The sequence below is a fragment of the Camellia sinensis genome, chromosome 11 (assembly GCF_055761805.1).
Source record: "Camellia sinensis isolate YWXY chromosome 11, ASM5576180v1, whole genome shotgun sequence".
NCBI lineage: Eukaryota > Viridiplantae > Streptophyta > Magnoliopsida > Ericales > Theaceae > Camellia > Camellia sinensis.
In genome coordinates this window covers 52,713,093-52,857,271 of record NC_138971.1, presented here as the reverse complement: position 1 = coordinate 52,857,271, position 144,179 = coordinate 52,713,093, and the positions used below count along the sequence as shown (strand labels likewise).

The window sequence follows — 144,179 nt, the reverse complement described above, 5'->3', positions numbered from 1 at the left end:
CGAGGGCTTCATTTTAATCCAAGTATTTAGTGTTTTTGACTCCGTAAAGTTCTACCTATTATTTCTTTGTGTCTTCTACTTTGAGGTAGGGATTTCTTTGACTCATTATATGATTTTTAGCTTAGTTATTTACTCTTTTAAAAAGGATTATTTGTAATGCCCCCAAAATAATACAATAAAGATAACTCATATGCTGAATAAATATGAGAAACAACATACTTTCATATATCAGAGTTTACTGTTTAATAACCAGTTAAATGTCATGTAGGCTTACATCTTTTCAAGTCATTGCTTGGTTACACGAATTGAGTGTCGCTCATTACAACTTAAGCCCTAGGCTTTACAAATAACAAACATACACACATAAGGCATAATTAAGAAGCTCTTGCTTCCCAAAAGTTCATACACACTATTACCTTGGAGGAAACATTTCACCTACACCTGAAAATGATATTCCCGTATAGGGTGAGCCAACAGCCCAGCAAAGATAATCTAACACAATATATGAGATTTAGCAAAGGTATAAATACTACGTGCATAAACAATACCGATTACTAAAACATCCACAAGGCCTACATATTCATATGCCACTAGGACCTAACCTCATTTCATTTTCCTTCAATTTATTTCCAATTCCTATATGCTACTCAATTCATAAGTTAAATTCATTATCTTTCAACAACCAAAATAAGACTGCAACTCAATGGTTTTCCAACTATGCAAAACACACATAAGCACTTCAAACTTGCCATTTTACGGATATTTCATCTGAAGGAATCGGCACCCATTTATATATAAAATTTCGGGTCTTTCACCCAAGACACTCTAGCCAACTTAATTTAAATGGAGTTCATCCCCTTTCTCCTCCCAAATAAACATACAGATGCAATGTATTTGTAAACATAATCATATATGGAGTGTATCCCTTTTCTCCTCCCAATAAACATACATATACAATGTATTTATAACATAGTCATATTCAATGACACCAACAATGAATTAGCATTAAATCGCCTAATCTTCATACAATTTATACAACAATCATAGCTATCCCCCACCAATAGCCCAATACAATTATTTCTAAAGAGATGTTCAATCTCAAAATAAATATTTTATTCAAAACTTACATTGGTGAGATAATATATATCCAATATCACCAATTTTAATCATAACCTTTCAATTTCACATTTTTAATGTTAATTCAAATTATTTATTCAAAATAATAATTTAATCAAAATTAAGGCAAAATCTCCCTCTTTCCAAATATCAACCCAAACACCCAAAATCAACTATTTTGGCACAACACAACCTTGTATCCAAACCTCAAACCCACTTATGCCAATTTCATCAAAACCCTTCTTTTCATTTCACACCCAAATCCTAGATTTGTGCAAACCACAACCAAATCTCAACATCTACACACAATAGCAAATAACTAGGCTAAAAACCATATTAGAGTGTAGAAATTCCCTACCTTAAGTGTAGAAGACGAACAAGCAAGATCGAAACTTCAAAGATGATGAAATCAACTCTTACTTGGATCAACACGAAGCTCTTGAAGCCCTCTACCTTATTCTCAAAGACACTAGGGTCAAAAACTCAATGAATGTAGATGAAATCTTAGAGAGAATGTGACTTCTAGGTAGAGAGACTGTAGATTTAGGGTTTGTGGGTGAAAAGGAAATAAAAAATGAAGCCAAAACGGCGCTGCTGTGAACTGATATACACCAAGCTCGCTCGAGCGACCAGACACAAAAAGGTCGCTTTGCTCGTGCGCAAGAAGCGTCGCTCGAGCGTAGAATGTAAAGCTTAAGGTCTGCCACCCTACGCAGACGCACGCTCGAGCGAAGGAAGTCTCGCTTGATCGAATAAACATTTTCACAAGGCTCGCTCGAGCGAAGAACAGATTACACAATACTCGCTCGAGCGCAAGAAGCCTCGCTCGAGCGAAGAAGCCAAAATCTGGGCAACAACCATTTGTACCCAAAGGTAACTAACCTGTTCCAAATTCGCCCAACAAGTCCCAAAACTTAAATTCAAAGAATTAAAGGGAGGAAACAAGACAAAGACAACAATATACAATCACGGAACCCGAGTCCAGAACACAATAAAGGTCGGGGTAAAACCGGGATCGCTATATTATTGATATGGAGATTTTTTGGAAAACCTAGGGTTTAAGTTGAAGTCAAAAGAGGGGTTTTCCAAATAAGCTCTTGAAAATGGTTGTGGGGATATAGTTATGGTTGAGATAGGTTAAAATGGCAGATATCTTTTCTTAAAATCAACTTTGTAAGAAAATGGGGTTTTGCCCTAAATTTTGGATATTTGGATTTGTGAAAGGAAATGAAAAATGATGTTGGGTGTTGTGAAATTGGAATGATAGTTATGTTAATGATGATGGTGGAGTTGGATATGGAATATCACTCCCATTGTAAAATATTGAAATTATATCTTTTGATTGGAAATTATCTATTGAATAGAAATATATGTTTTGGGCTATTAGTAGAGGATAATCTTGATTGTTGTAGACGTTTCATAAGGATTAAGTTGAATTGAAATTAATTTCTCATACATTATGCATCAAGCATCATTTCATATTGAACAATGTAAATGTATTGGTTTTTGAGAAAAATAGAAGAATATCGTGGTGAATCTGGTTAGGGGGTGTGGTTGTGGTTTTATTATGTTGGCCTGTGTATCCCTGGTGAAAGTCTAGAAACCCGCGCAGTTAGGTGCCGATCCTTCCGGTTAGTACCGTTAAAATGGCTTTTGTAGTGCTTGTATAGCCTACCGGCAGACACGTACCTAGAGATACATAAAATGATGATTTTCATGAATTGCATGGCATTACATTGTTTTGAGATGGAAAATGAGAAATATTTGACAAATGGCATTCATATGCATTCACCTTATAATTTTGCTAAGATTCATATGCTGTGTGAGAGTACCTTTACTGGGCTTTGGCTCACCCTATGTGGAAAACAACTTTCAGGTGCTGATGACACTACAACAAAATTAACTATTTATGGCTTTGACTTTACGACATACATCAAATGCATGTCGTAATTAGTACATTCTATGACATTTTTTTTTTTGCAAGCCGTTAATGGTTTTTCAATAACGACATGCATACCATGTAAGTCGTTAATTCATCTATTTATGGCATATAAAAGTATGCCGTAAAAAATGTATATTTTTACGACTTAAAAAATATGTCGTAAAATATTTACGCTTAAAACGACATACATTTAATGTTGTAAAATATTATAACTTTACACGGCATGCTTTAACATGTCGTGAAAACTTCTAAAAAAAAGAAAATTCAATCCGAATTTTTTTTATGGCATGCAAAAGCATGTCGTAAAAAATACATATTTTAACGGCATACAAAAATATGTCATAAAATATTTGCACTTAAGACAACATACATTTCATGTCGTAAAAATATTATAACTTTACACGTCAATGCATTAACATGTCATGAAAACTTTTATTAAAAAAAATTCAATCTTAATTTTTTTTTTTTTTGATTTAAAAAGGCTAACAATTTCCAACCAAGTTTCTCACCTTAAATTTTCCTAATTACGGACAACGTAAAAAATAATTTATACATTATTTTATAATTTAGTGTCTTCTTTTAAGGAATAATTGCACCCAGTGGGATTTTGGAAAAAAAAATTACATATCACTACAGGAAATGCTTGTTTTAATGGCGTTTATTTAATGGCGTTTTTTTTAAATGTCACTTTTTATAATATTTAATGACGTTTTATAAGTGTCGCATTTTGTATTAATTAAAACGGTACCGTTTAGCCAATATAAGGCATTTATAAATGCCTCCAAATGTGTTACAATCTCTGCTGGGCTCCCTCAAATCTCTCGCTCACTCTCTTCACTTCAGCTCGGTGAATTCGATTTCGTAGAGCAGCTTCCTTTTCATAAATCAATACATTGTCCCCTTCTCATAAATCAATACGTAGCTCAGTGATTCGGCTTAGTGATTTCGATTTCGAAGTTCTCTCTCTCGATTTCGAAGCTCCACCGCCACCGCCATTTGCATCGTCTACTATGGTGAGCCATCTGCATAGATCTCGATTCAATCTCAGTTTCGTATTCTCTGTCTGTCTGTCTCTCTCTCTCTCTCAAGCTTTTCATTCCGTCGATTCTTCTTCTCCTAGGGTTTACAATCTTGAATCTCCTCCTAGGGTTTGCCCCTTGCTATTTCAAGCGGTAAATTCTCTCTCTAATCTTGAAGTTCATATTTAACTATAAATTTGTTGTGAGAGATTTGAATTTGAATCCATGTGTTCATTTGATTTGAATTTGAATATGAATATGAATATGGATTTGAATATAAATTTCTCTAATCTTTCTTTTTTTCTTTATTCATTCTGGATCCAAATTCCAATTCATTCATTTCGATTTCCTTTATTTTTCTTTTGCGTCTCGACGAAATCCGCTAGTTAGTGTCTCGGAAAATTTTATATGTTTAATTATTATTATTGTTAATTTCTTTTTGTTTCTTTAGAATTGTTAAAGTTTGAGGAGTGAGTTAATCGATGGAAGTAATGTGATTGAAGGTAGTATTCATTTTGATGTGTGATGTGGATTCTTTTTCCCTATTTGGTTGCTCAGAAAATGTAGGTCCTAGGGAAATAGATTACATATGGACTCTTAGACATTCTTACTTTTAGAAACCGAACAGAGTGGTGTTAATTTTCAGTGAAGTTTTCTGGAGAAATCATGTTGAAATTAGCTATAATTTGTCAAATGTTGTGTTGGCTCAGGGTTCTTCTATATTTTCTTGTTGTTTTCTTCAGGTTGTTCTTGAAAAAAATAAAATAAAAAAAGATTTAGCATGAATCTCTCCTGAGAATTTATTCATCTTTGATAAGTAATCTCTATGGGAAAATTTACTATGTCTTGTATCAACTTTGAGGAGAGATGCCCAATAACTGTTCATAATTCTAATGCATAGACTTTTGCTAATTGAAGATTTGTACAAAACTGAAGACAGTTGTTAATGCAGTCATGCAGAATTTAGATCATTAGCTGGTTTTATATTGTGGGTTGGATTTTATTCGAAGTTCTAACAATTTGTTTTTGTGGGTTGGATTTTACAACTATCTTTTTTTAGAATAATGAGCAATAGATATCCCAATTATTATAATTTTGCTGAGCTGAGTTATAATGACGCTTATTTTATTTTTAGAATACTAATTGATTTGTATACTCCAGGTAGCTGATTTTCTTGCTGCAAGTTTAATTCTTTCTGGCTGTCATAGTTTTCCTAAGTAGTTTTAGATAGTCTCATAATTGCTTTTCTTCTTTTTTTTTTTTTCCTGGTGCTTACAATTATCTAAAACCTTGTCATCGAGCAGTTCACAGTCTAGAGCGGATCTACTGACACTTGGTTTGATAGTAACAAATATTCTAACTAGTTTGGTATGGCTGTCAATCCGAACAAAAACTATATTAGTGGTGAGGGCGCAACATTTTTTTTCTTCCAAATTCAATAAATTTCACTTGATTTTATTTACATCTATTTGATTTTAGGAAATATTTTGAAAGTGAAATAAATTTTGATTTCAGGTAAATCTTGAAGGCGTGAAGTGTCAAAGGATAAAATCTCATCTTCCTGATTTTGTAGTTTCTGAGTTACTATGGTACACAGCTTCTGTAACTCATGCAACCATTCTTAAGTGTCTTATTCTCTATCCAGCTTTTATTATGCTCACTTTATTTTCATAATAAAAAAAATGAATATGTACATATGAATGAACACAGGTGAAGTTATATTAGAAGTTCTTGTTTTAGCATAAATTTCTCCATCTGTATTTATCCTCTATTTTAAATTTCATTTTCTGAAATTTGTTTACAAATTCAATCATCACTACATTTGAAAACTATGATAATGCTAGCTATTTATGATGAAATTTTATGTCATTGGATAGAAAACTATGAAATTTTAATGTTTGGTATACTAGCACAACCATCTTTTCTTTTCCCAATAGCAATTTAATTTATTACCTTTCTCTTAGAGCTGATGGCCCTAAATTTCTGTGATGGCATGCGACGATGGATTTTTCTTTAGTAAGGCTATGAAGATAAACATATAGATGTGCAGGTAAAAGAGAAATGATATCTCATGAATAAATAAGATTGGCTGATAAGGACAACACAACATTTTCTTTTTAACGGATGGAAGTTTCAGTTGTCTCGAATGCTCTTTAATGATCCTTTTACCTATTCTTAGGGCATGGGAATCTCTTTCAGTCGTGACTATATGCAGGTCTTTAGTTATTGTTTATGATGGCGAATTTATCTTTCAAATTAGATTTGCTGCTGCATCTCCTGCTAGTTACAGGGAAGCAGTGCCTATGGATGCCAATAACTTGATGCAAGGTTCACTCTACCAAAGTGTGTTAAAATCTGGGTCACGTAAGTAACATGATATGAACTAGGTATTCTCTGTCATATTTTCCCGTTACTTTGGTATGTTACGATTTAAAAAAAAAAAAAAAGCCCAGTGAAAACTAAATTTCAAAAAGATGACCATCCATAATTCCTACTATTCAGAGAGTTACTTGGCCAACCTATCTCTGTACCCTGGGAAGTCAGAGCTGCCATTTTTGCCTTCAAACACACAGATAATCATGTTTCATTTTTTATGAAGTTGACTTGCTTTTCTCACTTTTGAAATACTTGTTTCATTATTGGATGTAGATTTTTACAAGTTCTATTCCATGCTCTCATTAAAAAATAATCTTGTTTTGAGAGCTTCTAATAATTTTTTATTTTTTGCTAAAATGTTTATATTTTCTTATCAAGGACATCAGTTGCATAAATCGGGAGATGAAAGTTAAGCACATCAAGCTACTGTGCTGTAATTGTTTATTTCATGACAGCTAATTTATGCTAATTCAGTCTTTTTCATGACTGTTGATACAAATTTTAATGTACTAGGCAGTCATTTTGCAACCACTTGGGGACAAAAGAATTGCAATAATTGGTGGTGACACAATTAGGGGCTTCACAACTTCCGACCAGGTGCTGCCTTCTTAACCTCAGAGATTTTAGCTCTATGTTTGTCTACTGTAGAAAGGCCATTGTGAGATCATTCATTATGGGTATTTCAAGAGACTCTTCCATGTCACACACCTTTTAAAAAGTGCACAAATTAGAAATGATTAAAAGCACCAAAAGCTTCATGTCATGAAAGGAAATAAAATGAGGGTGAAAAGAATGAGAAACCTTTATGTTTTTCCTTGGCTGCTCCATTTATAACTATCCATATATATATATATATATTGTTGGTGAATAATAACCAGTATATATAATATGTATATCTTAGTGTTCCCGTGCATTAGTGAGTGCTATAATTTTGCGAGAAAACATAAATGAGAGAGACAATGGACAAGAGATAGACGGCTCTGATCTGACATTTTGATAAGTTGAATGGCTTGTGATATGAAACTGGCTGCTCAAGGTTGCCATGGCTGCTCTGCTTCGAAGCTCTGTTTCCTGTTTCTCAGCTGAAATGGGTTTAAGCTACCATGTAGATATGTTTTTAATTTTGTCACCATAGCTATTTCTAGTTTTCAAGATAAGGTTTCTGTGCCTTTTGTTTTGATAAGGCCTTGTTTGGAGGGATTGTAAAGACAGTGACATTATTGATGTTTCATTTTTTGGATTTTACAATGAAACCAAGACCAAGTGAGGAGGGTACTAGTGACAACAGAGCTGGCGTGTTGCAACATCTTTTCATTTTCTATTTTTTTTATTTATTATTATTTACTTTTTTGTTTTCATTTTGCGCCATACAAAGAACACATAAACATAACACACCCTGTCTATCATGGGAATATTTGGGATTTTCTTAATTCAAACTCTTATTTTCTAAAACTATGAACATTGACATTGTGAAAGTTCTTCATCAGGTTGAAATTTTCTTTTCTGACATTGATGACATATATAAGTGAGTTCTCCTTGAAGCTTTTTGACACTTTCATTTCCTTTGTTGAACTAATACTTGGTAAATGGGATGAATGTTATGCAGCATGCTTATATACTCTTAATTTTTGTAGGATCAAAGTACTGGTGTGTCGAGCTTACAGAATGTCAAATGCAAGTTATTGCATTGGTAGGGGACAAACTTGGTGGTTGCATAAGGCCAAATTGCATCAAGGGATCCCAAGTCAAAGGTGCATTATGTGACTTTTGGACCTTTGTGTTGGAAAGTATGGATGAACCATGTAACAGTCAACGTGCCGTTGTTTCGTTCTACTCATGAAATGTATGATCTTCAAGATGCAATAGGAAGTATAGTTGCATGGCCTAGTCATTCATTCTTTTGGACTAAATATTAGACTAATTGATTTACGATTTGTAGTTATACTTTTTGGAAGTTTAAAGTCGTATTTTAGAGATTAGTGAATCTTATGATTTGAATACTTTTTTTGATTTGTATGTTTGAGGTTGTTATCAGCTTGATATGATAGAAGTTGAGGATGAAAGTTAGTATGCAGATTGTTTAGTGCATGGATATTAGATTTTTTTGCTTACTTCATAGTTGTTACTTCTGCTTGGTTTGTTAACAAGTTGCATTTTATAAGCTACTGTCTATATACTATTAGGCAATGTTATATTCCTGTATATATATTACATATTAAAAATAACATTCTACGGCATACAAAATTATGTTATGAAAAGTGTAATGATTTACAGCATGCAAGAAAATGTCGTAAAAGATTATATACGGCATACAAAGTATGTCATAAATATATTAAAAATGACATTTTACGACATACAAAATTACGTCGTGAAAAGTGTGATGATTTATGACATGCAAGAAAATGTCGTAAAATATTATATGCGGTATACAAAGTATGCCATAATTATATTAAAAATAATCTTCTACGGCATGCAAAATTATGCTATGAAAAGTATGATGATTTATAGCATGACAAAAATGTCATAAAAAATTATATATGGCACACAAAGTATGTCATTAATGTTTAATTTATTACTTTTTACAACTTTACCTGCATGCCGTAAATGATGCTCAACTTTCTATGGCATGTCATATAACGACATTTGTGTGCATGCCGTAAAAGAGTTTTTACGGCATATATTGCAAGCCATAAAAATTCAATTTTGTTGTAGTGTGATATGCTTCATCGTTGGTTCTTGATGTAATTAATTTTGTTTAAGCCTAGGACTTTCCTTATATTGAGTTTAAACTCATTTTGTTGTAACCAAGTATCGTCTTGAAAAGTTGTAGTCATTAATTTTATTTTATTTCTCTTTTTACTACTCTTGTATCCATGCCATATGCTATAGATTCAGAATCTAAGATTGGTGAATATATATATTGCATATGTCACATTTTGTAATGATCAAAGATATAATGAATAGAAATTATGAGATTGTTGATCAACTGTAGCACTATTATGAGTTGGGTTAATGTTAATTATTTCGGGGCGTTACAACTGCAATTTGATTCCGAAACATTTTCTCAATATTTTTTAAATCGATAATATTGTCACATTCCATTTACTCAATTTATTCCGGAACAAATTACAATCTCGTGAACCTCTTTCAGTACGTGTCATACATCCATTTACAACACCAAAAAAAAAAAAGAGAGAGAAAGGGTAAAGTGCAACCAAAAAAAAAAAAAAGATATCCAAATTGGACAAAAGAGGAAGATTGTACGGTCACAAAAAATCCATCACTTGATAATGAAGAAATCTAATGAAGGAGATGATCAGCACCTCTACAAGAACGCCATCTACAAGATAAAACTCCCACAGCCGTTGAACGACCGAGAGTCTTTCAACGCCCAAGTTAATCCTCCAATATTATAAAAATATTTAATGGACATAATTCATAGAGAAAAATAGTGTACTCTCAACCCATGGGGGTGTGGTCTATTTGCTAGTGTCCTGCCCAACAAGTAGTTTATGTGCTTCAAAAGTCCTATTCCAAATAATCTCCGGTTGTTTAGGACTTCTATATCGATAAGATTTCATCTTTTGCTCAGTTTTGCATAATCATCATAAAACACTAATGCAGTGTTTGAGAAGGATTTGACAACTGCCATACACTTGATAATCCATAGCTATGCCACATGGCAGTGTCTGAATCCATATAATTCTTGTAACGCCCCAATATTTAGTAGTCAAATCACCATTCAAGTTTCTTAATTACTCGTCCAAGTCTATTATACAAACCCAAATAAAAGATAATAGATAGGTGACAATTGTTGAAAAGATCATAATATATCTTTTTTCCATTGAAGTAATACAAAATATTACATTTCTTTTCCCTCAATTACAATTGATCAAACATTTATAGTTCAAGGAGTTAGAAAATTTAATGTAAGTTGCCCTAATGACTTACATATTTCAAGATAAGGGTCTTGATTACACAAAAGCGAAATCCAATTCCCAAAACACCAAAAGCTCAGTAGCATGAATACAAATAACATCAAACGAGCCTCTGTGCTCTATCCGAAAATCTCTACCGTCCTTCACTTAGGTGGTAGCATATCACCAAGTCCTGAGAATTTATTATGATAGAAATGAGCAAAGTTTCCCAGTAGGAATACATTTGACAGAGTACATAAATGTTTGAAATGGATATGATCATGCTATGCATATGCATATGCCATGATAAAATCCTTATTTCTATTTTTTAAAGAAAATGATGTATGCTATATTGTTGTCATGCTAAAATCTCAACATTGATAGTGGGACGGTAAATAAGCAATGAAGTCCAGAGTAAAAGCTAGAAACAAACGTATATAGATTTTTAAATATCCTGAAAATACTCCCACATTTGTCGGCTCACAATACGGCAGGGCGGTGGGCACCTAAGACACACATCTTGTCCACATTTGTCGGCTTATAATACGGCATGACTAGTGGACACCCAAAATCACTTGTTTTTCCCACATTTTCCAACTCGATATAGTAGGGCCAGTGGACACCCAAAAACATTTCCCATATTCGTTCAGCTATAAGCACAAGACAAGGCAATTGGGTACCTGGACTCCCTGCGCGGGTACCAATACAATACATAACACATTTCCAAAACCCAACTCTACTACCTGGTCATACACGATTTACCCCCTTTCAACATTTCCAAACATCCAAGAAATTGTATCAATCATGGAACAAAATCATGCAATGCAATATGATGTATGAATTTGCAAATATCTCAATTTACCTAAGGTTCATTTATTACATTAACAAAGATTTAACATAGCCAATAATAAAAGGTTTCCAATTTCCACATTCCCAACAATAAATCAATTTCATGATTCAAGGTCCGATTAAACAAAAATCCTTTTATAGAGCAAAAATTTAAACAACGGTTTTAGTAAAATTTTAGGGCTTTTTCCTCACTTGCATTTATGAACCAATTAATCCTCATCAACAACCTTTATCTTCATAAATCATTCAAAACCCCTCAAAGGATTTGGGAAAATCCATATTTAAACTTCAATTGCTTTATGTAAACCAAAGTCATTCATCTCATACATTAATATAACTAATAAATTATCACATATACATCTCAAATCATAGATATACCAAGTTAGAAGTACTCATACCTCGAAAATAAAGCAAAAGATGAAGACTCGAGGAGAAACTTCAAAGAAATCGTGATCCAAATGGTCAAAGTGTTAATCTCTACGTGTTTTTCACTTTTAATACAAGAACTAGGGTGAATTCTTTGTAAAAATAAGTGAAATATAGGTGGAAGGGTTAGGGTTTTCAAAAAAAGGGAGAAGTAAGAGATGAGAAAATAAAAGTGGAAGAAATGAGACAAAAGCCAATTTTTAAGTATCTAATCCCAAACAGACTTAGACCGCTTGAGCACTAATTCCTATGCTTGAACGTTGTGAGAGTGAAGATTGCTCGAGCAGTAACTCCATTGCTTGAACGTAGAACACAAGTTCCCATAATCTTAGGTCTGTAGAGCAAAATACTGACCCACTTGACACCTTGGTACCAGGTAACATATAACATATAACATATCACATGATGCTAAGGATGCCATGATATATTTCAAAAATAGGACAATCATTTATCTATACAAAAAATATCATTTCAAGAAACAAAGTTTATCATATCATTTCATTCAGAAAATATTTATAGACAAACATAGTTTTACAGAGTTGTTACTCACAGATAGCTCCAGAAGCTAAACAGATAACTTAGACAGATTGGTCGGATAATGGCGCGTGACTTACACACAAACACGTGACAAATACATATTAAAACACACACTCCAAAAACACTTAACTTATTGCACTTTTTTCTTAGTGTTCATAATTTATATCCTCATTAATATGGCCTAAACCATGACTTAGAAGTGCCTAAGATGGAATGAGGATGCAATTATGTATTTTGAAAACACTTCTAAAATTTCTAAAAGCAAGGCAGTTCGCTTGAGTGGTCTGCAAAAGTACTGGATGCTCAATTTTGACACTCGACGGTAGCTCAACAGTCGTTCAAGCCAAGTACTGAGAAAAAAGATGTTCAGTCAAGCGCACAATCGGTCGCTCGAGTCACCGTGCAATTGTTTGCAAACTACTGGGAGCTTGAAATATATGCTCAAGCGACACTTCCATCGCTCAAGCGAACTGCTCAAATTCTAGAATTTCTATATTGTTCTTAAGGTTCAAAACTCAATTTTCAAAGCTTCAATCTTGTTCATTTGGGCCAAAAACTTAAGGAAATACTTGAAACCTTGTAATAAAACATGAAATGAAAACCAATTCACAAAATCAAAGCCTAAAAGCTAGACAATTCTTTAAAACCAAACCTTAAACTCAATGTATAACACATGCATGCATTGTTTTGAGTTCAAACTCTTTGAATCATGAACAAATGAGATGTTTTGTACAAAATCATGTTGAGTTCTCAAAATTTAACAAAAATAACTCCATGCATGTGAGATATGAGGTGGAATTCAAGCTTAAACTTCATGAATTATGCATGCAAGCTTATGATAATCTCAAATTCTACATTCTTAACTTATTTCTCATGCTAGTCTCTTACTTCACTTGAAATCCCACATTTGGTGTCTTAAATATATAGTTATGAGTTAAATTCTTACCTAAACTCCTCAATTGAACTCTATGTAGCAAATTCCTTGAGTTTCCAAGCCAATTCCTTAATATTTCCCTTCAATCTCCTCTTTCCCCCCTTGAATTGAACTATCTCCCTCCTCTCCCTTCTTCTACATGTTTTTTAGCTCAAAATGGTGATGAGATTGTGTTCCAGAAGTTATATTGGCCTTATATAGGTCCAATTAGCTTAAGCTAATTAATTATGATTAGAACTAATTGACTTCAACTTAATTAATTTATTCTAATTATTTGGTTCCAAATCAATCCAATTAAACTTACCATAAAATTCTAAAAATCCAAATGAACACATTGATGTAATCAATTTCATGTTCGGATGCCGATAAAGCCTTCAACTAACAGAACAAAGTAGAATTCTGAACAGATATTCTTATGGCTAACAAATATGAATGCAAAACACATACAAAATGCACAATTAATACATAATCTCATTTTTAAAACTGAATTAGCATTCTTAATCATGGATTATGAGCTAATTACAGATCGGGGTTATTATAGTGAAGAAGTGCTTGAACGTGTATTTTGACTTAAGTGTTAGATACCTTGATCGTCTTTTCGTGCTAAAGTCATGTAGAGAGGAGGTACTCCAAGAGTTCCATCATTCGTGCCTTGCGGTACACCCAAGAGGCACAAAGATATACCACGACCTTAGTTGCTAGTTTTGGTTAAGGGGAATGAAGAGAGACATAGCCTTGTTTGTTTCGAGGTACCTTACTTGTCAACAAGTAAAGGCTGAGCATTAGAGGCCAGTGGATTTGTTGCAACCCTTGCCTATAGCTGAGTGACAGTGGGAGCATATCATGATGGATTTTGTTGTGGGTCTTCCGAGGACTCAATGAGGTAATGATGCCATGTAGGTGATTGTTGATCGGTTAACCAAGTCAGTACATTTTATACCTATGCGCACAAGTGACTTGGTAGATTATTTTGCCGACCTTTATGTTAGGGACATAGTTTGACTTCACGGATCCCTGTGACTATCATTTTGAATAGAGATCCACGTTTCACTGTTCGATTATGGTAGAGCCTACATAATGCCTTGGACACTAGGTTGACATTTAACACCGCCTATCATCCTTAAATTAACGGGCAGTCAGAGCATACTATTCAAATCCTAGAGGATATGGTTCGAGGTTGTGTTCTTGACTTTAAGGGGTCGTAGGAGAGACACTTACCTTTGGTGGAGTTTGCCTATAACAATAGCTTTTAGGCGAGTATTGGCATGGCATCATTTGAGGCCTTGTATGACCGACCATGTAGATCTCTAGTGTATTGGGCCGATGTGGATGATACACCTATGTTAGGTCCTGAGTTAGTTTGGGAAACAACAGAGAAGGTCGCACTTATCCGTAAGAGGTTGGTTTCAACTCAGAGTCGTCAGAAGAGTTATGCCGACCGTAGGAGGAGACCATTATCATTTGAGGTAGGAGATCACGTCTTCTTAGAGATATCATTGCAATGGGGTTTAATGAGGTTTGGGAAGAGTGGGAAGTTGTCCCGTAGATTTATTGGGCATTTTGAGATACTTGAGCTTGTTGGGGAGGTAGCTTATCGTTTGGCCTTGTCGCCATTTCCGGGATTCATGACGTGTTTCATATCTATATGCTCGGAAAGTATGAGTTGGATCCGTTACATGTGTTGGATTAGACCGAGTTAGATGTAGATAAGGATGCCTCGTATGAGGAGAGACTGGTTAGAGTCTTAGATACACGAGATCAAGTCTTGCGAGGCAAAACAATTTCTTTGATAAAAGTGTTGTGCCGCCACCATGGGTTGAAGAGGCAACTTGGGAACGTAAGGTGGAAGTCTGTGAGAAGTATCCAGACCTTTTTGTTAATATTTGAAACTTGTAATGAAATTCTTGTTATGTTGATTAAATGTGAACATTGTATATGTTTTGGGACAAGTGAATCGCATATTCAGTATTGAAAACTTTGTTTATTATTGTTATGAGAGTGAATGACCGGTGGATGGATCATGATTGTGAGATTCAACTTGTTATCATGGTTGTAATTGATTTTTTTTTTTTTAAATGGTGTTATTATTTGATTTAAAATTTTGGGGATGAAATTCCTTAAGGGGGAGGTTATAACGATTTTGATTTAGACTCGACCCATTTATTGTTTTGGATCCTGATTTCTTTGCTTTACTGCGTTGTTTATATCCTTGTTCTTCTTATTCCTCATTGAATTGGGTTATTTGTGTATTGTGGTTGCATTTGAAATTGGTTAGGAATTCGTTTTTCAAATGAGTCATTGCCTAGGTTTTGGTCAGTTTGCTCGAGCAGTCTTTAGGAACTCTCAGTACTTTTGTAGGCCTGCAAAAGTACTGGGAGTGTGTTTTTCTCACTCGAGCAGTCGTTCTTGCTCTCGAGTGGTCTTGGCTCGAGCAGTGCTTCTTGCGCTGAAGCAGTCTTTGGGAACTCTCAGTACTTTTGTAGGCTTGCAAAAGCACTGGGAATGTGTTTTGCTCGCTTGCGCTCGAGCGGTCTTTCTTGTGCTCGAGTTGTTAGTTTTTGTCTGCAAAACTTCTAAAAGTATGTCATTGTGCGCTCGAGCAGTACTTTGTTCGCTCAAGCGGTCTCACTTATTGTGTCTGGTCACTTGAGCGGTCTATACATAAATCAATTGAAAAAATTCACTTTTTAAGTCATTTTTCTCATATCTCTCTCTCTCTCTCTCTCCATTCCAAAAACTAGGTTGTGTTTGGTTTAGGGGTGGAATCATAATTCCATCCTCCTATTTCAATACTGTGTTTGGATATAGTTTTCAAAAATTGATTCCACACCCACATTTGAAAATTCTTTTCAAAACATGTTTGGTAGAGTGAGTTTTTTAATTTTGAAATTGGGTCTACCAGGTAATTTTTAAAAAATAAAAAACAATTTTAAACAAAACAATTAAAAAAAATTCTCAATGAAATATACAATCAAAAGTAATTTTAAAGCACTAGTTGAATTGTTTATAACAAAAAAATAATATATGTTTTTAATATTTTAAATAAAAAATATTTTCAATTTTTTTTTGAATTTTTTAAATAAAAAATTTATTTTTTTTCAATAATTATTTTTTTGAATTGAATTTTAAAAAGTGTTTGGTTGTAAGCTTTAAATAGAATTTTCAATAGAGTTTTGAATTGTGTGTTTGATTATGAGTTATAAGTTTTTGAATTAAGTTTTAAAAACTCTTTTTAAAACCCATAACCAAACAACTTTTCTTATTTCAAAACTCATTTAAAAAATGCAGAACAACTCACTAACTCAAAACACAACTCCATTCCCAAATCATGATTCTAAAATTAAACCAAACGCTACCCGAGATTTTCTCCCTCTCTCCCCATAAACCATCTTTAAACCTCAAATATACTATCATCCGCTGGTTTCAACACCCTAGTCCCTTTGATAAAAAGGTAGAGCTCACCTAGAGCTTCCATTTGATCGAAGCAAAGTTCGTTTTCGACTCCATTGAGGTCTCAACCTTGCTCTTGCTTGTCTTCTAACTTGAGGTAGGGATTCTCCACACTTTAGTATGATTTTTAATTTAGTTATTTTTTTTTCTAAACAAAATTGTGATTTGGGGATTTTTGATAAAAATCTGGGGTTTTGGTTTTGAAATCAAAAGAAGGATTTTCAAAGGGATTCTTCAAAATGGTTGTGGAATCGTAGATATGGTTAAGTTGTGATGAAATGGTGGATTTTCATCCTTGAAATTGATTTTCAAAGAAAGAGGATTTTACCCTAAAATGTGAATGTTGGATTTTGTGAAGAAGAAATGGAAATGATGTTGGTTTTATGAAATTGGAATGATAATGATGATGATGGTGGAGTTGGGTATGTATTATCACTCACATCTTGAAATTTTGGAAAGTTTATCTCTATTAGAAATTATCTAGTTGTTTAGAGATATCTGTTTTGGGCTATCGGTGGAGGATAGCTATGATTGTTGTAGAAATTGCATGAGAATTAGGTGAATTGAAACTAATTTCTTATCCATTTGCATTGAGCATTATTGTATATTTAACACATTAAAAATGTATATTGTTTTGAGAAAAATGGGTGAATACCTTGGTGAATCTTGGTAGGGCATGTGGTTGTGGTATTATTGTTGGCCTGTGTGTCCTTGGACTTTTGTTTGGTGAAGGGTTTATCTAGAAGCTTGGTTCTTGTGCTCATAACTTGAGGTAGGGTTACTTTTAACCTAGTGTTTCTTTGATTTGAAGAAGTTTATATGGTATTGTTGTGATTTTAAAGCTTGATTAAATGATTGAGTTGGATTAAACTTTGGATTTAACAATAAGGGACATTCTACTCACTTGTTATTAAAATGTCAATTAAATCTACATGAAAGAGGAGTATTGATGTTGAGAATTTGTATAAATGAAAAAGAGAGGGAAGGCCACAAAGTAGACTAAAAACCCTAATTTTCAATTAAGTAGAGAGTAGTTTTTCAATTGGAATTTCCATAAAGTCTTGGAATCTTGTGAACAATAAAGGACAAAAGATGTGAATATTGTGATGAAATGAAATTGTGACTCGGAGATTAATTCTTCTTGAGTGTTGTGTTGTGTTTCATCTCGTATTGTGTTGAATACTTGTTGAATGAATAAAAGTTTGGCAAATTGAGCATGAGCCCCGGGTTAAGAGTCAATTTTGATGTGATGGTGTGTGTTGGTACTTATATGGGGAGTCAAAGTGCCCAATTGCCCTATCTTGAGCTTATCGCCGGACGAATGTGGGAAAAAACATTTTTGGGTGTCCACTGGCCCTTTCGTATTATAGTCGGTAAAAGTGAAAAACAATGGATGATTTTGAGTGCCCACGTCCTGCCGTATTATAGTAGGTAAATATGGGGATGGTTTTTAAATAAAAGTGACTTGTATTTTGTTATTGGGACTCTTATGGGGGGGCTCATGGTGTGTTTACCTTTTCAATATGATGATGTTTGGTGTGAGATGGAAATGTGATTATTTAACTGGGTATTAGTTACATAATTAGCTATGTTTATAAATGTATGTTAATTACTCACCTTGTCTTGTCTCAATGGTGCCGTGGGCTTATTCAAATGATTAAATACTTGGCTTGTATTCTTACTGGGCATATAGCCCACCCCTATTTATTTTACAGGAGATGGTGACATACTACTTCAAAAATGACTTGGGTTTTAGCAGTGGTTCAGTTGGACTTGAGAGCTCAAGAACTTTTTGGTTGTAAGACTTAGAATTTTGTATTAAGAATTTAAAAACTTACTTTGTTGTACCAGGTAAGTACTTTGGAATATTGTATGCCCTTGGGGGCCTTTCTCTTTTGTAATGTCATCTAGATCATTGAACTTGGAGATGAGTTCAAGGTATTTTGGAAATATAAACTTTGTAACTGTGACTTCTTGAATCTTAGTTCAATGAGAAAGATGGCTATTATGTATATTGATTTGCTTGGGGTGGTGTATTCATGTTTAAATTTGTAGGGCGTTACATTTACAATATTAAAAGTCAAGTTACTTAAACTTGACTCGTTTTAGGCCAACAAAATTTTGTTTTCTTATTCCTTATAAAAAATAATATAAGAATAAATATTTTTAAAAGTTTATTTTGTTATCCACATAATGAGTATTTTTTTATTAGAAATTTCTGAAAATGTCATAAGCTAAATTTTGACATAGTCCGTTTGGGGATTTGAATTTTTAGTTTAAAAAAAAAATCAAAAAATCACTATAATTATTATATAACTTCCTTTATTGTTTTGCACTTTTTTTTTTTTTTCTTTTTTGGTAAAAAATTAACAAAATAGGTAAAATAGTCAATCCCTATAATGTTGGATTTAACACAGCTTAGGATTATACCAAACACTCAAGGCCGGCTCTGACTTTTTTGGGGACCGAAATTGACCATGGCGAGGAAAATGTATTTCTCTCAGGGTTTAGTTTGGCTGAGGCCAGGGTAGTGCAAACCATCTTGGCAGCAGATGAGGGTATGTACGTCAGCTCCCAGTCTGTTTATCTCATGAACAAACTACAACATATGCCAGGAATGGGACTTGGAAGAAGTGGCCGAAAGGGCGTCACAGTATTGGTTGATGTGACGCATAATCTGCATGCCTTTCGTCTTGGCTATGTGCCCACCAAAGAGGATTGGGTCAGGAAAAGGGAAGAGATGACAGCCAAGCAGGCCGGGAAACGATATGAGCTCGTTCACGGGCCGATCCATGGAACACTAAATGGTCACTTTGTTTGGGAGGGAGAGGATTTCCCCTTTTGCGGTTTTCCTAAGCCCTGGATGAATTCTACAAAGCAATGTGTCCTCGGCTTCGAAATCTTCTTCGACCTGCAGTTGCAAGAGAGTGATGGCAAGGAAAAGGTTGAACCAAGTGCTAAAACTGAATAGCATAAAAAGTGACTCTGACAATAGCAAGCTTGGAGTAGAGGCAGCACTGGCATGTCTCCTTTCAAATCCTCTGGTCGACCGAGAGAGCTTGGGGGATAACCTTACCATCTCTATGATTGGGGAAAAACCAAGTATGAACCTAACCAGTGGCATTTTGGAAGCATCAAGGGCACTATCTCTTACTTGGTAATTGGAGAAAGGCTACATTTCCAGTTCTGAATCAAATGATGAGCCAGAATCTGATTCCACAAAGTCTGTGGGGTCGGAATCAGATTCAAGTCAGTCTGAGGGGTCTGAGTCTAGCATTCTTGGGGGTGGTAACCCGAATGCCAAGGTCCTGTCTAGATCTTTCTTTTCTTTTGTTTTTGAGTCTGCTGTAACCGAAGAGGTGGACCTGTTGAATGAGAACTCTACAGATTTCGAGTACTTCTCCGTGCCGCTTATTTATTGCATTGACCAAGATTTGCAAACTTTTAATGAAAACGAAGAGGAAGAAATTCCTTTAGCTTTGAAAAACTTAATTAATCAAGAAGATGAGAGGTATATTAAACCCTGTATCGATAAAATCATTGCCATTAATGTGGCTACTAAGAAGGATCCATGCATGGTCCAAATCGGGTCCACGTTGTCTTTGGAGGAACACAAACACTTAGTTGCTTTATTAAAAGATTTCAAAGATGTTTTCGCGTGGTCCTACGAAAACATGCCTAGAATCAATCTTGAGATCGTATAGCACCGGATCCCTCTTGACCCTGATGTCCGACCAGTCAAGCAAAAGTTGCGTAGAATTCGCCCGGATTGGGCATTAAAGATCAAAGAAGAGGTCACCAAACAGATCGAGGCAGGATTCTTGCTAGTATTCGAGTATCCAACCTGGTTGGCCAACATCGTCCCAGTGCTGAAGAATGATGGCAGAATTCGGGTTTGTGTAGACTTCCGAGACTTAAACAAAGCCTGTCCGAAGGATGACTATCCTCTACCGCATATCGATGAGTTAGTAGACTTCACCGCAGGCCATGCATTGCTTTCCTTCATGGATGGGTTTTCTGGGTATAATTAGATTCTAATGGCTCTCGAAGACAGAGAGAAAACTGCATTTACTACGCCGTAGGGAACGTCTTGCTACCGAGTCATGCCATCTGGCTTGAAAAATGCTGGGGCTACTTATCAGAGGGTTCAACCACCATTCTACATGATATTATCCACAAAGAAGTCGAAGTGTACGTGGATGACATGATAGTCAAGTCCAAAGACCAAGAGGGCCACTACACCACTCTGGAAAAATTCTTTTAACGAATCAGGGAATACAGATTGAGGTTAAACCCGTAGAAGTGCACCTTCGGCGTAACGACAGGGAAAATACTGGGCTTTTTTATCACACAGAGAGGCATCGAGGTAGATCCTTCCAAAATCAAGGCAATCCTAGAAATGCCACCACCAAAGACTGAAAAGGAGGTGCGAGGTTTTCTGGGTAAAGTACAATTCATAAGACGGTTTATCTCCAAATTAACCTTGACTTACGAATCACTATTTGGTCTCTTGAAGAAATGGAAGAAATTCCAATGGGATGATCAATGTCAATTCGCTTTTGAGCAAGTCTAGCAGTACCTCCAGAATCCGCCTATGTTGTCGCCGCCAGAGCCAGGAAAGCCTTTGTTTTTGTATCTGTCAATAACAAACACCACAATGGGATGCATGCTTGCTCAGGAATTTGAGGATAAGGTGGAGAAAGCCATCTATTACTTGAGCAAGAAAATGTTGGATTACGAAACCTACTACACCCCGTTAGAGAAAGCTTGCCTAGCCTTGGTATGGGCTACCAAGAAATTGAGGCACTACTTGTTAGCTCACTCCGTAATTCTGATTTCGAGATTAGATCCTATCAAATATCTCTTTGAGAAACCAGCGCTTACGGGTAGGCTAGCTCGTTGGTTGCTTCTTCTCTCCGAATTTGATCTGAAGTATGTTACTTGCAAGTCGGTAAAAGGGAGAGCGGTAGCGGAGTTCCTGGCAGATCACCAGGTAGAGGGGGACAAAGCGGTAGAATACCTCTTCCCAGATGAAGCCATTCTGTAAGTTGAGGAAGAGACTTAGACAATGTACTTTGACAAAGCATCAAATCAGTACGGCTATGGCTATGGGATTAGTGTGTTGCTGATAGCACCTGACGACTCTCACATACCTCTAGCTTTCAAACTCCGGTTCAACGTGTCCAACAACGAAGCAGAATATGAAGCGTGTATTTCTGGTTTAGAAGTTGCCCTGGAACTAGGGGCAAAAAGGTTGGATGTTATCGAGGACTTGAACTTAGTTGTTTCTCAAGCAAATGGAGACTGGAAAGTCAAGGAAGAAAAGATGAAGGTCTATCACCAGACCATGGACGTTCTAATTCCTAGGTTTGAAAAGCTGACTTTCACGCATCTACTAAGAGAGAACAACAGGTTCGCTGATGCTTTAGTAACTCTATCTTCCATAGTAGACATACCGCTCAAAGTCTGGATGTGTCTGATCCTCATTGAGCAGAAATACATGCCGGCCTATGAAATTATCGGCGTAATAGATGAAGCGCAAGACAAAAATCCTCGGTACTTCAATATCTGGAACTTCTTGGAAAATGAGGCGTATCCACCGGGGGCCAATGCCAAGGATAAATGGGAAATATGGCGAATGACAGTTCAATTTATCATCTGCGTAGGCAAACTGTACAAAAGAGGACATCTGGGAATGCACAAGTTGTGTGTCAAGAAAGAGGAATCGAAGTGCCTAGTGAAGGCCATCCATGGGAGAGAGTGCGGAGCACACATGAATGGAGTAATGTTAACCCGGAAGATTCTCAAGCAAGGTTACTACTGGTCCACCATGGAGGAGGATTGCATTGGTTTTGTTCGGCGATGCCACAAATGCCAAATTCATACTAATCACATGAATATCTCGCCGTCAAAACTATATAACATGACTTCGCCATGGCCTTTCTCAGTCTGGGGAATCGATGTCATCGGCTCAGTCACACCGAAAGGGTCGAACGGGCATGAATACATTCTAGTGGCAATTGATTACTTTACAAAGTGGGTGGAAGTCCAGTTCTATGCAGTGTTGAAAGCAGCACATGTGGCTAAGTTCATCATAAACAACAACATTTTTCAATACGGAGTCCCAAACGAGATTATATTACATAATGGCTCCCACTTAAGGAAGGAGATGATAGACTTGTTGGAGAAATACAATGTGGTTTTTCATAAGTCATCTACATATCAACCGCAAAACAATGGAGTTGTTGAGGCCGCCAATAAGAACATCAAACATATTTTGCAGAAAATGGTTAAGACCTACAGGGACTGCCTAGATAAATTGTCATTCGCACTTTGGGGCTATAGAACTTCAATCCGGACGTCTACAAGGGCAACTCCCTATTCTCTTGTTTATGGTATGGAAGCTGTTCTGCCAATTGAAATTAAAGTTCCATCACTGTGGGTTGTGGCTGAGTGTCAAATAGCAGAGGCTGACTGGCAACAGAGTAGATTTGAGGAGTTAATGTTGTTTGATGAAAGAAGGCTGAAGACATTGTATCATGTACAGGGCTACCAACGCAAGATTGCTAAGGCTTTTAACAAGAAGGTTAAGTCTAGGAATCTCAATGAAGGAGATCTGGTACTTAAAGACAGCCAAGCTCTCATCCATGACCCTAGGTGTCACAACCCAAACTTGTCCCTAAAAGTTTGGTCCATGACCGGCTTGTACGTAGGCCTTAAAACAAAAATTTTAGAATAATATTTAACCACATACGGGGCCTTAAGCGGAAGCAATATCAATAAAAGACAACATCCATTGAGCTTGTGCAAACATGATGGCTTAATTAATTTAGCATTTAAATACATTCCCATAGTTACATATACAGTCACAGAATTATGCAGATCTCACACACACTTAAATAAGACTCCAAAAATTACATAACTCCCAATAATCAAAATTAAGGCCTCAACACGGAGGTGTACCCCAGGCGGCTTGGCAAACAGGTTGATCTCAATACAATTCTAGTGTCAATCCCCGATGGCTCACCTATAAAAACATACATAAAAACAGAGTGAGCAAGGCTCAGTGAATAATAGCACTTAAACAATTTAATGATTAAACTTGAATTGTGATATTTATAACGTATATAAGTGCAGAGGTCAAATAATTACTCTTATCTTGTAAACATTTTCAAAATGGCCTTGAGCCCAATTTTCATATAGAAAGGCTTTAAGTCCAGTATTATGCAAAACGACCCTCATGCCCAACAGATCCAACAGATTGGCTGTAATAACCCCGACCCGTAATTAGCTACTAATCAATGATTAATGATGTTAATGAGTGGATTAAAATAAATTATGTGTTTATTCTGTACTTTGTATGATTTTGGCTTTCTATCTGTTACTTAAAGAAATATCTGTTTGGAATTCCACTTTAATATGTAAATTGAAAACCTTATCGGCATCCGAAACCAAAATTGACTACACCGATATGTTATTTGGAATTCTTAGAACTATATGGCTAGTTTTATTAAAAATTAATTCAGAACGATTAATTAAGTAATGTTTGGTTAGCCTAATATTCTAACTAATGTATTTTAGCATCATAACTTTATATTCAACACATTTAGCTCTTTTCCCCTCATTCCTTGAGTGCCAAAATCTGAGAATTTACTTGAGAGAGAGAGAGAGAGTGCATTCTAGTGAGAGAAAGAAAGAGATTAAAGGTAGAAGTTGAAGGCTTTGCTCGAGTTTATCAATTTTGTGCAAGAATCTAGTTAATTCTAGACTATAGGTATGAATTTCACCCTTAATTTATGAATCTAAGTTGTTAACATGAAGATTATATATTTAAATGTGTATATTGAGCTTAGAATAAAGATTTGAGTTGCAATTCATGCATGCATGTACATTTTCCTACAAATTGAGCATGAACTCCAAGAATCCTCTCTTGCATGTTTGAAATTCATCTTCATTTAGGGAAATCATCAAGTTTCAAGTTGTTTTGTGGTGTTTGATAATGTTTTGAGAAGTTTGATACAAGAAAAATTCATGCATGTTGTGTTCGTGAACATTCATCATGTTTTAAGTTGAAATTGTGAGTTTTTAACAAACTCTTGGGCCATGATTTTATGAAATAATCCTTAATTCATCATGTTTTACAAGTTTTCTATGTTATCTCAAGTTTTAGGGCCCAAGAGATGCGTTTTGGAAGGTTACATTCGAGTTTTTTGCTTGGAGTTGCAATCTGGAAATTCTAGATTCTGCATCTACGCTCGAGCGTGGGAGTTCACGCTCGAGCGACCAATCTGAGTGCGTGCACTCCACTCGAGCGACCAAAAGTCCGCTCGAGCGTGAATTGCAAGCTCCTAGAAGTTTCATGTCTTTTACAGATCTCTCGAGCGAAGGAATGTGCGCTCGAGCGACCATTCACATTTTGCATGTCCACTCGAGCGAGGAAATCTACGCTCGAGCGTGGACCTTATTTTCAAAAAATTTGACTAAGTGTTTCAAGGCATGTTTGGGCATCCTCATTGCATCCTAGGCATTCCTAAGCCTTAATTAAGCCATAGTAATGAGGTTATGGATTAGAAACACTCTAAGGAAATAATGTACCAAGTTCTGAGACTGCAAGTGTGTGTGTTCTAGGCAATGTGATAAGAAAGAATAAAAACCAATGTAATGAAAGCTAAGCCTTAATGGCCACTTGAATGTGTATTGATAAGACATGCTTGTGTTATGTATTTTGTGATTGTAGGTTAAGACTCGAGGATTGATTGACCGTTTACTGGAACCACTGTGGATAACGTTATTGTAAAGATACGTTCATATGAATTATGTTCCAAATGAAATATGATAAGCTATGATTTCTGAAATGATATCTGTTTTCGTGAACGAATATTCCATGTTTGATATCTATTATGGCATCCATAGATAGTCCCAAGTCATGGGGGATGGCATGAAAATGCGGGTCCATGACATACAAGTAATTACGAGATCTCGTTAGCCACTTCATTGTGGTGATATGTGTTTAATCAGTATCCGGAACCGATTATTCTAGTCGGAAGATGTTCTGTAATGTGTTTTATGGGATGTACCATTATTATGTTCTGATATGAGAATGACTATGCTCTGATTTGTTTTCTGCTTATGATATATTCGGATTTCGTTCACTAACCCTTTTACCTTAATGTTATTCATTGGGTTTTAGCTCATTGTGTGTATATATATGTATAAGTGAGCATTCTGGAGCCCGAGCCTGAAAGCTTTTGTCTGGATCTGTGTTCTGTGGTCAGCCAACCATTGTGCCTTACGTGGAGGTTCCCGAAGTGTTCTCCGTTTAAGTTCTGTGGTTTCTGTTTATTTAAGACTTTATTTGATGTCGTTGGCTGTACTTAAAATACTGTAATGTGTGTGGGTATAATGTATGACTACCGGTTATGTATATAAAGTTTTAAATATTCTGTTTCATATAAGTTAGCACAGCTCATTGGACAACTATATTTATGTATTTACTTCCGCTAGCCCCTTTAATCTTGTTAATCTGTTCAGAGGCCTTCGGTAACCCAAGGATTACTGGCCGGTTACGATACTAAACCTATAGGGGCGGGTTTGGGTCGTGACATTGGCCTCTGGCCCCGATATTAACAGATTATACAGAGCGGCTCCCAACCTAACATATTATACAGATCGGCCATAGGCCTAGTAGATTATACAAAACGGCCATACGCCTAACAGAGTTACAGATTAGCCATAGGCTCACAGATTCCACAGATTGGCCATAGGCCTCACAGTTTTCATAGAACAGCCCTAGGCCTAACAGATTGCACAGATTGGCTTGAAGCCCAGAATGCAGAACGGCTTTAGGCCCAGTTCATGCATGTATGAACTCAAGAGGTGTCTCGCACGGATTCTAAAGGTGACTCACGCTGTAACACTTAGTTCCGTACAGCACTTTGTTCCATACCAAAAATCAATAGATCTAACAGATCATACAGAATGGCCATAGGCCCAGATACTAACAGATTGGCCATAGGCCCAAATGTCACAGATTGGCCATAGGCCCAGTTTACATATGTATGGACCCAAGAGGTGTCTCGCACGGATTCTAGAGGTGACTCACGTTGTAGTACTTAGTTCCGTACAGCACTTTGTTCCATACCAGAAATCAATAGGTCTTAAAGACTGAACAATTCATATCATGTCATAGCATAACATAACCGGAACGGATAAACAGAAACAGAATAATCTCAGTTTCCCAAGGATGCCGTTATACAATAGTGCACGTAAGTTTTCCATGGTTTAATTACAGATTGACACAGTTGTTTCGCGTATAACAGAATAATAATAATAACTATTAACAAAGGGCACATATATCATTACAGTACGCTTACTAAGGTCAAAACAATTCACATACTAACGTGGGTCACATAATGATGTTAAACCTTTGCATTCATGTCATAGGTTCTGATCGACCTCGGGTCCATATGTAACACAACAGAATAATCTCAGATTCATATGGATACACATAGCTTTTTCAATTATTCTGATTCTTCGGAGGTGTCCACACTTGATGACTTATAACTGAACGGCCTCTGGCTCATTAGTGGCAAAACAGAATGATCTTAGATTCACACAGATACCATGGTTCAAGGATGAAAATAAGTTTCATTTATTTGTTAAGAAATGACGTAGTCTGCTTACGAATAATAAAATGTTAATATCAATTATTAATAGTACACCAAATGTACTACACAGTACTATTACTCACAGTGATAGGTCTCTGACAGCAGTGGAACGATGTCCTTGTCTTAACCTACAAACACAATGCACATAGCAGATTATGAGACTAAAACCAATCTCTTTTTATTCCTTAATCAATAGCTATGGTGGTTCTAGACTCATTAGTCCTCCATAGGTTATAATCCATGCCTCATAAGATAGGAGGAATCGATAGGAGAAAGGTTCAGACGAAGAAATGTTACAAACCCAGTAAATAGAAAGTGAATAATCGTCACTAATTTGGGCATAACTATTTCTATACTTCGAATTTGGAAATGAGACTACCACCATTGGAAACTAGACTTCTAGGGCTTGATTTTAGGCTCAAGAATCACTCAAAACGGAATCCGGATGCAAAAGATATGCTTATTCAAAGTTACCAGGTATAAGCTGAAACAAGGTTGGCCTCACGTGCGCCCAATTGGACCGCTCGTGCGGCCCAAATCCGCTCGAGCGGAGAAACCGGAAGCTCGAGCGCCCAAAAAGCAGAATGAAACCCTTCCTTTTTCTTCATGCTCCACTCGTGCGGTGCCCATGGCCGCTCGTGCAGTCTGGGCAGAATCAAACAATCCGAAAATGGTTTTTGCTCCAACACTTGATCTATCCATTTTTTAAGCTTGATTTCAAGTCTAATTACTCAAAAACATGTATAATTCCTTCCAAAACATAATCAACTAACATCATCAAATAGAATCTCATCTTTTTCTATATATCCAACCTTCCATTATATATGCCCAAATCATGGAAATATAACTTAGATTTAAGGAAAGCATGGTTTAATTCCTTGAATTCAACCCAATCCATTCATAATTCAACACACTTGTTTATTTACATAACCAACTTCCAAGTTACTTTTTGATTTCATGTAGTAGGTGAATCATCTATAAAGATGATAGTTAGAGCCACATACCTCATCTTAAATCTTTGTTTTTCCCCTTGATTCCTTCAATTTTCTAAACTTCCATGGATGGTGAGCTCTCTTTCTCTCTTGGAGAGCTTCTCCTCTCCTTAGATATTTGTTTGACCTCAAAATAATAAGCCCCCACTCACATGGCCTATCCACACACACACACACACACACACACATATATATATATATATATATCACACACATAAGTTCATCATAATATGGGGGACCAAACGTGCCCTTACGAATCGCACAAAATTAAATTCTAATTAAACTTCCCAGATGGCTCTAAAAATTATGCTAATCATAAATATGTCCTCTGTTCCGATTTCTGAAGCCTCTAAGGCCTTCAATTTGCAGTACCAAGCTAACCACCCAAATGTACATTAACAAATCAGACAGATTAGATTTCCAATTAATTTTCCCAAATAGTTCTAGAAATTCTCATTAACATATACAAGTACTCAGTTTTGATTTCTGAACCCATAAAGGTCGGTAATTTAAATTTTAAAGTCGTAACTCAATAGATCATTTTTCAATTCGAACAGATATCATCAAATTAAAGAACATTAATCCACAAGTGCATAAAGGTAATTTCTGATATGGATTTTGGGGTCGTTACACTAGGGGCAAGTTCACACCCAATTGGACTGGTCCTTACATCATTAAGTCTATCTGGTCAGGAGGAGCAGTCATTCTCATGGACTTAGATGGTCTGAAATTTTCCCAACCGATCAACATAGACAAATTGAAGAAATACTATCCCTGAGAGGCTCGCTAGGTCGAAAACTCAAAAGGGCGACCTAGGCAAAAGTTATAACATAAAAAATTAGAAATGAAGAAAAACTAAGCTCGCAATGTTGAAAACCCTAAAGGGCAACCTTGGCAAAAGTTAGAGCGAAAAAATAGAGAGTTAATACTCGAGTGAACCTGAACCAAACTACGTAAGGCCTGATTCCTATCTTCGGGATACGTAGGCAACCTCATCTTGAAGTTTGGTTGTAATCAATTCCAGCTCAACTATCCTGTCTATTTTGTTGATCAAGTCATCTTTATCTGTTATTTACCTGAGGGTTCGGTTGTAATTTTTACTCTGAGAGAAAAGTTGGGTACAATGCAAAGTAGTGGTATTCAATCAAGGGGCAGTTATGATCTTTTGATCCAGTATTATACATCTTGAGGATTGATTCCGTGCGTGTCAAGTGATGATCCTTTTCAAAAATGGTTTTTGAGAAGTTTTGATAAAATTTGATTTTGTTCAAATTTTACCTTTCACAACTTAGACAATTTTTGGACCAAAAGGAAAATTTTCAGCACTCACAACTTTAATTTCATTGATTTCAAACTTAAAGTTCTCCAAATCTCTGATACAAATCAAAGGTGCTTTTATTACAATAAAAAAAAAACTTAAAAAGAAAGGTCGAAGCAATAAACTAGTGGCATAAAAGGAGTAGTGCATGACAGCTAGACAGCACTGACCGACCTCTTTTTGAAGCCCGACCAGGTCTAGGTGGTGGCCCAGACCAGTGCAGATGCAGCAAAAGCTGGCCCTTTGTCCTGGCATGTCGCGGCTTTGTTTTGAGTACTATTTATACAAAGTGTCTTTTAGTATTTTCGAGTTGTTTTCATTTTGTTTTCTTGTTATTGAGTTGCATTTTACATATTTGTCCGATTGTGGGTCGTTATTCGATTCAAGAACGAATGCAAGAGCAGGTACTCAAGTCCTGTACAATGCTACCATTCAAACTGGCGGGTCCAACCCCGATCATTGTTTTACAAAGCAATAAAACAAAAGAAAAGTCTTCTAATACAGCGAGTCTATCTGAAGCTAGTGTTTAAACTACAAAGGAAAAAATAATAAAACCAAAAAAAAAAAGAGGAGGAACTTTGTTTTTTTTTGTTTTTTTTCGATAATTCGCAAGTTGTTTTGTTATATTGTGCACTGGTATTCTGTCCTATATCTGTACTATCGAATTTTTATCCCCGGAATACGTTTCCGATGAGCGACTGACCAGGTGATCGACTGGTATTGCTCCGTCTAACGTCCGTTTTGTGTCTATTTCATCGAGTTTTGATTTGTGTTATAATTAGTGAGAGACTTAATTTTTAGTACGGAACTAATTGCCATTCGGATTTGCAAAAAGAGAAAGAAAAAAAAAACTCATTTTATTAATAGGGATTAACCCCGATCAAATTTGTACAAACATATATACAAAAATAAAAGGAAAAAAAAAACAACAAAAAATAAAAAAATAAAAAACAAATAGTAAAAACAAAACAAAAAAAATAGAGAGGGATCTTTTTCTTATTTCTTCTCCGGCAGCACCTCGGCGGCGAAGATTACAATCGGCTTCATTTGCACACAGCTTCGTTGCTTGACTTTACCATCAGCTGCCTCGCTTCATCTTTACTCCTTCGAAGCTCTTGAAGATTCTGCCTCGGCCTTGGCAGAGCTTCCGAAGGAGATTATTCCTAGCCGGCCATCAAATTAGTTATGCGAAGAAACTCCGAATCGAGCCACAGAGGTGGCCTGTCGTTTTAGCTATTTGTTTTGCTTTTTCAACGCACTAATATCTACTTGAGCATCTTTGTACAAACATTGTAGGAGGGAGAGTTGTGCATTTAACTGATGTATCTCACACGTCCTGTTCTGCAGTCGACAGGACAAGTTGGAGATCGCAGTCACGGTCTCCACACATGACCTCAGCGTATACGAGTTTTCTTCGATGTCAGACTGTGCTGCCATTATTTGTTCAACTGAAATCGCTGGAAAGCTAAAAACAGGAGGAGCCCGTGGTTGAGGTTCAGAATCGGTCATCTCTATCATGGACTTGTTCAGGTCTAGAAAAAGAGTGAGAGAACCATATGAAGAAGCCATGGTAGAGGAGAGTAATGCAAAAGAAAGAGGTTGCAAAGTGGTGACAGAGAAAGCTTGCAGGCTTTTGCTCTGACTCTCTCTCTCGCAGGCCTCAACTTAAGAAGAGAGCGAAGAAGAAGACAAAGAAGGAGAAAGGCCGATACGATCATTGATAATCAGGGCAGGATTGGATAGCCTGTCGGTCAGGCGCCGTGATTGTTGAAATCGCGCACCAAACACGATGCTCGAAGAAGATGAAAAAGAGAGAAAGAGAGAAAGAAAAAAACAAGAGAGGCGGGAGAGTTGCATACATATGTGTATTATATTGTATATCTACGTATTATATATATTTATTTGCATTTTTTTTTGTCACAAGAGTGACTTGGTTCAGTGGTTCGGCTCAGTGGTTGAAGCCTGAAAGGTTGAGCCTAAGGTCCGAGGTTCGACCTCCATAGCAATGAGTGTTTCTTTTGATTTGTTTTGGTTTTATGTATATATGTCTCGTATACCTATATATATATATATATATATATATTTATTTGAATATTTTGTCACAAAAGTGGTTTGGCTCAGTGGTTGAGGACTCAGAGAAGCCTGAGGCAGAGGTTCGAACCCCTGTATCCATGCATTTGTGTTTTTCCTTTCTTTTTTCGTGTTTTGTGTACGCACGCGCGTACGTCAGCAAACGGAATATGCCTTCTCAGTAACGACATCTTCCCGCTGACGCCCACAAACAGAATATTCAAGCAAACAGAATACGTATGTATATATCTATGTGTATTTTGTATATGGTATTAATCTTTTTGACATTTTTTTAAAAAAAAAAGAAAAAAAAAGAAAAGAAATCATTCTACTATACATTCTTCCACTCGCGTGAGACGCGTTTGGACTTCAAATTCACCTTTGTTCTCTTCACGTGAAACGTGTTAGGATTTGATATTTACACAATTAAAATCTTTTCTTTTCCGTATGAGATACGGTTAGGTATGCTTATTGGTTATACCAACTTTGTTCCTTCTATGTGAAACGTGACAGGATTTGATGTTTACTTGGTTAAAACTCCCCTCTCTCCGTATGAGATACGGTTAGGTACGCCTGTTGGTATGTTGTAACCAAACGATATTGTATGTACGGTTCATTCAGAGGAATTCCGGATAAGTTATTCGTTGCGATCACTTTGTGCATCTATCACAATTGTTCACTTTGTGCATCTATCGCACTAGTTCACTTTGTGCATCTATTGCACTCATTCACTTTCTGCATCTATCACACTCGATCACTTTGTGCATCTATCGCACTCGTTCACTTTGTGCATCTATCGAACTCAATCACTTTGTGCATCTATCGCACTCGATCACTTTGTGCATTTATCGCACTCGTTCACTTTGTACATCTATCGTACCCGTTCACTTTGTGCATCTATCGCACTCGTTCACTTTGTACATCTGTTGCACTCGTTCACTTTGTGCATCTATCGCACACTTCTCTGTTGTTTCTCAAGGTGTGTGAAATGCGACCCTGGGCAAGTTTTATCTCGGGACATGTGAAACATGATCCCGAGCAGTTTTTGTTTCTCGTGATGTGTGAAACGCGGTCCTGGGCAGATTTTATCTCGACGCGTGTGAAACATGATCCCGATCGGTTCTTCTTTTATCTCAGGATGCGTAAAATGCGACCTTGGGTGTGATTGCTCTTGGGATACGTGAAACACTATCCCAAACGGTTTTGTTTCTATCTTCGGACTCGCGAAGTGCAGCCCTAAGCTATTTTGCTTTCACCTCGGGACGTGTAAAACACGACCCAAGTGATTTTCATCTTCTTGTTTCTCAGGATGCAGGAAATGTAGTCCTGAGCGATGTTGTCTTTCCTCATCCTGTGTTTTGGCGTATGTAGAGTGTTGTTAGTTCATGTGTTGTTCGCTATCTTGCGTATTGTATTCATTATTGCTTATTGCATCATCTTGCATGATCATTTTCAAAATAGTCGACTTTGCGAAGCTTGTCAGTTCGTCTTTCAAAGTTGCATCGTGCATATCATTTGCATCTTGCCCCTAAACTATGCAGGTTTGAGTTCTCAAAGGGATATGTAGGCAACTCTCGGGTTCAACCAATTGTTTGCACATTTGTTTGTTTGCCCAAGTCTTACGACCTTGTCAAAAGGGTCGTATTCGGGCTTTCACATTCACTCACGTCATGAAATGACTTCGAGCTCTGTCAAAGAGGGGCAAATGTAGACACCACATTTTAACTGACCCTAAGACTTGGGCGCTTTCTTTTGATTACCCGATGATGACAAGTAGAATGTGTTTCTCATAGAATCCTCAGTAAGAGAGATGGAATTTGAACTTTAGTCCCAACCTTCATCATTATGGCCAAATTGTTTTAAAATACTAAATATTTCATTAGTTTAGTATTTTTGTAATTTTGCATAATTTTATGTGTTTGTTCATATTTTTGGTGTTTTTGTATAAATTAGTATAAAAGGTATATTTTATATATATAAAATAAAATAATAAAAAGTTATATTATTATATTATATGTTTAGTATTTTGGTATAAATTATGTATTTTAGATATTTTATATATTATATTATATTATATATATATTATAAAAGAAAAATAATAAAAAATTATTTTGATGTCGGTCAGCCCTCGGTTGCCGAAATCCAAATCTCAACATAACATATATATAGTATATTAAATATAATCTTTATATAATATCTATATTATTATATTATATGCCTATAGCTTTTAATATTATTATATTTATATTATTATTATACTTTGTTGCCTATATAAAGCCAAAGAAGGAGAGGCTCAAGGGGAGAGAAAAAAAAAAAAAGAACATAAGAATGCTTCAAGAGTTAGAGAGAAAAGAGAGTAAAAGTTGTCTACATTTTCAATTTTGAGGCAACACTTTCAAGCTTCCATAGCTACTGAAATTCCTTATTTCCATACACCAAAAACACTTCAAAAATTATGATATAGCCAAAGATCAATTGCCTTGATCATAAGGAAGAGTGTTTAATGATTGAAAGTGAGAGAAACTAGAGAGTTAGCCACTTTCCATACCATGAACTCCGTAATTTTGAATTGAGGATTTGAGAACACACTTCCTACACTTGAGGGTGATCAAGAGGGAGTTTGTGAACTAAGGAGTTCATCCTTTCTTTGGAAGGTGAATTTCACAAACCTTTCATTTTCTTGCATTTGTTACTTATTTTGCTCTTTTGTTTTGATTTATTGTTATATTGTATATTGTCGTAATCTAATTGAAAGTGGTGAATTGATGACCCATATATGTTGTTTTTAACATGAGAAAGAGACCTTCCATGCTAAATGGTTTAATCTCTTCGGAGGTTCATTACCAGGGCATTACATCTCTCTCATGCCAAGAACAACTCCTTGTTTGACGCTTCTTTCCATTTAGAGGACTTAAACTTACCATTGGACTTGATGAATTAAAGAACGGATGGTAATTTAAAATTGAGTAACTAAACTTGAGGCTAAAATGGTGCAAGATAATAATTTGGTTGTGTTCAATCAGACGTTAATTGAGCACATGGAAACTTGAGGCAATTTATACTCATTAGTGATGAAATGATTCAAGTTTCCAAGGTCACCACTTCCCTTGATCAATTCATGAAAGGGAAGAGGTTAGAGTCATATTTTGTTGCATTTATTAAACTTGCACACTTTGATTCACAAGCCATCATGCAATGAAATTGCTTGAGTTAGTAGTTTGTGGCTTAAGTTTACTTCTCCTTTGATTCGTTCATGAAAATAAGGGGTGAGTTGTGCAGGCAACCCTAGAGAATACCCTGTGCATGCTCTGTTTGTCCTCTGTTACAACAAGGTGAACTGGGCAGCAGTGGCCGGCAAGCCACTTTCCATGGCCAACAGTGGCCGGCAGACCGCCTTTGATGGCAAGCATCCCTCACCAGTGGTCGGTTGGCCACTAATGCAAAATTCAGCAGTGCGTTCCTTTGGCGGAGTAGAGCCATTCTGGAAGTGGGTAACAATGTATGTGTTCTATTATGCAACAGAGGCTCTCTAGAAACAAAACAGTGGCTTTTTTTTGGGTGGAAATAGAACATGCGCATGAACATTCCTCGCTTCCCAAGGTGGTGTAATTAGTTATTTAGCTTACTTCTTTTAATTATACTTGTGTTGTAATTATTTAATTAGCTAAAGTAGTTAATTAGTTGTGAGTTAATTTATTTCATTTGGTTTGTAATAGTTAATTAATTAGCTTAGCGTAAATAGTTAGTTAGCTAGTTAGTTTATTCATTCGGACTCTCCTTCATGAGAGCATAATGTTGTAATAATGTGTATGTCTTCCAACCCCACGCCTTTCTCCCTTTATTTAACTGCTTATGATGATTAGTATAGGGACATCACGTTTAAATTAGCATTCTTCATGTTTGCATCCACTTGTATTGCATGCACCGAGGCTCGGTTCATCATTCTAACTGCATTGTTAGTTTAATACTTATTTGAATACGTGCTTAAACCATATGTTATCAATTGATTCATATGCCATGTTAAGTAGCCGAGCCTATTTTAGATTGCATATCACATGTGTTACATTAGTCATATTGCATAGTTAGGAATCATGTATTTTTTCTAACTCTTTTATGACTTTTTGGCTTGGAGTACGATGTGAGCCTTTACTTGCTTTAGCATATTGCATGAGTGTGATTGCTGCCATGTCTAGCTTGCTTACCATGACGCTGAGTGCTTAATTGATATACCTGCTTGTATACCTGTGGATAAAGGCTAATTGCTTGAATTGGAATAATTTGAGCCATGCACATTTAAGCCCACTTTTCAAGTGGCAAATTCAAACTCTTTTCAGAAAACAAACATGACTCAAGTGTTCCAATTTTTGCTAGTTAGTCTATACTTGTATGTGCACATCACATAATAATGCTAGATTAATAACCAGAACAAGAACATATAATGCAAAGTAAGATTCACATCATGATTAATAAAGGCCGATCTTTGATCGGGCAAGCGGGGGTGCTCAATTCATGACCTTCCCCTCCCGTACCTAAGTTCCCGAGCCGAAACAATCTTGGTGATAATGGACACGTGGACTTTGGCATGAGTCATGGGTTTCCTAAATTTTCCCAAAATAAAACATTTAGGTGGTGACTCTGTATCTGGCAAAGCAGTTCATTTTTGGCAATTTGATTCAAAATCGATTTTCCAAAAGATTCGCCGAATTTGGATTCTTTGGTGTTTATCTATTTCACACTGCACTTGTGGAATCAAATTCAGAACCGCGAGAGTCCGATACTGTAGGGCTTATTTCAACTTCTGATCAAGGACTCTCTAGTTGATAAAACGTTTAGGTAGCGACTCTGTATCGGGCTTATTTCGCCGAATTTGGACTCTCTAGTTTCTCTCACTTTCAATCACTAAACACTCTTCCTTATGATCAAGGCAATTGATCTTTGGCTATATCAGAATTTTTGGAGTGTTTTAGGTGTATATAAATGAGGAATTTCAGTAACTATAGAAGCTTGGAAGTGTCGGCTCAAAATTGAAAATGTAGACAATCTTTTACTCTCTTTTCTCTCTAACTCTCCTAAAGCATTCTTATGTTTTTTTTTTCCCCCTGTGCCTCTCCCTCTTTGGCTTTATATAAGCAACAAAGTATAATATAATAATATAAAAAGCTATAGGCATATAATATAATAATATAGATATTATATAAAGATTATATTTAATATACTATATATGTGTTATGCTGAGATTTGGATGTCGACAGCCGAGGACCGACTGACATCAAAACAATTTTTTATTATTTTTCTTTTATAATATATATATATATATATATAAAATATAATATATAAAATATCTAAACTATATAATTTATACTAAAATACTAAACATATAATATAATAATATAAATTTTTATTATTTTATTTTATATATATATAATATATATAATATATATATTTATATAAAAAACCCAAAAACATGAACAAACACATAAAATTATGCAAAATTACAAAAATATTAAACTAATGAAATATTTAGTATTTTAAAATAATTTGGCCATAATGGTGAAGGTTGTGATTAAAGTTCAAATTCTATCTCTCTTACTGAGGATTATGTGAGAAACACATTCTACTTGTTATCATCGAGTAATCAAAAGAAAGCGCCTAAGTCACAGGGCCGGTCAAAATTAGGTGTCTACAATACCCAAAATATGTATCCATTGGGAAGATGAGATGCTCCACGCACACCTGATCTACGCTCCTCTGATAGAGCAATCTTTCACGCGTCTTTTTCTTTTTGCAACATTTGCGGCACGTGGCTAGCTTTTTCTTATTTTCTAACTCTCCAACTTTGCAGCTGGCAAATTCAAACAATCCCTCCAAGGATTTTGATTAGATTATATAAATGTAAATATAATATAAATCTTCCTCCAGATGCAATCAATCCTTTGAAATACTAATATATTATATTATATATATAATATAATTATAATATAAATGATATTCTGAGAGGTGCATACCACAAATATGTTTTTGCAATGACAACATACATATGCAGCATCATACATGCAATGTATACACATATTTAAACATAATCAAATAGAAATTCCGATTTGTCATGAGACATCACTTGAGTATGTTTCTTTTTTCCTTTTAAATTATATTATATATATTTATGTATAATATATTCAAATGATGCAAAATAATGGCTCATGATACACTCACCATGTGGGGATGTCTTACATATAATTAAACTATTAAAAGATGCATAACAAATTTATTTAATTTAAATTCGGTGCATCAAGTATCAAAAAGATAGAATACATTTTTATATTTTGTATCTCAATTTCAATTTGAAAGAGTGAAGAAGAAGCTAGGAGATGAAACTGTTGGAGATTAAGGAAAATAAATCCAAATTGAAGAAGAAGAGCAGAGAAGCTGCTAGTAGAATAGAGAAGGAGGAAACCTCTATCGTTAACCCAAAAGTGGAGAAACAAGGTTTGAAGTTGTGTACACAGTTTGTAGACAAATTAAAATTTATAAATAGATATTGTTTTAGAATTATAGGATTTGTGAAAAGGTATGAGATTCTCACCATATGTGGAAATGAGAGGAAATGTGAGTTCCTCATTGTGAGAGAGAAATCACGGGAGAGATTTCTCTATGTGTTGTATTGATTGTGAGATAGATAGTGGGAGAAAATGTAATCTCTAGGTGTGAGAGATACAAAGCCATCTCCAGTCAAGGAGATTGGATTCTAAGAGAGTTTGAGAGTTACAGAGAGTTGCTCTGTTCAGAGAGCTAAATGAGAGATTAACCCTCAGTGGTAGAGAGGGTCCTTCGGTGTGAGAGGGGGAGCTCAGTGGGAGTTGAGTGAGAGAGAGTCCTCCTCCATTGTAATCTTTTTGTAATTTCTATTATATAGTGAAAATGGTTACTCTTCCATGGACGTAGGCAACGAGGCCGAACCTGTGGCATGCCTGGGGGTACTCAAGCGCACTAAATATTTCTTTGATCTAGTTTCACAAGTGCAATGTGAAACATAGATGAAAGTCCATATCTGACAACTTTTATAGAAAATCCATTTTATTGCAAAACCTTTGCCAGAAAGGAACTACATCACTAGATCTCAAAGTCATCACCTAATATTTTGGGAAAATTAAGAAACCCTTGACTCGTGTCAAGGCCACTGTTCGTCATAACCAAAGATGTCTTGGTTTTGAACCTTAATTATGAGGGGGGAATGTCATTAATTGAGCACCTCCGCTCACCCGATCAAAAAATCGACCTCTACTAAACCATGATATTAATTTTATTGACTTTATATGTTCATATTCCAATTATTAATAATTTTAAAAATTACTATGTAAAGCAAATAAGTATAGACTATGTCATTCATTTTGTAACAATTTAATTTCATGTATTTTTGAAAAAGTTTTAAATAATGCACAAATAAAAAAAAAAATGAGTTCACAAATATGAAAATCGATATTATTCCAAATTGAACAACGCAACCTCCATTCACTACATTCATAGAGGTATATCACTTAAGCAAGTAGTTGCATGTGAATGTTTGACATAATAAGAAAAACACACACAAACAGGATATTAAAGCATAAACACTTACATATTTGTTGGCGTCAGGCGAACAACTACAAACCAAAAGTTAGAAGAAATATGCATGATCTTATATACAAAATCCTAACACAACACATACAAATAATGCAATTAGAGATTCGACTACTAATATATGACATGTGAATCATCTCAACAACATGAGGCAGCGCACATAATCTCATAAGAATTGATTAAATCCACAAATAGAAATTTGACCAAATCTTAATACATGAAATATGGATGCAAAACATAGATATGATGAAAAATAAAATATTATGCTTATTTGCAGATAAAGAAAGCAAATAAATGAACGGGATAGAAAAAGTTATTACAACACTTTTAATAATTACAAAACTGAACAAAAGAAGAGAGGGAGAGAAAATATTTCAACATAAACAAACCTCACAAATCTCTCAAAATTAAAAGAAAAGTAGAACTGCATAGGCCTTGGAGATCATCCACCGAAAATTTGTTTGCTGCTCTATTTTGCCTTTGGAGAATCATATGGGAATTCCTATTTTTCATGCAACAAGACCAAAACAAAGCAAACAAAATATTTCTAAGAAAAATGTTGTATGATATGTACAAAAGCTATTAAATGAAAAATCTAACAAATATTCATCACAAATTATCTCCTTTTAATCTCATTCAAGTTCATTGGAGGCCAAAATTAGAGTTTAATTCGACAATCTTCAAAAAATTATTCAGAATTTCTCTATTCTGACCTCACGGTTGCGTCCAGAACGGTTTGCTTAATTAGGACCAACCATCGCTTGATTTCTGGGGACCTTACTGAAAAACCTTGCCGAAAGTTCGGCCATACCACTATTATATGAAAATTCTGGGTCAAATTGCAATTTAAAAAAATCAGGGAATATTCTGCCTACTGAGGCTAACATCGTCTACTAGCATCATGCTAACGTCAACATGACATTATCCTCACAAAAAGTAAAAATCAAGACAAAGTTGTTGCTACTAGAGTGATTTAAACCCCTAACCTAAACCGCAAGCACCCCAAGCATCTTAACTACTAAGCCAAGCTAACTCTTGTTAGGTATTTCCCTCAAATAATATTTAAACACTTAAAATAGAGGCTAAAACAAGAAGGTAATTAAAGCAGAAAATAAAATGAAATAGAAAATAAATAAATGAGAAGATTGCAAAAATTCACCGTCAGAGGAAGTGACGAATTTTTTGCTTACAAACTCTCTTCATAACACCCCTCAAGTTATGGAGTATGTTTTTGAAAACTCAGCAAGAAAATTCAAGTTTTAGCTTCAATGGATTTTTGGGGTAGTGCATCAATGAAGAGTGGTGAATAAAATGAAAATTTTAAAGTTCAAGAAGATGTGAAGAAAGAAATCAAAAGAGTTAAAATTGTTGTTGTTCAAAGACACCATTTTCTGCATTCCTATTCAAATATCTAAAATTTCTTTTCAACCAATTCTTTTCTTCTCAAAAATTCTACTCTCTTTCAAAACCAATTCTCTCTTCTTTTTTTCTTCTCTAAGAAGATCATCTGTTATAGAATTTAAGATGGAAAGAAAAGGAAAATAAAACAAAAAAATATTCTTTGTTTTAATAATGATGTTTCCTTCTTTTCTTTTTTCTTTTTTTTTAAACCATGAGTGCCTTCTCCACCTTCAAACACAATGAGTGTCTTCTCCACCTTATATAAAAAAAATGTTGTCCCTAATTATTCTCATCTCTCTTTTGTTTTATTAAAAAAATAATTTTCCGCTACTTATTTAAAAAAATAAAAAGAAAAACAAAAGGAAAGAAAAGATGGTAAATAAGATAATGAAAGGCAAAATGGTGTTGGCAACGAAAGTTTTGAAAAAGTTTCAAACAGGTCTAAAACAATTTGGCTAAAACGAGTATAAGGTTAGGATTAAAACTTAAATTCAATTTTCTATTGAGAAAGTCATAATATAAAATATTTCAATTTTCATCATCGAGTGTTCAGAAGAAAGCGCCAAAGTCTAAAGGCCAGTCAAAATAGGGTGTCTACAGAACCACATTAAATATTGTGTCTCTTTGTGAATTGTAACGCCCTGAAAAGTGGGCAGGCTATACTATTTATACAACAAAACCCACCTGATTAACAAACACATATATATAGCTAACTATTCCATACATCAATTTCCATTAAATCCCAAATGCCAATTACATGTTGTTCACATCTCAATACCCCAGTTCCAATCCCAAGCTTGCATTTTACAACAAGTGTGAAATAGAAACCAAACAAATAATAAGTGCCCTACAAGCTTACAAATTTATCCAAGAACATTCTTGGTTACACAAAATGGAGTTTCAACTCAACGCAAATACAACCCTAGGCTTACATTCAACAAATAACAATAAAACAAAAATGAAGCCTCAGCTCCGAGTCCTCCCAAGTCAATGCCTTGGCGGAGGCATAACACTTGTACCTGAAATGGTTTCCCTTATAGGGTGAGCCACAACCTAGTAGAGATATACTACACAACATATGAACAATGACAAGACTAAAGAAGAGTATGTTCATGCCATGCTCATGATAAAACAGTTTATCTCTCTTTTTATAAAGTATGCAATGCTGAGATGTAACAACAAATATAAAACCAATTCCATTTTAAACCATATCTGTTACATAAATACGGACCCTGTGAATCTCTAGGTGAGTGTCTACAAGTAGGCCCTAATGCACTACCACTGTCATTTTTACCAGTAAACTGGAAGGCTCGACACCTAATCACGCGGTTCTATACTCCTTACCCAGATTCACCAAGTATTCATCTTTTCGCAAACAAATACATTTCCAAACATTTCTCAAAAATAGATACATTTCCAATGAAATGAATGTAATGCAATGTCTAATGCAACAAATGAGGAATGTGGTTCAATTTACCTAAGTCTCATGCATTTCTACAACAATCATGGTTATCCTCCACCGATAGCCCAAAACAGATATTTCTAAACGGATATTTAACCACTTAAATTCCAAAAAAATTCCAATGAATACAATCTATTCCACATCTCATCAAATATAAACAACTATACTAGTTTTCATATCACAATCACGTCTGGTAATCTCTCAAGGTCTATTTCTAACCGTGTCTGTTTTATTCCAACAGATACATTTTAAAAAATAATACCGTTAATGCCCAAGAAAACATCATTTTCTTTCCAAACTCATTCTCCAAGCATTATTCAATTATGACATCCTATTTTGATTGAAAGCCCCAAAAGTTAAACGTAATTCCTTTATTTTCTTTAAAAATGCTCTTTTGGTCACAAACCGATAAAAATTTCAAAACCAATCGAATCGAAATCTGTTTTTGTTCAAATTTAAAACACAACTCTTTCATAACCTTACAAACATATTCCAAGTTTACACTTTTGCAATTTGGGCATCAACTTTTTATTTTTTTCAAAATTTCTCTTTTAAGTGAATAAATCACAAATTTTTCAAAAATTCTAATTAAATTATATACAACTCTAAGCTCCCTACAATCAAGTAAAAGTGCATAAAGAAGTGTAGGAAAAATCCTACCTCAAGCTAGAAGAGGAAACAAGCAAAAACCCCAATTTTTGACTTTGTTGGATTTCGATCTTCACCGGTCAAAACGTTGTTCTCACCAAGCTCTTCACTTTGATCTTAAGAACTATGGTCTAAAACTGATTGCTTCGAATAAATTTCACTCTCTGCATTCTTTGGTGTATTCTCTACAATGTTCAGCCCATCTTCAGAAGCAATCACTACAATGCATCAAGGTTTAGTATTGGCAACGTAAATATAACATCAAGAACATTATGCCCTTCTCTAGTGATTAATGGGAAGTTGCCTCCCGTTGGATCTGCATGGCCTATAGATGGTCTCCTCCATACCTCCGCATCACCTAAAAATAGGTCTTCAATCTCTTCTGCAGTTTCCATCCAGTTGAAAGATTTAATTAAAACTGGAAGTGAACCTTCTAGACCACTTTTATATTGTTTCTCGGCGACAATGAATACAAGTTTCTCAACAGCTTTGAGAATATTCTTCTCTTGAATTATAGATTCCTCCCCTTGCAATCTCTAGTTATTAGATACATAGAAATCGTGCACACTTGAGAAGTATCTTGGTAGTGATCCAATGGAATTCCTGCATTCACTGTTTTACTGGCACTACCAACGGATGCAAATATTCCTACTATATCTTTTATAGCTCCCACACGAAGTTGCTGACCCAAATATTGTATAGCCATGCATGAAGCAAGGCCAGATCCTAATCCAACCACCATGCCACTTTTAATGAATGTATCCACAGTGTGCTTGGCTGCAGATTCAAGGAGAGGAGCATTGGGGTGAAGGAGGCTGGATCTAGTAATGCTAACAAGAGAATTCAATCTCCTTCTTGTTGTTGAGTCCAGTCCCAAACCCTTCTTCCGATTTGCCTGAAAATGCAGATTCAAGGTAGAGATTGAAGGAATTATCATTGTCACTGCTGCCATTCCTCCCTCTCTCTTTTCTTTCTTCTCTCTCTCTCACATTCACTCACTCACTCACTCACTCACTCTCTCTAGAAAATATTCTTTACACCTTTTGAACCCCACTCCAGCACTTCCTCTTTATTTTATCATTCACTCCCCCTCAATCTCTCTTCTTTTTTTAAAAAACATTTTCCCACTGAAAGTGAGCAAGTCCTAGCTAGAATGTAACCACTCTCCCAAAGTGTGAGAGAGAAAGAGAGAGAGAGAGATATTATAAAAACCCTTCCCACTCAAATTTTTCTTAGCCTCTCTCTCAAATATTTTTTCACCACCCAAAAACATTATCCTCATGCTGACCATACACACCAAACAATCACCACCACATTTTTATTTTATTTATTTTATCTTATTTTATTTATTTATTTTTATTTTTTTTTTTGGGTCTTTACATGAATCATAAATTGATTTATACCCCTTTTCCACTTTCAATAGTGGTATCAGATATAAATGAAATTGCCATAATCTTCCAACAGTGGTATCAAAGTCACAACGATCTAGAGAAAAGCTATCGGAGCCAGTATGAGCCATTTTTCAAAAATTTTGAAAAAAACATAGCACAATTTCAAATTTTTCACAATTTCAAATTTTTCAAGATTTCAAAAGTGTCAAAATCAAGATCTAAATATACCAGAGGGTTCGTGTCAATTAGAGGAGTCTAGACCCACCAATCAGAAGAGCCAAGAAGTAACCAAAATTCATTGATAATTGTAACATCTGAAAACTGAAAATTTTCAAATTTGTCGATTCAGTTTTAAGTATACCAGATTGAAGTACTTGTCAATAGATGTGTAAAAATGGCCCGAGAGCCGTGGCCGGCCCGAAGGCCGATGTGGACTTGCCGTTTTGGCCCAGTTAGGCCCGAGCCTGAGCCCAGCCTAGTACCTTGGGCCTGGGCCTTCCATTTGGGCCCCGGCCCGACTCAAAAAAATTTGGGCCCTGCTGGCGGCCCGACCCTCTCTCTACCAATGGTCAAATTTCAAAAAAATAAAAATAAAAAATAATTTGTAATGGTTAAATAATTAAAAATAATAATAAATAAAATAAATAAAAAGATTGATCTTATAAAAATAAAAATAAAAAAAATAATTAAATAAAAATTAATCTTGTAAAAATAAAAATTTATATAATTAAATAAATAACATTAATAATTTAAAAATAAAACAAATAATAATAATAGTTTATTAAATTAAAATCAAACTAATAATAGTGTTTTCTTTGGCAGAGAGAGAGAGACAGAGAGAAATAGAGTGAGTGTGTGATGTGGCCCAGTGTCACTGTGGCTAGCAGTGGCTTACATCTCCTTATCAATCACCCAACTCAAACGGTAATATATATACAAATGGTCATAATTCAAACGGTCATAAATAAAACTACTATAAATATCTTTCATTTTTCAAAATAAATCTCACAACAAATAATTTTCTTTCTTTCTCTCTCTAAAACTCTCTCAATCTCTCTCTCAACTCTCAATTAATTTTGAAGTGTCATCCCTAAGTGACAATTGCAATTGTGCAACAATAAACTTTTATCAGAAGAAGCAAATTTCTGTATCGCATTTATCAGTCGGTAACATTAATTAGTTTAATTAAATTCATTAGCTGCTCATTTTTTTTGTTAATTATTTATGCACATATATTAATTATTATTTTTTACTGATTGTATTTACACATTATTTAAATTAATTGTTAATTCTTATATATTGTTTTACTTATATTATTATGGATCCTAATATGCCTAATATTTATATCGATGTTGATACATATACTACACAACATGAATCTGTTGATTCTCTTTCTAATATCCCTCTTCTAATAGTTGGGTCAATATCTAAGAGTAGAAGTAGTAGTGTTTCAGAACATTTTGAAAAAATATCTATAAATAATCCTGATGGTACAATTATATTTAAAGCAAAATGTAAATACTGTGCACATTTACTTAGTGTTGCATCTGTAGGGGGTGTTAGTCATCTAAAAAGACATGCTAACAAACATTTACAAAGTCAACAACCTGATATTCGAAGTCAAATACAATTAGGGGCTTCATCAACTGGTAATTTACAAACATTTTCATATGATCATATACGTCCACAAAATTCTATAGTTGATTATATTATTAAAAAAGAACAACCTTTTACTACTAGTCAATGTCCCGATTTTACTGAAATGATTCATGAAAGTTTTGTACTGCAATATCAAAGTTTTTCAAGAAATACTACTAGAAATAGGATTTTAAAGAAATTTGAGGATGTTAAAAGTGAATTATTTGACATCTTTAAAAATTTGAATGGAAGGTTTTGTTTAACATCTAATCTATGGCCAAATAATGGTTTTGAATATCAATGTATCACTACATATTTTATTGATAATGATTGGAAATTAAATAAAAAAATTATTTCATTTAAATTAGTTAAACTTCCATACACTGGTCATTCGCTTGTGTAGAAATGAAAAATGTATTATATGAGTAGGCTTTACAAAATAAAATATTTACGATTAGTTTAGATAATGCATCATTTTATAATTAAACTGTAGCAATTCAAAATCAACTTTACAATTACTTGTTGATGGTAATTTATTTTATGTTCGTTGTTGTGTCCATATTTTAAATTTAATTGTTAAAGAAGCTATGCATGTATACAAGACTTCTGTATTTGTAATAAAAAATGCAGTTGTTACTATTATGTCTTTTGGTAATCGAATTTCGAAATATAGAAAAATTTGTCAATGAGAAAATATGCTATTTAAAAAATTAATTTTATATGTAGATAGTAGGTGAAATTCAACATATAATATGTTAAAAATAACTTGTAAACAAAGAAAAGCAATAGTAGATTTATTTTTTGCAACAACATCAATAAGAGGAGCACTGACTCCCACCGAACTTAATTGGAGCCAAGTAACCTTGTATAAAGATTTTTTAAAAGTTTTCGATACTTCAACAAAATTATATTCTTGTATATATATTCCTTACTTCACCATTTGTTTTACATATGCTAGTAGAAATAATTAAAGTTTTTGTAAAATTTATGGGTAATGAATATTATATAACCATTATTACTTCAATGAAAGAAAAATTTGATAAATATTTTGATCCTTTGCCTCATTTATTAGGTTTAGCCATAATAATTGATCATAGGTGTAAAGAAATTGGTTTACAACAATTTTTAGAGCGTCTTTTCGCTGATCAAACACAGTTTGCCCCTATTATGCAAACATGCATAAGATTATTTGAAGAATACAAAGTAGCTACATCTGTAAATACACCTACACACACTACCCTAGCAGTCTCATCTCGAAGCGGGAGATTAAGTGTTTTTTTAGTAATAAAAAGTAGAAGAATATCTCAATATACAAGTGTAAGTAGTTTTGAAGTATAACGTTATTTGGAAAGCTCATCAATGGATGATTTCGATGATTTTGACATTTTGGAATGGTGGAAACAAAATAAAATTATGTGGCCTGTGGTTTCACAGATGGCCTGTGATATACTAACCGTTCCTATTTCTACAATTGCTTCGGAAACAGCTTTTAGGGCAGGTGGACGGGTGCTGAGCAATTACCGGAGCAGGCTTTCACCCGAAATAGTTGAGGCACTCATGATATCCAGAGATCATATGCATGCGCTTACAAGAAGACAAAATTATAGTGAAAATGAGTGAATTTAAAATGATTTGGATGACATATCCTTGGGCAACATGACTGAAATATTTATCTCCTCCGATGATTGATTAATAATTTATTTTTTATTATTCCATTTCATTTTGTTTTTTTTTTTTTTGTGTATTAGATTATTGAGGTGGAGTATAATGCAAATGTTTGGTAGGCTAGTAGGTGTCAACCTAGTTGGGATGTACTTGACCTATAATAATGCAATTGCTCTACTATCATCAGTAATCTATACCTAATTTATTTAATAATTCCAATTTTTGTAATATTTTATTTCATTTTCAAATAAAAATTATTCATTCAATAAATGTATATAAATAATTTAATATTGTAATATGAAAAGTTTCATTTTCATATATATAAAATTATTCATTTCGAAAGAAAAAAAATTACATAATTGCATAATTTTTTAGTTATAAGTTCATAATAAAAAAAACATAAGTCATACATAATTAAATTTAAGGCCTCGTTTGGAAACAAACTTTTTTAGTAACTTTTTGACTTTTTGGCTAAAATATGATGTAAAAAAAAACTTGTATGTTTGAGAAGAACTTTTTGACTTTTTACGAAAAGATGTGAAAAAAATAATATAAATAATTAATTTTTGTACCCGTGAGTCCGTGACAATGACAATGATGGCATTGTAGCCGTGACAATGACGACAAACTTGCAAGCATCAGTCATGTTTAAATTATTAATTTTTATTATTATTATTTTTTTAAAAATAGACTAAAACTTGAAAACATTTATAGGTTTATAGGTTTGTAGGCTAGTAGGTTTATAGGTTTGTAGGTTTGAAAACAATTATTAAAACAATAGTGTATAGGTTTGTAGGATAAAATTTGTAGGCTTTTTGGTTTTTTAGTGACTTTTTGGCTTTTAGGCTAAAACCACCACTTGCCAAAATATCACCATGAAATATTACATAACCAAATAAAACATCTCATTAATCTTAGCTAAAATACTCTAGTCTAATTTTTTCTAAAATTTTTTATTCCTAATATAAAAAATAAAAAATAAAAAAAGACCGACTAGGCCCAGCCCATGGCTCAAGCCCAAGCCCAAGCCCTATTATAGATGGGCTTGGGTCTAGGTCCCACTTTTTGGCCCATAGGTCAGGTCGGGCCGGGCCGAGCTGCTAAAAAGACGAGAGCCTGCGAAACCTGAGCCTGGGCCGGGCCATTATTACATCCTTACTTGTCAAGAGGATTCCGACGGTATAAATAACGGCTCAAACAGACGCCAAATGAACCCATACAGCTATTGAGGAGTTCAGCCCGTACACAACACTCGTCGGCTTCCCATTATTCTGAAGTTTCATAGGTGCACGAAAATTTAGACTAAAATAATAATAAAAGAAACAAACAAACTAGGGCTAACTTGGATTACTCTTTTCTCGCCCATGAAATAGAGTATTGATGAACACACATTTTTCTCTCTTAGACATCTCCCTCTTTTCTCTCGAAGACATTCTTCATTTTGTTTCTTTAAAAGAGAGTACCACTGTGTGTGTGTGTGTGTTTCTCACGGTTCAGCAAAATAATTTTTCTCTCTCTAAAATCTGAAGGCTGAGACACTCCTCTCCACCCTATCTCCTATCTAGATCAACCAGCAGAGAAAGTAGTTTATCGGTTGCAATTAAAGTGCAAACTGTGCCAAGTATTGAAAGATATGGTTGTTTTATTCATAAACACTCATTTTGATTTCGAGTTTTGTTTTTTATTTTTAATCTTCAACCCTAAGTTGGTTATTGATTGGGATTTTTCTTTTTCTAAACCCTTAAAATTATCGATTTGTTAATTGGGATTTTTATAAGGAACTCTCTTATGTCTTGTCCATTATCGATTTGACAATCTATTATTATTGATTTGCCGATTATATATAATCAATTTTGTTGAATCTTTAGGTATTTAATCTCCAAAACTTTTTGAATCAAGAAGTCAAAAAGTCAAGAAGTCATATGATCGAATTAAGAAGTCAAAAAGTCATATGATCGAATCATGAAGTCATATGATTGAATCAATTGAATATAATCGAATCAATTGAATCATGAAATATTTTGTTGAATCAATAAGTCAAAAAGTCACTAGCTGATTTAATCATATGCCTATCAAGTTTTGTATGCAGAGATTGTAATTTTCAGTAGCTGATGTTAGTTTGTGGCCTTTAGGTCAGACTAACCTATAAGAATTACATGATTACTCTTTCATATTTTGTTGTGTTTAAATTTTGGGTTTCAAGCCAACGGAGCTACCCTAATTGGCTAGAAAGAACTCTTAAGGAGGTTAAAAATAAATGGAATCTGTATTTTTTGTGCAAATTTAAAAATGATTTGATCTCAATAATTGATTAGGCTACATTTGTTTTTTCTGTTGTATTTTTATCCGTGGTCATTCTAGAAATTTCTTTTTTTTTTCTTGGAAAATGTTCATGAATTTTATAATTGATTAGCTATATTACATGAAATCGGGTATAGGTGTCGAGTGCAGATATGTATTTAGAGGTCGAACTTGTTAAACCATAAATTTAAGGGTGCGCAAACTCAGCAAAAAAATGTCATATTTTTATATTTTTAATAAAACATGTGAGATAAAATTGTGCTATATGTAACTTACAGCGTCAAAAATACTTTCTAGCAATTATACAATAATATGTACATATGATAATTGTGTTATATACAATTATATAAGAAGTGTCCATTGAAAAGTATCTGATACATATCCCATACCTTTGTCTGAGTGTCGGGTGTTCGACACCGGTATTTGATTTATTTTGAAGAGTCCGTGTAACATAGTTATAACAATTCTAGTTTTGACCCGACCCATTTGTTGCTTTCGAATCCGAGAACCTATGTACTTGGTTGTTGCTCATCTCATTTCCATCTAGATACTCTTCAGTTTGGCTATTGGGAGTTTTGATTGTGTTTGAAATAGTTTGGAAGGTTAGATTTTCAAAGAGTTGTTGCCCAGATTTTGACTTTTTCGCTCGAGGGACCATTCTTTTACAGTCTACAAAACTGCTGAGAGTTTGATATCTTCACTTGAGTAGTCTTTCTTGCTCTCGAGCGATCTTTTACAGGTCTGAACTATTGGGAGGGGGTCATTATGTGCTCGAGCGGTGGTTTTGGTCGCTCAAGCAATATCACTTTTTTGTGTCTTTCGCTCGAGCAACTATTTTTGCGCTCGAGCGGTTTGTGTGTATATCAGTCCAAGAGGAAGCTATTTTCTGTCACTTGTGCATCTCTTTCTCTCTCTAAACATTCCAAAACCCACGCACTCTCTATCTAGTTCTTTTCTCTAGCCCCAAATACTCTCAATCCGTGGGTTTCCTCACCCTAGTCCTTTAGAGAAAAACATTAAGCACGTTGAGGGCTTCATTTTAATCTGAGCATTTAGTGTTTTTGGCTCTGTCAAGTTCTACCTATCGTTTTTTCGTGTCTTTTAGCTTGAGGTAGGGAATTTATTTGTCACTTTCATGTGATTTTTAGCTTAGTTATTTGTCCTTTGAAAAAGGTTGTTAATTCATGAATTTTTGGAAAAACCTAGGGTTTGGTTTTAAAATCAAAAGAGGGATTTTCCAAATTGGTTATTGAAAATGGTTGTGGGGATATGGTTATGGGTGGAATATGCTAAAATGATGGATATCTTTTTGTAAAATTGTTTTTGTAAAAAAAATAGATTTTGCCCTAAATGTTGGATATTTGAGATTGTGAAGGAAAAATGATGTTGAGTATTGTGAAATTGGAACTATGTTTATGTTGATAATGATAATGAAGTTGGATATGTAATATCATTCCCATTGTAAATGATGAAATTATATATTTTGATTATAAATTATCTATTGAGTATAAATATTTATTTTGGGCTATCGGTGAAGGATAGTCTTGATTGTTGTAGACATTGCATGAGGATTATGTCAAATTGAAACTAATTTCTCATTCATATTTAACATTGTAAATATATTGGTTTTGAGAAAAATGGGTGAATACCTTAGTGAATCTGGTTAGGGGGTGTGACTGTGGTTATGATGTTGCCTTGTGTGTCCTTAGTGAAAGACCAGAAACTCGCGCAGTTAGATGTCGATCATTCTGGTTAGTACCAGTAAAATGGCTTTGGTAGTGCTTGTATAGTCTACTGGCAGACATGTACCTAGAGATTCCAGTGTTTTGTATCCACTGCTTTGTTTTCTATACAAAAGAATTATTTTCATTAATTGATATGCAACTTGGCATTGCATTGTTTTGAGATAAAAAAATGATGAATTATTTGACAAATGGCATGCATATGCATTCACCTTATAATTTTGCTAAAATTCATATACTGTGTTAGAGTGTCTCTACTGGGTTGTGGCTTATCTTATGTAGAAGACAATTTTCAGGTACTGATGATATGCCTTCACCAATGATGTAGATTGGAAGGACTTTGAGCTAAAGGCTTCATTTTTGTTTAGTGATGTAATTATTTTGTTTAAGCTTCGGACTTTACTTGTATTGAGTTTAAACTCATTTTATTGCACCCAAGTATCGTCTTGGAAAGTTGTAGCCATTAGGGCATTTCATTACTTAGTTTTACTTACCTTTTTATCCCCGTATTCAGGATTCAGGATTTGTGAATATATATATATATATATATATATATTGCATATATCACCTTTTGTAATGATCTAAGATATAATGAAAAAGAATATGACATGTTGTTGATCAATTGCATGTGATGATTATGATATGGGTTAATATTATTTATTTCGGTGCGTTACAATAGTTGATTAATTTACAAAGTTATTTGTGCTTTAATCCACTTTTTGTTTGGCAAATCGTGGTCAGTGTTGGTATAAGGAGACATCCTTCTCCCTCCGCTACCAATATAGTGACCTTTTTCCTTCGTCATGACCTCACTATCATTGATGGTCCTGGCAAGAGTAAAAGTGACATTGGAAGAGAGGGAAGCATTTTGTTGTTTGGGATGATCTATAAGTGTACTTTTTGGCTAAAAAAGTAGAGAAAAAAAAATGTATGTTTGGTATAACTTTTTGACTTTCTACGAAAAGATGTGTAATAAAATATTGTAGTGAAATCAAAATGACCATTCTACCCTTGTTGACTTCTGGGTATTTTTCAAAAGGCAAAATAATAATTTTGCACTCTAAGCTTCCCCCAAACAGTTTGGACTTTTTGATTTTTTTAGTAACTTTTTTTATTTTTTGGCTTTTGTAGGTTATCCTAAAAACTTTGAGTGGTATGTTTTGGTTGATGTTAGATTGTGTGGGGAGTGTCTTTAGGCACAGGCCATTTGCTAGTATTTATATATCACTTGATACATCCATTACACCACCCCTTTCACTCTCTAAAATTAACAAACTCTTAACACACATTTTTGTGTCTCATTTTTATCACTTTTTGTCTTATAAGAGCATCCCAATAGTTCCCCTTTTACTACTTATTAGCTAAGATGGGGAGCCAAATACCGAAATCAATGTCCAACAAACTCCCAAAGCAACTCCCTATTTTAGGAGTTGTACGAAATGCTCCCTAAATTTAGAGAGCCTATAATATTTGTCTTTCCACAAGTTAGTTCCGGTAGCCCTTTCTCGTGTTTTCTTTCTCTCTCTCTGTCTCTCTCAATCCCTCTCTCTTTGACAACAATGGCAGCAACTCTTGAAGAGAAAAATAAAATATAGAACCAATTCTTTTGTGATGGAATTAGAAGATGTACGGCTTATGAAGTTATTGACCAGTGCAGAAAGTGAAGAAAGAGAGAGAGAGTATGTGTGTGGAGAAGAGAAGAAAGTTGAATATTATTTAAATTAAAAAAGGAAATATAAAAATGAATATTTAATAAAAGTAGGAAAATAATAGAGAGTATTATTGGAATATGCATTTGAAAAAGTGATTCATTGAAATATAAAATATATTTTTTAATTAAAATATGAAAAAATGAGTAAAGTTGTTGGAGATGCTCTAACCCACTATTTTTTAGCCAGTGGATGCTCTAATATGGATGGCAATGTGAATCCGGACAAATGGGGACCCGGGCCTCCTCACCCCGATAAATAGGGTTTTCCCCGAATATTATTTCCCATAGGGCGGGGCTAGTATTGAAAAATACATCCCCAATGGTTTTCGGGTCGGGGACATTGATAGGTTCTCCCGGGTCTGCCCCGAAATTTCCCCAAACCATCCCCGTTTATATACATACGTGTTTAGGGTTGTATTATATATATCTTTTTCAACTCTCTCACTCTCACAGTCATCAACACCACCACCACCACTCTCTATCTCTCTCTTTCTCGTACCTCGTTTGCTCTTTCATCTCTCATCTTCAGCTGCTGATTGCACACCACAGTCACCGACACCACTACCACCACTGGACCAGACTTCGATCTACATATGACAACATCGACTCAGATGGACAAAAACCTCGGATCATTCCTCGAAGAAGCCGAGGCAGTGAAAACAGAGATGGGTTTAATCCGAGATATCTTGGGTCAACTACATGAATCCAACGAAGCTCTCAAGTCTCTCTATCGCTGATCTCATTTTCTCAGTCCATAGTTCCAGTTCTGATTGATCTGATCATCACAGAAACCCTCTCTTTCTCTCTCTCTCATATAGGGGGTGTTTGGAAAAGAGTTTTTATTTATTTTTATTTATTTTGGCTAAAATAGCATTAAAAGACAAAATAGGCTAAAATAGCCCATAAGACAAAATATAACATCAAACTCATAATAATTTCATTTTTTCTTTCACAAACATCATATCTAACTATGAAAAAATCCAATAATCTTCCCAAACACAAAAATGTTAGCCTACTAAAATAGCAAAAAACTAAAATAGCCCACTAGGGTTTGTTTCGAAAGTGGTTTGTCTTTTTGATTTTTTTGGCTATTTTAGGCTGAGGCTAAAAAGCCTCGTTCGAAAAGAACTTTTGCCTTTTTTCAATTTTTTTTTTTTTGTGAAATAAAGAATGTAATGATTATGGGTTGGATGTGATGTTTTGTCTTATTGGGTTAAAAAGCTAATTTGTTTTTTTTTTTGTGTGACTATTTTAGCCAAAAAAACCCAAACTTTCCATTCACAAACGAGCCCTAAAATAGCAAATTTCCAAATACCCACATAATGTACTACATGTATGTATTACCGTGTTCTCATATCCATTTGTTTGCTCTTGATGAATGGTAATTATTTGAATATATTATGTTGATGATGATGATAAACAGATTTGTTGATGATGATGCTGATGATGCCGAGGAATTTTTGGGGTTGGGGAAACTCGATCCCCATCAGGGGGTGGGGGTGGGGGTGGGGGCGGGGGCGGGGTCGGGAACGGAGAAATTTTCACCATCAGAGATCGAGGACGGAGAGTGTGATCCCCAGGCCTGTCCCGCCCCGCCCCGCCCCATTGTCAAAAATCGAGGACAAGAAGTGTGGTCCTCGACCCCGTCCTGCCCCAAGGGGTTGTTTGGGATGTTCTAAATAAGTGCGCTTTTTGACTTTGTATGAAATATGAGTTGGGTCTGAAGTGATGTCGTAGAGAGGTGATGTGACTTAAATAAGATAGTGACTTTTTGATTTTGTGACTTTTTTTAAAGATGCCAAACTTAGGCCAAGTTTGGCATCTTGCAAAAAAGCCAAAAAGTTAGTCAAAAAGTTAAAAAATTAACACTATTCATCAAAAGTCAACAATTGCGGCTGCACAACTCTCGATCCGAATTTTTCTCTACAAATCAATTTTTACAATTTTTTATTACACATTTTTTCATAAAAAATCAAAAAATTAATCCAAATATCCATATTTTCTTTCTCAATTTTTGTAGTCTAAAAAGATAAAAAATACACTTATTTAGGACACCCCAAGCAACCATTTAGCCTTGATTTGAGAATTGGAATAACAGTCAAATTTTTGACTTTTTAATTTTTTATCCCATTATCTTTTTATTTTTGATTATATATTATTATTATTATTTTTTTTCCAACCAAATTCTCAAATCAATCAGATGAAAGCGCGCCAAGTCTAATAGACATTTCTTCTAGGTTTTGGCAATGGTAATCGATTGTCTCGTCCTCGGTACATCTCTTTCTCTGTCCCAATCGTTCTGTTGATTTATTATGAACATCTTTGTGTTTGCTGTGCCGACGATGATATTGGTGGTATTGTTTTTTCTCAGGCGCAGGGCAAGAAGTGGGGAAGAGCTGCGTGGTGGTTTCGATCAATGGGAAGAGGATAATGTTTGACTGTGGTATGCACATGGGTTATCTCGATCACCGCCGATACCCCGATTTCTCTCTCATCTCTAAATCCGGTGACTTCGACAACGCTCTATCCTGCATCATCATTACCCATTTGTATAATTCCCCATTTTCCACTTCGATATGTTTGTGATTTTGCATTTAATATTTTGGATGATTTGATAATCGAGGGGCGGTTTGACGAATTAGAAAATGTTTAGAAGTTTTAAATTGTTTGGTTGGTATTGAATGTAGTGGTTATGGATATAAATTCACATTTGGACAAAATGGGTGTGCGCATTATATAATAGAATTAGCGGTGGGTGCAAATGCCATGCGTTTGCAATTTCACACTTATATCTTTGAATGGTTTGACGATTGAGGTCTGATTTGATGAATGATGAAAACTTTTTAGCAATTTTTGGCAGTTTGATGAAACAGTTATTGGATGTGGTAGTTATTGAATATGAGGGCAATTATTGGAAAACCAAAAAAAGTGACAGTCTATACTAGAAAACTCAGCATATTGCCATGTGTATTTGAATCTGTTAATACATGGAAATCATGGGTGAGAGTGGAGAGAGAGAGAGAGAGAGAGAGAGAGAGAGAGAGACTGTGTGTAGTGGGCAACAATTTTTGATTTGTTGGTTTTACTTTTTGGTTCTTAGAATAACTGTTAGGTGAAGGTAAATATTTGAAAAAAAAAATATAGCGTTCCCATGATTTTTTTGGGAATCAACATTGTGTGACACTATGAAGCATGAGTACTTCGAAAAACATGCCGTATCCGTACCGGGTACTTACAGGCGTACCGTACCTTGTATGGTACTTCTGCATACATACCGGGTACACGAAACACGTATCCAAGTTTTTTCTTCTTAATTTTTGATGTACCCAGACCTACCTAGTATATATCCAAGCCGTACCGTACGTCAGTTGAAATAATATTTTCCTTCTACTACAGAGATAAAACTCATTTCACTAGATTTCTTTTTTAGTTTTTGTTTTATGCTTAGCATGATTTTAAAATTAAACTATGATTTCTAAGCTGTTTAATATATTGACATTTAATTTTGATTTATACTTTTCCTTTTGGCATTAAATGTTAATTATAGGTTGGACCTTAACAAATTAAACAATTTACTTAATTTTTGCATTACTCTAAATTAAAAATAAATATTTTTTTACAAGCGTACCAAGGCGTACCCGTACCCTATTTTTTTTGAATTTTACCGTATCGACGTACCTGTATCGTATCAGTACCAGTACTCGTACTCGTACCTGTGCTTCATAGGTGTGACAAAGCTTCACAAAAGTGAGTTGTGTGCTTTGTATGATAAAAAGGGTGCGTGTGTGCTTGTGTGATTTTTTATTTTTAACTAACTCGAGTGTAATTGTGTAGTCATTTGGATCATATCGGAGCTCTTCCATATTTCACTGAAGTTTGTGGGTACAATGGACCCATTTACATGACGGTAATCTCTCTTACATGATTTGTGTGAACAAGTGTTGAAGTACCTTCTATTTCAAAATTGCTACATTTGGTGTGCTTCAAACTTTGATTTTCAAAGCCATGCCATTGATTGCATGTCTTCTTGAAAGGCTGTTTGTAAGGAAGTTGGTTTTCAAAAAAAAAAAAGAAAAAGAAAAAGAAAAAGAAAAAGAAAAAGGCTGTTTGTAATGAAGAATGAGCACACCCAGTATTTGTCTGCTTCAATTGACTGGAGACAGATGTGTCCTTGGTATTATTGGCATCAAATGGCATTATTGACCTATTTATCTTTCAAATTATTGCCTTCTAGATGAAGTACCATTGTAATTCTTTGCCATTTTCTTGCAATTCTTTTATTTTATTAGGTTATAAGTGATTTTATTATTCTAATTGGGTGCCAAGACATTTCTGATTCATTTTTTTAACTACTCTGGGCTGGATGCCAATTGACTTTTTCTGGTTAGGCATTAACAATTCGTAATTCAAATTTCTTTTCACAAGATTAGTATTTATTTCATTTATCTTCCTGTCTTATTTCATTTATCTTCCTGTCTTATTTCATTTATCTTCTTGTCTTATGCTTTCCCAGTCATTGAAAGTCTTAGTAGAATTTTTCTTGCTGACACTCAAATTGGTAATTGGCAAATCTGGGTTTTGATGAATTTACTATATATTTTTTTATACTGTAGTACCCAACAAAAGCTTTGGCTCCGTTGATGCTGGAGGATTATCGGCGAGTGATGGTTGATCGAAGGGGAGAAGAAGAACAGTTCACTTCTGAGAACATTGTGCAATGCATGAAGAAAGGTATATAGCCTTTCTTTTTTCTGATACTCTCCCGATGCAGGAGCAGGAATCATCTATTCTACAACAGTACCAAAGATTGACCATAACTGAAGAAAATGCCACTGTGAGCCATTGCTCTGGACCCTATAGAAACCCCAAACCCAACATTTCCATATCAACGCAACCCACAACAAGCATCACAATGATCAACACCTCCAATAGAATCTCACAAGGAAGTGTCTAAAGAAAGATAAGTGACCTACACAAAGGAGGATTGAGACCACCACCACAGATGAGTCAAGGCAAGGCCAAATAAAATAGACTAGGGCTCGTTGTGCAAGCAGCAGGAGTAGACATTGCCAGCAGGGCACATACACCATATGTTACATGAACTTGGGTACGAGTATTGGGTGCTAGTGTGCATCCAAGCGTCATACCTTATAAATTCAAATCTTAGGATCTTGGGATATGTATCCAAAATTGGATATGGGTATGGGGACGCGTCATATACACGTACAGATTGCATAGAAATATACTTGAAATTGAATAGGATTCATGAAAAATATGAACTTTCTATATCTAATTAATGTGAGAGGCCAAAAATAGATTTGCTAGCAAATGTGAGTTTCTTCTTCTCATATATATTGTAACAAATTAAAGGATTTGAGTATCTAAATTAGGTAGGAGTGTCGGACACATATTCCACACCCGTACCCATGTCATATCCAGTGGACACGGGTACTATGGGGGAAATAGAAGAGTCCATGTAACATATTTAGATGAAATAATGAAACCACTCTATCCTAGAAGACATCTCTCCATCAAAGAACTGCACCAAAGCTGCAACTCTAACTATATTGGTGAATAATACAGTTATAGAAGTGGAAAAAATGAGAGAAAAAAAGAACATCGGGAACCAACAAATCAAAGAAAGGTCATAGAACTGGACATGAGAGCACCTGAACCAGGGAAACACATGCACTTGATTCTCCATTTCCCCTTGTGCAACTTTGTGTACCATCTATGTTACATGAACTCTTTTAAATTTGTGAAGTTCCCACTGCCGATACTTGAATAAGGGTATAGAATATTATCTGGTATGCTTAGTTGGACATTCACCCATCTGTCTCCAAATCAGAATGCTGTATGCAGATGACTTCCTTTTTTTTTTTTGTTTTTTGTTTTTTTTGCAAACCCCATGCCACACTCTGTGACCAACACTCTTCTTTGATTGCCTTCAACAAGGGTGATTTCTAAGGTTTTCAACCCACTTAAAGAATATACCTCATTTGAGAGTCTTGTTTTTTAAAAAAATGGAACAGATAATGGTTGTGGAATTGATGAAACAGTTGCTGGGGCCAATATAATGTACCTTGACCGTGTAACAACACTAGAAACTTTATTTGCAATTTACTTGATGGAGAAGAATTTCTGTACTAAACAGACATTCTAGTCTAGATAGTCGTGGTGGATTCCCATTCTTTACTTCAATAAATGCATATGCTTTAATTTTATTCTCCGGCACACTTTGTTTTCACCTTCCTGTTTCTCTGTCATTGAACTTCTTTTTTTTTTTTTTTGGGTTTTGGTATTTGCATTGGCAGTTACAGCTGTGGATCTGAAACAGACTGTACAGGTTGATAAAGACCTTCAGATCCGTGCCTACTATGCTGGACATGTAAAACTTTACTTTTTTTCTCATGCATGTGTTCGTTTAGAAATTGCTACAGGTTGATAAATTTTAAGTTCTTGGCCCCCTGATTTTTCGCTGATGCACTTGTAGAAGTTTCTAATTGTTTCCGCTGTTTATGTATTCCCTCTCTCTCTCCGTCTCTGTTTGTCTGTCTCTCTGTCTAAAGTATCTTCTTCAGAAGTAGCTCCTGCTCTTAGCTCCTAGTTATGCACTTCTTACTTCTAATTATTTAAGACTAAATTCAGCACCTTTTAAGTAGTATGACGCAAACAAAGTAAGTATTTGTTCCCAGCTGGTACATACTTGAAGTTTTAATGGTATTTGGATGCCATAGCTTTTTGCTCACCTGCCCCCACCACAATCGCAAAATGCAGTAGTTATGATGCATCTAGCATAGAACTTTGGCATTCAAGCATTCATGACACTTGGAAACCTGGCTTCTCTGTCATCTGGTACTTAATTGAAGTTTTAATGGTATTTGGATGCCACAGTTCGCTGTCTTCCTGCCCCCTTATTGGGATGGCCACAGCAATGTCAAAATACAACAGTGTAGATGCATTTTAGTCTGGAATATTTTTTTTTTGGGGTTCAAAATGCAAAATATTTGAGACCATAGTTATGATGTATCCATTTGAAACTACTCACTTGAGTGCAATCTATGAGTTTCATAAGCTAACTGACACATACTGTGTTTAGTACATTTTTTTTTTGTCCAAGAAAGCTAGCTGGTCTAGCAAGACAGCACAGTGTTTTAAAAGGCGTGCCTAAGCGCACGCTTAGGCATGAGGGGCACCTAAGGCTCCTCAGGCAGCTTGAGGTGAGGCATTGTAGGGAAGGCGCATATGAGGCGTGAGGCGCACGCCTCATCCGCTTCATTTAAATTCTTGCTTCTGCTTTATTCTTTGTGTAGCCACAGGGAATTATTACTCCTTTAACATGAAATGCAAACACATGCTTTGAGTCCCAATTTTCATATAAAAAAGCCCTAGTCATTGAGCAAAAGCTCTGGGTTTGCAAGATGGATATATGACTTTGAGATTTCTTTCAATGTAGTGAATTATGACAGTTTGGGGCCAATGATTGAAGCTATCGGGCAATTTGGTCCCAGTTTAAAATTAAAACTACTAAGTTACCATGTGGTGCAAGTTTCATATCTCAAAAAAGAAGTGAATCACGTCAATAAATTGATAGACAAATAGTACTGGGCAAAGTAAGATTGAATGTTATTTTTGAGGATTTTTCAGAATGTTGAATATTGTTTTCATAATTTGTTGGAAAATTGAATGTTGTTATATGATTTTTGGAGTTCTGTAAATATTTGCATATGTTGTGAACTTTGCTTAGATTGAAATTTTGCTTGGCACCTCAATGCACCTAGAGCTTTTGAAAACACTGGGACAGCAGAACTCTTCAATGCAGCTTGATCAAACCCTTGTATCAAGTGTCGCTTGATTTCTGTTAATGCCAAAATGGTCGAGGATTCTGTTGTTTGAACCATAGGAAAGTTTTTTGGTTTTCCAAGAAAAAATTAGAAACATTTTTATTGCCCAACAAAAAAGAAAAGTAGAGTTGAGGAACTCAGAAAGTGCTGCACCAAAATCCTATTTCCCTAATGCCATAATGATTAGTTTTTGGTTTTCCAAGCAAAACGAGAGACATTTTTTTATATCCCCAACAAAAAGAAAAAGTAGAGTGTATGGAACACAGAAAGTGCTGGACCATTCTGTTCGAAGTCCTGGTGATTTTTTAAGCCTCATCACAAAGTTCTGTCATCCTAATCTTAAGATGCTCTTTTGTTAACAAGTTATGCACTGTCCCTTTTCCATTGTAGTTGTGTATATGTCAGTGTTTCAGCAAAAGTGTTTTCAATGTGATGCTTATTTATTGTGCCTCTTGTACTAGACAATGGACATTATGAAGCTGCTTTTTGTTTATTCTCTGTGTGCTATCTGTGTATGCAATTTGTTCTGTGTCAGTATCACAGATCCACTCTATGTATAAATTCAATATTGTGTTTTTTTAGGTTCTTGGAGCTGCAATGATTTATGCAAAAGTAGGAGATGCTGCTATAGTGTACACAGGGGACTATAATATGACACCAGATAGACATCTTGGAGCTGCTCAAATTGATCGACTACGGTTGGACCTTGTTATAACAGAGTAAGGAACACATATATATATTGCTTATGTTGCTGCTTGCTGGATCAGAATCATAATTAGACATGCTTGTTGTCTGTAATGTATGGTATATGTCATTTGTTAGTTTGTGAAGTTTTGTATTGATCGGGAATATGAGGAACCATATGGTGCGCATGCAAAAGAAAGGAAAAAAGTATTCTTTGGTGCTTTGTTATTCAGCTCTATTTGGTCATTTATTTATTTACTTTTTTGAGGTTGTGTATTCAGTGCAATGCTTTGAAATGTTTCCTGCAATTCTCTCTTCTTTTAAACACCTCTTCCTAGTTGCAATTGTAGCTGCACCAGATTAACATATGATTAATTCCCTGGGTTGATCTGTTTTTGCCTTCAAATTTACGTGTGAAACACAAACATATATATGATTAAAACTGCACCATTAGAAGGTTTGGTAATGTGGCATTTATCTTCTTTTTTTCAATTTATTTATCTTGTTACTGTTACATACTTAAAACAACTTTCTCCTGATCTTCTGACTCACCAGGGCCATGGGCATCTAAGCACTCTCTCTCCCCTTTTCTCCCTATTTTTTTTTTTAATGTATTGATGCAGTCTTGCGTCTAAATCTCATTTATTATTTTTCTTCCTTCGACCTATAATCATTCTTCTTTATATGTTTTGTCTTGATGTATTTATATATATATATAATATTTCCACATTTTTGCATTAGGCCACATGTTTTTAGTTTGTACTTCATTGGGTGTTTGTTCCCATATGTGGAGGGTGCTGGTGGGGTGGTGGCAGGCAAGATACAGACTTAATCTTAGGCATTATTTCTACAAAGTGGCTACTGTTACACCCAAATCCATGTCCTCAAGTGTGGCAGCTTTTACCATTGCCCCAAGTAACGTGTACAATTATATGTTTGAAGCTTTCATGTTGCATGATACTACATGATTTATGTTTTGTGCAGTATCCTGTCAAAGATTAAGAATGCCTTCAGTTGATCAAAAAAAATTGAGGATGCCTTTTATGAACCAGATCCTCCTCTCATTGTTGAAAACTTGGTAAACTTTTTCATATAATCTAAAAGCTACACTCGCACGTTTGAGACTATACATGGTGTATATGTATAAAATTAAATTCTTTATTATGTATAATCTAAAAGCTACCTAAGAGTGAATATTTTTGTTATTTAGGATTGATCATCACAACGGCTGGGGAGATTGGAGCAGATGTGGTCCATAGAATTAAGGCAGGGTGGCTTAAGTGAAGGAGTGCGTCTGGGGTACTGTGTGATTAACAAGTACCCATTAGACTAAAAGGAAAGTTCTATAGAACGACTATTAGACTAGAGATGTTGTATGAGACGAAATGTTGGGCAACGAAGAAACAACATGTAAATAAGATGAGTATTATTGAGATGAGGATGCTAAGGTGGATGTGTGGCAAGATTAGAAAAGACAGAGTTAGGAATGCGTATATTTGTGAACGGTAGGAGTAATATTGATAGAAGATAAGTTGAGACAGAATAGATTGAGATGGTTTGGTCATATACAATGGAGACTAATAGAGGCAGTAGTGAAGATATGCGATACAGTGATGGCAGATGGAAGTATTAGGGGAAGGGGCAAACCTAGATTGACGTAGGCTAGTGTAGTATATAGATATATGAATCTCTGTAATTTGACTAACCAAATGGCCGTTGATAGAGTCGAGTGGAGAAGAAAGATTCATGTAGCCGACCCTATTTGATGGAACTTAAGGCTTGGTTTGGTTTGGTATTATGCACTTTCGTCGGGAGTATAGGGGAAAGTTGCCTACTTATTACCTCTCTCGAACACTGTTGTAAGTAAGGAGCCTTGTGCATTGGGTACGACCTTTATTATTGTGTTTAGAACAAATTTTAGACCTTTTTACCATGTTTTATGTGATAAGGGTATTTGTTAATTTTACAAATTGTTAGTCATGGGCTATAAGTGCCGATCTCTAATTGAGACGCGCCCCCTCTTGCAGGCGGTTCGGGGGAACCTGTCCTTGATCTCTTTCGAAAAATGAGGCGACTCATCCCGCTCAATTGCTTACCACTTGAGAGTGGGAGAGCGCTTTTTGCCCTAATTCTCAGGTTGCGGAACACTTTTGGTTCCGGACCTGGACCCAGAAATTATAGCAAACCGGATTTGGCTCCTCTAAAAAAAAAAGAGAAAAGCAAGAGGGATAAATATGAAATTCTGAATTGGGCATTTAGTGCTTTATATATAAATGTTTGAAGTTAATTTGAGTCTTATTTTTGTGTGTCTTATAGGTTAAAATTCTACTAGACATATTAAAATTGGAAGGATTTTTATTAGGTTTGTAACTTGGTAATCTTATAAATTGTTGGATATGGGCTCTAGGGGTTGCCCATGGGTCATCTTGTGGGTTAAATTAAGTCATTTTTACCATTCTATGTGGTTTTATATAGGTTTAAATTAGTCTAGTGTTTAAAGAGTCCACGTTTCCTAATCTTTTAAGTCATTGCTTTAATAGAATTAGGAGATCCCACAATCTTTAAAAACATATGTAGTCTTGTTATTCATTTGAGTGAAGATTTTGAGAATGTGTTAAACGTTTATGAGGAGGTGATTCATAGGGAGTTTTCTTCTTCTTATTCTTCATCTTCTCTTTGTAGAAAAACCAGCTCACTGTTATGGAGTTATTGTTCACAATCCTGTGCAACCTTAGCTGAGGATGCGATTCATAGGGTTTTTTCTTCTTATTCTTCTTCTCCTCTTTGCAGAAAAACTAACACAGCATGCTTGGGTGACTGTTTACAATCCTAGAACAATCTTAATTTCAGCCCCCAAACTCTCTCCATGCAAAGCTCTAATAAAACTCAAACCTTTCCTTACCTTTTGGCTTTCAATTAGGAATCACTCCAAGACGGCAATGTGTCATACACAGACACGGCACTGACACATGTGCCCATGTGTCAGACACCCATGTCCACCTGTCAGACACGGCGCGTGGCATGTCAATTTTTATAATTATTATTCTTTTGCAGGAAACCTTAGGGACACTTCACGAAACATGTGTACTGTGGCATGTCAAAAAATGTTTTTAATTTTTTTTTTTGGTTGCCAGACTTGGGGACACTTGATGGAACACGTGTATTGTGTCTGACATCCATCAAGGCACCTTTGTGGGTTTTTAAAAATAATTTTAGAAAGCATATTTGGTGGTCAAAGTGAAATATATGGAAACAAAGTAGGGGGAAAGTGGAAAAGAAATAAAAATACACCCACATAAACATTGATGCATCCCATATCTCTATACCTTAAATTTATATTAATATATATAGCAAATAAAAATATATAAAATTGTCCCCCATTTCCATCTAGTGTCATATCCTATTTGAAAATCACCATGTCCATCATACCCATATCCATACCTGTGCTTCTTAGTTTTTCAATTTAATAAATAACCCACAAAAAAACCGTTATTTAGTTCCTTTAATCATGCCCATTATGAGAGTCCAGCAATCTGAAACTTCTAAATTAAGCAAACTTAAGCATTTCTCCTTCTAGAAACCCTTGAAGTTCTCTTCTGACTTATAGAATCCTAACCCAGAAGCTTTCTAAAGCCAGAACTCACCGCAATTCCATTGTAGGCAGCCTTAGGCCTTGTTTCCAAACCTGTCCTACGTCATTCTGTAATCATAGAGAATGATCTGAAATACGTCATTCAAACAGACTCTTTTGAATAAATAGAATGACATAAAAATATCCAGTCAAATTCAAATGAAACACCTCAAAGTCAAATGGCTTTTGGTTTAAAGGAATTTCCCTCCTTTTCCTTTTCCATGAACTTGAACCTTTCTTTTTTTTGATCCGGGGCCCTGATGTTAATGACCGGGCAAACCTCTAGTGGTCCCTCCATGAACTTGATCTTTAATCTTCTACTAACACCATTGCAGTGAACCGCTCATGTTATTCACCAAGTCTGATAGTGATTTTATTGTTTGTGGAAAATTTTGAGAGATCAATGTTATTTTACTATGTCTGTCTATTAATTACTATAATCAAAATCTGTGGTTTCCTTTGTGTTGAGAAATTTTTGTATCCTCCTGTTTTTAGGACTGCCTTTTGCATGAAGGACAACTCAGATTTGAGCCGTCAATGCCAGAATTGATAGTATTGGTTATTGATTTTAATCGTGCAGGTCAACATATGCAACAACTGTTCGTGATTCAAAATATGCTCGTGAGAGGGAATTTCTTAAAGCTGTATGCAGGCTACAATCTGTTGTATTCTGTATTTTTATAGTACTTCCGTTTGAATTCTTGCGTGTATGCTGATTAAACAATATACATTACTATTGAGTTTAGTAGTCTTTTCAATATTCTTGTTTTATTTTATTTATATATGATTTATGCTGAGCGACCGATAAATATTTCATATGGAAATAATTCATGAAAGTTGCAGGAAGCCAGTTTAACAGATTGTGATGATTTCTACCGAAAATATTGATTAGCACTTCCAATGGTCAATATTTTCTTCCACTTTTAAGCGTAAAATTGCATTTATTTGGGTCTATGGCCGGATTTATGGATCTTGGTTGATGGTATATTTATAATAGATTAATATTTTGAAACCAGGTTGATTGAAGATTGTTTACATAATGATTTCCATGATCTATTTCAAAACTATTTTACTGATTTTACACCATCAAAGAATTCATTGCAATTGGAATTGCTTGAACCATGGGCATCCATCAAATTATCTACTTAGAATGCTTGCCAATACAGAGATGTTCAAATATTATTTGATTGGCCAGGTGATGTAGAACACTTTTAGAAAGAAAGAGAAGAGAGAACAAAGACGGTGAAGAGGGCCACAACCCTAACACAACGGCCACAACCTAAAACACTCAAATTCTCATTATTCAAAAGTTGTCTATTACAACGCAAAACCCTAATATATATAGGCTAGAAACCCTAATTTTAAATAGGAAACTAAATCATCATATTATTTGGAATCTTAAATCCTTGTAGAATAAGAAACTAAATATATTAGATCCTAATTAAATTGTAAATAAACATAAATATTAAAAATAAACATAAGCTTAATTAGAAAATCTCCATGTGCACACATTTGCATCACCAGGCTTCCCCCGTCTCCCTCTAGAAACAAAAACAAAAACAAAAAAAGAAGTTAATGAAAAAGAGGGGTTGGGTTTGACCTCTCCAAATGATCTTCTGAATTCCTTTTTTTATTATTTATTTTTAATTTCAAATTTATGAATGTCTCTTTTCTTCTTATTTTACCAACCAAAAGGAAATGTTACGAAGACTTTTGAGTTTGAGAATTTTCAAAGAGAATAGAGGACTAATTTCAGGGGCACAGCACAGGTTTTAAGATTGTTTTGTGGCTTGTTATCATGTGAGAAGAATTTGAAGTTTTCTTAGCTTGTAGAGCCTTATTTTGGACTTGGTATTCATATACCAAATAAATGTGGTATGATGGTTTTTGGGCATATATGGGTAACATAGTTGGGACATCTTTAGTTATTTGTAATTGCTACAATGTTTTCTTTTGACCAATTGATGAATAATGGAATTTAATATTAATAAATCAAAATAAGTTGCATTATTACATAACCCTTCTATATTGGAACTAATAATCATGTAAATAAACATTGAACTTCGCATGCCTTCCTTATTTTAAGCACTTTGTATGAAATATTGCATTAAACATTATTTTCTATTTTTTACCAAGAAGAAAAAACTCCATACTTATCAGATTCCAATTGCTGTTGTTGTATTAATGTTTCACTGTATGAAAAGGAAACTAGGCAAAGATATAAGAGCACTTTTTTGATAGCTGAATTTATCATTGTGGAATGAAAATATTTGGGAAGACATGCTTCCAAAGTAGATAGCTGGGGTATTAACATGTTTTCCAGTAACTATGGTAGAGCTAGAGTCATAGGTTAGCGGTTCATGCATTTTGTCTTTCCTCTGCATTCTGCCCATTTGATTGATAAACCTCGATGAACTTGGCTGATTCTTTTTGAAATTTGTCAATTTTGAACGACACTCAGTTGCACTCGGGTTAGAGAGCCAATTTAAACATTTTTAAGTGTGCAACATATAATTTGCTTTCATGATGGTTATTTTCTTGTTATATATGTCCATATGTGATGTGCATGCTAGTTATTTGTTATGTGTTATTTAATTTGGTCATGCTACTTTTTTTCTACTCATATGAAACCTTTCCTACATTAATATTTCTTAAAGTTTGTTTTGTATTGCACTTCAACATTTTGTCTCTTGTATGATACTTTGAAATGCCCATATTATTTTCTAATCATTACAATTATTAATTGAAGGTTCATAAATGCGTTGCTAGTGGAGGAAAGGTGCTCATTCCTACATTTGCTCTTGGAAGAGCTCAGGTTTTCTCAATAACACAACCATTTTATGGGCTTTTATTTGTATGAACCTGAAATTTTAGTTCCATGGCTTGGTTTTGAAAAGGAATTGCTTGCTACCTTTTCTTTGACTTGGTTTGGAAAAGGATTATGAAGGGGTTGGTGATACTTTGAAGTACATTGGGAATTGGCTAACATTTTGGAGATGGGCAGAGGATTTTTTTCTGGGATGATGCTTGCTTGGTGTGTCTCACCAGCCTTTGAGGTTGGCATTCCTGGACTTGTTTAGGATTGTAGTAAAGTGGGAACCTCTATTGCAGATTTTGTCCTTATCTTGGATGTTTGGGTTTTGTGGATGCCTAGTTTCCGTAATTTGATGGACTGGGTGGTGGAAACCATAATTAAGTTTTTGGAACTGTATCTGTGGTTCTAATGTTTGGGATGCATACAACGGTGAGGGGTGTTGTCTCGAGGTGGAAGCTTAATAAATATGGAATTTCTTCTAAAAATTCTTGGTACAAAATATTCAAGGCATTTGGGTTCTTTTTTTTTTTTTTTTGGGTCCTTGGAAAGGGATTTGCCGCACCAAGACTATTAGACTAAGTTTTTTTTTTTTGGAACTAGGCAGCCTCTTGGTTTGTTATCTTAACTATTGACAATTTGAGGCGCAGAGGGATTGTCGAGGTGGAATTGTGTGTATGAGAGTGTGGGTAGGAATGTTAGTTATTTGCTTTTTCATTGTGAGTACTCACAGGAACCATGGAGCTGTTTCCTTTCTCTGTTTGGGAGTTGACTGGGTGTTTTTAATATTATTTTTTGGGAGGGAGGGGGGAGCTGTTAGCTTGTTGGAGTGTGATTTGCGGAGGTTGGGAAAGATTGGGGTATCTAATTGTGCTTGTTGTGGTCTATTGGGAGAAACTTGAATAGAAAACTTCAATTCAATGGTTGTGATTAAGCAAAAAAATATAGCAAAGACACCATTGGAGTCACATTGCTAAATATAGCAATAGCTAGAGTATTAGCAAGTGAACCATTGGAGATTACATTCCAACTCATAAGTAAAATGAAGTCTGTTGAATGTCTGGTATTTGTCGCTGAGGGGGCACAACCCTTATACAATCAAAAAAAGAAAATCAAACAAACCAAAATGCTACCACACCCATCAACAAAAATACTTCAATAAAGAGCCAATTTCACTAAAGGAGCTTCCTCAACCTCTTCGTTGTATTTTTTGTGGAGTTTTTGGTGGATTTATACTTTCCTGTCCATTGCTGGGTTGTTCCTTTGTGTATATGTCCTGTGTTCATGGGGTGCACCCCTCTCTTTTTGACATCTTATTTCCATTAAGACACTGTGGAAAGTTGTTATTTTAGTAGGCTATTTTAGTTTTTGGCTATTTTAATAGGCTAATATTTTTGTATTTGGAAAGATAGTTGGATTTTTTTATAGTTGGATGTGATGTTTGTGAGAGAAAAAGTGTAACGCCCTGAAAATTGGACAGGGTATATCTATTTATGTAACAAAACCCACTTGATAGACAAACACATATATATAGCTAACTATTCCATGCATCAATTTCTATTAAATCCCAAATGCCAAATACATGTTGTTCACATCTCAATGCCCCAGTTTCAATCCCAAGCATGTATTTTACAACAAGTATGAAATGGTTGCCAAACAGATAATAAGTGCTCTACAGGCTTACAAATTTATCCAAAAACATTCTTGGTTACACAAAATAGAGTTTCAACTCAACGCAAATACAGCCCTGGGCTTATATTCAACAAATAACAATAAAAACAAAAATGAAGCCTCAGCTCCGAGTCCTCCCAAGTGAATGCCTTGGCAGAGGCATAGCACCTGTATCTGAAATGGTTTCCTTTATAGGGTGAGCTACAGCCCAGTAGAGATATACTACACAACATATGAACCATGACAAGACTAAAGAGGTGTATGCTCATGTCATGCTGATGATAAAACAGTTTATCTCTCTTTTTATAAAGAATGCAATGCTGAGATGCAACAACAGATATAAAACCATTTCCATTTTAAACCATTTCTGTTACATGAATACAGGCTCTGTGAATCTTTAAGTGAGTATCTGCAAGTAGGCCCTAATGCACTACCACTGTCATTTTTATCAGTAAACTGGTAGGCTTGACACCTAACCGCGCGGTTCCACACTCTCTATCCAGATTCACCAAGTATTCATATTTTCGTAAATAGATACATTTCCAAACATTTCTAAAAAACAGATACATTTCCAATGAAATGAATATAATGCAATGTCCAATGCAACAAATGAGGAATGTGGTTCAATTTACCTAAGTCTCATGCATTTCTACAACAATCATGGTTATCCTTCACCGATAGCCCAAAACAGATATTTCTAAACAGATATTTAAACAATTAAATTCCAAAAATTCTGATGAATACAATCTATTCCACATCTCATCAAATATGAACAACTACACTAGTTTTCATATCACAATCACGTCCGGTAACCTCTCAAGATCCATTTCTAACCGTGTCGGTTTTATTCCAACAGATACATTAAGCAAAATAATACTGTTAATGCCCAAGAAAACATCATTTTCTTTCCAAACTTGTTCTCCAAGCATTATTCAACTATGACATCCTATTTTGATCAAAAGCCCCAAAAGTTAAACATAATTCATTTGTTTTCTTTAAAAATGCTCTTTTGGTTGCAAACCGGTAAAAATTTCAAAACCGATTGAATCGAAGTCCATTTTTGTTCAAATTTAAAACATGGCTCTCATATAACCTTACAAATATATTCCAAGTTTACACTTTCGCAATTTGGGCATCAACTCTTTATTTTTCTCAAAATTTCTCTTTTAAGCAAATAAATCACAAATTTTTCAAAAATTCTAATTAAATTATATACAAGTCTAAACTCCATATAATCAAGTAAAAGTGCATAAAGAAGTGTAGGAAAAATCTCTATCTCAAGCTTTCGGCAACAGAAATTAAATTTTCTTGGAGCCAAACGACACCTTTTCCGGCCTCTACGTTTTGATCCAAAGCACTAGGGGTCAAAAATGACTTACACTAGATCAAACCCATGAAAAATCAACTTAGAATTCTTTTTCTTTCTTTTCTCCATGGCAAGAACTAGGAAAGAACACCCAAAGTATAAAAAAAATATCTATTAAGTTCTATTTATAGATATTTCCTTTTCTTTGACTAAACAAATATCTAACCATATATATATGCACCTATATATATATATCAATTTAAAAATACATAATCTTTAATAATAAAAGTAAATATAATATTTTCTCACCACAAAATATATTTCGTTTAATGGTACACACTATAAATATTCATAACTCTTTTATGTTAATCAAATAATAATAATAAAACCACAACAATATTTCATGGTTACTAACGGGTCACGATTCAATCAAATGGGTCCAAAATGAATTTAAAATAAATCCTCAACTAAGATTAAAGTATAAACTCAATTTTATTCAACTTGTTACAAAAAGTGAAATGATTATGGGTTTGATGTGACATTTTGCCTTATTGACTGTTTTAGTCTATTTCGTCATTTTGTGAATTTTAGCTCAAAAAGCCAAAAAAAGCCTTTGCCAAACACCCCCATTATGTCTTAGGGAATAAGTTATGAGTGACACCTATGGTATGCAGGACAAAAAAGCTGTTCAAGCTGTCAAATGAAATACCTGTAAACAACTCCAAATTAAAATACCAATTTGTCTAAGAAGCATGTACACTTCTAAAAAGGTGGTGCCTCCATGTCGTATCCGTGTCACTGACACTCGTATGACACTTTCCTGACACTCATCCAAACGTGTCCTTTTTTCAAAAAAGAATTAGACTTGATTAAACATAGGCGAAACTAATTATAAGTTTGAACAAAATAATTTTGAATATGATGATAAAAGAAAAATAATGTCAATTTATAGAAATTAGTGTTATATTGCATTTATTTATTGTCTTAGAATGATATATTCCTATATATGACATAAAATAAATATATAAAATTTTAGGTTGCGTTTGGTAGAGTTTTCTAAATATGATTTGAGAATAGAGTTATATTTTGAGTTTGTAAGTTTTGGAATTATGATTTGAGTGTGGAAAATTTGTTTGGTGAATGAGTTTTGAAAAGAGTTTTGAATTGAGTGGAGAATTTCTGATATGGCATATGATATTTGATACAAAAACTTACAACTCATAACCAAGCACACAACTCAAAATTCTATTCAAAACTCATAAAAAATTTAAAAAAATTTGGAAAATATTTTTTATTGAATATATAAAAATAAAAATGTGTCAATTGCAAAAAAAAAATAAAAAAAATTAATGCACTATTCTGGTCAACCGGCCGGACGACTGGTGGGATGACCGGTTAGCCCAAATTTTCTCGCATTTGATAGAGTTTTCATAAGTGAGTGTGGAATTAATTTTTGAAAACCGTAAACAAACACGGTGTGCAAATCAAAGCGTGGAACTAACGTTCCAAAGCTCTACCAAACAGAGCCTTACATTCTGTGTGTGTCCCCCACGTGTCGTGTTCTGCATTTTTTAAAAATTGCCGTGTCGTCGTGTTCGTGTCATATTCGTGTCGTGTCACGTGTCCATGTCCGTGCTTCTTAGCAATTTGTTTTAAATTTAGTTTCAAATTCAAATCCATATTCTTGCATATTTTTTACTTTACAAATAGATTTTGACAATCAAGTTCTTTAGGCTTTTGTCTGTTGAATTTTCAGCTGAATATCACTGAATTTCAATTGAAGTTTTGAACTGTTTGGTTGAATTTGTAGTCGAACAAATTTATACTAAATTCAGTGTATAAAAAAAAAATAAAAAATAAAAAATTGGCCAGCATCCTAAATTCACATCAGAAGTTTGCTTAACTTTTGTCCTTTTCAAATTTGGACTCTGATTTCCTATGCAAACTGATCTTAGTAGACATGAATATTTATCAAAATTTTAAACCTGTTTATAATGAGGTTTTCCACAGTCTGTATTCTGCTTCTACTTTTGTTTATATGGGCTTCATGTTTTATTATAGATGTCGACTTTCGGAATCCCTCATGCTATGATATTTCTGAACTACATTTTTTTCCTTAATGACATACTGAAGAAATCAAATCAGGATTTCCCCCCACTGCCAGATTGGCATTGAGAGGGCATGAACAAAGTGTGTCTAGTAAATATTAAGAACAAAGAAAGTAGGAAATTTTCACAGGTTTAGGTTACAAAATCCCCCACTTTCTTGCAAATTGAAAGTTGGAGAGCATGTGAGACCTGTGGAATGTTGACTCTCAGAATTTATTGGGCGGATGACCTTCCATGTAGTGGAAAAGCTGTAGTTGTATTTAGCTGATCTGGATTGTTGATAAGGTTTGGATAAGTTGGGTTGGTGGGTGGTGAGATTGTGCTGGATTAGTTGAGAAATTTGATCTCTTTAATTGTTCTGCTATGAAAATTTTACTCAATCTTGGTTCATTGTTATTTATGGCAAGGAGAGATTGAGGCTGTAATGTTATGACCTCATGTTGGGAGATATTTTAAATCTGATAGTCATACAATTATCTTTCCTTCTTTTCTTTTTTTCTTCATCTTCTTATACCTTATGTAATATGCTAAACAAATACGTTTTAGGGTATTTCATTGGTTGTACTTAGGCATCTCACTTGTGGAATTTAGAATGGTATTATATAAAATGAATATTTGACAAAGATCATGGAAAGGAGAAAAAGGGCAAATATGAGATTTCACATGGAATGAAGTTTTGGAATAATTTTGAGTCTATTTTAATTTAGTATGTTGCTCGATAGATTTTATGTCCTTGTATTAAGTTTTAATAGTTATAGGGTATTTTAGTAATTTCATAATTAGTTTGATATGGGCTGTAGGGGTCGCCTATGAGTTTTCTTTTGAACTCATATTGTAGGTGGAGTAGAATTAATAGTCAGTCATAGAATATTTGTAGTTACTAAATATTCTTAGTTTCTAAATTTTAGTAATAGTGCTAGTATAACTAGGGTCTTTACCCTATAAATATGTGTAATCTCAATAATTCAATGGTTTTGATATTATGAGAATTTGAGATTATGTTTGTGTGGATTTGCCTAACCCTTTTGAGATTGTGTTTGTGTGAATTTGCCTAACCCTTGCGAGTGAAGCACCTCTTTCTTTTTTTTCTTTTTATTCTTCTCTGCGTGAATAACCCAAGTACTAGTCTTGGGTCACTTTTTACAGCCCTCAAAAGGTTCATCTTTCAGCCCCCAAAACCCTAATCACGCCCAAATCAACTCTAGTCCCTTTCCCTACGTATTGACCTTTAATTTAACCTTTAAAACTCTAAATTGCTCACCATTTAGGCAATTAAATTACCTTTGTTCTGAAAATCCAGTAAGCTATTCTACATAGAATTCTTTTATTTCTGCTGTTATAAAGCATGCACTCTTCTGCTGACAGTATTATCTGTCATCCAATAGGAACTCTGCATACTGTTGGATGATTACTGGGAGCGCATGGATCTTAAGGTTCCTATTTACTTCTCAGCAGGTTTGTTCTGCTTATGTTTTCTGATTACCTATTTGACAGTTTTACCATTTGGTTTTTTAAATAGTATCATATGTTATCAGTAGTAAGAGAATCTTGTTTTTATAAATTGGCTTTCATGCTTATATTATATTGTGTGAATCAATTGGTAATGGTTTCATGAATGGAGGCTTTATGGCAGATACAAAAATAAATAATAAAAATTTGTAATAATAATAATTAGCATGGTTTTGCGAGATAATTTTGGTTAATTTAGGTGGTATTTGGGATGCAGCTAAAGAAGCTTCTTTTTGGCTAAATAAAAAAGCCAAAAAGCCTATTTGTCATCAACTAAAAAAGCCAAAAAGAAAATCAACTTTTCCACTTAAAAGAAAGTACGTTTTTAGCTACTTTTTAAACACTAAAAAATGCCAAAAAGCCACTAAAAAAGAAAATCTCAAACTTCCCCTTAATTTGTTATTAGAACTTCAAAATTAAAGTTTGACAGCAAATGAAATGAACTATCTATGGAAATATCTTATGTTTGGTATAAGTTTCTTCATCCTATCTCTTTTCTCTTCTCTTTTGAAGTGCAGAATGTTCGGATTGCAGTCAATGTACGCATGATGTATACAGGAGAGGACCAACAAAATCCAAGAAAGAAAATGCCAGCCAAAAAATTGACAAGAAGTATTAGTGGACAATGGAGGGACCTGTAATTCAAGAAATTAAAGTGTCAAGAAAATAATGCTTCTTTTGGTGTAAAGTAAACGCCACTCTTTGAAGACCCGCCAGTTTCTTTCATCCCAAATGCACTTCATAAGATGTGATGGCATTACCTTCCTCACCCAAATATTCTACGCATCTTGGTGCCTTGAACCATATCTCTGAATCAACCTGGCATAACCTGGACCACTTCAACAATGAAAAAAGTAGACTCCACAATGCACCACTACGGTGATGATAAACAATTGGGTCTTCTTTTCTAAAAACATGTAACTAGTATTGATCTTATTATGAGCCAAAGACCTAACAAAAATTTTGACTTTAGGAGGCACATATACATCCAAAATTGTTATGAGGCTTAAAAAGTCATACATTAGGATCATCAATGATTCTATCAAAGAAAGATTTACAAGAAAAAGACCCAAAGAATGGATATTCTTCACTTTCTTATTAACACAATAGTCCTCTAGGAAACACCATCAAGTAAAAGTAACAAAGAAGTCAACTCATTAGCCTTCTGATCATTAGGATTACTGAAAAGATGAAAATTCTAAAAAATAGGAACCGAGAAAGACAATGGCATAGTAGCAATGGAAACATTCTGAACATGAGACAAACAATAAAGTTGAGGTAACAAATGATTTAAAAGAATCATCTCTGGTCCAAATGAACCTCCCCAAAATGACTATTTCTCCCATTCCCTGAATGAAACAAATTAAATCATAGGATAAATCCAACAATTGAGAAATGCATTTCCAAGGAGCACATGAATTTTTCTAGTTAATCACTTAGAATCCCACCTTTTGGCTTGAATCCTGTACTTATTTTTAATGATAGAATACCACTAAGAGTCTTTTTCCATGGGAAGCTTCCATAACCATTTGGCAAGCAAGGCTTTATTTTTAGCAACAATATTACCTATCGCAAGACCCCTTTCATCTTTGGCCAGCACACACCTCCCAAATAGTTAAATGATCTTTCTTCCCTTCTTCATATCCCTCTCAAAAAATCTCTCATCATCTTTTCTATCCTATTTTCTACCCTTTTCCATCCTTCTAACATTCTCCTAATTTTTCTAGTACTGGGTCTCAAAAACTTGTACTCCTAGGATTACGCCCCAATGGTAGCCCCAAATAAATCAAAGAGAAAGACTTAATTGAACAACCTGATATCCCGGCTAACCTCTGCAATCTTGTCTGTGAAAGGTTAATCCCCACCAAATTGCTTTTATTCATTGTCACTTGAAACTCCAAAACTAACTCAAATACTCTATGAATTGAAAGCACATAATGCGTTTTATCCTTCATCGTCAGACAAGAAAAATAATGTGTCACTTGTAATCTGTAAATGAGACACAGAAGCACTATCTCTAAACTGATTTTATCCTCTCTTTTTCTCTTTTCTTTTCTTTAATAATTTATCCATTGGTGAACTTCTTAGTCGCTTTAATGGCAATGCGATTCTAAAGCTGTCTCAAGCACAATTTATTATTATTATTTCTATGTATGTACCATGTTGTTATCCTTTCCCATGTAATGTTGGGTTCTCTTTCCCCTTTGTCAATTTTTGACATTGAAAATAGTAACAAACAACAGCCAGCTTGTCGAGACCAACTGTTCTGAAGCAATATCTCATTATTACCTCTCCATTTAAGGAGCATGCTGAATTATGACGGGTTCCTTGCTCAATAAGATTAAACTATTGAGAGATTTTTTAGGTCATTTTTATGGCAGAGTATCGATTGTTTTGGTTTTGCGATAGCATAGCATTTTAATTTAGTCTTAACCATTAAAATAGTGTTATTTATTTGCATTAGAATATTCTTTATTTATCATGCTTTACTGGTGTTCCTCATTTTGGATGATATTTCTCTTTCAGGTTTGACCATTCAAGCTAATATGTATTATAAAATGCTCATCAACTGGACTAGTCAAAAGGTGAAAGATACATATGCTACTCGCAATGCATTCGATTTTAAAAATGGTAAGTCTACAATTCTAGTTTTTCATTTGACAGTGCCAGATGGTTTGTTTGGTTTCTTGTGAATCTCACTTAATTATAGGAGTATGCTAAATTGTTTTTTATTTTTTATTATTATATGTTTTTATGATTTATATTTCAAAAATATTAGAATATGTCTGACGAGGAACATTGTAACTTGGACACCTAATAACTTCAAAAAATTTAAGATTTTTGTAAAAGTTGTAGAAACAAATGACATTAATTTTGGGAGTTGTAAGGGTTAAGAACAAATTTTGGTCTCAACATTTTCTCTAAAGTGATAATTTTTTTATTTTCAAAAAACTTATGTTTAGAGTTCAGTGTGTTACTGTGGGGAAACATAATTACACATTGAGATAAATTAGTATTCCAAATTTCCAATCATTATTTGAAAGAACTTTGCTCTCTTATCTCTCCTTTTTCTCTTTCTTTCTTTTTTCTTTTTCCTTTCTATCTTTTAATTATGCTTTTATGCTATGGGCTCAAATTTACCTCACTTTGAGGAATTTCCTTCCTATTTTTGTTCGTCAAAAAAAAAAAAGCTTCATCTCTTTTGTTGAACACACTTGGGTGGGCAGGGACTTGTACTTAAATGGTGCGGTCTGATCATTTTAAATTATTTGCAATTAAATTTGAAGTCAACTGAACATCGCCTAAAATAATTGGTATTGAGTTTTAAATTGACGTTTAATGTTTATTATATTGGAACTGATTCCTATTGCTGTTTTACTGGTTCCCTCAATCTTTGTCACTTGGATGTTTCAGTTTCCAATTTCGATCGTTCCTTGATAAATGCTCCTGGACCTTGTGTTCTCTTCGCTACACCAGGGATGATAAGTGGTGGTTTTTCACTTGAAGTTTTCAAACAATGGGCTCCATATGAAGCAAATCTTGTTACACTCCCAGGGTACCTTCATTGTTACTTTGCTCCTTGATAAAAGCATATTTATGGAATTAAGAGATTGGTCATCTAAGAACGGACACATGACATGACACAGACAAATTTTCAAAAAATATAGGATTGGACATGTAAGAAATAATGTATAGAGAAAGAGAGAGAATAAATTGTATGTATTATTATTGATTGATATATTGATATCTATTACAATGATTCATGATTCCTATATATAGAAGAGGGTGAGTGTGTAGTAGGTAAGGAGTAGGTGAAGTATGTAGAGAGTAGGTGGATTTTAACAGCCCCCCGCAAACTCAAGGGGGATAGGAACTAACCAATTTGAGTTTGGAGAGAGTAACAAAACAAGAAAATACATAAAAATAAAAGAGGATAAGAGACACTGTATGGTCGTGTCAGACCATTGGTGAAGACACTGGATGGTGGTGTCATAACGTTGTAGAGGACACTGTATGGTGGTGTCATAACGTTGTAGAGGACACTGTATGGGGGTGTCATAACGTTGTAGAGGACACTGTATGGTGGTGTCATAACGGTGTAGAGGACAGTTTATGGGGTCATGTCGGACCGTTGTAGAAGACAGTTTACGGGGTCATGTCGGACCGTTGTAGAAGACAGTTTATGGGGTCATGTCGGGCCGATGTAGAAGCTGACCGGAATCAATGTCGGGACAGTTTATGGGGTCATGTCGGACCGTTGTAGAAGCTGACCGGAATCAATGTCGGGACAGTTTACAGAGTCTTGTCGGACCCTTGTAGAAACTAACCGGAATCTATGTCGGGACAGTTTACAGAGTCTTGTCGGACCCTTGTAGAAACTAACCGGAATCTATGTCGGGACAGTTTATAGAGTCTTGTCGGACCCTTAAAAAGTCGCACCCTCAAAAGGTGTGCCCAATTTGTCAAAAGGCGTGCCATCAAAAGGCGTGCCCAATCCATAAAAAGGCGTGCCATCAAAAGTTGCGCCCTCAAAAGGCGCGCCCACTTCATCAAAAGTCGTGCCCGACAGAAAGCGTCGAGCCATCAAAAGGTGAGCCGGAGACGCGGCGAGGCACGTGAGCGACAGAGCGGCGTGTCGGCCGCGTCGTCAGTGTCAATATAAACCAATGCGGAGGCGGTGGAAACCAAACCAGACTGAAACCTCTGAACTTGTCATTCTGAAACAATCTGTAAATACTCTGTATCTAACCCTTCTCGGAAACACTCAGCAACCCAAAAAGCATGGCCTCTTCTTCCCGTTCAGCTACCCAGAACATGGCCTCATCTTCCCGTGGTCTGCTCACTCTCTTTCCCGACCTCAACGAGTCAACAAGAGAGATAACTGGTGCGGTGGCCAGTGAACCTCAACCAAACACCTCTGGTTTTGCTCCATTGAACTTTCCGATGCGGTCGGTGGAGCAAAAAATGGCGGTGCAGTCGGATGTGGAGGCCAATCAGTATACCTTGAAGTCATGTGTGGAAACCATGACTGCGGTTACAAATTTGTCGAACCGGCTGCAGAGTAGGACAAATGAGGTGCAGCAGTTAAACGCCCAACTGGCTCTGCTCCAACGCATGTATAAGGATGCGCGAGCAGAGATAAGTGTGCTAAAGGCGGAAAACAAGGAGCTGAAGCGGAAGGCCAGTTTTATGTTCCGATTTGGAGGGCCGCCATATGCTGCAGTGGAGGAGCAGGGAGTACTGATCATGCCCAGTGGAGTGGGAAACACGGAGGCAACACCGGCAAGGGCCGCCCAAGACGGTGGCAAGAAGAAAAGACCGGCGGAATAGGCGAGAAGAAAAATCCCACTGTTCCGATTTGTGTTGGTTGTGTTTTGTTTTGTTTTGTGTTTTTTTATTTTTATTTTTTTTTTTTATGGTGTAAAATGCTGATCGGGGTTGATCCCCGGCATGAAGAAATGACAAGTTTGTAAAATGTTTTTTTTTTTTTTTTTTTTTTTTTTTGTTTTTGTTTTTGTTTTTGTTTTGGGAGTGTTTTGTTGAAAAAATAAAAATAAAATGAAAGAAAATAAGGGAGAAAGAAAATAGATAAAAAATATTTATAGATGGATTATATGAAAAACATCAGTGCGATTGTTTCAAAATAAAGTGGGGTATTTAAAAAAGAGGAAAAGTGACTTGGAAAAAATAAATAAAAATAAGTGATTTTTGAAATCAAATGGAGGAGAGAGAGGGACAAACCCATGTGATAAAGTGGAGAGAGAGTCGGTGAGTGGGGTGCAAAAGGTGAAGGAGAAATGATGGATTGAAAATGGTTTGGGTCAAAAGTGGACACTGTTAGTGGGGAACATGAGTGCATTGATTATTTGATATAATAATAATAATAATAAAAATAAAAAGTTAGAACAGTTGGAGAGAATGAGTGGAGTATGGTAAGGGTTTCATCCAAAGCCAAAATTCCTGCAGCGAATCACTTCGCAAATCCTAGCATGAGCTTTTTCTCTTTCCAGGCTTATTCATGAATTTCCTGGTGATTTCAAGAGCCTCTGGTGGCATTGTGGCAGAGAACACCCCAACCTGGATTTTGGGTGGCAGCAACTGGAAAATATCATAGATCTGATTTTTAAAAACCTCGTGACAGCATTTCATCAGCTTCATCCAAGACAAACATTTTGATGTAAACAGGGCGAAGTGATTGTCTCCGCAACATGTCAAACACACGACCAGGAGTACCAACAACAACATGAACCCCACTGGAGAGAATGCGCTGATCTTCGCGCACACTAGTCCCTCCAACACAAGCATGAACCTTCACACTTTGCTGGGCAAGTTCAAGAGTGGGTGGAAGAACCAAAGCTTGGCACTCAACCAAGCTATAATCTAGCTGCTGCAGAATTCCAGAGCAGAATGTTGCAGTGTTTCCAGTTCCAGACTGTCTCGTCATATGAGGTGAAGAATTCTTCTCCATCAGCCTCACACATGACTACAGTTGCACAAATCTTTGTTGATTTTATCAGCGGAATAGGTTGAGGTCCGGCGGGCGGCGAAGGTGAGGTTGCCGCCCGCCGGGGAAGCGAAAATACTAGGTTTTAAACCCGCTCTGATACCATGTAAGAAATAATGTATAGAGAAAGAGAGAGAATAAATTGTATGTATTATTATTGATTGATATATTGATATCTATTACAATGATTCATGATTCCTATATATAGAAGAGGGTGAGTGTGTAGTAGGTAAGGAGTAGGTGAAGTATGTAGAGAGTAGGTGGATTTTAACAGGACACGTTGGAGGACACATGCAAAACGTATAATTTTATGTATTTATTATATGTCATATTTTTGAGTATTTAATTTGTATTTTATATCAAATATTTAATTTTATCAAATTTATCAACCTTAAGTATGCTATTTTAGTAAAAATAAAAAAAAAATTTAATTTTGTTTTTTTGAAAAAAATAGTCCTCAGTGTGTCCTTAACGTGTCCCCAGTGTGTCAAATACGTGTCTGGAGTGTGTCCAATACGTGTCGGACACCTAGACATGACTTTCGAAGAGGTATCCTTGTTTCATAGTTGGTCATGTAATTTAAGAGAATACAAAGCTTGGGGGATGATTATGATATCATTACTTTTTATATTAATCAATCAGCTGTTACAAAAAGAAGGCCCAAGGCACTGATTAAGGAATCACCTTTTATATTGATTGATTGATTGACTGACTGATTAAGAAATCACAATCAATCAATCAATCACAATCTAATCTAAATAAGGAAACAATGAAATATTCTAACACTCCTCCCCCCCCCCTCTCTCAAGTTGGTGCGAAGATATCTCGCATGCCCAGCTTGTCTAGAATGTCATGAAATGGTCGCTCCTAACTCCCTTGGTGAGGATGTCTGCAAGTTGTTTGCCTGACTTCACAAAAAGGGTACATATCATTCTGCTGGTGAGTTTCTCCTTGATAAAGTGATGATCAATGTCAACATGCATCCCTATTTCCTTCAAAAGGTCAAGAACATATCGCCTTTATGAGATGAAAATCCCATCCTTGGAGCAAGCAACTTCAATTCCCAAAAAATATTTCAAGTTAAGTCTTTGATTTCAAACTCACTAGTTAAATATTTCTTCAACAGGGATATTTCCTCACTATCATCGCCTGTAAGCACTATGTCATCCACAAATAATGAGAGCTGTAGTCTTACCACATGATGAATGTTTCACAAACAAAGTGTGATCTGCCTGACTCTGTTTGAAATCATATTTAAGCATAGCCTGAGTGAATCTCTCAAACTAAGCCCTTAGAGACTATGTGAGACCATATAAGGACTTTCGAAGCCTGCATACTTTACCCTCTGTCTGATGATCCTAAAAACCAGGAGGATGTCCATATATACCTCTTCTTTTAGATCACCATGTGAGAAAGCATTCTTTACATCAAACTGATGAAGCGAATCTAAATTAGCTGCTAGAGAAAGAAGTATTATGACTGAATTCATCTTAGCCACTGGTGCAAACGTCTCTTGATAGTCTACTCCATAAGTTTGAGTGAACTTTTACCACAAGTTGAGCCTTCTAACGCTCAATGGAACCATTTACTTTGTGCTTCACAGTATACACCCAATTGTATCCTACCGATCGTTTGCCCTTAGCTAACTCAGTTAATTCCCAAGTGTCATTCTTACGAAGTGCTTTCATTTCCTCAGTCATAACAAGTTTCCATTCAGAGGTAGTGAAAGCATCTTGAAAATGGTTAGGAATATTAACAGCGGAAATGTTTGATACAAAGGCCCTATAAGAGGAAGACAAGTGAGAGTATGACACAAAGTTTGAGATAGAATATTGAGTATAGGATGTCACACCCTTTCTCTTGGCAATATGAATATCAAGATCAGTAGTGTCAGGAATAGCAATATCAGTAGACTCCAGAGAAACAAGAGATTCAAAGTTACTTCGACTCTTATCAGAAGCAAGAGATGGCAGTGGGTGAACAGAAGTTGTCTCTTGTATTCAAGTAACTTTCTGTCTGTCTTTGTCCCTGACATAAACTTGCCCTTCCCTGTCCTTGGTGGCATTGGATTCTATAGTCCCAGTAATAGTAGTGCAGGTACGATTGGTTCCACCATAGGAGCAACATGGACAACAGGAATCTCTTTACACCAAGGCTCCCTCTGAAGGGATGACTGTGATACCGGAGAAGACAAGAAGACAAGAAATAAGACTGAGACTTAAAAAAGGTGACATCCATGGACACAAAGCAATTACGAGAAGAAGGGTGATAACACCTATACCCCTTTTAAGTTGGCAAGAATCTGAGGAAAACACACTTGAGAGAGTGAGGGTCCAACTTACCATGAGTAGGAGAATGATTGTGGATAAAACAGACACAACCAAATATTTTAAGGAAAATGGAAAACAAAGACTCTGAATCGAGAAGGACTTGAAGTCGAGCTTGCTTTTGCAAAACCTAGGTAGGAAGACGGTTAATGAGATAGGCTGCGGTGAGAACGGCCTCACCCCAGTAGGACTGAGGCACCCTCATCGAAAAACACATGCAGCGAGCTATATTAAGAAGATGACGATTCTTGCATTCTAAAACCCTATTTTGTTGAGGAGTATTGGTGCAAGATGTCTGATGTATAATGAGATGAGTGGAAAAATAGCTCTCTAACTCTGAATCGATGTATTCATCCCCATTACCAGAATGCAAGATTTTGACAATTGCCCCAAACTGAGTACAAATCATTTTATGAAAATTTTGAAATACAGAGAAAATCTCACTTTTTTCTTCCATGAGATACACCCAAATAGTACGAGAAAAATCATCGATAAAGATAACAAACCATCTATGGCCTTTTAAAGACATAACACGAGATGGACCCCACCCATCAGAATGTATTAAAGAAAAAGCAACTAAACTTTTATTAAGACTTTGAGCAAAAGAAGTTCAATGTTGTTTGCCAAGTTAATAAGATTCACAAAGAAACTTAAGACACATTATTATTTGTAAAAACAGATGGAAATAAATGCCTAACCAAATGAAAAGAAGGATGCCCAAGACGCCGATGTCAGTCATAAATCCTCCTTAGTGGTTGGGAACAAGATGGAATGAGGAGCAAGCTTGTTCGGCTGATCTAAGAAATAGAGACCATTTTCTGTACTACCACTGCCAATCGTCCTTCTCGTGACAAGATCCTGAAAAAGACAATGATTAGGAAACAAATGTCACACTATAGTTCAAATCCTTAGTAATGCGACTCAAGGATAGGAGATTAACAGAAAAATTGGGAACATGGAGCATTGAAGACAGAGGTAAGGTAGGGGTGACATGAATTGAACCTTTCCCAGAGATAAAAAAAATAGTACCATCTGCAATCCTAACTGTCTTGACTTGAAGAGGGCTTATATACTGAGAAAAGGTCAGAAGACCCAGACATATAATTTGAGGCACCAGAATCAATAATCCATGGCAAAGACTTATGGGAAAGAAAAGCATTAGGAGAAGAGGCTAAGTTACTTGGGCGGGCAAACGATGAGGAAGATGCACTGGGAATAGTAGAAGACCAGCGGGCCAGCAAATGACACAGAACATCCTCAAGCTCATTAGAAGTCATGTTAGATAAACTATCAGAAGTCGGACCAACTGAAGCAGAAGTAGAATCAAGGGTGTCAAGAGCACTAGACTGATGGGCCCTTGGATTAGAGCCACGTCCTCTAGACTGCCTGATCGACCACCTCTAGTACCAGACCGATCACCCCGACTCCCTGATGGAGCCCCATGAAGCTTCCAACACGTCTCATGAGTATGCCGCGGCTTGCTTCAATAATCACAGAACACAGTATCGTTCCCTGAAGAATGGGAAAGGGGTAGTGACAAACCAGTCCCATCTCTCGAGGAGCAGAAAGTAATGCTGAACGGTCTCCAGTAGCTGGTGGTAACACAACAGAACGACGACTCTCCTTATTTTGTCCATATGCAAAGGCCTCTTGAAGAGATGGAAGAACATCCAAGCCAAGGACACGACTCCAAACTGGATCAAACTCCACATTGAAGCCTTCCAAAAACTTGAAAACCTTCTCCTGTGTAAGAAACTTCTGGTAACCAACTAAGTCAACTGTACAAACAGGCTTATAATCTAGGAGATGATCTAAGCGTTTCCAACCTTTAGTCAGAAAGGTGTAATGCTGGAGAATTGTCTACTCTCCCTGTACTGTGCGCTCAATAGACTAGTGCAACTCAAAAGACTGAAAAAAATTCCCTTTTTGAGAATATGTAGCAGCGACTGCTTCCCAAATATCCTGGGCAGTATCCATGGATCAGTAGCCTTCACCAATCTCAGGAATTATGGAATGAATGAGCCACACCATGATTAAAGAGTTGGTAATCTTCCATTGGTCATAGCCAAGATCCGTAAAACCTGGTACTTGAACTCTCCCATTAACATATCCTATCTTCCCCTTGCTCTTCAGAAAAGTGTCAGACATTAAGACCATGAAAGGTAATTCTGACCATTAAACAGAGCGGTAGTGATTTTGATCTCAGATATACTAGTCATAATTGGATTGGAGCTCTTTCCTTTAGATGGGTGAGAAGTAGTGGTGGATTCACTAGTTAGGTTCGCCATAAGAACTCTACAATTTCAACCCAAAAACCTTGCACGAATCACAAGAAGAGAAAGAGGAATAGAATGTGCTGGAACAAGTAAAATCACATACAGACCACTATGGGAGTATAATAATCAAATTAATGGGTCCAAAAAATATAACAAATATGGGAAAACGAACATTCAATCAAAACAAGTGCTGAATTGTGTTCAAGAAAGTAGAGAAAAAGAAACTTAGAGCAACAAAAGATGGGCAGCCCTCATACTCATGCTGAAATACACAGAGAGGCTAGGACAACCCTTACAAAGGTCAACTAGGCTAGAAGGGCCTTTAGCTGAAGCCGAAATAGTTTTGTGGGACCTTGGCTGGTTCCGACAGAAGCTCAGGGACCAGCGGTGGAGGATGGGTGGTGATAGGTGATGGCTGGTTAGTGGTGTAGATGACGGTTTTTAGGGTTTTGGCTCTGATACCATGTCATTTAAGAGAATACAAAGCTTGGGTAATGATTGTGATATCATCACCTTTTATATTAATCAATCAACTATTACAAAAGGAAGCCCTAAGGCACTGATTAAGGAATCACTTTTTATATTGACTGATTGATTGACTAATTAAGGATTGCAATCAATCAATCACACAATCACAATCACAATCGAATCTAAACAAGAAATAAGTAAATATTCTAACAGGTCATGCTCTTGTGTCACAATGTGGAAAATTGTCTATTTTACTTATACCCCAGCAAGGTGCTGGGACAGGGGGATCCAAGCAATCAATCAACCATTTGGTTCAGCTCTTATGCTGGCTTCAACTTTAGGAAAAGCCCAGAGTCATTTGGTAAGTTGGCTTTTTAAGCTTTTCTTGAGCTACTTTGGCTAAAAAACTATGAGCCTGCAAATGTCGGTTTATTGGCTTTTTCTGTAACACTGAACTTTAATGATTTTTAAACTTCCAAAAACTACCTTAATTAAACAATTTAATTGAGGTTCCTTAGAAAATTTAAAGTTTAAAAAATGATTTTTTAAGTAGATATTTACCAAAGTCATCAAATTTCTAAAAAATCTGTCAACAACTTTCAGTACCAAAACCCAATAGTTGCTTTTTAGAAAAGCTGAGTCAAACCAAATGGGAGCTTAAGATGATATCATTATGATGCTCTTATTTTGTTTGTAATTTTGTTGAAAACCTTTTGTTTTCCCCTGGCATGTTGTAAAAATATGAAAGATTAAATGACTAGAATCATTACTTAGGGTTTGTTTGATTACACGATTAAGTGCTTAAACTTTAGAGTATTAAATGGTTTGGGAATTAAGTGCATTTGAGAAGATATAAGTTAGAATGTAAAATGAAGAAATTTAGGGTTAGGATTTAAGGGGAAGAAAAAGAGATAAGAGAAGAGAGAGAAATTTTATATTTTTGGAATGAATCTATTGTAACTCTACATCAACAAAATATATATATAAACCCTAACATAGCAATATAACCATCTTACCTTCAACTTAAGTAAAAATTAATAGAATAACAATAAAAACAGAAAATAACTATTCTAACACTTCCTCTTAAGCTGGAGTATAGAGATCAAACATGCTGAGCTTGATAGTTAAACAATGAAATGAAGACTGAGCCAAATGTTTAGTGAGAATATCACTCAATTGATCTTCAGAACAAACATAAGGAGTCACAAGTTGCTTGTGTAGTAAGAGATCACAAATATAATGGCAGTCAACTTCGATATGTTTGGTTTGTTGATGGAACACTGGATTTTTGGCAATGAAGATAGCAGCCTGATTATCACATGCTCATAGGAGTGGGAACATAAAAGCCAAAATCCCAGAGAAGAGACTGAACCCAGAGCATCTTAGAAGCAATATGAGCCATGGCACGATACTCAGTCTCGGCACTAGAATGAGTAACAATAGTCTATTTCTTGCTATGCCAAGTAACAAGATTACCCCCAACAAAGGTACAATAGCCCGAGATGGAATGACGGTAAGTCCTATTACCAGCCCAATCAACATCACTGAAGCCAGTGACAAACAACAGTGAAGATGGGCGATAGACTAAGCCCTGACCGAGGGCACTCTTCAAGTATTGCAAGATATGACACACAGTAGCAAAATGGGGTTGGTGGAGAGCATGCATAAATTGACTAACCACACTCACAACATATATAATATCGGGACGAGTAACAGTGAGATTAACTTTCCAACCAATTGACGATAACGACCAATATCAGGAAACAAGTCCCCAGTTTCACCATCAAGTTTGACACTAGAATCCATGAGAGTGTCACTAGGGTGAGTGCCTAGATGATTATGTCACTCATAGAAATGATTATGTCATCGACATAGATAATAAGAACAATACTCTCAGTAGACGAGTGTTGAACAAAGATAGAGTGATCAAAAGTGGAACGGCAAAAACCATAGACGAGCATAACAGCACTGAAACGATCAAACCAGGCATGCGGGGATTGCTCGAGACCATATAAGGCCTTCCACAATTGACAAATAAGATACTCATGACCAGGAACAACATACCAGGGGGTTGATCCATATAGATCTCCTCTTAGAGATCGCTATGAAGAAAGGCATTCTTGATGTCAAGTTGATATAAAGGCCAAGACTTACTAACTACAACGAAGAGAAGGATCCGAACCGAGTTAAGACAAGCCAAGAGAAAAAGTCTCCAGGTAATCAACACCGTAGGCTTGTGTATAGCCTTTGGCTACCAGGTGAGCCGTAAGCCGTTCAACAGTCCCATCGAGAAGATACTTAACAGTATAAATCTAATGACAACCCATAATAGATTTGCCAAAAGGTAGAGGGGTAAGTTCCCATGTCTAATTCTTATGAAGGACATGCATTTCCTCATCCATGGCATGCTTTCAACCAGAGATGGATATAGCCTGTTGATATAAGCAGGGAATGGTAATATTAGACAAGTTACAAGCAAAAAAGTGAAGACCATAAGAGAGGCGAGCATAAGAAACAAAATTAGCAATAGAATGTTGAGTGCAAGTACGTTTACTTTTGTGGAGGGCAATAGGAAGGTCATCAGGGGGCACATCAGCAGATGGAACAGGGGAGTCATGAACCTCAAACAAAGGAGATGAATTGATCGGGCCATAAGGCACAATATGACGAGCTTGAGACCACTGATAAACTTGCAAAGGAGGGGTAGAGGTGAGATTGGAGGGAGAAGATATAGACAAGGAGGAGGAAGGAACACAAAACAGAAGAGTAAGGGTGAGGGAGGCTGGCTCCCCATCACAACAAGAGAAGATTAGTGGATAATTGTTGCCTAGATGAGGAGAAAAATGGAGTGGACTTAAAAAATATAACATCAGCACTGACAAAGTATCGACGTGACTCAAGATGATAACATTGATACCCTTTCTGAGTACAAAAGTAGCCTAAGAACACACTTGCGAGCACGAGGAGATAACTTATCTAAATTGGGGTCAAGAATATGGACAAAGGCTACACAACCAAAAACACGAGGAGGCAACAAAAACGGAGACAACGTGGGATATAATTGAGAATAGGGAGACTTGTGTACTACACTAGAGGGCATGCGGTTAATTATGAAAAAAACAGTGAGAACATCGCCCCAAAATTGTTTGGGGACATGCATATTAAACATCAGTATGCGAGCAACATCTAACAAATGGCGGTGTTTTCGCTCGGCAACACCATTTTGAGATGTATGAGAACAATTAACCTAATGAATAATACCACGATCATCACAAAAGGTAGTCACAATAGATTACACATATAAGGCATCATCAGACCGAAATATCTTAATACGTTTCCCAAATTGAGTAAAGATTTCATTATAAAGTTTAGAGATGATAGAAGGCAAATCAAATCTCTGTTTCATTGAAAACGACCAAATCATTAACAGTGAGAGTTCTAGAAGGAACCCAGATATCTATATGGAAAAAGAGCAAACAACTTAGACACACGACTAATTTTATGACTAGGAAAAGAACTACGGTGATGCTTTCCAAATTGACAGGCTTCACACTCAATCTGAGAAACATGACTCAAACCAGGAACAACTTGAGCTTGGGTAAAGAGGGGTGACCAAGCGAAAATGCCATTGAAGAGGAGATACAATAGTGCTCAATACCATAGATGGAGGATGAGTAGAGATCACAGTGTCCAAAAAATATAAGCCATCATTCTCATGGCTTGAACCAATCGTCCTTTTGGTTTGGAGGTCCTGCAAAATACATGCAGTGGGAAAAAAGGTTATTAAACAGTGCAGAGCTTAAGTCAATTGGCTAACAAAGAGCAAATTAAATGGAAACTTAGGAACATAGAGACCAGAAGGTAAGGGAAGGGATGGAGTGGGGTGAAGAGGACCTTAACCACTGACAAGTCTAGAAGATCCATTAGCAAGTATAATAGTATGATCAACTAGCCTAAGAGTGTCAAAAAGAGAGGAATTACCAAAGATATAGGAACTAGCACCAGAGTCTAGGAGCTAAAGCTGAGTAGACTTAGCCACACATGCAGTATTACCTGAACTAGCCATAGTAGCGGTAGAGGATGAAGGTAGACTAGGCCGGAGAGACTGGACAAGAGCAGTAAGCTCACTAATCTGAGTGGTAAGTGTCTCATGAGAATCAACTGGAGAAGCAACAGAGTCAGTGGAAAACAAGGATGACTGTGAGAATAGAGCATCCATAACCTGATGCACATGGTCATGTTTGCTATACTTCTGTCAACACCAATGTTCAGTATGACCTTGGGAACCACAATGAGTACATTTGCGATCACCACACGTTCGAGAACCAGGTCCACTATTACCTTTTCCATGTGAACCACCACCACGAGAGCCACCTCTGTGAGAACCCCGTGAATCGGAATAAGAGCATATGGACTAGAAGGGCCATGAAAACCCCCGCAAGTAGGCCCTTAATCACAACTGCTAGAGACCAAGGCAGAAGATGACAATGGAGAGGATCTAGAGATGGGTTGTGCCTGGCCCAATGAGGAACGAAACTGTCGAAAATCGGCATTAGTAGCAGAAGGTAAAGTCTCACTGGCAAGAATCTAATCCTTGAACCCTCGCAATTCAGGATCTAAGCCGGAGATTAGGGAAGCGATCATAAACTCCTCTCAATGTTGCTTCTATTTGTTCACATCAGTAGTGAAGGGTCGATGCTGCAATAACTGATCCCACAAGGTCTTGAGACTACTATAATAATTGGGAAGTGACCGACCAGATTGGCGCATAGCAAAAATCTGCTCATATAACTCATAGATTCGAGAGACATTACTTTGATTCGAAAAAGATTTAGCAAGGGAGTCCCAAATTCCCTAAGAGGTATCACAAACTTCCACGGTAGTAGCCACATGTGGTTCTAGACTATGCCAAATCCAACCCATAACACAGGATTCCTCGCTACACCAATCGTCATAAGCTATATCATCAGTAGGAGGGAGTTTGCTAAGGAAGCGGGACTTCTTACCATGGAAGAAAATTTTGACAGCGTGGGCCCAAGCCAAATAATTGGCACCATTCCATTTTTTGGTCGTGATAGATTTAGGCATGTCATCATCCTTACTCATAGCCATAGCCTTAGCCTTAGCTTCGATCTCAGCCATGAAGATCAATCACACAAAATACTCAACACAAGAGCACGAAAGTAGCAAAATACTTGCAATTAATCAATACCCACAACAACCAATATAGACAATGGAGATCTCAGTAAACAAGAATCCAAGATAAATTAGACATGAGTGAGGAGAACATTAGTCTGTCAAACAGATTCGGACCCAAATTAAACCAAAAACAAAAACCCACCAACACAAAACAACTTAAGAGCAAAAAATCACTTGTTAGACAGATTTCAGCCTCTATATGATAAATTCCAAGAGATAGAGCCAGAAACACAGGTCTGCTGATACAGATTGAGCCAAAAACGACCCAAATATCAACCTAACTGCAGCAAAACAACAAATTGATAGCAACAACCACTAGAAAGAGGATTTTCGGCTCCTAAGGATTGGGTTCCAACAAGAAAAAACAGCAAACACAGCCCAAATCCAAATTAAAAAGAATGCATCTAAAATCATGAAAAACATTTAAAAATAGAAAACTCACATCAGGGATGATCAAAAAATTCCACAAAGATCACCATAAATCTCACGAGACAATTTCAAACCTAGGGGTGGAGGATCCATCCGTACAATGCTAATGTCATGCTGACGTCATCGTACTGATGATGACATCAACATGTCCCGGTCAATTCCAATCAAGCTCTAGAATTTGTAGAACACCTTCTAATGAAGAATAGATTGCTCTGATATCAAGTTAGAATGTATAATGAAGAAATTTAAGGTTATGATTTAAGGGGAAGAAGAAGAAATAAGAGAAGAGAGAAATTTTATATATCTGCGATGAACAAGGTTCTGAAAAGCGGTTGCGGTCGCCGTAACGATGGCGGTGACGCGGTTGCGGTTGCGGGGTGTAAAGGCCGTAGTGTAACGGTTGCGGTAACCGGAATCGTGAATTTTTTTATTTTTCGCACAATATGAAAAAAACTTACCGATATGCATATTTTTTTTCCATGATCATATTTATTGGGTTAAAAATAAGTATTGATCAATTTTTGTAAATTTTTAAATATGATTCAATATATTTCATATTTTTAAATCACTATAAACTGAGTTTTTTACATTTTATTTTAATAATTAATGACTTTATATTATACAAAAAATCAATCACTAACTATTATATATAAGATAAATAATGACAAAAGTAAGAGAATAAATAAGAGTCTAAATATATATATACGTATTTTTACCAAGCCAAATAGATAATGACCACACTTATTATTATTATTATTATTATTATTATTATTATTTTCAAACAATACATAGATAGACACACACAAACAAAATGGTTTAGTGATAGCAGCTGAATAGAATAGCATAGGTCTTACAGTTTCAACAAATCAATAACATGTTCTTCATCTTCCCTTTTCTCTCTCTCTATCTCTTGCTCCTCCATTTTCTCTCTTTATCTTCCCTCTTCTCTCCATCCCTTTTCCCCCATTTTCAGCTTTTTTTTGTGTGTTTTTTTGAAAGAAACAGTTTGGAACCGTTACGTAACGGTGCGTAACAGGCCGTTACGGCTGTTACGACACCGTTACGACTGCTACGGTAGCCGCTACGACCGACACACCTGTGAATCTCATTCACACTGCAAAAGCGGCCGTAACGGGTGGCGGTAACCGCCAAAACCGTTACGTAACGGTTGCGGCCGCTTTTTAAACCTTGGCGATGAATCAATTTTAACTCTACATCAGCAAAATATATATACAAACTCTAACAAAACGATATGACCATCTTACCCTCAACTTAAGTAAATGTTAACAGAAGAACAATAAAAATAGAAAATAACTATTCAAACAATATAATTGTATACCACTTAAATTTGAATGTTAACTTATAATGGGTTTTATTTTAAGTTAGAGAGACTTGCATCAGTGCTAAATGTTGAATATGCTTAGTGAAATGTAGCGGTTGTTTGGGAAGTGCTAAATAAGTATACTTTTTGACTTTTTACGTAAAGTTGTGCAGAAAAGTAAAGAGGTGATGCGACCCAAAAAAGAAAAAGAAAAAAAAGTGTGCTACGGTAGCACTTCTAAAACAAGCTCGTAGTTTATTTATTTATTTTTTTATTTTAATAAATGATCAATTAACCTTTATCTAGAAATTTTAAACCAAAGCAATCTCCCTAGTTAATTGAGGTCATCTGCATGAATCCTTTTCTCCATCATGCTCTATCAACGGCCATGGAAAGGGCCATCCTATAGAAATTAAGTAAAAGCATTTATTTCTTTAGTAAACTATCCCATATCAGTCTTGGTCTTCCCTTTACCATAACGTTTCCATTAACCATGATCCTATAGCACTCACTCATCGTTGCTTCTATCTATCTTCGTTGATTTATCTAGAAATTTTCAAATTTTAATTATTGAAATTTTAATTTGGACAAATAATACCGATAGTCCTTGTATTTTCTTGTGTGGTTTTGACGACTCAATTTTAACCTGGAATTTTTAATTTTCAGCCTGGCCCAATCAATACCGTTGGTTAGAAGGAAGTTGTGCAATTGAGCAGTATGTGCCATACTTTTAGGGGCAAAATTGTAAAATAGTTCCTACCTTATCCAACTGTGAGTTACTCAAAATAACCCATATATAGTTTGTAGTAAAAAAAGTCTAGATTTTTGTCAAATTTTAGTTGAAATGATTACCACGTGGCTTCATAGAAAGGCTAGCTGGAAAGCAATCATGATTGCAATAGATGAACTGCCTTGAAAAATCACACCTAAGAAGCAATGGACCTGCGACACGATAGTTTTTAAAAAATGCAAGACATGAAATTGGGTAGATATGCAAGCTATATACTTTTATATATTTATTTAATATATCTCATATATAAACACTCAATTCAAAGATAATAAAAAAATACAACATAATAGTGATTGTTAAATTTTAAAGGGATTATTAGATATAAATTATTTTTCTCTTATCATGGGTCTTAACTTATTTTGTTGAAACTTGTAATATGTTTCGTGTGTGTGTCTAAGAAATGGACATGTATATTTCCCTTGAGGGTGAGAATTTGTGACACGATACGATAACACGACTTGAACTGTACACGAAATTAGCGGGTTAGGGTTGACCATTTTCTGACACAAACATGTATATGACACGACCTGATAATTCGAATATTAAACACGTCGGGTTAGTGTCAAATTTGTGTAACACAAAATTGACACCGATAATCCGTATAATGAATTATACATTTTAATATTATTTCCACTAAAGAGTATCTTGATATTTTTAATCTCTTATGTAATTACATCCAATTTATTAAAAAGCATGTAAAATATGATTTTAAGTTTAATATAGGTTTTGTTTTTGCTTTTAATTGAACTTTATGTATTTTTTACCTATTATTTGAGTTAATGTAGTAAAAAATATAATAATAAAATAGGATTTTTATAAAGTAAGTAAATAAAATTAAGTTGAAATCAAATATTTTTGTAAATAATTTCATTTAATAGAGATTAGTTTCATTAAACTTAAGTTGTGAAGAAATTTTAAATTTTTTTTCATACAGTTGATATTTTTAGTTAATAGTGAAATTTTTTGACATGACATGTTAACACGACATGAACCGGACACAGATCGAAAATGACACAACACGATAACACGAAATAATATATTGGTCGGGTTCGTGTTGAGGTAATTCTGACACAAACCTGAGATAACACGACACGAACTTGACCCAACACGACACGACGCCCACCCCTAATTTTCCTAGTGTTCGAAGTGTGTCCGAATGAAAAATTAAAAAAATGATAAAACTTGTTTGGACATGTGTCTAACATGTATCGGGAAGTGTCCAATGAGTATCGGTGTCCGATATGGACACACCACCTTAGTAGTCTTTGTGCTTCTTAGATTGACACATACGGCCAAAAGAAACAAATGCATCCGAATAGCCCCTTCACGTGACTAGATAAACTCTCTCTCTTGCTGCCCTTCGTATTTCTCTCTCACACATGCATTTTTATGTGTAACAACACAAACTGTGTCCTTCCTGAGCATGACAATCAATGTTATTTTATTAATGTTTTATTGAGGATAAGTATCTGCTTGCTATAAAATGTTTCTTTTAATTAAATAATATTGATGATACATATTGTATATAGAGATCCACATGTATATTGGATACAGATACTTCAACCTATTTGAAGTATCCATGCTTCCTAGGATTACATTAAAATTATTCGATATATACCTCTTCTTCAATATTTGTGCAAAAGCTTATTTTCTTATCAAATTGGTAGAATGGCCTGCCCCTCACAATTGCCATAAATGGAAAATCTGAAACAAAAGTTCGTGCAATCATCCCTTTATTATCAACTTATATCCATGCCTTCAAGATGGTATATAGAAAAAATATGCCAGCATCCTGCTGATTAAAAATCTGCAAGCACCATCACCTTGCTTGGGTTTTTGGTGAGAAATGTACTTTAAAAGTATAATATCAATATGATGCTGACATTCCAATCGACAATGCTGAAATATATGAACAAAGAACAATGAATATATTTTAGAAACCTCAATTCCGTTTAAATTACTCCTTGGTTTATGTTGAACAATATGCTCTAGCACCTTAATAAGAGCATAAAGCTTTCAAGAATACAATTTGGAATAGTAAATTGCTAATTTGGAAATTTCAGTTATCCTAATTTTTGTTTTAACTTGCTTTCCCAGGTATTGTGTGGCTGGAACTATAGGACATAGATTGATGTCAGGTAAACCCACCAAAATTGATTTGGATGAGAACACCCAAATTGATGTGCGATGCCAGGTACTAGTTATTCTCTTACTCTACACTTCATTTTGCCATATATGCAACCCCCATGTCTATGTAATTATTTTTCGTCTTCTACACTGATTTGTAATTTCCCTCTCTCTCTCTCTCTGTCTCTCTCTCTCTTTCTTTTCTTTTTTATTCCCTAGAGTGAACAATTGAACCTTGTTTTGGAAAGTTTAACTGAAAACACGTTATCATGTATTCCTAGTGATTTCCTTGGAGTTCACAAAAGTCCGGAATTTAGGGAAATGGGAGTCTAGATCATTGATCAATTCAAACTTTTGTGTAGGTCTTAATCCAAAACCATTCAAACCTGCCTAAATAACCCTTTTACTATAGTGAATTGTTGCTACAACTTTGAAGTGTAAGTCAACAAGGGAAACTTTTTACTCAATCTCCTGGCTCTTTGGAATGTTTTTATTGCAATCATGGCATGTTGAAGAATCTTATTTACATTATTTAAGTTGGATTTGTAATTAGCAGCATCCCATTCAGATTTATAAATTTTATTATTTGAACTAAAACCTCAATTTCTTGAACTTGTGGTGAAGCATTTCAACTAAAAGGTTTGGAGCCTAAACGAAACAGATAAGATAGATCTGCATGCCCAAATCCTCTTTTTGATCAGCCACGCCTGCCCAAATCCTTTGATACCCTAGCTTCTTAACTTTTTATATTAATTGGAAGCCGTTTCCTGTTTAATCCTACTCATGCAATAGAGGAAAAGTGTCCGAATGCAAATGAATTGATGGGTGTAGCAAGTCTCTGTGCTTTATTGCATTCTCATGTGGAAGCATAAGATATACTAGCGGACACATGCGATGCATGTGCAACTCGAAAAAAAAATAACATTTTAAGAATAATGACAAAGAAAAATGCACTTATAGTTTGTGTTGCTCACGTGATAAAAGCCTTCATTATTAAACCCATGGTCATGGGTTCAAGGCCCGCCTTTGCATAATTTTTACAAAAACTCAAAATATAGGGGTATTTTGGGAAAACCCAAAATATGACACACATTTGTGTCAACACGACCAGACGCCTTCACCTTGTAATAGTATAGATAGATAGAAGATAGATTGATATTTTGCTCATGGAATGGAAAAATACTTCCATTGATATGCTGTTGTTATCAAATGAAAGTGAATTCTGCATTTCTATTTTGTGTAGCACCTGTTTTATTTATTCATTTTGATCTATATTATGAATTTCACAAAGTTTACAATTGCATTATTTCAAATTACATACTACATCAACTCATGGGGACGATTTTTCGTGCAATGCATGATGCCCATGCACCTAGCATATACATACACACAAGTAAGGAGTGGTCAAGACAAGGGAAGGGTGGTTTTGAAACTTGAGTAGACATTTGTCCTAGCTGGCAAATTTTGGATGGCTGAGATTGATCACTCATATTTTGTCTGGAAGGCTGAGATTGTTTGGTGTTAAAATGAACGGTAGAGATTATTTGTTTGGCTGAGATTGTTTGAACTGTATGGTTCCCTTAAGTCTCTAATTTCAAATTTTGAAACAACGCTTGCTCTCATCATCTCCCAATAATCCCTACACTGCCCTGCCTTCTTTCTCAATTTCCTCTTCTTCTTCTTCTTCTTCTTCTTCTTCTTCTTCATCTTTGCTAAACCCTAACCTCTTAACCTACCCTACCCTACCTTGCCTTCACATCTAACTTCCAGTATTCATTATGATCCTCACTAGACCACCACCGTTTCTAGAAGACAAAGAGGGAAGCGGGTCAGAAGAAAAAGCCATAAGGCAGAGAAGAATGTTCCATGGGTGTTCTGTGTGAGGAGACCCCATAGTGGAGGAGGCTAAGAGGGGAGGGGAGGGGAGGGGAGAATCCATAGAATATCTATACTTGGAGATCCCAAATAGGTATTTTAATTTGAGTTTTTTGTTTATTTTTTGTATTGTCAATCTTCAAGGTGATCTCAATTTGTTAATTTTATTTAATTATTTAGCTGAAATTATTTAATGTCATTTCAAACCCCTGAGGGTAACATAGTTTTATATATTCACTGTTGTATTTTTTTTTTTTTTTTTTATCTTCATTTCATTTTTATTTTACCCACTTAATTTTTTATTTTAAAAAAAATTGCCCCTTTCCATTTGCATAAAAGAGAAGACAAGCAATGAAGCAAAATAGGACTGCAAAATTGGGAGTGGAAGGAACTTTGGAGAAACATTTTCTTATTCTTTTTTATGATTTGCTTCAACCATCTGATCACTTTTTTTTCATAAGCTTGGCCTTCTTTTTCTTCTCCTTTTTTTTTGTTTATTTTATTTTGTTGATTTTCTTTATCTTTTTTGTCCAAAGTGTATTTTGGAAGTCTATGTAGCTTTAGACAAAAAAGATAAAGAAAACCAATAAAATAAAATAAATTTAAAAAAAAAAAAAAAACAAAACAAAAAGAAGAAGAAAAAGAAGGCCAAGCTTATGGAAAAAAAGTGATTAGATGGTTGAAGCCTAAGAAGCACGGACACTTCTAAGAAGGTGACGTATCCGTGTCATGTCCGTGTCGGACACCGACACTCTTTGGACACTCTTAGGACACGTGTTCGATACTCTTCAAAACGTATCCTATTTTTTAAATATTTTTAAAGACCCGGACACTCTTTGGACACTTGGAGGACACACGTGTCAATTGTTTAAACACATGTGTCTATTGATTATACATATGTGAAACTAATTATAAGTTTAAACAAAACAACTTAAGATACAATAATAAAACAAAAACCATATAAATTTATAAGAATTGGTGCTATTTTACATTTTTTATTATCTTTGAATGATATATTCATATATATAACATATAATAAATATATAAAATTATATATTTCATGCGTGTCCTCCACGTGTCGTGTCCTGCATTTTTTTAAAATTAACGTGTCGGCGTGTCCGTGTCGTATTCATGTCGTGTCACGTGTCCGTGTCCATGCTTCTTAGGTTGAAGCAAATCATAATCATGACTTGGGGGATACACGTGTCCATCAAAACACATTTTAAAGTTTGAACGAAATAACTTAATAAACAAAGACAAGACAATAACTTAAAGTTAATCCTTTTAACTTTGGTAATTAGTGTTATGTTGCATTTTTTATTATCTTTGAATGAAATATACATATATATGACATAATAAATATGTCTCCCCCATCAGTCGTGTCCTGTATTTCCTTAAAATTATCGTATTGCATGCCCGTGTCCATATTTATTTGCCTTCTCTTGTACTTGTGTCCACAGAATTTGACGGGGATAAGAGTATGAGGTATGTGCTTGACACCCGGACCTAAATTAGACATTTGGATCCTTTAATGTTTACAATATTCGAAGAAAAAGAAACTCATATTTGGTAGTCAAGAAAACTTTATAGCTTCTGACATGGATGAGAGATAGAAATCTTATTTTTTTCCCGTTTCTCATACAATTTCAATTATATTTTCAACAATTTACAACATCTTATGTCGTAATATCATATAATACACGATATATTTAAATATTCTAGATGTGTCTTATGTACTTGTACCCAACTTTTGGATACATGTCCCAATATCCAAATATTTAAGTTTAGGAAGATCTAATACTTGAACATACACCAGCACCCGATACTTATATGGTAGTCCATATAACATAGGCATCAAGTTTCCTGATTGACCTTATGCACGCCATGACTGTGTTAAATCTAGTTCCATCCAATGAACTGTACTCAAATTTTGAAATCAGATATTTGGAGTGATAATTGACCCTCAGCACCCAAGAAGCACAATGTGGACAGGCCTATACAATAGATAATATTAAAATAAAATAAATCAAGACAACACAGTATGGGTCTAAGTCCATATTGTATAGTTTTTAAATACTTTCAAACTTGCATTGTGTTTTATGTGTCTCTGAGCATTAGATGCCCAAGTGTCGTAAATTTGTCTAAAATAAGAGACATTTGGATTTGCTAGAATTGATCAGATGATTTTATTCTTCTCCAATACGGATGTATATATACCCGTACAAGGTAATATAGGAAAGGAAAAGATTTACAATTAACTAGTACCACTAATATAATTAACAGCTACTATAAATAACTAAAAAGGTCAAGTAATCCCTAGCTGTACACACGTCAACACTTCCCCTCAAGTTGGGGTATAGATATCTCGGATACCTAACTTGACAAGTGTGGAGTATAACACCCGACATGATTTGATGCTACCTTTGTCAAGATATCTGCTAATTGATATTCAGATTTCACAAAAGGCATGCTGATAATCCCATTAGTTAGTTTCTCCTTGATGAAGTGTCTATCCACTTCAACATGTTTAGTACGATCATGTTGAATTGGATTATTGGCAATACTAATAGCTGCCTTGTGTCACAGCTTAGATTGATTGGTTTATCAAGATTAAAACTCAATTCTCCCATCAAGATCTTTAAACACAACTCACAAACACCATGTGACATGGCCTGTATTCTGCCTTAGCACTTGACCTAGCCACAACTTTTTGTTTTTTACTAAGCCATGTGACTAAGTTTCGTCCAACACATGTGAAGTGTCCAGAAGTAGACTTCCAATCAGTAATTGACCCCGCCCAATCAGCGTCTGTATACCCCTTAACATCTAGATGACCATGTTTAGAAAACATTAAACCCTTACCAGGTGCGGATTTCAAATATTTGAGGATCCGATGAACTGCATCCATATGGGCTTCATTAGGTGAATGCATAAACTAACTCACCACACTTCCAGCACAAGCCAAATCTGGTCGTGTGTGAGTCAAGCAAATCAATCTCCCAACTAACCTTTGGTATTTCTCTTTGTTAGTTGGAACCTGGTCAGCACTATCATTCCCCAATCTGTGATTTTTCTTAATTGGAGTATGAATAGGTTGGCGGGCTAGCATCCTGGTTTCAGTCAATAGGTCCAAAATATACTTTCTTTTGAGACAGAAAAATACTAGATCGAGCAACTTCAATGCCCAAAAAATAACATAGGGCACCAAGGTCCTTCATCTCAAACTCTTTTGCAAGATAATCTCACAGCCTTCTTATTCCTTCTTCATCATTATTGTTAAAATCCACCTACTCTCCACCTACTTCACCCACTTAAACCTACTCCACTAAACCTAACCCACTACACCACTACCACCTCACCTACTCCACTAAACCTAACCCACTACACCACTACCACCTCCACTTCACCTACTCCTTACCTACTACACACTCACCCTCTTCTATATATAGGAATCATGAATCATTGTAATAGACATCAATACATGAATCAATAATACAATTCTTTATTTCTCTTTATACATTAAATTTCTACATGGTATCAGAGCCATAAGATTTAGGCCCGTATTTTGTTTTCTCACCGGCGGGCAGCCGGCCGGCAACCTTGCCTCCGCTGCCCGCTGGAATTTTGTACACATACCTTCACTTTCCTGCCTCTTCCAACTTTCTTACAACTGTTGTCCCATAGATGGGCTTCATATCTACCGGTCCATCTATGCCTTGTGACACCTCTATACTGTGAAGTCCTCTGTCCAAATGCATCAATGGACTTCCTATGGACAACCTGCTTCTGATCAAGCTTCTCAGACCCTCTTTTCTTCCCCTCCTTGAATGGTGTTTGGTACACCTCATGGCCTCTAAATGCATAGTAATCTGAGTATTGCTGGGCTAATAACGAAGGCCTCTCGAGCAACTGAGATGGGGCTTCATATTCCCTTGCCCATCCAGCATCCATAACCATCACTTTGTCACAGTCCATAACTGTGGGTATTCTGTGAGCTATGCTGATTATTGTAAACGACACAAAGTCCTCGCGAATGGTTTTCTGAATGACAACATCGGTCTGGGAGTCGACAGAAGCCGTTGCTTCGTCCATAAATAGAATCTTGCTGTGTTTTAGCATGACTCTCCCCAAGCACAGAAGCTGTCTTTGTCCCACACTCCAATTGTCTCCGCCATCAACCACTGATGCATTGAGTTTTTCAGGCTTTGCAGCCACAACATCTTTTAGTGGTACTGTTTTTGTGCGAAGGGACAGAAATCATCACATTTCTCACCTTTTTTTCTTTTATTTTATCCTCCACAACAGCATATGGCGGCCCTCCAAATCGGAACATAACGGTGGCCTTCCGCTTCAGCTCCTTGTTTTCTGCCTTTAGCACACTTATCTCTGCTCGCGCATCCTTATACATGCGTTGGAGCAGAGCCAGCTGGGAGTTTAACTGTTGCACCTCATTTGTCCTGCTCTGCAGCCGGTGCGACAAGTTTGTGACCGCAGTCATGGTTTCCACACATGACTTCAGAGTATACTGATTGGCCTCAATATCAGTTTGCACCGCCATTTTTTGCTCCACCGACCGCATCGGAAAGTTCAACGGAGCAAACACAGAGGTGTTTGGTTGAGGTTCACTGGCCACCGCACCAGTTCTCTCTCTTGTTGACTCATTGAGGTCGGGAAAGAGAGTGAGTAGACCACGGGATGAAGAGGCCATATTCTGGGTAGCTGAACGGGAAGAAGAGGCCATGTTTTTTGGGTTGCTGAGTGTTTCCGAGAAGGATTGGATACAGAGTATTTACAGATTGTTTCAGAATAACAAGTTCAGAGGTTTCAGTCTGGTTTGGTTTCCTCCGTCTCTGCATTGGTTTATATTGACACTGACGACGCGGCCGACACGCCGCTCTGTCGCTCACGTGCCTTGCCGCGTCTCCGGCTCACCTTTTGATGGCTCGACGCTTTCTGTCGGGCACGACGTTTGATGAAGTGGGCGCGCCTTTTGAGGGCGCAACTTTTGATGGCACGTCTTTTTATGGATTGGGCACGCCTTTTGATGGCACGCCTTTTGAAAGATTGGGCACACCTTTTGAGGGTGCGACTTTTTAAGGGTCCGACAAGACTCTGTAAACTGTCCCGACATTGATTCCGGTTAGCTCCTTCATGGGTCCGACAAGACTCTGTAAACTGTCCCGACATTGATTCCGGTTAGCTCCTTTATGGGTCCGACAAGACTCTGTAAACTGTCCCGACATTGATTCCGGTTAGTTTCTACAAGGGTCCGACAAGACTCTGTAAACTGTCCCGACATTGATTCCGGTTAGTTTCTACAAGGGTCCAGCAAGACTCTGTAAACTGTCACAACAACTGTCACAACATTGTCTGCTACAACGGTCCGACATGACCCCATAAACTGTCTTCTACATCGGTCTGACACCGCCATCCAGTGTCCTCTACACTGTTATGACACCACCATACAGTGTCCTCTACATGGTTATGACACCCCCATACAGTGTCCTCTACAACGTTATGACACCATCATCCAGTGTCTTCACCAATGGTCTGACACGACCATACAGTGTCACCTATCCTCTTTTATTTTTATGTATTTTCTTGTTTTGTTACTCTCTCCAAACTCAAGTTGGTTAGTTCCTATCCCCCTTGAGTTTGCGGGGGGCTGTTAAAATCCACCTACTCTCCACCTACTTCACCCACTTAAACCTACTCCACTAAACCTAACCCACTACACCACTACCACCTCACCTACTCCACTAAACCTAACCCACTACACCACTACCACCTCCACTTCACCTACTCCTTACCTACTACACACTCACCCTCTTCTATATATAGGAATCATGAATCATTGTAATAGACATCAATACATGAATCAATAATACAATTCTTTATTTCTCTTTATACATTAAATTTCTACAATTATCTATAACTACCATATCATCAACATATACAATCAAAGCTGTAAGTTTACCTCTATCACATTTGAGGAATAGAGTATGATTAGTTTGACTTTGTTTGAACCCATAATTCTTCATGGGTTGACTGAACTTGCCAAACTATGCTCGTGGGGATTGTTTCAGCCCATATAAAGATTTGTTCAACCTACAAACCTTCCCAACATCGGAGGCCATAGTAAACCCAGGAGGAAGGTCCATATATACTTCTTCCTCCAATTCTCCATGCAAAAAAAGCATTCTTCACATCAAATTGTTGCAAGGGCCAATCTAGATTTATAGCTAAAGAAAAAAAGTACCTAGATAGTATTAATCTTGGCCATAGGTGCAAAAGTCTCCTAATAGTCAATTCCATAGGTTTGTGTACAACCCTTGGCCACCAACCAAGCCTTATACCTTTCCACAGATCCATCCGCTTTATGTTTCACTGTGAAAACCCAATTGCTACCCACAATCTTCTTACCTTTAGGTAGTTAAACCAAATTCCAAGTAGAATTCTTTTGAAGTGCTTCCATTTCCTCAACCATAGCATTTTGCCACTTTGGATTACCAAGAGCATCTTGTAAATTATTAAGGGTGGATACAGAATACAAATGGTTTGCAAAAGCTATATAGGAATCATACAAACGATGAGATGATATATAGTTCGAAATAGGATATTTATACTTTGACAAGTACGTGATTGTCTCTTCAAAGCAATAGGTACTCTGAATCATCAACTGGATCAATAGAAGCTATAGAAACACTGCATTCTATTCGAGTATCAACAGGGGAAGAAAGTTTAGGAATTACCTCAGGGTCAGGATGATTCTCATAGATATTCTCAGGAGAAGTAGCCGATTGGTCTGGTTGTTCAAGAGTAGGGTCTGTCTGATTGACTTGCATATCTTCTTGATCCTGACTTTCTTGATTTTTCTTCCTTCTCGCATACACTCTCAATTCCTTTTCTTCAGGTAATTTAGATGAAGTGATTGGTGGTGTGATCTCCAATCTTGACACAGTTGGTATTGTCATTCCATCCCAAGAAAACTTCTCTTCTTTCTTACTTCCAATCTCCCCCTGAAGAGAAGTGTCAGAAACACCCCCTGAAAAATAAGCTTTCTGTTCAAGGAAGGTAACATCCATAGAGACATACACTTCTCCAGAAGGAGGATGATAACACCGATACCCTTTCTGAGTAGGAGAATAACCCACAAAAAAACTCTTAAGGCCACAAGGATCCAACTTACCACGTTGATGCTAATGAACATGAATATAACAGACGCACCCAAAAACTTTTGGTGGGATATTGAGAAGAGAAGGAAGAGAATGATACTGAGATAAAGTATGGAGAGGTGTTTTGAACTGGAGGACATGGGATGACATACGATTTATAAGAAATGCATCCGTAAGGATGACATCACCCCAAAACCGTTTTGGGATATGCATAGCAAAGCATAAAGATCGAACCACTTCCAGGAGGTAATGATTTTTACGCTCGGTTATACCATTTTGTTGAGGGGTAGATGTACATCGGTATGAATTAAAGAGAAAGGAACGTCACTTTTATTGAAACTTAAAGGAAAAGAAACACGATGATTTTTTGCATAAACACAAGATTCACACTGAAAATTAGAAACATTGACTTTAGAAAACGACGACGGAAATAGATGTTGCAAATACTAAAACGGTGGATGTCCCAATGTCCTATGCCATAACCAGATCTTCTCCTGAGCCTTAGATGCTTTGGTCCCCACTTGATGCAAATGGATAGCCTCTAAAGCACGTGATTCTTTCAAGTCCAAGTAATACAAGCCCCCCACTTTCTCTACCAAAACCAATCGTCTTTTTCACAAGAATATCCTTAAAAAGACAATTAGTGGAGAAGAAGGTTACACAACATTTAGGTTGCGTTGTAATCTAGTTGATAGACAATAAATTATTAGAGAGATTAGGAACATGTAGAACTGTTGAAAGAGACAGAGAATATGATAAAGGAATAGAACTGGCCTCGAGAACTGGGGTAAAAAGACCATTAGCAACTTCAACAGTATTTCTAGGAGAAGTGGTATAGGAAGCAAATTGTTTTGAGTCATTGGTCATATGATCTGAAGCCCCTGAATCTATGATCTAAGGTTTAACACAAGGAACAAGAGTGGTACTTAGCCAGAGAAACCTATTGAGTGGATTGATCTGTAAGTTTTCTGAATGATTTCTATATATTCAATTGTGTATAATACAAAGAGTACAACCGAGTTATATAGACCTAATCTAAAAAAAGAAATAAGAATAAACCTATATTCTTACAATCAATCTAATATTCACACAATCAATCTAATATATTTACATAATTAGCATAATATTCTCACACTCCCACTCAAACTCAACTCGAGGTGTTTTGGCAGAAAACATTGAGAGTTTGCCAAGAAGGAACTAAAAATGAGCAGTGGTGTGAGTCTTGGTAAAGAAGTCAGCAAGTTGAAGTGCCGAAGAGATGAAAGGAAGCGAGATGGAACCAGACTGCAAATGCTGACGAACAAAATGACAATCAATCTCAATGTGCTTTGTCCACTCATGGAAGACAATGTTATGGGCAATCTGAATAGCACTGCGATTGTCATAGTAAGGAGAGGTCGGAGAAGACTGAGGTACACCCAAATTGGTCAAATACTCACAAACTCAGTTTTAAAATATTTCCCACCCAAGTCAGACCATAACAATTTAATAGTAGATCCAAACTGTGTAGTGATCATAGACTGAAAAGTACGGTATATCTGGTAGAAGTCAGACTTATGAGTCATAAAACAAACCCAAGTGTAACGAGTGCAGTCATCAACAAATGACACATAGTATGCAGAACTCCTTTTAGTGAGAACAGAAGGACACTAGACATCAGTATGAACTAAAGAAAACAGTATATCAGATATAGTAGTACTTTTACAGAAAAGGCAAGGCTGTTATTTTGGCAAGTTTACACTCCTGACACTCGTTAAGTTGACTAGGAGAAACTTTATCCAATATACTTGACTGAGCTAAAGACCGTAGGCGGTTAGCGGACAAATGCTCTAATCTAGAATGCCACAAATAGAAAGGACTTGATAGAGAATCTAATTAAAAAGAGGAAAAGGTAGTTGGAGAGATAATTATAACCAGATGTAACCTCTCCACCATATAGATGTCTCTCATTCTACGGCCCGTTCCAATTTATTGCTTGGACATTCAATCCTGCACAGAACAGATAGAAGAAGAAAAGATAACATCAAAACCGAAGGCATCAAACTGACTGATGGATAATAAACTGATAGATAACTGAGGGACATACAAGACAGATGGAATAGAGATAGCAGACATAGCAGATGGCAGGATAGACCTAACAGATATAACAGACATACTAGACCTATTAGCAGCATTGACAGTAATAGGAAATGGAGGAGTACAATTTTGGAGTAAGGAGAGATGAGGAGTCATATAATAAGAGGCACCAGAGTCAAAAATCTAGACAGACGAAGAGATACCTGAAGAATATCCAAGCAAACTTGAATGAAGAGATGAAACAATTGAGGTGGACGGGGAGGGCTAGAAGGTAGACAATATATACTGAAGCTGAGCAATTTGAGCATTCAAGGAAGCCAAGTCAGAATTAAGAATCGGAGTGGATGCAGTATAAGCGGTGGAAGTCAGCAAATTACTTGGTGAGAAGGGCAAAACTGGGTCTGAGATTACTGAGAAGACGAGGCAAGTAGACATCCCTTCTCGAGTCAGTGATACTTCCAATGATCCCTTTGATGGTAGAAGGCACACTCATCTGAAGCCAGTGACCTATTTTCGAGCATAGCAATCTTATCATCTGTCATTGTAATGAACCAAAAGCAGAGAACCAATTGGGCTAAATGTAAAATAATAAATTGATGGGGCAAACTGTAATAATTAAAAACTAGAACCAGATGGGTCACAGTGTAATAGATAGAAAGTTTATAGGCAATAAGTAATAAACCCAAAGCAAAGTTGATGGGTCAACCGACCATAATATACCCAAAACAAAACCTGAGTCAAAGTAGGACCACAGAGAGAGAAGAATTCACCGAACCAGAATCTGAAGAGGGAGAGAAACAAAGTGATCGACGAACCAAAGAAGTTCGAACCAAAAGACCAAGCGAAGCAGGCGAACCAGAGAGGGTTGTGAATCGAAGGTGAGGAGTGGCGCCAATGGTTTACGATGATGCAGCTGATGGGTCGAATGGGTCGCGATTCAAATAAGATGGGTTATGAATCGAACTAGCGGGGTCACGAATCGAAGGAGCAGACGACGAACTCAATGAAGAACTGAACCACAGAGAGAGATCCTGATGTGGTGGGTTGCGATTCTATTCCAGCGACAGACAAAGTCGAACCATGGAGGTGACTAAACTGATGTCGCAACTCTAACGACAAACGAAGTCGAGATTCTGGCGAGAAATGTGACTTCAAAGATCACCGAAAGGCTTTGATGAGCTTCGACCAAAGCTAAAAAACAGAATCAGAGGGCTTGACTGAACTAACGCTCAGAACCAGAGAACCAGTTATGATTTTTGCTAGGGTTTCGCATTTGGCTCTGATACCATGTAAGTTTTCTGAATGATTTATGTATATTCAATTGTGTATAATACAATGAGTACAACCGAGTTATATAGACCTAATCTAAAAAAGGAAATAAGAATAAACCTATATTCTTACAATCAATCTAATTTATTTACATAATATTCTCACATGATCTATTGGAGAAGGGACAGAAGCCTGAGTCTATAGAGGTGTGATGAGCCTAAGGTCCATGCTTGCTCCTTTTTTTTAGTTCCCTTCTTCTAAACAAACCACTTTGGATACCCATTCAATTTAAAACATGTTTCTCGTACATGACTGGTACTGTTATAGTAGGTGCACTTCCAATTGCCAGAATTTTTTGACCTAAAAAATACTGATGGAGATTGAGAATTACTAGAAGTCATATTTGAGCCTATCGGCAGAGACTTAGCAGAAGCCCCAACCACCATAGCAGATCCATCATGAAATTTTCCAGCCATCATAGCAGTCTAACAAAGCTCTTCACGGCGTACAAAAGCAACAGCATTACGGACACTGGGAAGAGGGTCTTGAGCCAAGACTTGACTCTGAACCTGGTCCAAACTAAGATCACGACCGGCCAAAAAATCATATAAACGATCCTCATCAATCTCCTTTTTTTGGGTGGTAGCATCTATGGCACACTTCATTGCACTTGGACGATGGTAGTCCAATTCTTGCCAAATAAGTTGAAGAGCACCATAGTAATCAGCCACAGACTTACCATTCTGGCATGTCTTATGAGTCTGACATCGGAGTTCATACGTTTGTGAAGCATCCTTGCCAACAAAATAGGTTTGGGCAATCGCATCCAAACATCACGAGCAGTAGGGAGACGAAGAAACACAGCCCTAACGTTAGAGGTCATTGAATTAAGAAGCCAAGATTTAACCATGGCATAATCCTCGAAACAGGTAGAGTAAGTAGCATCTGTTTCATCAGGTTTAGGTTTTTTTTTCCAGTTAAATACTGCACTTTTCCTATTCCCGTGATATACATCTCCACACTCTGAGACCACGTGGAGTAATTTGAGCCATCCAATTTGTCTGGGGTGATTTGTAGAGACATTTTTTTCCCCGTTGCACAGACATAGTAGCCGGAGAAGGGATAGCAACGGATTTTTCATTGCCCATGTTGAGAGTGAATGAGAAGAATAGCAGTAATCAATAGAAAGATTGCACAGCAGTGGCAGGAAAGCAGTTTCCAGCAACAGTGGCAGCAGCAAACTTTACAAACCAGATCGGAATTGATTGGATAATATGTTAGGGTAAAAATCACTGGAGAAAAAACAGAGGAAAAATTAATATGTTAGGGTAAAAATCGCTGGAGAAAAAACAGAGGAAAAATTTTAGAATCAGCGCTCTGATACCATACTAGAATGGAGCAGATGATTTTATTCTTCTCCAATATGGAGGAATATATAGCCATAAAAGGCAATACAAGAAAGGAAAAGATTTACAATTAACTAATACTGTAAGTTTTCTGAATAAAACTGTATATTAGTCTTGAATTAATTTGAACAAAGAATACATACATCATTTATATAGAGTACCACTAATTCCTAACCCTACATGAATACATTACTGAGATATATAGAAGTCTAATAGACATAGGACACTTATTCCTAATCCGAGGAGAACACATATTCTTACACCCCCGCTCAAACTCAAGGTGTTTTAGCAGAAAACACTGAGAGTTTGTCAAGAAAAAACCGAAACCGAGCAGTGGTGTGAGTCTTAGTGAAGAAGTCAGCAAGTTGCAGAGCCGAAGAGACAAAAGGAAGCGAGATAAAGCCAGACTGCAGATGCTGACGAACGAAGTGACAATCAATCTCAATATGTTTTGTCCGTTCATGGAAGACAGTGTTATGAGCAATTTGAATAGCACTTCGGTTGTCACAATAGAGAGAGGTTGGGGAAGATTGAGGGACGCCCAACTCAGATAAGAGCTGACGAAGCCAGACAATTTCAGCAGTAGCATGAGCCATAGCACGATACTCAGCTTCGGCAGTAGAACGGGCAACAACAGTCTGTTTCTTGCTTTTCCAAGTAATTAGGGAATCGCCAAGAAACATACAGAAATCAGAAGTAGATTTACAATCATTAACATCACCAGCCCAATCAGCATCAGCATAAGCCACCAAGTCTAAGGAAGAAGTAGAAGAGAACAGCAAGCCCTGAAAGATAGTATTGCGAAGATAACGAAGAATCCGAAGCAAAGCAGCCCAATATGTAGAGCGAGGGGCAGAAACAAACTGACTAATCACATGGACAACATAGGCAAGATCAGGGCGAGTAACTGTCAGATAGACTAAGCAACCCACAAGCTCGCGATACAACGTAGGATCATCTAGAGGAACCCCATCAGTAGTGTTGAGCTTTACATTAAGTTCAATGGGGGTATCAGACAGCTTAGTGTCAGTAAGTCTGGCACGATGGATAACCTCGTTAGCATACTTAGCCTGGGACAGAAAGTAACCCTTGGGAGAAGAAGCCACCTCAATGCCAAGAAAATACCGCAATAGTCCCAGATCCTTCATTTCGAAGGTGCGAAAGAGATGCTGCTTGACCTCAAAGATAGCAAAAGAGTCAGAGCCAGTGATGATCATATCATCTACATATAGTAAGCGAGCAACAAAACCAGCCGAGGTATGTCTTAGAAATAAAGCAGAGTCGGAAGCAGAAGGATGAAACCCAAGCTCGGTAACAGTAGTCTGAAAGAGATCATACCAAGCACGAGGAGACTGCTTCAGACCATATAGAGCACGCCGAAGACGACAGACTTGGCCAGAGGAATGGTGAAGACCAGGGGGAGGACGCATGTAAACCTCCTCAGTGAGAGTGCCATTAAGAAAAGCATTCTTAACATCCATCTGATAAAGGGGCCAAGAACGAACAGCAGCGACAGAAATCAAAGTACGGACAGTAGTCATCTTGGCAACAGGAGCAAATGTCTCCTCATAATCAATACCATACTCTTGGGAGAAACCTTTGGCCACTAGACGAGCTTTGTAGCGCTCAAGAGAACCATCAGAATGAGTCTTGACTTTGTATACCCATTTGCAACCAACTAGATTCTTACCAACAGGTAAAGGAACCAACTCCCAAGTACTCGTTTTCTGTAGAGCAAACAACTCATCCTCCATAGCTTGAACCCAATGAGGATCCTGACAGGCCTCCTTGTAAGACTGAGGTTCTGCAAAAGAGTGAATAGCAGACAAAAAGGTACGATAGGAAGCAGAAAAACAAGTATTAGACCAACCCAACCTTTTTGGAGGATGACGCGCTCGAGGAGGCTATCGGTGTGCAGCAGGATCAGAGTCGTCAGAAGCAGGAGGATCAGCAGCAGGGGTAGAGACAACTAGTAGAGGAGGAGCCTTGCGACGAGAATAAACTAACAACGGAGGAGAAGAAGAAAGAGAAGGAGAAGGAGAAGGCGAAGGAGGAGAAGTAGTCAGAGGTGAAGCAGAAGGAGAAGATGGAATAAGCTCAAGAGGAACTGTGGAGATGTACTCATCAGATGGGACCTCAGAAGGAAATGGATCAATATGAACCAAATCCTCTTTGGAAATTGGGGCGGTGAGAGGAGGAAGCTGAAAGTAAGATAGACGTTCGAGAAAGGCAACATGGCGGGAGACATAAAGGCGACGAGAAACAGGGTCATAACAGCGATAACCTTTCTGAGTGAGACTATATCCCAAAAAAACACATAGGACAGATCAGGCACTAAGTTTAGTCCTATCTTTACGGGGTAAAAGGACAAAACACGCAGACCCAAATACACGAAGGAGGGAGTAATTAGGAGGTTGAGAAAAGAGAGCCTCATAAGGAGACCGACCCGAAAGAAGGGGGGTAGGCATACGATTGAGAAGAAAAGCAGCAGTAAGAATTGCCTCACCCCAAAACGGAGCTGGAACGGAGGCAGAGAGAAGAAGAGATCTAGTTGTCTCAAGAAGATGACGGTGTTTACGCTCAGCTCGGCCATTTTGGGCAGGTGTATCAGTACAAGAAGTTTGGTGAATGGTACCCAAGTTGGCCAAATATTCACAGAATTCAGTTTTAAAGTATTCCCCACCCAAGTCAGACCGCAACAATTTAATAGTAGATCCAAACTGTGTAGTGACCATAGACTAGAAAGTACGATATATTTGGTAGAAGTCAGACTTATGAGTCATAAGATAAACCCACGTGTAACGGGTGCGGTCATCTACAAAAGACACATAATATACTGAACCCCCTTTAGTAAGAACAGGAGAGGGTCCCCAGACATCAGTATGCACAAGAGAGAAAGGAGAAACAGAAATAGACGTACTTTTATTAAAAGGTAAAGCTGACATTTTAGCAAGTTTACACCCCCGACATTCATCAATTTGACTAGGAGAAACTTTACCCAACAATCCTAACTGAGCTAAAGACCGTAAGCGGTCAACAGACAAATGACCAAGACGAGAATGCCATAAGTAAAACTGACTCGACTGAGAATCTAATTGAAACGAGGAAAGTGCAGCTGGAGAAGATGCAAGCTTTCAACCACATAAAGATCTCCAATTCTACGGCCGATCCCAATCTGCTTCTTGGACACCGGATCCTACACACAACAGACAGAAGAGGAAAAGATAACATCAAAACCAGACGCATCAAGTTGACTGATAGATAACAAACTGACAGATAACTGAGGAACATAAAAGACAGAAGGAATAGTAACAGCAGACATGGCAGAGGGTAAGACAGACCCAACAGATAAAACAGACATACCAGATCCATTAGCAGTATTAATAGTAATAAGAACGGGTGGGGGAATACTATTTTGAAGTAAGGAAATGTGAGGAGTCATATGATGTGAGGCACCAGAATCAAAAATCCAAACAAAAGAAGGGATACCTGAAGAGGACCCAAGCAAACTTGAATGAAGAGAGGTAAGAGCGGAGGCAGATGGGGATGATTGAGAGGTGGACAAGATATGCTGAAGTTGTGCAACCTGAGCACTCAGGGAAGCCAAGTCAGGATCGGGAGCCGGAGTAGATGCAGTGTAAGCAGCAGGAGGTCGGAAAGTACTCGAAGTAGTACCGCGGAACTGTGTCTGAGAAGACGGAGCAGGCTGACGTCCCTTTTTAGGACAATTGTTCTTCCAATGACCCCCTTGATGGCAGAAAGCACACTCATCTAGCCCTAATGGTCCTCTCTTGGGTTTCGCAGTGGCCTGAAGTTGATGAGAAGGAGGGGTCGACAACAAGGGCGGCTTGGCAGGAGCCAAGAACACAGAAGGAGGCAAAGTCTGACTGGCCGTCTTAAGACGGGTTTCCTCGGAGAGGAGTTCACGAACAATAGCATCCACAGAGGGAAGAGGAGATCGGTGAAGGATGCCACCTCGAATAGCCTCATACTGAGGGGAGAGAGTTGTTAAGAACTGGACTAAACGACCCTGTTTCCGAAACTCAATATAAGCGTCTAGTATCTTGAGACTAGGTGGTTCCATAAGAGCCAACTGATCCCAGAGACCTGTCATCTCAATATAAAAGTCCTGAATAGTTTGATCCCGCTGACGAGCACCCTGAATAGTTGTTTCCAGCTCATACCGCTTGGCAAAATTGGACTGCTGATAAACACCGAGTAAATAATCCCACACTTCCTTGGCAGTACTGTACTTGAAAAACATCATTCCAATACGGTCATCCACAGAGTTATGAAACCAGGTAAGAACTTGGGCATTATCACAATCCCAAGTGTCACAGGAAGACAAAAATCCTTCTACCTTTGGGTCCGATGGACGAGGAGCAGAACCAGAAACATAGCTCCATTTTTTTTGACCAAGAAGAAAATTCTTCATAACACTGGCCCAATAGGCATAATTGCCACCATTGAGTTTACATTTAATGGCTTGAATTTTAGGGTCCATTATTGTAATAAACTAAAGATTAATGGGTCAAAGAGGAATAAGGGTTTTAATACTATTGATAACAAATCACCGAGACAGAGATAGAGAGATGAGAACCAGAGTCGCGAGAGAGAGTCGCAATGATGAACCAAGATGAAGCCGATGAGGACTGAGAGAGATACGATGATGCAAGGGCGATAATTGATCGCGATTTACAGCCGATGGGTTGCGACTGAACAGAGAGGCTGCGACTGAACAGAGAGGCTACGACTGTTAGGGTTTCGACTCTGCAAGAAGGCACGAAAGAGGCAGAAACAGACAACCAGCAGGTTGTGACGATGGGTCTTGACCTGAACCCAGATGGATCGCGATGGACAGACGAATCACGATGGATGGGTTGATTTCGAACCAGACGAAAACGAACAGAGATGGTTGCTAGGGTTTCGAATCCTTCATATTAGGGTTTCGAACCAAGCTCTGATACCATGTAAGTTTTCTGAATAAAACTGTACATTAGTCTTGAATTAATTTGAACAAAGAATACATACATCATTTATATAGAGTACCACTAATTCCTAACCCTACATGAATACATTACTAAGATATATAGAAGTCTAATAGACATAGGACACTTATTCCTAATCCGAGGAGAACACATATTCTCACAAATACAACTAATATAATTAACAGCTACTATAAATAACTAAAAAGGTCAACTAATCCCTAGCTGTACACACGTCAACAGGATTGCTTGTATCCCACATTGGGCATGACACCTTAGAAGTGTTTTGCTTCTCAGCTCACCTCGACACTTCTATGAATTTCTGTGATGTTCACTTGTGATCAATGGCTCTCATGGTTGTATCAAATGTATTTACATAAAAATGTATAAAGTATACAATGTTTTCTTTCATTCTGCCTCAAGTGACAGAAGCCTGTTCGGGTCTAAATTTTAAAAAAAATAATAGTACACATCTGGACAAGTATCTGACATGTCTTGATGTCACAGACACAACACCTTCTTAGAAGTGTCTATGCTTCTTAGATGAAGTTCTCACTTGGTTGTAACTTTTTTTGCAGTCATGAAGTATGTGCTTACATATGATCAGCCACTTTTATGTCACATTTTTTTATTTAACCTCGAGTCTCACTGTCTAGCTGTCCAATGTTAGAGATGTTACGTGCAAAGATTTAGCATGATCAATTATTTTAGCCATTTGATTTTGTTTGAGAATGGAATCTGCTGGAAATTTGTGTTAATGCATATAATAAGATAGTGGCATATGATAGTGGTGTTGGTGGTAGATAGTGACATGTATAGAATATGATAGTGGTGTTGGTGGTAGATAGTGGCATGTATAGAATATGATAGTGGTGTTGGTGGTAGATAGTGGCATGTATATAATATGATAGTGGTAGATAGTGGTAATATATAATATGTAAGTGGCATATAATGGGTTATAATGATGTTTGTAATATCTCCTATATAAGGAGTGTCATTTGGTCTTGTAAAATAAGAAGTTTTGAATATAACAGAAATATATTCCTTCTTCCTCATATTTTCGGAGTTCTTCTTTCTCATATTTTCTAAGTTGGTATCAGAGCTACAAAAAACACAGCAGCCCTAAAACCGTCATAGCCATGTCGGAAGTCACGTCCGAAACCACTTCAACCTCTGCCGCTGCCATTCCGGTGAAAACGTCAAACTCTCACTCTGTCCAAATCACCACCATCCGCCTAAATGGTGATAATTTTCTCCGCTGGTCACAATCTGTCCGGATGTATATCCGTGGGCAAGGAAAGATCGGTTACATCACTGGTGACAAGAAGGCTCCTGCTGTTAATGATCCGTTGTTCGACAGTTGGGACGCTGAAAATTCCATGGTTATGACATGGTTGGTCAATTCCATGGAGGAGGATATAAGCTCTAATTACATGTGCTATCCTACTGCACAAGAATTGTGGGATAATGTTAGTCAGATGTATTCTGACCTAGGAAATCAATCTCAAGTTCTCGAATTAACTTTGAAGTTGGGAGAGATTCGTCAAGGAGATGATTCCGTCACCAAATATTTCAATTCGTTGAAAAGGTTGTGGCAGGATCTTGACATCTTCAACACATACGAATGGAAATCGGTTGACGACTGCAACCACCACAAGAAAACTGTGGAAGACAGCCGTATTTACAAGTTTCTTGCCGGCCTCAACATTGAGTTCGATGAAGTGCGAGGAAGAATTATTGGCAGACCTCCTCTCCCATCCATTGGCGAAGTATTTGCCGAAGTCAGAAGGGAAGAGAGCCGAAGGAGCGTCATGCTTAAGAAAAAAGGTACTGGTGAATCAATTGAAATTTCTGCTTTAATTAGCGATGCTGCGGCCAACAAGGCTACAAATTACCAGCGCAGGTTTGATGATAAGCCACGGGTCTGGTGTGATTTTTGCAACAAGCCTCGCCATACACGCGAAACGTGTTGGAAGATCCATGGCAAACCTGTCAACTGGAAAAGCAGCAAACAAGGAGAGAAGAATCGTGGCTTTCCTACCGCTAATGAAGCCGATTCAGGTCCCTTCAACAAAGAGCAGATTGATCAACTCTTAAAGCTGATAAAATCCAACTCCTCATCCGGTACTCCTAGTGTTTTGTTGGCACAAACAGGTAGAAATCCTAAAGCCTTCTCTTGCCTAAATTTCTCTCCGTGGATCATAGATTCCGGTGCCTCCGATCACATGACTAGTTTTTCCCATTTATTTAGTACCTATTTCCCTTGTTCTGGTCATGACAAAATCAGAATAGCCGATGGTAGTTTTTCACCTATTGCAGGAAAAGGATTTATTAAACTAACTGAGAAAATTAATCTCAATGCTGTTCTTCACGTCCCCAACTTAGCCTGTAACCTTTTGTCTGTCAGTAAACTATCTAAGGATTCTAATTGTCGTGTTACATTTTTTGAATCCCATTGTGAATTTCAGGATCAGAACTCGGGGATGATGATTGGGCGTGCTAGGATGCTTGAAGGTCTTTACTACTTTGATGAAGTACCTGTTAGTAATAAAAAAGCTCAGAGCTTTAATAGTACTAGTTCAATCTCTGTTCGAGAAAAAATAATGCTATGGCACTATAGGCTAGGACATCCTAGTTTTCTTTATCTGAAACATTTATTTTCAGAATTATTTAAAGGGATTGATTGTTCTTCTTTTCATTGTGAAAGTTGCATTTTTGCAAAATTTTATTGCTCTACTTATTTGCCAAAACCTTACCAGGCTTCCAAACCTTTTTATTTGATTCATAGTGATGTTTGGGGCCCTTCTAAAATCACTACTCTTTCTGGTAAAAGATGGTTTGTTACATTTATTGATGACCATACCCGCTTATGTTGGATTTATTTGATGAATAAAAAATCTGACGTGAAAAATTTATTCACAAATTTTTACAATATGATTGAAAACCAATTTCAAACCAAAATTGGTATTTTACATTCTGATAATGGAACAGAATATTTCAATGAGCAGTTGGGTGAGTTTTTGGAAAAAAAGGGAATTTTTCATCAATCTACATGTCGGGATACCCCTCAACAAAATGGCATTGCAGAACGAAAAAATAAACATCTACTTGAAGTAGCACGTGCTATAATGTTTTACATGCATGTTCCTAAATATTTATGGGGTGAAGCAATTTTAACAGCCTCTTATTTGATAAACAGGATGCCTACAAAGGTGTTAACATACAAAACACCTTTCGATTGTCTCAAAACTTTTTTTCCTGACACGAGGTTGTTTTCTGATTTACTCGCCAAAGTTTTTGGATGTACTGCCTATGTTCATGTTCCTAGTCAATTTCGTTCAAAACTTGACCCCCGTGCTATAAAATGTGTTTTTTTGGGTTATTCCTCAAACAAAAAGGGGTATAAGTGTTTCGATCCTCAAACCAAGAAATTTCATGTGAGTATGGATGTGTCATTTGTGGAAACAAAATCCTATTTCCCCAACACTTCTCTTCAGGGGGAGACAAGTGGAGTAGAAGACCGTTTTTGGGATATTTCTATCCCGCTCCCCAATGTCATTTATACTACACAAAAACCACATCTGTCTGATAATGATCACTTAGGAGAACCAAGTTCTATGGTGCCTAGTCAAGAAGATTCTTGTTTAGGGGGAGAAGTACTACAACATGATCTAAATCCTGAGCTTCAGGTTTATACTAGGAAGCGATTTCATCTGAGGAATAATGACCCGAATGTCCATCCTAATGACCCGAATGTCCACCCGAGTTCTGGCATCGAAATTTTAGGTAATCCTATTCCTTCTATTTCCGACCTTGATGTTCCTATAGCAATTAGGAAAGGTGTCCGAAATTGCATTAAACATCCTATTGCAAATTACCTCTCCTATCAAAGACTGTCTAAAAACCATAGAGCTTTCACATCTAGGATTTCACACTTGTTTGTTCCAAGGAATATACAGGAAGCATTGGATGATCCGAATTGGAAATTAGCAGTCATGGAGGAGATGAATGCTTTAAGGAGAAGTGGTACTTGGGAGATAGTTGATCTACCCAAAGACAAGAAAACAGTTGGGTGTAAATGGGTGTTTACGATAAAATGTAATGCAGATGGAAGCGTTGAGAGATACAAGGCGAGACTGGTGGCTAAAGGCTTCACTCAAACTTATGGGATCGACTATCAAGAGACGTTTGCTCCTGTTGCTAAAATAAATTCCATCAGAGTACTGTTATCTCTTGCAGTAAATTCAGATTGGCCTCTACATCAACTTGACATTAAAAATGCATTTCTCAATGGTGATCTTGAAGAGGAGGTGTTCATGAGCCTACCGCCGGGATTTGAGCAGAGACTTGGAAGCGACAGAGTATGCAGATTGAACAAGTCATTATACGGACTCAAACAATCACCAAGAGCATGGTTTGAACGCTTTGGGAAGGCAGTTATCAGTTGTGGCTTCTCGCAGAGTCAAGCAGATCACACAATATTTTATAAACATTCAAAAAACAGTAAAATTGCAATTTTGATTGTTTATGTTGATGACATCATTTTAACTGGTAATGATGAAGCAGAGTTAGCAGCCCTCAAAGAGAAACTCGCAAAAGAATTTCACATTAAGGATCTGGGAGCCCTCAAGTATTTCTTCGGAATGGAATTTGCAAGATCCAAGGAAGGTATATTCGTTAATCAGAGAAAATATGTTCTTGATCTCCTTGGAGAAACAGGTATGCTTGGTTGTAAGATGGTGGAGACTCCGATCGAGCCTAACTTGAAGTTACAAGCTGCTAAGGCTGAAGAAGTCAAAGAGAGGGAACAATATCAGCGACTTGTCGGGAAATTGATTTACTTGTCTCATACGTGGCCTGATATTGCCTTTGCAGTCAGCATGGTAAGTCAGTTCATGCACTCACCAGGGGCAGAGCACTTTGAGGCCGTTTATAAGATCTTAAGATATTTGAAAGGAACTCCAGGGAGAGGCTTACTGTTCAAGAAACATGGACATCTTCAAGTTGAAGTATACACAGATGCAGACTGGGCAGGAAGTGTTACAGACAGGAGATCAACATCCGGATACTGCTCCTTTGTAGGTGGGAACCTAGTTACATGGCGGAGTAAAAAACAGAATGTGGTAGCTAGAAGTAGTGCAGTAGCAGAGTTCAGAGCTGTTGCCCATGGAATCTGTGAAGTAATGTGGATTAAAAGAATTCTTGAAGAATTAAAGCTTTCTCACCCGACACCTATGAAGGTCTATTGTGACAACAAAGCAGCTATATCTATAGCTCATAATCCAGTTCTACATGATCGCACAAAACATATAGAAGTGGATAAACATTTCATCAAGGAGAAAATCAATGCTGGCATAATCTGTATGACCTACCTTCCAACAGGTGAACAATTAGCTGATGTGCTAACGAAGGGACTACACAAGAAGCAATTTGATAAGCTGACTAGCAAGTTGGCTATGGAAGATATCTTCAAACCAGCTTGAGGGGGAGTGCTGGAAATTTGTGTTAATGCATATAATAAGATAGTGGCATATGATAGTGGTGTTGGTGGTAGATAGTGACATGTATAGAATATGATAGTGGTGTTGGTGGTAGATAGTGGCATGTATAGAATATGATAGTGGTGTTGGTGGTAGATAGTGGCATGTATATAATATGATAGTGGTAGATAGTGGTAATATATAATATGTAAGTGGCATATAATGGGTTATAATGATGTTTGTAATATCTCCTATATAAGGAGTGTCATTTGGTCTTGTAAAATAAGAAGTTTTGAATATAACAGAAATATATTCCTTCTTCCTCATATTTTCGGAGTTCTTCTTTCTCATATTTTCTAAGTGAATCTAATGGTTCGAACTCACTGAATCATGTTAACTTTTGCACTATTTGTTTCTTGACTAACATCCATAAGATGTTCGGCCTTATCTAATAAATGTGTCATGTGACTTAAAAGTGGCTTATTGTATGGGTATGTCTTGGAAATTCTTTTGTGGCTTAAACAAGCGCCTTAAAAGTATGACACATGACACATGGACACACCGACATGAATTTTAAAAAAAAAAATGTAGGAGACATGTAGAGCACTCGTGCAAAATTTATAATTTTAAGGGTAAATTACACTAACCTCCATTGAGATTTGAAGAAAGTACAGTAAGCCCCACAATTTTGACATAATTACATTGACTTCCCTTTTAGTAAGGTTAAAAAGATCAAAACTGATACAGATGATATGAAAATACAAAGATACCCAAAGTAAAATATACATTTTAATATAATAGAGATGATAATATTATTTTTTCATTCATACAACTAACAAATTTCTGATGAAAATGGGACATATTGTTATATGAATTAAAACTGTAGGGAGCCTAGTGTGATTATGCCAAAACTTGTGAGACTTTTTTTTATTTTTTGTATTTTAAATTTTCTCCAAACCTCAAGGGAGCTCAGCGTAATTTACCTTAAATTTAATTATTATGTGTCGTATATATGAATATTTAAGTCCAAGATAATAATTTTTTAATTCTAAAGGAGGAGAATAGATATAACTTTACATTTTATTTTTATTTTTATTTTAACATTGGATTCTTAGTTATTTTAGTCAAACTTGTAACATGTGTCTAAGTGTTGAGAAGTATCTGGCGAGTCTGATATGGTGTCGGACACTACACCTTACTTTCTTAGGAGTGTCTGTTCTTCTTAGACAATCACATGTTAGACAATCTATTTGAACTCTATTTATTTGCTTTTACCACTCCAAAATAGTATTCTATGTGATTACACCTTGTTACTACGTGTTGTGTAAGTGGTAAAATGAGCAACAATAGTTGAGGGTAGCATCGATATTTTTCCTCTTTGTGTAGTGATTTACATGGAGATAGAATAGAGCGGAGGTGAAATGATAGGGGAGTGTCAAGTGTGGAGTCAGTAGACTTAGTTTTGTTGAATTCAAGGGACGAGGTGTTCGCTTTAGTAACCGATTGGCAGACTTGGGAGTCGTTTGGAAAGTATTAGATTAGTATACTTTTTGACTTTTTACAAAAAACGTGAAATATGGGTTGGGTTTGAAGTGATGTGGTAGAGAGGTGATGTGACTTAAATAAGATGATTGTGACCTAAATAGGATAATGTGCTAAAATAGCATGTGCTATTTTAGCACATGCCAAACAACCACTTGATGTTGAGGAGATACAAATGCATGCAGTTTATGGGAAAAAAGGTCCTTCAAGGATATAGGCAAAGGGATGCTCAAGTCCACGGGCGTGGCCGTTGGATTTATGCTGCTGACCAGTAGCTATGCACAGTACAGTTGAATCTTCAGAGTTCTTGTTAGGTAGTATGGACAAAGACTATAGACAAATGCATTATTTACATTGAAAAGTTTTAAGGTCTTCAACAAATTCCTTGAAGTTCTGTTTGAGGGTTTCAGGGATGCAGTTGACTTTGTTTGGGAATATTGAAAAGATGGTTGAAGGGCATTAAAGGGTAGAAGACAAGGTGTCTAGATCTCAAGGTGAAAGAGAATGAAAAAATTGTGCAATTCAATCACCTATAATGGAAAAATGAGGGAGGGAGTAGCAGCTCTATAATAGAGAGGGGATGGGTGAAGAGTGCTTTTGGTTGTCTCCTTGAATTTAAAGTTAAGAATCATGGATGTGGGCACAGGACCCAAATACAATACAAGCTAACATGCCTACTCAACACTTTTCAATAAATCAAGGTAAGGACATTATAGGGAACAAGACTGTGAAACGAAGTCCCACATCACCTGGATGAAAGGGGAATGTGTAATGTATAAATTTGAGGGCATCCTCACTTCACAAGTTAGCTTTTGGGGTTGAGTTGTACCCAATATTGTGTCGCATGGTATTAGAGTTGGACCTACCTCATAGATAGGTAGGGTGTGTCTTAGGTCCTACACGCTAGGCATGACTCGTGAGGAGGATGTGAAGTGAAGTCCTACATGGTTTGGGTGCAAAGAGGATGTGTAGTGTATAAGCATGAGGGTACCTTCACTTCACGAGCTTGCTTTTGGGGTTGAATTCTACTCAAGACTGTCATAGTATCAGAGTTGGATGTACCTTAGGGATGGGTTGGGTGCGTGTGTTGGGCCTTGCACACTAGGTGTGAGCGAGGATGTGAAGTGAAGTCCGACATCGCTCGGGCACAAAGGGGATGTGTAGTCTATAAGCATGACAGCACCCTCGCTTCACAAGATAGCTTTTGGGGTTGATCCACACAAGCTTGTGTCTTTATTTATTTTCTGCTGTTTCCATTATATACAGTCATTATTTGTTTTGTATTATGCTAAATTGATGTAATTTGTATATTTTACGCCTCTAGACTTACTGCAGGAAATACTGTTCTCATATGTTGTGCTACAGAACTGGTCTTGTTAAGACTACACTAGTGAATCGATCTATTCTAACTGTCCCCTTTTCAGCACTCGAACTGTGGCCTGCTTTGATTGAAGCAAAATATCCCTTTCATCTTCTTTTCTTTTCTTTTTTTATTTTTGCGAGTGATATCGTACTGTATTCATTTTTTTACAATCATCCTTCTTTTGGTAATTTTCAGATCCATCAGTTGTCCTTTAGTCCTCATACAGATGCCAAAGGAATTATGGATCTGTTAAAATTTCTCTCTCCCAAGCATGTGATTCTTGTCCATGGCGAAAAGCCTAAGATGGCTTTACTTAAAGGAAGAATTCAATCTGAATTAGGGATTCAATGTCACGATCCTGCAAACAACGACACTGTCTGCATTCCTTCAACGCACTACGTAAAGGCAGATACCACAAATGCATTTGTCCGAAGTTCCTTGAGTCCAAACTTCAAGTTTCTAAAAAGGTCTATAGGGAACTCTGATTTAGGGCCTGCTGACACTAGCGCCACATCTACACTGCAGGTATGTGATGAAAGAGTAGCAGAAGGGATTTTAATTATGGAGAGAAACCAAAAGGCTAAGGTTGTACACGAGGATGAGCTTCCAGAATTGTTGGGAGAAAAGACACATGTAGTTCAGTTTGCTCATTGTTGCCCGGTAACCATCAACAACTTGGAAAGGACCACAAACTCAGACCTTTCATCAAGCAAAGATGTGAGTTGCGTTTGGCTTCACTTATTATTTGCAAAACTTTCAAATGAATTAACTGAAGAGACCATCCAAGATTGTGGCGAACACCTTCAAGTAGAGTCAATGTACATCACTGTTTGTTTGAAGGACAACTGTCCTTACAGAACCACCGACTGTTTTGGCGATAAGTCTGCAACAACATATTTTTGCTGCACTTGGTCAGTGGCAGATGAGAAGCTTGCTTGGAAAATCATTTCGATCATGAAGAATTTGGATCTAAGTAATACGTGAGGTGTTTAGAATTGTGGAGACCTTTTACATTGAGTTTACCGGCTCTTGTGATTAAAGCATGATTTATTTCGGGAACTGTTCGGCAAAGAGAGATGGGCTATGAGCTCCAACTCACTGTCTTCATCTTTATTTTGTATCTATGACTAGCCATTTTGGACAAGCTGAGTTATTTGAACTGTAAATTTTTCTTCCTCGGTCCGAAAGGCGAATTTTGGCATCTGATATTTTGTGCTTGTAGAAGGTTCTTTTGAAGCAGTGTTGATGCAATTGCTATGCATTCCAAAAGCTTTTGCTTGACATTAGATATTACCAGAAGCATTTTGTTTCTTATTACAGAAACAGAAAACTTTTCTTGTGTATTGAATAGTAAGCATATGTTCTTTTCTTTAACAGATCAGTCCCCCTTTCAACAAAAAGAATTACCAAGTGATAAATATTATAAATATTTATAATTGAAATTATAAACTTTTTCATTGATGTGTAATAATTTTTTGAAGTTACCACTGTGGTAATTTCCCCTTTCCTTTTTCGTTGGGCCTGCTGGATAGAACTTGACCTAAACTTCCCAATCATGGACATTTTGACCATCCTTTTTCTTTTTTTCTTTTTAATTCAAAATTAAACAATTAATGTTTAAATAAACTTAATTCTACTTAAAATTAGACGGTAATAAACTTATTTCTCATTCTACTTAAAGCATGGTTAAAAGTAACGGGGTTTTTTTATTTAATTTTTATAGAAATATGATTGCTAATCACGTTTTTTACTTATTACATAACACTATTTAAATTACAATTTTTTTTTTATTTTTGTTTTTGTTTTTAGGTCATAGGCAAAAGACTCAAGCAACCCGACCCCAAGTTATACATGTAATTATTTATATATATATACATATATATATAATAAACATGATCAACTTGTATCATTGAATTTATGAGATTTTACTCTAATCGTTAGATTAAATCCAACAATATGGGCGACTCCCAACCCTAAATTCTCTTTCCTTCCCACTCTTTTCTGGTTAGCGCTACTTCGTTTGTTGGGATTGAGGGAAGGAGAAGTGAAGAAAATAGTTAGTTGTGAGGAAAATCAAATGAATGAGAAGGAAATGTAGGGAAGATCTCCTCCTTATTGTTTAGTGAGTGTTTGGAGTTTGTTTATCTGGTGTCTTTTTTTATTTTTTTTATTTTCATCTCTAGTGAATTTTTTATTTTTATTTTATGTGTTTTCAAAAAGTTTTAGACTTCTAGATTCAGCTTGACGAGACAAATAAAAAATAATAAAAAAAAGTCTAGAAAAGACAAAACATAATTTATTTATTTATTTATACTTTGGCTTTTTGAATTTTTTTTTGGAATTTTTTAATTTTTTTTAACTTTTTAGATTTATCTACTCATGACAGAATTGAAAAAATTAGAAAAAAAATTGACATAATTTTGAAAAAAAAAATGGCTAAAGATTTTTAAAAAAAAAATTGAAAAAATGTGACTTTTTAACAAATAAGCAAAGTTCCCAATTAGATAATATTTAACTAATGAGATATATACTTAATTTGGTGTTTTAATATAATGTTATGATAACCATTTCACTAACCTTTCGTTTCGTCCCAATTTTGGAGGGAAAGTCAAAATTTAAATTCTACTTGCACTACCAATTTAATTTCTTACGTCGTTGTTGACTGTATAATTTGTATAAGCCAATCACAATTCGACACGTGGCATGAAAGGGGCAATTTGGGGAGGTAATGCAAAGTGCTAACTATAGTAAGACACGTGTCAACTCATGCTGGTAATAATAGGTCTGTGTAGCCCTGGAATGATCGAGGGATATAAGGTGATGTGGTCTAAACGGTTACTTACAAGGTTCAAATTCAAAATCAGGAGGGAAGTTTAACTACAAACATGGCGTAGTGGGATTGACTGTGAGGAGCATGTTCAGCGATCATGGAGGGACATTTTGACAGATATGAGCCCACTTCGACAGTTATCATTGAGAAGTATAAATAGCAGAGAAGGCCACAGAAAGGAGGATCCAGACTCAGATTAAAAGACCAGTTTTATTTACTTTATTTTTCTTTCCAGCTTTTGCAGTTCTTTACATTTCTGTACTTCAAATTCCTGTATTGCACTTCATTCATAGGAGTAGTTTCAAATAGCTTGTTGCTGTAAACCTCTACTAGGCTGGGTTAGATCATTGTAAATTTTTCATTTTACTTAATGAAATTCTGCAATTTTCTTCACTTAATTGTTGTTTACTAAATTATTCTAAACAAGTCACCAGTAAAAGTCCTCTTCATTAAGGCTGAAAGAACTAAAACACAATCGTCTGATAATTGGTTGGCAATTAATTTTCTGTAAGGACTGATTGATCTTTGCTGGTACACTTAAAATTACAATACTAACCTTTGAAAGCCAAAAAAGCTAACATATATTTTTGGCATGCCCAGTGGGACTAATTGAAATGGCTAGACGTAGGAGATAAGGAGAAAATGAACGCCTGGAAGAAGGTGTTGAGGGAGAGGTAGAAATACCTAATCCAGAGGATAATGTGATAACATATCCTGTAGAAGTACCTGTCCTATCAAAACCAATGGTCAAATAGACCAGCACTTCAGAGCAAGTACCACATGTTCAAAATACTAGACGAGACCATGGAATTGGACCATCTACTGTTCCATCTACCCAGTCAATGAATCCATAAGGAGGCTTGGTGGATGCCATGGGACAGCAGCTAATGAACACAATGGAAAGATGGGCAATATCCTTTTTGGATCGAATGAATTCCCATAAACCAACTAACACAAGGTATATGGAGGAAAATTCAAATGTTTCTCAGCAAAGATTGGCTAGAGATAAGCAGCCTATACAAAGTAATGGACAGACTAATGGTCAGACTAGTAATCCAAATTATGAAAGACCATCACCTGTACCTCAGTCATGGTATGAGCCTCTTTTGAGGCCCGTGGTAAATCAAAATGTCCCATTACCTAACAGTGAAGCCATACAAATTGGTGGATTTAGGCCAACACAAGAAAATGGCATGAGAATGTTTCGAAACCCCATGTTCCAAACCATACTTGGTACAAGAGGGTTCACTAATGCTCTATTCGAATTCACACCACGGGGGTTGGAAGGGTTTTCTGCTGCTGGGAGGGAAACAACACCTGTTCCTTCTATTGCAACACCTTTCGCAGGACAGGTTCAGAGGGGTCAGCCACACCCTTAACAGCAGCAAGTACCACAGGGACAACCAATCCCAAATATGCCTCCTTATGGACCAAGAGGACATCAAGCACATGGGATTCCACTAAACCCTGTGTTTGTTCCTCCAGTAATAGTCCAACAAGCACAAAATATGGTCCTTAGGGACCAAATTGCTGATATTGTCAGGGAAATGTGTGGATCTCGAGGGGTTCAAACTCCTGTGTATAGGAAGCCATATCGAGAATGGGTGGATAGGGTGCATAAATACCCAAGAAGGTTTAGAATACCAAACTTTGCTTTTTTTTTTTTTTTTATAGGAATGGAAACCAGTCAACAATAAAACATATTGCTAGGTTTGCTACCCAAAGTGGTGAATTTACCAATAATGATTATTTGAAGTTAAGACTTTTTCTAAATTCTCTAACTGGGGCAGCTTTTGTATGGTATATTAACCTTACACCTGGCTCTATCCAAACTTGGCAACAAATGGAAGAGGCATTTCATGCCCAGTTCTTCCAAACGGAGCCCGAAGTTTCTATGGCATACTTGGCAAGATTGAGTCAAAGGCCTGATGAGAAGGCTATTCAATTTATTGCCAGATTCAAAAGAGCACGAAACAAGTGTAGGGTCATTCTACCAGAGCTTGAATTTGTGAGGTTGGCTCAAAATGGTTTAGAGTTTAGGTTTTGAAAGAAGTTTGACTCAATTGAGTTTCGAGACTTAGTGGAATTAACCTATAAGGTGTCTAGATATGAATCATTACTTGAGGAAGAATAAGACCGAAGTAATGCATCATACAAGGCTTATTATAGAGATCTTAATTATGAGATTGATGCAACAGAGATCGTAGGGAAAGAGCCTGTGATCTGTGAGGCGTTAATCCATAAAGACACTACAATAGATCAGTAGTATAAAAAGATAGACCTTCATAGGAAATACTCTTTCGATTTAACAAAGGCAGATGACATTTTTGATCATTTACTTGTAGCGAATTTCCTAAAGTTTCCAAAAGGAGTTAAAATTCCTTCTCCAAAAAGAACTTTAAGGAAAAATGTATTGTAAATGGCACAATTCTTGGTCTCACTCAACTAAAAACTGTATTGTTTTTTAGGACAGGATCCAAGAACATATTCAAAAGGGGAGCTTAAAATTCCCAAGCTAAAACAGAGAAAGCTATGGGGATTGACACTAATCCATTCTTAGAAATTGGAGAAGTTACAGCCAATGTTATTCTGCTAGACTTCTAAAACTTATCCCTGAAGGAATTGGAAGAGGTTAATGTGCAGATGCATGTTGCCAGCCAGACTACTATTAAGAAAGATACCAGAAGTTCACCAGCGAATGGGTAGGGCTTTGCAGACCAAAGGGAGGATTCTAGTGAGGAAGTACTGGATGATGACTCCTTCGAGGCAGTTGTTATGCAAATGATGTGTCCCAGATGTAGGTTAAGTTACAAATGGTTGAAAGGGCTCCCAATTGATGGGAAACAGTATTACAAGGATATGCAGAGGCGTTCTAAGCCAACCAGTGCCTACAACAAAAGTCCATACCCAACTGGCCCCAGATAGCAGCCATTCTTGGCTGGACCAACAGCTACTAGAGTGCATTCCAAAGGCAAGAGACCTCTACATGAGTTCAGACCACCCAACTACTATCGGATAGAGGGCAATCATTCTGAGAAGAGGCTTGAAGTGGGCTCAAGTTGTGGGATCAGAGCCAGAGATTGGTTTCCTAGACCAGCCTCACACAAGATGGAAAGTAGCCACCTCGATGGAAGGCCTGAATTAGTCTCAAGACAAGGAATCAGGGCCAAGCAGTGGCCTCCACAAGCAGCTTCGAAGCTGGCTTCAAAAGCAGAAAGAGATAGTTCAACAACTGAGCTAGCGAGTTCATGGGTATCTGGGGTTCCAGATTGGTTTGTCATGCAGAACAAGTCTAAGGAAATGCCTACCCAAAGAAGTGTTGTTGGAGACCAGGGCAGGATGGTTAAACCTTCCTTGGTGGCTCCAAATAATTGGGCATTACTAAAGCATCCAAAAACAAAGAAACCAAATATGGTTCCAGTAATTTCTAGGTCCCAAAGGAGGAAGATCCAGCGAAGGTACACTCAGTACCAAAATGATCTGAAGGAAAGTGGGGATAGTTCTTCATTGGCCTAACCAAAAGGCCAGACAGAGAAAAGAAAAAGTCTAAAATTGGACCATAGTCCAAAATCAACTCCTGAGAACAGAAGGAGCTTCAACAAAGAGCAGTTAGCTAAAGTTCATTCTAAACTGAAAGCCAAAGAAAGACCCAGCTTAGCAGGTCTTGAAAAGGCTTTGATAGAAAGCGACAGTGCGACAGAAGGAGGAGTTGACCTAGGCCAAAGGAAAGAAATGGTTGAGGAGGAGATGTTTGAAGCCTTCATGGCTGAACAGACATTTTTGGTCAAAAAATCAGCAGGAACATACCATTCGAAGGAAGTTAAAAGTGCTGAAGAGCCAGAATGTAGCATGGAAGATGCTTCTGAAGTAACTGAACAAGTTAGCCTGGAAAATAAGCAAGTGTAGCCAGCAGTTCAATTTGGCTCATTTCCTCCAGTATCAGTGAATATGGTGCATATACTACCACAGGAGTTCTAGGCTGAAGATGAAAACCAAGAAGGTCAAGAGATTGACCCTATTCCAGTTTCTAGTGAAGATTCATACGTTAGTATGGTTCAAGATGAATCCGAAGTAGCCACAACGATGGAAACTAAGGACGAGAGTGAAGAATAAGTGAGTATTAATCTCTTATATCCTTTTGAGTATCCTACAACATCCATGACACAACATGTCAAGCCCTTGTATATCAAGGCTTTTTTCGATGGGATACAGATGAATAGGGTATTGGTGGATAATGGAGCAGCGGTGAACCTGCTTCCGAAATCTTCTTTGAAGAAACTAGGGAAAGGAACCCCAGATTAATTCCAACCAGCATAACTATTGCTGGTTTTGCTGGAGATAAACAGATGGCTCAGGGGATTTTGCCCATTAACCTGAGTGTAGGAACCAGAGATTGCATGACGACATTCTTTGTTATTGACAACAATGCTAAGTATAATGCTTTACTTGGCAGGGATTTGATTCACACCAACAAATGTGTGCCTTTCTCTCTACATCAGAAGATAATGATGGCCTTGTGCAATGGAGAGACAGAGGAGATCAATGCAGACTCTCAACCCTTTGTCGCTTGTGCTGACTTTGCAGAGGCCAAATTGTATACTGAAGGAGTAACACCACTCAGTATATTGAGAAAACCTGATGGTTTAGCCGAAGTGACGGCTGATGAGGAAGTAGCACACCTGAAGCACTTGGTACAGGAGAGTGCTGATGAAGAATTTGTCGTCAAAGATGATAATGATGCTTGGTTGTAGGCAAGAGGATGAAACCCAAGAAGCTAGACCTTTGGCTTTAGTCAGGTTCACAACATTGGACTTAAAAGCAATAGTCCAAAAGGTTCAGGAACAAGAGAAAGAAGCCATGGTAGTTGGCTGTAAGCATAAACAATAACATGTCAGACCTTTAACCTTTGATAAATACTGTGCATTGGACATCGAAACAAAAGTCCAAGAAATACAGGAGGAAGAAGCCTTGTGGACAGACTTTGTCTATGAGGAGGAGGACAAATATGTTGAATCAGACAAAATAGGAGCAGAACAAAGCAAATAAATTGCTTCGAAGATAGAAGAAATCAAAAAAGAAGTATTAGTAAGTTTTCAAATACAAGACCCCTTAGAAGAAGTTAATTTAGGAGAAGGTTCTACAGAGCAGCCCACCTACATTAGTGCTTGGTTAAGGGCTCTTGACGGGGACCAGTTATTGATGGTCTTAAAGAGATATAAATATTATTTTGTATGGTCTTATAATGAATTGCTAGGATTAGATAGGTCATTAGTGGAACATAGGCTCTCTATGAAGCCTAATTTCAAGTTATTCAAGCAGAAACCAAGAAGGATGAGTCCTGAAGTGATTCAGGAGGTCAAGAAGAAAATTCTTAGGCTCCTTAAGGCAGGCTTTATTAGAACAACTAGATATGTTGAATGGCTATCCAATATTGTGCCTGTGGTTAAAAAGAATGGTAAAATAAGGGTATGCATCGATTTTAGAAACCTGAATTTAGCAACTCCAAAAGATGAGTACCTTATGCCCATAATAGATTTATTGGTGGATAGTTCAGCAGGGCATAAGATTTTATCAATGATGGATGGGCATTCTGGTTATAACCAAATCTGCATTGCAGAAGAGGATGCCCATAAGACAGCATTCAGATGTCCTAGGAACATTGGCACTTTCGAATGAGTTAAAATGCCATTTGGCCTAAAGAATGCTGGGCTACATATCAAAGGGCTATGAACACTATCTTTCATGATCTCATTGGAAGATATTTAGAGTGTTACATTGATGACATTGTAGTGAAGTCCCAATCCATGGAGGAACATTTGTTTTACTTGGAAGCAACTTTCAAAAGATGAGAAAGTTCAAATTGAAGCTTAATCCTCTCAAATGTGCTTTTGGTGTATCAGCTGGAAACTTCTTAGGCTATGTAGTACACAAGAAGGAAATATAGATTGATCAAAATAAAGCCAAAACCTTCATTGAAGCCAAGCCTCCATTAAGTAAGATAGAAGTACGAAAATTCCTTGGGCAGGTTAATTTTCTTCGAAGGTTTATTTCTAACACTTTAGGGAAAACTAAAGTATTTTCTTCCTTATTAAGGTTGAAAGATGAGGAGGCGTTTGTGTGGACGACAGAGTATCAAACTGCTTTAGAAAGAATTAAAGCCTACTTGGCCAAGCCTCCAGTGCTGATGCCACCAAAGAGTGATAAGCCCTTGAAGTTGTATATTGCTGCAGCAAAAGATTCATTGGGGATTTTCTTAGCCCAGGACAATGAAGAAGGCAAAGAACAAACAGTTTATTACCTTAGTAGGTTCTTAAATTCTTGTGAATGTAAATATTTAGCTATAGAAAAACTGTGCCTTGCATTGTATTTTGCTACAATGAAACTAAGATACTATCTTTTGTCTACAACTGTCTTGGTAATTGCAACCACAGATTTGGTTAAGTATGTGTTTTCTAGACCTATGTTGAGAGGAAGAATTGGCAAATGGATACTAGCTTTATCAGAATTTCATCTAGAATATGTTCCCCAAAAAGCAGTAAAATGATAAGTTTTAGCTAATTTCTTGGCAGATCATCCATGTCAAACAGAAAGCCAAGAGATAATGGATCTTAGTATGGTTAATATTGAGCCATGGCAAATGTGGTTTGATGGATCAAAAGCCAATGGTCTAACTGGAATTGGTGTGGTGATTAAGTCATCACAGGGGGTAGAAACTACACATGGTTTCAGAGTTGATGAAATTACTTGTTCCAATAATCAAGCTGAATATGAAGCTTTAATAATGGGACTGAAAATGCTTATTGGATTATAAGCCCATGCAGTTGATATATTTGGGGATTCTCAATTGGTCGTTAACCAAGTGAAAGGAATTTTCAAATGTCAAAGTGCAAGTATGTTGCCATACTATGTTGTTGCATTACATTTGCTATCCCAGTTTCAGATAGCAAATGTGACTTATATCCCAAGATTCATGAATAACAAAGCCAATGATGTGGCTCAAAAAGCTTCAAATTTCAGGAGAAGGGATGACATTCAAATGAACATAAGTCAAGAAACATATCAAAAGGTAATACCACACTTAACTAAAAGGAATATGGTGCTAGAAGTTAATCATAATGACTTACAAGACCAAGATTGGAGATATCTAATAATGCAGTACCTAACTGGCCCATCTTCGAAAGCCAGCAGCAAGATCAAATTACAATCTATACAATACATAGTGTATGGTAATGCTCTTTATAAAAGGGGAGCAGACGGGTTGTTACTGGAATGTTTACGGCCAAAGAAGGGATTGACAGTCATAGCTGAAGTTCATGAAGGCATTTGTGATGCTCATCAGCCTGGTGTGAAGATGAGATGGCTGCTTCGAAGACATTCCTACTATTGGCCAACCATCCTTAAAGATTTTCTAGAGTATGCTAGAGGTTGCCAGGCATGCCAAAAGCATGGCATGATAAGACATGTACCAATAATTGATTTGCATGCAGTTGTGAAGCCTTGGCCATTTAGAGGATGAGCTATGGATATGATAGGGAAAATACATCCACCCTCTTCGAAGCATCATTGTTTCATCTTAGTAGCCACAAACTACTTCACTAAGTGGGTTGAAACAAAACTATATAACGCTGTAGAACAAACTGAAGTTATTGGATTCATTAAAGATCTGATCCACAGGTTTTGCATCCCACAGACCATAACTGTTGATAATGGGACTGTATTTGATGGGAAGATGGTAAAGTCTTTTGTGGCAGAGTTTGGAATTAGTCTTGTTAATTCTACCCCCTATTATGCACAAGCAAATGATCAGGCAGAATCATCCAATAAGTCTTTGAAAAAAGCAATACATAGAGTTATGGAAGACAATCTCAGGAATTGACATAACTTACTGTTGGATGTATTATGGACTTATAGGACTTCTCCAAGATCAAGTATAGGAGTTACTCCTCATGCCTTAGTATATGGGCATGATGCAGTGTTACCTGTAGAAATTAACATCAAGTCCTTGAGGGTGAGATGCCAGGATCAGTTAGTTCCTGAGCAAAACCATCAGAGCATGTGCTTGGAATTAGAGAATGTGGATGAAGCTACAATTTTGGCATTAAATAGTATTCTTTTCCAAAAGAAGAAAGTAGCCAAAAACTATAATAAGAAAGTCAAACATATTAGCTTTGATGAATGTGATTTGGTATGGAAGACAATACTCCCAATAGGGATTAAAAGTCATAAGTTTGGCAGGTGGTCACCTAATTGGGAAGGACCATATCAAGTTCATAGAGTCTTGCCTTGGGGTGCATATCATTTGAGAAATTTGAATGGCTATGTATGTCCTAAGAAAATTAATGACAGGTATTTCAAGCTTTATTATCCAACTGTGTGGGAAACACAAGGAGTATAGTAAGTGCAAAACTAGAGAAGCATGAAAACACTCAAATAATAAATAAAGAATTCATTCCATAAGGAGTTAAATACATGCAGCCATAGATTGGCCCAAAAGTCAGTACAATGCTTCAATTGTTCCTTTACAATGACTCTCTACTCTTAAGAGATGGGAACAACTGGATGACTGTAGTCATATCCTGCTTCCGATCAGCCAGTCCTTGGTTGGTGATTTGCAGCTTGGTGGCAGTCTGATCCAAAGCCAGGTTAATTGCTGATAACTCTTATTCTAGTTGAGCTTTATTCTCCAAAAGTTGGGCTCAAAATTGGGAGACAGAGAAATGCTGTTCTTTCAATTCAGACACCTCAGCATGTATGTGGGAAATAAATTTCTAGTCTCTCAACAATTTCTCCTCTGCAGCTTTGGCAACATGGCATATATTGATATAAAAGTCAATGGTAGCTGCTGCCCGAGATAAATGACTCGAAATAGCCATGCTGGATTGTTCAATAACCTTGCAGCAGTGGAGGAAACCATTCTTGATAATAGGTCTTTGCAAGGCTTCGAAGGGGATCCTTGAGAACAATGTCAGCAACTCCAAACAGCTACCTAAATCTAGTGAAAGTGAGAAAGCCCTATTGATAGTGGAAGAGATCTCAAAAATTTCCAAGAGAGAATCAACCAAAACCAATGGCTCAGTTTCATTACTGGCTGTTGGAATGGTAGAAGGCATGTCAAAAAGGCTAACTAGTCTAGCTTCGAAAATGTCCATATCTTCTATTGACATGGTTGGTGTAGAAAGGGCTCTAGTAGAAAGAAGAGATGGCTGCATAGGGATAGGAGAGGAGGATGAAGTGTCCCTAGTAGTTTCCATAGTCCTAGCTACCAGTAGGTCAAGAGAAGAGGGACTGGAGTTGGATAAGGATAGTGAACAAAGAACTGAGGAGCTACCAGTATCTTCTCTGAGAGAACCAGCTATCACTGGAAATGAAGTAATAACTGGGATCTTCTCAGGAGGGGAAGGAGCAGCAAGGATTGTAGGGAGAATAAATTGGGCTAAGTTAAAGGTTAGAAGAGGAAGGTATGGAGTTAAGCCGAAGGATTAGGATATATGAATGCTTGCCTCACAAAAGATGTGAAAAACGTAGAACCAGGGAGTGAGAGTATTACCTGAATAGGCCCTACACTTCGAGGCACTTTAGTGCCATTCTTCTTTTTCCTTTTTAAGGGTGCTTCTAATAGTCTTTCAACTTCAGATGAAACTGAAAAAGTCCTTATTGAAGGAGAAGGTAGAATAGTTGTTGCTGCAAAAGAAGAAATACAAAGCAATGTTAAGTTTTAGTATCAAAACTTGAAAAAGAAAATTAGAGACACAAAAGGAAATTATTAGTTTCAGAAGTGGTAGCAATGGTTGGAGAACTGCGAAGGGTATAATGTTCAGCAGTTTGTTGTCTCATTGCAGTTTTCTTTGGAATGCATTAGCAGCAGCAACTTCATCCGTAAGCATTTGTTGTTGTTTCCTTTTCTCAGCCCTCTGGAATACAATGATTTCTTTGGAATGTTCCGCTTCTACTGTTTTAGCAGATGCTTCGTGAATGGGGTCCCCAGTGAAATTAGAGAGAGAGACCGTCATTTTTTTCCTTCTTTTTAATGGTGTCTCTTTCTCTTTTTTGTTTCTTTTTCTTCTGCTTCCTCTTCTTCCATGTGAGCCTCAGGTACCTCTTCTTCAGGATCAAGCAAGAGCTTTATTTTCCTTTGTTGTTGCTGCTTGCTCTTAAGGAGATTTAAAGCTTGAGTTCTTTGAAGAGAGTCTCCCTGTGAGAGGCACCTACACCACCTACACCAAAGAAGCAACTATAAGTAAAAAGCAAAAGTATCATAAAGAAGAGGGAAAATAAAAGAACAAACAGTGCATACTTTTCTTCAAAGCAGCTCGAGTAACTCTAGGAAGAGGTGAGGCAGTAGGAGCAAACTTTGTAGTAGCAGGGGTAAGAACTGGGGTAGCATAAGTAGTGGAGGAAGTAACAACTCCAGTCCCTTTAGACTTGGCTTGAGGTACATCTAGTACCATTAATAGATCTTGAGGAGAAATGGCTAAGTGCACCTCCATGTTGGCCATTTACCAGTTCTGGTACCTTTTCAATGTATTTCTTTGAGGAATGAATGGTCGGTACTCAAAATCAATTAGGTCTTGGATAAACTTGGAGGTTGCTTCTTCTAATTTGGATCTTGGAACCTTCAAATCTCTGCTTGCAAGGTTTAAATTGGACTGACTGTAGAGAGGGATAGGAATCCCCTGTGAGAGTCTAAATTGTCTGGCAAATTGGGCAGGGCAATAGGGCTCAGAGATGCATTTATAAGCTCTGAGATTCATAGTGCCAATGAGTAGTTCCCTTGGGATCAAAATAGAAGCCCATATATTTTTATGCTGAGGCTTAGAGCAGGACCTATCACTCAAAATGGTCCTCAACAAGGTTGGGCCAATATTGGTAGCTTCGAAGGGGCAGAAGATGTGAGAAGAAGGGGAAGCTGGGAGTTAGTGAAAGAAAGAAAAGTAAAAGGCGAAGTTGGAAGGATAAAGTGAAACATTGGCTAACTTCACGCCATAAGTGGTAGGATTTGGCATAAAAAACTTTAAACATTTAGACTGCAAATCAGTGAAGTATGCAAAAAGCCAGAGTTAGAGTATCCAAAATGAGCCTCTTTCATTGGCGTCCATGGGTTTTTCACAAAAAAGGGAACAAGCTCTGTAGACATGACCCAACACATATGGAGCTAAGGCCACCTTTTTATGCAAAACAAAGGCTTTGGCAAGAGGGGCAAACTTAGGCATGATCCTCTGAGAAGCAGTACAAAAGAGGAATTTGCAAAGTCAATACAATAAAAAAGAAAAGAATTCCTTATCAGTCACAGGGCCTTCTCTTTTGTTCTCAACCTTGACAAAGTCACTATAGGATGAGTTCAAAGGGGGGGAGAGAAAAAGGGTTTTAAGGTCAGGGTAGTCTAGACCAATGGGAGTACCAATGGGGGATAATCCTAATAGATGACAGATGTCAAGAACAGTAGGAGCCATCATCCCACATCTAAATTGGAAGAAATTGAAAGCAGAATTCCAAAAATAAAGAGCAGCAGGTATTAAAAATGGGTCATCCGAAATGGTGAACCTAGACAATTGAAGGGCGTTGAAGAGGCAAAGCTCCTGAAGATCCAGTGTCCTAGCAGGGACGACCTGATCATACCATTCCTCCCATTCTGGCCGTACTGTGGGCCAGCAGCGATGGGGTCGGTTCATTCTCCAGCTTCCCCAATCAAGACCGCCTTCATAAAGGAGGCAATGATCCTCCAGACGCAGATACAGAGCTGGGAGCTCAGTGGGGACCTCTTTAAAAATAGGCCCAAGCACATATTCCTGTTGTTCATGGCGACAGGGAATGAAAATGCGCCCATCAATAGCACTCTTCTCGCCAGTTTTGTATTTCTCACACTCTTCAGCAATGATCCTTTTTAAGGCCACAGATGGACTTACGCGCTCCACAATTGGTATCTTCGAGGAGGAAGAAGCCATTGGCAGAAGTTTTCAGAAGACGAAGTTGAGAAAGAGGGTAAAGGAGAGGAGAAGTCAATGGAGATGAAGGGTTTATGTGTTAGGCGAGCAAGTAAATTAAAAGCACGAAAGGAAAGGGTTTTTAAACCTTTCTTTCTGAAAAATACCCAATCATTTTAGAATGGGTAGAATTCATAAATAAGTACTAAAGGTACGGGTGCAAAAAGTTTCTGTCAATATTGATAATTTGGGAGGGAAATGTATCTCAAACACTTGTATTGGCTTCGAAATCAAATATTTGGCTTTGAAGCCAAGCTTTGGTTCCAAAATTAGGTGACAAACGTCCAGCTAGGGCTTTGAAAGCAGGAAGTCGACTTCGAAGCACAGTTCATACCTAAGAGTACAAGAATGCTTAGGTGTTTGTTTACTTCAAGAAGATTAAAGACCTGCTTTTAGGTTTCTTGTTAAAAGTAAAATCCTTCAAAGTAAAATTTGGAATACTCTACAGTTAGAACTTGTTTTAGACTTTGAAGTGACATAAAACCAATATTTGGTTAAGCAGTGAAGGACACAAAGGGACTCACTCTTTTAGAGTAAAACAGTACAATCCTTAAGGGAAGTTTCCATACTTCGAAAAATTTAGACTGTTTATTCGAAACAAAAATAGTTGATTCGAAACTGTTGATTGTGTTAACCATATGATTGGAATGAGAAGACCTAAGGCAAAGATTGTCAATTACGCTCCATATGTTGGGAAAATTCAAATTAGATTTCCAGTATTCCATTGGAAATGTTCAAATCAGGTTTCGAAGGACAAAATTGGTAAATTCGAAGCTCTGATTTTGTTTGCTTTGGGCGAATAGAATAAAGTTAGACCATGCCAAATAAAGAAAGGAAAACTTAGCTTTATTAAGGTGAAAGTAATTACATCAGAAAGCCTTCTTGGCTGCAAATTCAATTTCATAAAAATAAGGAATAGAATAAATAACAAGGTCATAGAATTTGTTCCAACAATGGTCAATGAATTTATGTTCCTTTTTTATTTTGTGTTCTATCCTCTCCAAGCTAGGTTGCTGAAATTGATATGCTCTTATTTGATAAAAAAGATGTTTAGGTTTTATTTCGAACTCTGTTTCCTTCAATCCTTGTTCTATCTCATCCATATCTAAATCATCCCAGTATGCAGAGTCTTTATTCTTGAAGTTATTATATTCGTCGATAAGGTTCTTTACTTCATACTGGGTGTGAATTTGACGGGCTGAGATTGTGTCCAAAGATTGAGTGGTAGCCAAAGAAGTTTGGTGCAAATGAAGAAGCAGTGGGAGTTGATCCAAAACATATGAAGTTCTGCTTGAGCAATGGGGTTAAGGACATGACCTCAAGTTATAATGTCATAAGCCTATCGAAAGTTCTTAAGAGGAACATCACCCTCAAGAACATTGAAGGGCAAGTGAGAAAAGGCTGCAAGCAGAAGCTAAGCTTGATATCGCTCAAATATAGTGGGGGGAGTTGGAGGTTCGTAGGAAGAAAGAAATTGATTCTCAAAGAGAGTAAGTCTCAGTTCTTCTATCCAGTGAGGGTTTTGAGGAAGAGGAGGCGCATGAGGATTCACTTCAAAGGAAGAAGGGAACTGGGGGTTATTTACACATTCAAGCCAAGTGAAGGTGGTAGGAGGTAGGACGTGCTCCTGAGGGTGATACCTCTCCGGGTCGAAAGGCCGAATCCTCGGAGGAAATGACATGATATTTAGCTCGTCCCCGGCATGTGGAGGACCTCCGCCGTGATGAAAGTGATCCGGCATCCGAAGAAATCTGCAAAAATAAGCAAAAATGAACGAAATGAGCCAAAATTGTAAAAAGTCAACAAAAGTCAACCCCCGAGAAAATGTGCCAAACTTCGAGACAAACATACCTCAAGTGGCGGAAATGGAGAAAGAAGCTCTGAAATCAAATTTTAATTGGTCCAAACTGAAGAAAATCGAAAATTTTCGCGAAACAACTTTGCGTGGGGCATTGGAAAACGCGTATAAAGTGCTGATCTGAGAGGGAAAATGGTCTAGGAAAGAAGAGGGAGGTATTTCGGCCTTGGAGGTGTGATAAAAAGTGATTTGGAGTTATGTGTTTAAAGATCCGAACATCAAAAGACAAAACTGCCCCAATTTTTGAAAACTAGCCGGCCGACTAGTTTTTCTGGCTGGCCGACCAATTTTTCTGGCTGGCCGACCACCTTTTGGGCAAAAACTAGTTGGTGGCTGTTCTAGGTGGTCGGTGGCCCTCCTGGATGGTCTCCAAGGTCCCTTTGTTCTCCCTGTGTATTTTGGTGATGATTGGAGTCCTCGGCTCTCAAGAAAGTACAAGGAAAGTGCACTTTTTGGCGCGAAATGTCTCCGCGGGAACCTCAATTCAAGTCTTCGACGTGCGGCTCGTCGTTACTCGCCAAGAGCAAGGTGTATCCTTTTTGAGTACGTTGTGACCCCTCCGAAAGGTAAATCGGAGGTCGCGTTTGAGTTACTTTCTTTAAGGCTTGTACTTCTCTACTCCGCATTTTGTTTCAAACATGATCTTGAAGTCACACTTATCCGATATTGTTATGCACACCACTTGCATTGTTGTGCATGTTTCATTGGTATTATCATGCATCCATACTTTACTTGCATCGTCACGCACGTTTCACTTGCATTGCTATCGGCATCATACGTATCCGCGGTCGATATGGCGTTGAACATGTATTGCTAACTATGTTGTACCTGTTAAGTCTCCTTCTTTTGCAGGCATGATATTGTATGTACAGTTCATTCGAGGCTGGTGCGACCAGACGATATTGTATGTACGGTTCATTTGAAGCTGGTGCGACCAGACGAACTGGACGGTACTGTATTCTCCGTGTGAGACATAGCGAGAATTGTATAATTCTCTCGAATCTTTTCTGCATGCGATATAGTTTGGTCTGTATTCGCTTGCTTAAATTGTTACATTTATTGTGTATATTTGCTTCATTACAGCTTTCTTTGCATGATCATAAGTTATGTTCGGCTTTGTGCATGCCCTTTGCATCTTGCCCCTGCCTGCGGGCACATCTCTTTGATTATCTCACCTGTTTGTCTAAGTCTTCAGCCTTGTCAAAAATGGGTCGTCTCTGGGCTTTGACATTTACTCCCGTCACTTATGACTTTCGAGTTCTGTCAAAGAGGGGCAACTGTAGACACCCCATTTTTGACCGACCTTAAGACTCAAACGTCATCGATTGAGCGCTCGGTGATGGTGCATGTTGTGCTCGTCCTGAGGTTTCGGAGTTCTCGGCTGAGAGCCTTGCCTCTGAGCCTCGGAACTTTTTGTGCTTTGACTCGGTCCGCGGACCAAGTCTTGTTTTCTCTTCCCGGAGGGAGGGAGAGATCTTGTAGATCATCTCTCGGTGGTCGTAGGCTACTTTTCGTGGTCGTAGGCCACCCTTCCCGTTTGGAGACTAGTTTCTGATTTTCGGAGCCGTCGGCCGTGTGCCTCAGCTCGGGACTGCTTAACATTCTTTGTTTGGCACAGTTTTTGGAACACACCTTGTTTCCTCTGCCCAGAGGGGCACTGTGGTCCGGGAGACCACCTTTGTGGTCGTACGCCACTTTTGGTGCTCAATAGCTAGTTTTCGAGGCTCCCGACCGCGCGCTTTGCCTCCTGAACTGTCGTTTTGCATCCGTGTTGGGTCGTTCTTGGCACGAACCTTGTTTTCCTTATTTGGAAGGTGGTAGAAGGGTCGGAGACCAGCTTTCTCCTTGGAAACCACTTTTCTCCCCACCAGCCGGTTTTCTTGTTGGGAAACTAGTTTTCTTGATCTTTGGGCCACATTTACTGGTCTCCCACCCCACCATTGGCTTGGTCTTAGTGTGGAGACCACCAATTGCACTGGCCGACCACCTTTTTTTTTTGGGAGACCACTTTCCTTGGTCTGCTGACCACCTCTTCTGGTCGGCAGGTTTCTGCCTGTTTTGTCTGATTGAGTGGGTGCCAGCTGTGCCAGCTGGAAGGCACAGACTGTATCCTCCTTACACGTGTATGGAGGATTTGCACCCTTGTTTTAGCTTCTTGCGAAAGCTTGAACCTTGGCTCCTCTATAAGAGAGGCTCTCCCTCTCATTGAACCAGGTTCTGAATTTTGTCTAAGGCATAAGCATATATCTCTCCATATATCTCTCTCTTTCCCTCTTTATATTGTGGTTTTGCTTCACACTTGTGCACACAACCTCTCTTACCTTATAGCTGAGTGGCTGGAGGGTTTTGAGAGGGCTCAAGAGCTGGTTTTTGGCTGAGAAACTTGCTGACTTTGCTGAGCTTCAAGGGTAACCTCCTTTCCCTATTTTTGGCTCTATTTTGATCACTATCTTAGCCATATTTGCATGCTTATTTGAGCTTTGTTTTCAACTAAAAAAAGTCTTGTTTTAAGTTGCTTAAAATGTTTGTTTAAGGCATCTTGGGTGTTGAGGGTCTTCTTCCTTCTTGCATGCCCTATTTGGCGTTGTTTTGTGCCATGCCATATGGCCTTTGAGTTAACCCTTGCACGACCTTTTAGCCACTAAAATCCAGTGAATTTTCAGTGGTTGGTATGTGATTTTGAGGGCCTAAATCAGAGAGGGGAGACCCTCTCTCTTTTGGTCTTGTTTGCTTATATTTTTGGCCTATCAAATGAGCATATGTTTTCATACTTTCAAGGCTTGGTTTAGGCACTTTTTGGCAACTTTTAGGGCCTGCCTAGACTCTGTCTATGGCTGCTTTGGTCACCATGGTTTGCCTCTTGCATGTGTAGAGTAATCTCTTTTATGGCTTATCAAGTAGCATGTCATTCTTGCATATATTGGTCATATTTCAGTGGGTTTTTGGTCATCATTTGGCATGCCATGACTCTGTTTTTGGCTGGTTTGGTAGCCTCTCACATGCTTCATATGCTTGTAGTGTAAATCATGTTTACTAGCTTAGAATGCATGTTGTTTTGGCCCTCTATTCTAGCATATTTTGGCCATGCTCCAACCTGATTTTGTTCATATTTTGGGTTTCCTTAGCTCTATTTTGAGACCTCTTGGTCGAAAGATGCTTGCCATGCATGCTTGTAGTGTAATACCTTTGACTAGCTTCGAGTTTCGAAGTCCCTTGCATGCTTAACTTGAGGTCTTTTCATGTTTTGGCATCATTGAGCAAGATATTTTAGAGCATATAGGGTTATCATACTTCCATGTTTTCCACTCTTTAAGTGCCCTTGAGAGTTATGCTTTTGTACCCCATTTGTGAGCCATTGCATGAGCTTTATTTTTGTGCCTTTCAAGCCATCATTCCAACTTATTTTGCTACTGTTTTGGGCCTGCACAGGGTCTATTTGGAGTTGGTTTGGCCATTTGAGCATTGCCTTGCATGCCTATAGTGTAATGCACTTCACTAGTCTTCGATGCTTGAGCCATTCGACATGTATTACATGAGTTGTTTGCATGATTCGAAGTCATTTTGTATGCCATTTCAGAGCTGAAACATGTGTCATTGTACTCCATATTTCATCTTTTCAATGCATTTGGAAAATTGTGTTTTGTGCCTTAAGCTTGGTCCATTGCATCGTATATGTTTGCATGTGTTTTGAGGGCTTGTTTTCATCATCTTTGACCACTGATTTGGGTGTGGCTGAGGCCCATCCATTTTGGTTTAAGTCCATTTTGCATTGAGTATGCCATTTTAGTTCATAGCATTGAGTATGCCATGTTGTCGCATGATTGATCATTGCATTGTGCATGCCTTGTTCATCTCATTGTGTATGTTAGTTTCTACGAGCATTGTGTATGCTAAGTATCGTGTGCATTGAGTATGCCATTGTTAGTTCATAGCATTGTGTATGCTAGTATGTTATCCTTTACATGTTTGCATGACTTAGTTGCATTGCATTAAGATTGCATGCTAGAGTTGCATTGGTGCATGCCTCGTTTGTTGCATTGTGTTTGGAATAGAGGTTAGTCCAAACACGGGGAACAAGGGATGTTTCATGCTCGAAATGATGAAACGTGCCTCGATTCCTGGTCGCCGACACTCTTGATTACCCAT

The 144,179-nt window shown here is 36.8% G+C and overlaps 3 protein-coding genes and 1 pseudogene across 9 annotated transcripts; 3 read left to right on the top strand and 1 right to left on the bottom strand.

The window, feature by feature from the left end:
* Positions 1 to 3,833: 3,833 nt before the first annotated feature.
* Positions 3,834 to 8,527, top strand: LOC114311828 (protein COFACTOR ASSEMBLY OF COMPLEX C SUBUNIT B CCB4, chloroplastic). The gene is made up of 8 exons (XM_082895026.1): positions 3,834 to 3,905; positions 4,016 to 4,071; positions 5,382 to 5,481; positions 5,593 to 5,666; positions 6,257 to 6,441; positions 6,971 to 7,050; positions 7,941 to 7,978; positions 8,088 to 8,527. The coding sequence occupies exons 1-8, from the start codon at positions 3,834 to 3,836 to the stop codon at positions 8,215 to 8,217; spliced, it is 735 nt and encodes a 244-aa protein (XP_082751152.1). The 3' UTR covers positions 8,218 to 8,527.
* Positions 8,528 to 22,852: 14,325 nt separating this feature from the next.
* On the top strand, positions 22,853 to 32,984 carry LOC145802330 (uncharacterized). The gene is made up of 2 exons (XM_082895025.1): positions 22,853 to 23,185; positions 32,922 to 32,984. Exons 1-2 carry the CDS (start codon positions 22,853 to 22,855, stop codon positions 32,982 to 32,984), a joined length of 396 nt encoding a protein of 131 aa, XP_082751151.1.
* A 9,972-nt stretch (positions 32,985 to 42,956) lies between these two features.
* LOC114311839 (putative ribose-5-phosphate isomerase 4, chloroplastic pseudogene) lies at positions 42,957 to 43,690 on the bottom strand (annotated as a pseudogene).
* An 8,081-nt stretch (positions 43,691 to 51,771) lies between these two features.
* CPSF73-II (cleavage and polyadenylation specificity factor 73 kDa subunit-II) lies at positions 51,772 to 124,764 on the top strand. 7 transcript variants are annotated; one of them, XM_028258228.2, is made up of 13 exons: positions 55,355 to 55,457; positions 55,558 to 55,735; positions 57,021 to 57,093; positions 57,800 to 57,917; positions 59,501 to 59,574; positions 61,613 to 61,749; positions 65,926 to 65,989; positions 68,095 to 68,160; positions 74,628 to 74,697; positions 77,278 to 77,382; positions 78,166 to 78,307; positions 96,164 to 96,260; positions 123,560 to 124,764. In XM_028258228.2, exons 1-13 carry the CDS (start codon positions 55,433 to 55,435, stop codon positions 124,346 to 124,348), a joined length of 1,938 nt encoding a protein of 645 aa, XP_028114029.2. In that variant the 5' UTR covers positions 55,355 to 55,432; the 3' UTR covers positions 124,349 to 124,764. The 7 variants fall into 7 exon arrangements, with proteins under 7 accessions (XP_082750030.1, XP_028114029.2, XP_082750027.1 ...); XM_082893901.1 differs by having other exon boundaries at positions 65,926 to 66,007; XM_082893904.1 differs by lacking the exons at positions 55,355 to 55,457; positions 55,558 to 55,735 and adding an exon at positions 51,772 to 51,847 and having other exon boundaries at positions 65,926 to 66,007.
* Positions 124,765 to 144,179: the final 19,415 nt, after the last annotated feature.

Bases quoted from the DNA above. Each gene is read 5' to 3' on its own strand.
- LOC114311828 (XM_082895026.1), top strand. From the start codon at position 3,834: ATGCCTCCAAATGTGTTACAATCTCTGCTGGGCTCCCTCAAATCTCTC. The intron at 5,667-6,256 runs GTACACAGCTTC...ACCTATTCTTAG, and splicing joins GTAGTTTCTGAGTTACTATG to GGCATGGGAATCTCTTTCAG. The intron at 6,442-6,970 runs GTAAGTAACATG...TGTACTAGGCAG, and splicing joins TGTGTTAAAATCTGGGTCAC to TCATTTTGCAACCACTTGGG.
- LOC145802330 (XM_082895025.1), top strand. From the start codon at position 22,853: ATGGTTAAGACCTACAGGGACTGCCTAGATAAATTGTCATTCGCACTT. The intron at 23,186-32,921 runs GTACTTAAAGAC...CTTGTTTCTCAG, and splicing joins ATCTCAATGAAGGAGATCTG to GATGCAGGAAATGTAGTCCT.
- CPSF73-II (XM_082893901.1), top strand. From the start codon at position 55,433: ATGGTAATCGATTGTCTCGTCCTCG. The intron at 66,008-68,094 runs GTTGTATTCTGT...TATTAATTGAAG, and splicing joins CTGTATGCAGGCTACAATCT to GTTCATAAATGCGTTGCTAG. The intron at 78,308-96,163 runs GTACCTTCATTG...TTGCTTTCCCAG, and splicing joins AATCTTGTTACACTCCCAGG to GTATTGTGTGGCTGGAACTA.